Consider the following 129,938-nt stretch of genomic DNA (forward strand, 5'->3'; position numbering starts at 1 on the left):
TCATAAAACAGCAAAATATAAAGCTCTGGAGACAATTGTTAGCAGCAAGAGTGAAGCATTAAATAATCTCTTAATCAAGGCAAAAAAAGCACAACTTTCCCCAACGACAAACATGCAGCCAATGACAGAGCGTCTTGTCCAAAGCAGCCTGTCCCAATCAATAATAATAACCTTGTGTATCACAAGAGGTCACTTCTCCACCCCACACTCCTGAGAGACACAAAAAAGCTAATAAAAATAAATTTGATTTGATTTATTATTGTCACCTGTATTAACATACAGTGAAAAGTATTATTTCTTATGTGTTATACAGACAAAGCATACTGTTCATAGACAAGGAAATGAGAGAGTGCAGAATGTAGTGTTACAGCCATAGCTAGGGTGTAGACAAAGATCAACTTAATGCGAGGTAGGTCCATTCAAAAATCTGACAGCAGCAGCTGTTCTTGAGTTGGTTGGGACGTGACCTCAGACTTTTGTATCCTTTTCCCAATGGATAAAGGTGGAAGGGGGAATATTCAGAGTGCGTGGGGCCCTTAATTATGCTGGCTGCTTTTCTGAGACAGCGGGAAGTGTAGACAGAGTCAATGGATGGGAAGATGGTTTGCCTGATTGCATTTGCTGATGACACAAAGATAAGTGGAAAAGCAAATTGTGCGGAGGGTGTGGAAAGTCTGCAGAGGGATCTAGATAGGCTAAGCGAGTGGGCGAGGACCTGGCAGATGGAGTACAATGTTGGCAAGTGTGAGGTTATCCCCTTTGGCAGGAATAATAGTAGGAGGGATTATTATTTAAAGGGCGAAAAGCTGCAGCGTGCTACGGTGCAGATGGACCTGGGGGTCCTTGTGCATGAGTCGCAAAAACCCAGTCTGCAGGTGCAGCAGGTGATCAGGAAGGCAAATGGGATGCTGGCCTTCATAGCGAGGGGTATTGAATGTAAAAGCAGGGAGGTCTTGCTGCAACTGTACAGGGCACTGGTGAGGCCGCAGCTGGAGTACTGTGTGCAGTTTTGGTCGCCACACTTGCGCAAGGATATTTCGGCCTTGGAGGGAGTGCAGAGGAGGTTCACTAGGCTGATACCGGAGATGAGGGGGTTGAACTATGAAGAGAGACTGAATAGACTGGGCTTATATTCATTGGAGTTTAGAAGGATGAGGGGGGATCTTATAGAGATGTATAAGATAATGAAGGGGATGGATAGGGTAGAGGTAGAGAGATTCTTCCCACTCAGAACGGACAGCAGGACTAGAGGGCACAGCCTCAAGATAAGGGGGGAGCAGTTTAGAACGGAGTTGAGGAGGAACTTCTTCACTCAAAGGGTGGTGAATCTCTAGAACTCTCTGCCCATTGAAGTGGTGGAGGCTACCTCGCTAAATATATTTAAGACGCGGGTAGATAGGTTGTTGGTAGGCAAGGGAATTAAGGGTTATGGGGAGAAAGAGGGAAAGTGGAACTGATCCACTTCAGATCAGCCGTGATCTTATTGAATGGCGGGGCAGGCTTGAGGGGCGAGATGGCCTCCTCCTGCTCCTATTTCTTATGTTCTTATGTTGCCTGATTCATTCATGACTTTTTGTAAAGGTCGTTTTGAGGAGAAATAAATCAGGGGTATTGTTTTCTAATCTATCCAGCCAATCAACACTACTCTAAGAGATAACTGTGACCCCCATTGGTTGCAGTTCCTCCCCATTTTAGGAGATGCTGTATACCCCACTCAGCAATAATTCTAGTTCTCGCTTGAAGGAATTCAGGGAATCTGCAATCATCTCGCTGGTGTGATGTGTCATTCAGAGATAGCAGCTGTAATAAGGTTTCGGAGGCAGAAATCCCTTCACCAAAATCCCTTCATTTACAATTCCAACAGCAGTGCACAGAGTGCTCGCAGCCAGCAGTCTACCTTCAGGTGTGCCAGGGGAACTGACACTCCCAGTTCAATACAAGGAAAAGGCTCCCCGATTGACACCTTAATCAGAGGGCTCATATTCTAATAGGCCAACCTCAATGGCCTGACTGAAACCACTGTAGCAGCATGACATCAATAGAGGGTAAGTGTCATGTGATCCAGTCTCAGTTCCACTCTGTCCTATGGGCAGAACACGTGGCGCACACAGCTCTGCTGCTGATGTCTTCAACCTTCCATTTCATGAAGGTCTGTTCTCATGTGCCGAGTTTAAATAAATGAATCCACAACCTGTTCACCCAGTCCCTTATGAATGATTAGTGTCTTTATATCATTATAAAAACACAGCATGGTTTTTAGCGGTGGTAAAACCAGGCGGAAACAAGGTTCAGTACAGGTACAACATGGTGAACAATCTTGGATTGTGCGACATGACATGAGATGGATTCTGAATCATTAAATGGTTTCAAGAAGGAGATAGATATAATTCAGAAACAAGTTGAAGAGATATGGGGAATAGGTGGGGAGGTGGATTTGAGACCAGAGATCAGACGTGATCTGATTGAATGTCAGAGCCAGCTCCAAGAGTTGAATTGCTTACTTCTGCTCCTAACTCCTATGTTCTTGAGATGAGCCTTGACATTCTGGTCAGACCACAGTTTGTTCACAACATCAAAGCATATTGAAACCACAGCATGGTCGTTGCCCAGAGAAGCTTTGAAGGCACAGCACTGAGATAACGCTCAAGTAAAGGGCTGGGAAGCAGATGGACCCCTCACGGTGAGATTCCAGCACGTAGCCTGTCGGTTCCCTGAGTGGGACAACACATCCACAGGGCCAGCACCCTGTGTCGCTCAGTCAGGATAGGCGAGTGAGCTGGGAGTGAACCAATCGATAGCGAGCGAGGGAAAGGCCAAAGAAAGGCCTGAATAAAAATCGAGCCAGAGAAAGTTGCAAGTATAATGGGTGCCTTTGGGAGTTACTGAACAATAGATTGAATAAAGCAAGGAGGAAGGTTAAAGGCATATTGTCAAAATGGTCACAAATTCCCCAGTCTGAATGGGGATGAAGGTGACCCACGATCTAAATTTAAAATATTGAAACCACTTACAGAGATGTGGCTTCTTCATTCAGGTGTGTCTGAGCCAGACAGGAAAGACATAAAAATTCACCCAGCAATTGAAGATCTACAAAGGCTAAACAAATCAGCATTAGCCACAGAATCCCTTGCCCCAATTAAGACCTTTTATAGCCACTTAATGGCCACTTAGCCAATTCAGGCCTTTGTTTCCCTGGCCAGCCTCAATTTTAAAAGGCTGTTGGGGAACTTGAGAGGGGAAGGCCTGAGAGAATCAAAGTTTGATCTGGGGCAGACAGGATAGAGAGTGTGGGAGGGGTGGGGAGTGTGGGAAGTGTGGGAAGGGTGGGGAGTGCAGGACGAGTGGGGAGTGTGGGAGGGGTGGGGAGTGCAGGACGGGTGGGGAGTGCGGGAGGGGTGAGGAGTGCAGGACGGGTGGGGAGTGCGGGAGGGGTGGGGAGTGCAGGACGGGTGGGGAGTGCGGGAGGGGTGGGGAGTGCAGGACGGGTGGGGAGCGTGGGAGGGGTGGGGAGTGCAGGACGGGTGGGGAGTGTGGGAGGGGTGGGGTGTATGGGAGGATTGGGGAGTGCATGAGGGGTGGGGAGTGCGGGAGAGTAGGGGAGTGTGGGAGGGGTGGGGAGTGCAGGACGGGTGCCTCCAACCCCTTCTGACTGGGAGTGCCCACCTATGACCCCAGTGACCTTTCTTTTGTATTTTGAAAATGAGGAGAAAAAGCTACTAATCCTAAAAGTATAGAACTCCAATAACACCCTTAGGATTAAAAATGATTTATTAACAAGAAAAAAATTAAGCACATCAGATTAAAGTTACAAAGTCAAAACAGTCTTACAGAATAATCCCCAAATAACCACTTGGTCAGAGCACACAAGTAAAATACCTTCTTGGCAACACAAACACATACACACACACACATTCATCCACAAACACACACACACACACATTCACCCACAAACACACACACACACATTCACCCACAAACACACACACACACACATTCACCCACAAACACACACACCCAGATGCATATATACACACAGGCATACATACACACACACACTCACACATATGTGCACACACAAACACACACACACATACACACACACACATACATGCATATATACACATACATATACAACACATACATACACACACAGGCACGGGTGCATACACACACACATATATGCATATACACACATATATATACACACATACAAGCATACACATATACATATCTACACACATCCATACACACACACAAACACAGACACACATGCAGTATTTGCAATGGTTTGTTCTCTGGTGGAGGGAAATCAGCTCCCCCAGAAAATTCATTCAACATTTCCAACTGCAAGCTTGGTGTGAAAGTGGGCAGATCTTTTGGCCTAATTTCAATGTGAGTTCGATGGAAGAATTTCTGGCCCACCGTGTATCGGTCTATGGCTTCAGTTTTTATTTAAATATAAAAAAATTCTGTTTCTGTATTTTGCTCAGGTTTGACTTGTTGGCTTTGGGAGATGAATGGAATGTTTCTGTGGAAAGGAAAATGGTCAAATCCTGTTTGCAGAATTCCAGGGGCAGGCGGATTCTCACAGATACGTTCAGAGGAATTCACCAAAACAGGAAGATAGTGAAGGAAAGTTTGGCGTGTAGAGGATCAATGACAAAACAAATTCTCACTGCCATTCAATGCTGATGATCATAACAGAATCTGCGCCAGTTGGCAGAACAACTTATAAAGAACGAAAGGGATTGCTTTGACTCGTCTGAATCACGTTGACATGACAACATATGTGGAATAGCGGAAGATACCAGGCCACAACGTCTGCACATCCCACTCCACCACCAATTATGGCCGGAATTATTTACACGAAGGCTTGGCAGCGATCGCCCCGTTTCATGTGGAAGCCCAATGTACCAGGCTCAGGGTGGTATAGCCAATCGCCACTGGGGGGCATTCCCATTTCTGACAGCAGTGAGGGGTCAATCACTGGAGTGGGGTACGGCGGAGGTGGGGGCTGTGGGGGGAAGGCATAGATTTAAGGTGGCTGGAAGAAGGATTAGAGGGAACACAAGGAAAAACATTTCACCCAAAGGGCGCTGAATATCTGGAATTCATTGCCTGAACTGGTGGTTGAAATACTCAACTCATTTAAAAGAAACCTCTTTCTGCACCGTACCTTTTCCATGGTTTCATAGTTTGCTGTCCACAGGGATGGGTTTTTTAAAAATCATTCACAGGATCTTGGCGTCGCAGGTTGGGTCAGCATTTATTGCCCATCCCTAACTGTCCTCCATTCCAGAGTCAACCACATTGCTGAGGGTCTGGAGTTACATGTGAGCCAGATTTCCTTCCCTAAAGGACATTATGAACTGGGTGGGTTTTTACAACCATTGACCAAAGATCAGCAGTAGATTTTTTTTTTAATTCCAGATTTCAAACTCAAATTTCACCATCTGCCATGGTGGGATTTGAACCTTGGTCCCAGCTCTTGCCTTGGGTTTCTGGATTACTAGTCTGGTGACAATACCACAATGCCACTGCCTGCCCTCATGTTGTGAGAGGACAGGTTTGAAGGGCCTGGTGGCCTTTCCTGCCTCGATTTCTTGTGTTGTGTTGTGAGATGGACACAAAGATTAGATTTACTAATCTCACGCATAATCAATGCATTTCACATTCTACTAAACCTTCCACTTTCTTCAATCCAAAGATGTCCATATTTGTGGCCTCCAAGGCAGTGTAAATTCTAAGACCCCTTCCAGTGTGAGGATCCTCCCTTCCTTTGTGTGTCGGTTTGAGTTAACAATGAATGTTGTGAGATGAAGACGCAAAATTAGATGAACAAATCAGAAATCAATTGCAGTGTAATTAAGCAACTTATAAAGTAAAGGAAATGGCGATAGGTTTAGGTGTATCTCATGTGTGAGTGCTAGTTAATTGTTCCAGAGATGAGGGAGTTTAGCTCCAGATTTTCTTTGGAGAAGGTGAAGTTGTTCTGCTTGGAACAAAGGACATTAGGATGAGATATTTGCCAGAGGCGTATAAAATAATGACAGCTTTGGACAAAATAGAAAAAAGTACAGCTGATGTCATGAGCCAAAGGTAGAAGGACACTGATTCAAAGTTTTGAGACAGAGATACGGGGGAAGGATATGAGGAAGATTGATTTGATGCAGTGAGTGTTAATGATTTGAAATTCAATGTGTACAATGAAAGCAGGGCAGTCAAAGAGCAACGAAAATTACAGCACAGGAACAGGCCCTTCAGCCCTCCAAGCCTGCACTGACCATGCTGCCCATCTGAACTAGAACCCCCTACCCTTCCAGGGATCATATCCCTTCATTTCCCTCCTATTCATGTATTTGTCAAGATGCCCCTTAAAAGTCATTATCGTATCTGCTTCCACTACCTCCCCTGGTAGCGAGTTCCAGGCACCCACCACCCTCTGTGTAAAAAACTTGCCACGTACATCTCTGTTAAACCTTGGTCTTCCTTAAACCTGTGCCCCCTAGTAATTGGCTCTTCCAGTCTTTGAAAAAGCTTCTGATTTCAAAATTAACCTTAAGGCCACCAATTTAAGACAGTCACCAAGAAATCCAATGCGGAATTCAGAAGAAGCTTAATCAGCCGGTGAGAGGAACTCACTCTCACAGGGAGTGGTTGAGTAAATGGTCTCGATGTATTCATGGAGAATCAGAGAATCATAGAATCCTACAGTGTAGAAGGAGGCCATTCAGTCCATCGAGTCTGCATCGACTACATTCCCACCCAGCCCTATCTCCATAACCCCATGCATTCACCCTAGCTAGTCCCTCTACTACTAAGGAGCAATTTAGCATGGCCAATGCATCTTTGGACTGTGGGGGGGGGGGGTGGAAACTAGAGCATCCGGAGGAAACCCACGCAGACATGAGGAGAATGTGCAAAATCCACACAGTGACCCAAGCCTGGAATTGAACCCGGGTGCCTGATGCTGTGAGGCAGCAGTGTTAACCACTGTGCCACCATGCCACCCCAAGGCTTTGACACGGTGGATCCAGACAGTGGGTGGGATTTTCTGGCCAAGATTACCCCAAGACCAGAACATCCCATCTGAGGTCAACACGCCTCCCCCCAACCCTCGTGTGCTATGATTCCCATGGCAGACGGGAAGCTGGAGAGGAAGAAGGGGACTGGATGGTGATACTGATAGATTTAGATGAGGAAGATGGGAAGAGGCTCAGGTAGAGAATAAGTCCCAATATGGCTAGGTTTGGACCGAAAGAGCTGATCTGTGCAGTATAGCCAAAACAAAATAATTAAACAGTGTTAAACAGAAAGGGCCGAGAAATCTAACTCAACAAAGAAATGTACTTTAAAACCAGCTATTGATGATCACATCACTCTTTGTTACGCTCGATAACCGATAGGCCCAGCACACTTTTTAGACAGCAGGCAGCATAGTAAAGAGGACATCAGTGAGCAGCCGAGGAAAACCAGCCTCCATCTTTCTTCACTTCTGAAGCTGTGATGAGAATTTCAATGTGTACCCAACGTTGGTACATGTTCGGTACAATGAAGGCTGTATTCCACACCCGGTGCACCTCACATCAGCAGGAGGTACATCTGGTGTGCAGGTGCAGAGCTGTTCAATCAGACCTTACACTCACTTCCCCCCACAGTCGTGTTTTTGAACTTTCTCCCTCCTTTCTTCATTTCCAATTTCCTGGCGTCTGTTTTGGTTGGAGAACGTGCTCTGCTTAAAACAAAATCGGTTTCCCTTCCGAACGATGGGTCTAATCTCGCCAAAACTGGCAAAGTTCAAAAAGCTCCAACCCCTGTGATGTTTTCCAGGTGTAGTGAGGTATGACAAGAATGGAAAGTGGTTACGGGATCGTTACTTTACAGAAAATGTTGAATAACCGTAATTCTATTTTTGATCTATAAACAGTCGTCCATTTATTTTGAGGATTCTCAAGTACGTTCTCAGCTATGAAGTGGCAGAAAGAAAATATACAGCAAAGCCCTGTGCAAACCTCAAATATCTGACATTCTTTTACGCAGCATTTGAACTGCTTCCTCTTCTTGCCACCTGAAAGAACGGCAGTGATTTTAAAAGACTGCAATCAAAATATGAGGCATTTTCTTTACATTTTTACAATATTTTGCTTTCAATTAAAGAAAAATACACCCACACAGCTGAAAGGTTAGCAGAAACTAGTTAGAAAATATATGGAATACTGGTTATCGGAAGGCTTGTGCACCTAATAAAGCAGGTCAACTTTATCAGTCCTCGTACAGTGCAGAAGGAGGCCATTCAGCCCATCGAGTCTGCACTGACCACAATCCCACCTAAGCCCTATTCCCGTAATCCCATATATTTGCCCCACTAATTCCTGTAACCTACACATCTCGGGCATTAAGCGGCAATTTAGCACGGCCAATCCACCTAATCAGCACATCTTTCAGGCTATGGAAGGAACTGGAACACCCAGACGAAACCCACCCAGATACTGGGGAGAACGTGCAAATTCCAGTCACCCAAACCAGGAATCGAACCTGGATCCCTGGAGCTGTGAGGCGGCAGTGCTAACCACTGTGCCACCATGCCGCTCCTATCCTCCCAGTCTATTGGAATAACCATAGAATATTGTAGTCAATGGCTACATGTTTTAATTGCACTTGGAGGGCAATTGAAAGTCAACCACATTGCTGTGACTCTGGAAACACAAGTAGGCCAAATGAGGTAAAGAAAGCAGATATGTTTTCCTGAAGGTCAGTAGTGAACCAGATGGTTTTTCTGACAATCATTTCATTGATCATCAGTAGATTCTTAATTCCAGATATTTTTTATTGAATTCAAATCCCACCATTTGCCGTGGTGGGATTCGAACCCTGGTCTCTCGGACATTTGATGAGTTTCTGAATTAATATTCTAGCGATAATACCACTCGGCCATCACCTCCCCACTCATCTGATTCTGAAAGTTGACTTTTCCTGCAAAGTAGAAATTTGTATCCAAACAATGTACTGGAAATTTCAACATTTTGTCTCTATGGAAACCATTAACATTTCAGGCATACTGTGGAACACCGTGAAGTGAGATGTCCCAGCATGACTTTGGGGAACAAATGATGGTGGAACTTTTTCCCTCCAGGCCATCCCCATTGGGATGGGGTCTGTGTCCAGAGATCAGTTCCACCAGGGAAGTCTGTTGGGTTTGGGAAGTCTGTTGGGTTCAGGGCACTTGTAGGGTTATAAAGAAAGTTCAATGATGGGGTGTATCTAAGTGGATATCTTTAAGGTGCCAGTACAAACATAGTGGGCTGAATGACCTCCGTCTGAGTGATAAGGGTGGGCAGTAAATGCTCACTTTGCCACTGATGCCCATATCTCATGAAAGGATAATTAAAAAACACAGTTAAATCAAACCCTTTTACTAGGATCTCCTCATGTTTGCACAGTTGAGATAATTTTGATCCCTACCAGCTTACCCAACTTCCATTACGGATAAGGAAAGATCAGTTTAGCAGCTGTTTAGCAGTTTAATAGTGACAGCACAATGGTGCAGTGATTAGCACTGCTGCCTCACAGTGCCAAGGACGTGGGTTCGATTCCTGACTTGGAGTTTGCACATTCTCCCCGTTTCCTCCGGGTGCTCCAGTTTCCTCCCACAATCTGAAAGCCGTGCCGGTTAGGTGCGTTGACCTGAACAGGCACCAGAGTGTGGCAGCTAGGGGAATTTCACAGTAACTTCATTGCAGTGTTAGTGTAAGCCTTACTTGTGACTAATAAATAAATTTTTAAAAACTTTAATTAGGGTGAACATTCACTCCTCGCCCTGTTCATCGGCAAAATTCACAAAAATATCATTCAAATGCCTCATGTCTTTATCTCTATCTCCAACAGTCTGTCAGATGTACTGTTGTAAGGTCCTCTCGAGATAGAATCATAGAATCCTAGTGCAGTAGGAGGTCATTCAGCCCATTGAGTCCGCATCGACCACAATCCCACCCAGGTCCCTGGCACTGTGGGGCAGCAGTGCTAACCACTGTGCTATGGTGTGTGATACTTCCTATTTCAGTCTATCAACATCAGCGGCAAGCAGCCCAGAGGCAGGTTCCTCGAATTCCATGGCATCGCAAGCCTCATTTTTGTGGTGAGCCAGGCCAAATTCTGTGTTTACACCTCACAGGCAGTGAAATGACAGCAATTTCCAGACTTAAAGAGACATCTCGGCTTCAGGAGAACGGCAATTCAGCTTACAGTCACTGATGAGGAAAAGAAACAGAGGGCAGCAGCAATAGAGAAGGAGCTGAGGCAGAGATTGCAACAACAAATAGACCAGGAAATATTGAGACTTGGCCAGCCAGCCAGCTAAACAGCCAACCCATATATTCAAAAGGGAGGTAGAGGGGAAACAGGGAAAACCTAGTCCTAGGCTCTAGAGGGCCAGTGAGGCTAATGTTGGTACTGGGGAAGTTGCTAGAATCCTTTATCAAGGATTTCATAGCTCAGTATGTGGAAGGCAGTGGTAATTAGTATGGATTTACAAAGGGGAAATCATGCTTGATGAATTTATTGGAATTCTTGACCTTGAGTGGGATTTTACGGTTCATAGTCATAGAGTCATAGATTCATAGACGTTTACAGAATGGAAACAGGCCCTTTGACCCAACTTGTCCATGCTGCCCTTTTTTTTAAACCTCTAAGGGGTTTTAAATAGGATTCGATAGGGTCTTTTAAGCGGATTCGAAGGGTCTTTTTTGGATAAATACATGGGACTTAGTAAGATAGAGGGTTATAGGTAAGCCTAGTAGGTAGGGACATATTCGGTGCAACTTGTGAGCTGAAGGGCCTGTTTGTGCTGTAGTTTTTCTATGTTCTATGTTCCTAAGCTAGTCCCAATTGCCCGCATTTGGCCCATATCCATATAACTGTCTAAATGCTTTTGAAAAGACAAAATTGTACCCTCTGGTAGCTTGTCCCCAGATACTCATCACCCAAGACTTCCCCTCTGGATCCTTTTGTATCTCTCCCCTCTCATCTTAAACCAATGCCCTCTAGTTTTAGACTCCCCTAACTTTGGGAAAAGATGTTGACCATCTAGCTGACCTATGAGTCTCATTATTTTATAGACGTCTATAAGATCACCCCTCAACCTTCCACGCTCCAGAGGAAAAAGATTCAGTATATCCAGCCTCTCCTTATAACTCAAACCATCAAGTCCTGGTAGCATCCTAGTAAATATTTTCTGCACACTTTCTAGTTTAACTTAGGAATGAAGTGAGGAAACACACACCTGACCACAATTCGTAGCAGGCAGTGAGAACTTGCTCTCCCCGAAAAATTGTCGCTGCTGGGACAACTGAAATTTTCAACACCAAGACCCTCATGTTGCCTCTATTTCTTTTGGCAATGACACAACAGATGGGGTGGCACAGTGGTTAGCATTGCTGCCTCACAGCGCCAGGGACTGGGTTCAATTCCAGCCTTGGGTCACTGTCTGTGAGGAATCTGCACGTTCTCCTCATGTCTGCATGGGTTTCTTCCCACAGTCCAAAAGATGTGCTGGGTAGGTGTATTGGTTGTGCTAAATTCTCCCTCAGTGTCCCAAGATGCCTAGGTTAGGGGGATCAGTGGGGTAAATACGTGGGTTACGGGTCTACAGCCTGGGTAGGATGCTCTGTCACAGAGTTGGCACAGACTTGATGGGCCGAATGGCCTCCTCGTGCACTGTAGGGATTCTATGATATTTGAAAGTTTCTTTTTATTTGCTCTATCTAAGCCCTTCACAATTTGAACACCCTAATAAATCTGCTCTTAGTCTAGACACCACTTCTGGGGTCTATCCACAGTCCCTCATCCATGGAAGCAGTCTAGTAAATCAGTTTCTGCATCCTTCTTAATAATGTGGTGCCCAGAATGGGAAGTGATATTCCAAATGAGGATGAGTTAGTGTTTTGTATCGGTTCGCACAACTTTCTGGTTTCTGTATTCTACCCCTTTTCATAGCGAATTAATCTGGATATCTCTTCAATTTCTGTTATTTTGTAATAACTCAAATTGAAGTTAATGTGTTACAGAAGCTTGCTGCCTATTAGCTAATCACTCTGCTGGAAGCAAACCACAATATTTGTATCATTTGTCTTTTATTTATTCCTGAAATGTGGACGTCGCTGGCTGAGTCAGCATTTATTGCCCATCCCTAATTGCCCTTGAGGAGGTGGTAATGAGCCGCTGCCTGGGGCACTAGCAGTCCAGCTGGTACCAGTACACCCACAGTGTTGTTAAAAAGGGAGTTCCAGGATACTGACTTGGCAGTGATTAATTTTGACCTAGTAAACATTTCAAGCTGATTCTTGTATGTAATAAATTAGGATTTGTAATCTCTTTTAACTCCAACACATCACAGGAATTAAATAACCAGATGAAAGGGAGAACTGTAAGATTGCTGTGCCTCTCACTTCCAGTTACAATAATATCTAATGAGACTAAGCTTTCATATTAAAGAAAATTTGTGACCTTCGGTTGAGGGGTAAAACGTCAGTGCTAACTTCTTGCTTTCTGATAAGCTGAAGTGAGGCATGACAACAATTACCTAACTATTTATTCAACAGCTATGAATCTGAAGCAAGTAATGATTAAACCAGGGGAAGCAATGGCCGAGTGGTATTATCGCTAGACTATTAACCCAGAAACTCAGCTAATGTTCGAATCCCGCCACGGCAGCTAGTGGAATTTAAATTCAATAAAAATATCTGGAATTAAGAATCTACCAACGACTCTGAAACCATTGTCGATTGCCGGAAAAACCCATCTGGTTCACTAAGGGAAGGAAATTGCTGTCCTTACCTGGTCTGGTCTACATGTGACTCCAGAGCCACAGCAATGTGGTTGACTCTCAACTGCCCTCCAAGGGCAACTAGGGATGGGCAATAAATGCTGGCCCAGTCAGTGACACCCACGACCCACAGATGAATTTAAAATATGTAATTCCATATACAGAAAATGGATTATGCGAATTCCCCCATGACTCCCTCACTATTGGGACAAATCTAAGGTAATCCCCACAACACTAAGAGGAAATTTAGCATGCCCAATCCACCTAACCTGCCCATCTTTGCAGTATGGGAGGAAACCAAAGTACCCAAAGGAAACCCACACAGACACGGAGAGATGGTGCAAACTCCCCACAGGCAGTGACCCAAGCCCGGAATCGAATCCAGGTCCCTGGTGCTGTGAGGCATTAGTGCTAACCACTGTGCCGTCGTGCCGTCCTACAGCACTCTGCTTGCAAGTCAGTGGCTCTGCTCACTAATCACAATGCATTACAAAATTTCACAATAAAATCAGTTAAATGCTGGATGCAGAATTTTGTAATCTCTTTTAACTTCTTAGAAATAGTTTTATTGGAACTGGCATTCAGGAGGTAACTGGCGACTGTAGAAGTGGAGTTGCCTGAATATTGTAAACAGATTTGATCTAAGGAAATTATCTAAGGAAAGATATATGGCATTGAAGTCAGTCCAAAGAAGGTTCACTAGGTTGATCCTGGATATGGAGGGATTTTCTTATAAGGAGAGGTTGAGTAGGTTGTACCTGTACTCATTGGAGTGTAGAAGAACGAGAAGTGACCTTATTAAGACTTGTCGGATTCTCAAGGGGTTTGACAGGATTAATGCTGAGGGATAGTTTCCCTCGTGGGAGAGTCTCGGATCAAAGGGTATCATCTCAGAATTAGGGGGTGGCCCATTTAAAACAGAGATAAGGAGGAATTTCTTCTTTCAAAGGGGAGTGAATCTGTGGAATTCTTTACTGGGGAGAGCTGTAAAAGCAGGGTCACTAATACGTTCAAGATTGAGGTGGACAGATTTTTAATCAGTAAGGGAATCAAGGGTTATGGGCAGGAGGTGGGAAAGTGGACTTGAGGATTATCGTAGCAAGTCAATCATGATCTTATTGAACGGCAGAGCAGATGGGCCGAATGGCCTACTTCTAGTTCTAATGCCTTATGGTCTTATACCTGAGTCCAGTCACTACCTTGGCTAAAGGGACAGAGCACACCTTACTGATCTTCGGATGTTAGTTAAACTGTGATATTAGACATCAACTGATGAGACCGACTTCTAACAGGAAAACAAAAGAAAATAAAGTTAGATCCACAACCATTCATCAGGCTACCAGCAAAGGCTTTAAACTTGACTTTACGTGACGGAGTAAAGGTGGCCAGTTTGACTCCCAAATTGGTGACTTCACATCAAGACGTATTTCAGATCACTCAGCAAGCTGAAGTCAGTGTGAAAGGAAATGTCTGTATTAAATGTGCGTCGCACATTCATCTGTTCATGTGGCAGTCACTGGAAGGATCATCTGTGCGAATGAGAACTCCCTGTGATTTTCCTGGAATCCCTCAAGTGCTGACAGAAGGTACGAAAGAAAAAGTGAGCATTTGCTAATTGACGCTTGGAAACAAGCTGACAATCTTTTTTAACTCCTAAATCATCATCAAAACAGCCATCAAATCCTGTTCCAATGGTTAGCTACTGAGGAGAGGATATTATTAAACCAGAAAGAGTGCTGAAGAGATTTACTAGGATGATACCGGGACTTGATGGTTTGAGTTATAAGGAGAGGCTGGATAGACTGCGACTCTTTTCCTCTGGAGTGTAGAAGGCTGATGGGGTGATCTTATAGAGGTCTACAAAATAATGAGGGGCATAGATCAGTTCGATAGTCAATACCTTTTCCCAAAGATTGGGGAGTCTAAAACTAGAGAGCGCAGGTTTAAGGTGAGAGGGGAGAGATACAGAAGGGTCCAGAGGGGCAGATAGGTAGATTCCTACTTGCCCTTGGAGGACAGTTGAGAGTCAATCACATTGCTGTAACTATAGAGTCACATGTAGGCCAGGTCAGGTAAGGAAGGCAGATTTCCTTCCTTTAGTGAACCAAATGGGTTTTTGACAATCGACAATGGTTTCACAGTCATCAGTAGATTCTTAATTCCAGATATTTTTTATTGAATTTAAATTCCACCAGTTTTTTCACACAGAGGGTGGTGAGTGTCTGGAACAAGCTGCCAGAGGTAGTAGTAGAGGCGGGTACAATTTTGTTTTTTAAAAAGCATTTAGACAGTTACATGAGTAAGATGGGTATAGAAGGATATGAGCCAAATGTGGGTAATTGGGACTGGCTTAAGGATTTTAAACAAAAGGGCGGCATGGACAAGATGGGCCAAAGGGCCTGTTGCTATGCTGTGAACCTTTATGAGAGCAATCAACACAATGAAATTCTTATTCACTTTGTGTCAATTCAACAGTGACTCCACTTTAAACATGTTTTATTGGCTGTGATTGACTCTGGAACATCAACACACAAGAATGTGTTGGTGAGATGAGTTAAGAAGGATCTAAGGCGAGTCACAAGGAGAATGAAATAGACATATATCTATTTTTGTGCTGTAAATCCAATGCAAGTTCTGCCTTCCCTGTGACAGGAGGACAATAGTTCAGGAATAGACGGGGGCTGGCAGAAGGGGTACTACCAACAAGGAACAGGAGTGGGCCATTCGGCCCCTCAAGCTTGCTCCACCATTTACTCAGGATCAAAGCTGATCTGGATAGTAACTCAAATCTGTATCCCACCTACTCCTGATAACCTTTCACTCCCTCTGCTCCCCCTGCACTTACCAAAAATCTCTGCCTTAAGCAAAATATTCAAAACCTCTGCTTCCACTGCCTTTTGAGAAAGCGAGTTTCAGAGATTCACTACCTCCTGAGAGAAAGATTTTAGCCTCATCTCCATTTTAAATGGGCAGCCCCTGTTTTTGGAGAGTATAGCTGAGCACACTGGGGATCCAGGGGGCAGCAGTAGCCTCACTATTAAGAAGCAGGTTGGTGGAGGACAGATTTGGTTGCGAGAAAATACTGTCAATTAGTGCAGTGTACCCCGAATAGGAAGGAGCAAGTGCTTTTTGTTCACTGGCTTTGTCTTCTGAAGGTCTCATTAGCTCAGCGTCTGCTCTGTTTTAATATACACAGGGGGGTTTTAAAGCACAGGTGTTACATTAATGCTTCATTCCTGTGAAGATTGCATCCCCGGTGGTTAGCAAATTCACAATGGAACAGATGGAGTTGCTGCATTCGAGCCAGCAGTTTCATTTCTGGTGCAGAGGCTCCATCTACTGATGAACCTGGTGTTTAACCAGCGAGGATCAGAACACCTTTTTAAACTGCTGATTTTCTTTTTGCCAATTTATGCTCATCCCTGCCTGCGTTCAGCTGCAGCAGAAGGATTTGGCTCAGCGATTTAACAGCATTGCACTAGTGTGTACAATATGCTCCACGTTTCTCACTCAACTCTTCCAACTGTAATAAACTCCCGTGAGACATCAGACCCTTGTAATGTTGGGTACCTGGCAAGCATAGTATCTGCAACTTAGTAGAACTGTCCATAAATTATAATTTGACAAAGGCTTTTCCATTTCATATATCGAGAATACAGCAGAATGGCATACAATAAAAACTGATTGGGTTTGCCTTGTCTCTGTCACAAGCTAAAATTGGGGAGGGGGGAGAGAAATAGTTCCATCATTCCGAGTTAATTCCTTATGCGCCTTTTGTTTGGAAAAATAACACTCAATATTTTTGGAAATATGCTGCCTGAAAAGGGTTGCCCACCCCCACCCCGGAATTGGCCTGGCGTCTCCAGGAACTGAAGATTAATCTCCAGGGCATTGCTGTATGCGACCCTGGAGAAAAGACACATCACTGGGACATTACTAAAAAAGATTGGGTTTTATTGCATGGACTTGTCTTGCGTTCCCATCCCCACAGAGGATTTGAGAGTGGAGGTGTTTTAAATGGTCAAAGGGTTTGGTAATCCCTGGAAAAATACATCCTTTGGGGTGGTGGGTGGGGCGGAATCACGGACTAAGAGGCATTTTAAAATTAAGAGTTAAGGTGTTTTGGAGAGACATTTTCACACAGCAGCAGAAATTTGGACGCGTGTTCTCCAGATAGACTGTGGATGCTATCAGACAGTTGGAGCCTTTAGGACTGAGATCGATAGAATTTTCATTCAGGAAAGATATCAAGGGCACAGGAGCTATGACGGGTAAATTGAGTTAACATGAATTACTAACTGAATTACAGAACAGATTCAAGGACTTAAATGGCTTTCTCCTATTTTATGCTATTCCATCCTGTTAACATAATAAAATGTTCAAAGGACAAAATTATATAGAATTGGGTAGCTTTGCTGTACTTTTAAAGAAAAAAAATGAATCTGGCAGTAGCAGCATTTTCTGTAAGAAAACAGGATATAGACATAATTTAGTTTTTAAACCGCGGAGTTTACTTTACAACAGCAATTAATATTCCTGAGATAGCAATGTATTGTCTATAATTCAGCAAAAGTTACAAATTGGGGCAGCATGGTGGTTAGCGCTGCAGCCTCACAGCATCAGGGAACAGGGTTTGATTCCTTTCTTGGGTCATTGTCTGTGTGGAGTTTGCACGTTCTCCTCATGTCTGTGTGGGTTTCCTCCCACAGTCTGACAGATGTGCTAGTTAGGCGCATTGATCCGAACAGGCGCCGGGGAATTTCACATTAACCTCATTGCAGTGTTAACATAAGCCTTACTTGTAACTAATAAATAAATGTTAAATATAATAATTTATAAGTCTACTCTATTTACATGGGTAAGATTGGTATAAGGGATATAGGCCAAATGCAGGCATCTGAGACTAGCTTAATGGTGAAACCTGGGCAGCATGGACAGGTTGGGCTGAAGGGCCTGTTTCCATGCTGTAAACCTTTGATTCTAAGTGGTTAGCTGGCTTGATTCCAATCACGGTGTACATAATTTTCCCTTTTTTTATATTCTACTCTGCGTCATCACACATTCATACTGAATGTCAGACTGCATCACTTCGTCCAATTACGGTCGGAATTTAACCTAATTTGTAGGTTCCTAGCTGAATTAACCAGCCGAGTTTTACATCATGATCGCTGCACATTCCTACTGAGCTGTAGCTATCACAATACAAGCTGGGAAAAGCAGTAAAGCAAACAAAAAGTGTCAGGCTGTTTTGGTGCAGAGAGCAGCTGTGCAGTCGTCAGAAGCAACGCAGCAAGTGACAATTGTGGATAATTCTTTTCCCAGCACGATACACGAGGAATGAAACAGTGGATGCTACTTCACTCTTTCACAAGTTAATTTATGTGTATTTGGCTGAAAATAGAACAAGCTGGCCAAGGAATTCAGAGCAATCTGTATCTTGCTACCTGCCACTCCCCAACTCAGAAACATTAGATGTAGACTAGAGCAAGAATGGACAGAGGGGAATTAACCCTGGGGAAATTACAAGTTGTCCCATTTTGGAAAGGATTATTAGAGAAAGGATTTATAATCACCTAGAAAGGAATAATTTGATTAGGGATAGTCAACACGGTTTTGTGAAGGGTAGGTCATGCCTCACAAACCTTACTGAGTTATTTGAGGTGACCAAAGTGGTGCATGAGGGTAAAGCAGTTTATGTGATGTATATAGATTTCAGTAAAGTGTTTGATAAGGTTCCCCACAGTAGGCTATTGCAGAAAATATGGAGGCATGGGATTGAGGGTGATTTAGTGGTTTGGATCAGAAATTGGCTAGCTATAAGCAGAAAGTGGTGGTTGATGGGAAATGTTCATCCTGGAGTTCAGTTACTGGTGGTGTAACGCAAGAATCTGTTTTGGGGCCACTGCTATTTGTCATTTTTATAAATGACCTGGATGAGGGTGTAGAAGGATAGGTTAGTAAATTTGTGGATGACACTAAAGTCGGTGGAGTTGTGGACAGTGCAGAAGGATGTTGCAGGTTACAGAGGGACATAGATGAGCTGCAGAGCTGGGCTGAGAGATGGCAAATGGAGTTTAATGTGGAAAAGTGTGAGGTGATTCACTTTGGAAGGAGTAACAGGAATACAGAGTACTGGGCTAATGGTAAGATACTTGGAAGTGTGGATGAGCAGAGAGATCTTGGTGTCCATGTGCATAGATCACTAAAAGTTGGCATCCAGGTTGATAGGGTTGTTAAGAAGGCGTACGGTGTGTTAGCTTTTATGGATAGAGAGATTGAGTTTTGGAGCCATGAGGTCATGTTGCAGCTGTACAAAACTCTGGTGCGGCTGCACTTGGAATATTATGTACAGTTCTGGTTGCCACATTATAGGAAGGATGTGGAAGCATTGGAAAGGTTGAAGAGGAGATTTACCAGGATGTTGCCTGGTATGGTAGGAAGGTCTTATGAGGAATGGCTGAGGGACTTGAGGCTGTTTTCATTAGAGAGAAAGTTAAGAGGTGACTTAATAGAGGCATACAAGATGATCAGAGGATTAGATAGGGTGGACAGCGAGAGCCTTTTTCCACAGATGGTGATGGCTAGCATGAGGGGACATAGCTTTAAATTGAGGAGTGATAGATATAGGACAGATATCAGAGGTAGGTTCTTTACTCAGAGTAGTAAGGGCATGGAATGCTCTGCCTGCAACAGTTGTGGACTCTCCAACATTATGGGCATTTAAATGGTTATTGGATAAACAAATAGATGATATTGGAATAGTGTAGGTTAGATGGGCTTTAGATTGTGTCAACCTGTGAAAACCATCAAGGGCCAAAGGGTCTGTACTGCGCTGTAATGTTCTAACTATCAATTCTCCCTTATTGGGGGTGTCTCATCAGATGTCCTTCATACTATTAAGCAGGGCATGGAGGATGAAAGGGGCTTATCTCAAATTAACCTTTTGTCACCTCTCCAGGCTCCCTTTTTATCTCAGGGAAAAGCTTAATAATAGAACCTATCTTCACAGCAGACTTGAGGCCACTCAGCCCATTGTGAACTGCCAGTTTGTCCCACTTTCCTTTTCTTTCCCCATAGGCTGAGACATTTTCTTTTCCCTGGTATACATTCATACATATGGATGGCACTGTGCCTCTCAAAGCCAGGGACAGGTTTGATTCTATCCTCAGGTGACCAGAATTTGCACATTTGCCCTGTGTGTGTGTGTGTTTCCTCCCATAGTCCAAAGATGTGGATTGGCCATGGGAAATCACCCTTTAAAGGCCCAGGATGTGACTGATTAGCCATGATAAGTGTGTGGGATTACAAGGATAGAGCTGGGGAAGATGGCCAATACATCTAACTTGTACATAACTGGACTGTGGGAGGAAACCTGAACATTCAGAGGAAACCCATTCAGATACAGGGAGAATGTGCAAATTCCACATAGAGTGACCAAAGCAGGTAATCAAACTCAGGTCTCTGGTGCTACAAGGCAGCAGTGCTAACTGCTGTGCCACCGTGCCTATTTTGAAGGGCAGGAGGCTTGTGTACTCTTAGCCAACATTCTTTCCTCAAACATAAGGAAGTCCTCAGTTTAAGTCACTACACTTAACACAGTTTCATTTTAAAGTGGTTTATTCTTTAGGGCCTGTTTTCCAGTTTGCATCATTACTTCCATTTCATACGTCATTTGCAACCGTTGTCAGGGTTGTGCTTTGTCATTATGGATCAGTATACAGTAAGTGAACAGAAATCCAATTGACATGAAACTGTGCAAATTCAGACAAACACCAGGAACCCATCTGAAGGGCTTTGGTAGCCCAGGATTAAAGGGCAAAGAATCCTCAGGATGAAAAATCATTGGGATAATGTGCAACGATAAATATGAAAATGTAACAGTCTCATGACTGAAAGGTTACAAATGGGTTATTAAAAAGATGTTTAACTGTATGTCTGGCAGAGCTGCAGTAGAAAGTACTTGGGCAACAAGGTTTCTGAGCCTTAAGGAAATACTGCAGGCATTTTGAGGGGTCTGGGACAATTGTCAGAGGATCAGACTTTGTTAGCTTCTAACCGCAGAATAATAAAATGATACAACACACTGTAGCTATCCAACATGTCCCACTCTCCTGCTTTTCCCAAAGTTCTGCAACGTCCCCCCTTCAATTCATTAGCATTTTAATATTTACTTACATTTTATTTTGGTTATTTCAGTTGAGGACACCATGCTGCACAGTATGAGATTTCAATTCCTACATTGATTTTTCCACATAACTACCCAAAGGAGCCCAACTCCAAATTTACTTCAGATTCCTGTGGGGAATGTAGTTGCATTCCTGAATGTTGTGACTTTAATTGAGGTCTTTATATAAACTAGTTAATGATCTCATAGCTCTTGTGAAGCAAATCTGATGGAGAACAGCTACAAAATCTTCTCCCAATGAACTCCAAACCTACTTGGAGAAAAACATGAGACACTGAAGTATGAGTTACATTTATTTAATGCCTATTTGCATCATAGCAAGCTTAGGGTTTTCTCTTCCTCCCCTCAAGGCCAGCAGCATGGGTTTTGTTTCTATCTCCTTCAAAGGGCAGCTGAAGAACATGCTACTGACTGAGAATTTAAAACTTGGTTTAGTTATCAAAATGCCATGGGTCTGCATTGATATATGGAATTAGAGGCAAGCATATGACTACAAAGGGATGGTGGGGAAGTACTTCTATGCTGCAGTTCTTGGAGGCATAAAAGCAAATGACATAAGCTGGTTGGAAAATCTTTAGAGGCCAACTTTGATGATTTTATAGAGCAGCAATATTTTTAACCTTCACGATGTTTATGCTTTCAAATTGGCACGCATCTAAATGTGTTCTGCATCAACATGAAGATGGTCTCCAGAGTCCTAATCACATTGAAAGCATGAGATGTAAACCATCTTGGTCAGGTTGGCTGACACTACATGGGGTTCGTGTCAAGTGGGATATCATCCTAGTCTGGTATAAAAATCAACTCATACAATCCCCAAATGGCCTACAGAGAACAGCTGGACAATTAACAAAACAGGGATAGGGCTAACACTTCTAAACAATTATACAAGAGAATGAGTCTGTGTGCAAGGTACACATCACACTTTACAGGATTGGGATCTGGTAAAACAGCACTTTTACTCATTTTATAAACTGAATACAAATATTTACATATGACCAGGGATATTTATTCATTTCAGAATACCAAAAACAAATCAGCCAAATGTTGGCTTTTTCATGAACAAGTATATGTGATACAATGGAATGAAGAGTTTCTACTGGACATGGCCCCAAAACAGAAGAAAATTCACTAAAGCTGATGCAGTTGGTCATTTGTATTGCATTCTGAAAAACATTAGGGTGCATAGATATTCAACCTCTGAAAGCTCATTGCGGGGAAAAAAGACATTTCTTTTTAAAACATACCCAGACCAGATTGGCCTAGTACTGCTAGAGGTGCTATTTTTACAGTGAGAAGTGTGCATGATTGATTAGACTAGGGAAAAAATATAAAATTACACCTAACATTGACTTTCATTTGCTTCAACTTTTCTCTTGAGGTGTTTATTCCTCTTCACCTACTAGATGAAGTTTAGTTTACAATTTCTAACCCATTCCCAATTACAGGCTCCATTACTGTCACCAGTTTGTGATATGCTCCTCAGAAAATTGAAATAGGTTGCTCTGACTGAGACCAGATTCAGCAGAGGCCCTGAGGGAGGCAAATCCACATCAAGCTTTATACTATTAGACCAATTTTCACAGGTCTGTCATATCAAGTAATAATACCTTTATTGAATAATCATGCTCACACCATCCGCTTCACAAAGCTCTGATGATGATAGACATGCTCCCCCTGTTCCAACTGAGCTACTTATGCACAGAAATTAGAAGCATCTTTTTCAAAATAAGTCTGGTATACTGGTCTCAGGCAGTCAGACGCTTTGTAGAGGTGGTGAAGGGAGGTTTTAAGGGCAATTGAATCAATTCTTCACTCTCTGCTGCTGCAGAATTAGAATCAAGCCCTGACATTGGAAGAATTATTAAAATATTAAATGTTTCATACAGAACTTTACCAAACAACAGACACAGCCTTGCAAAAAGCAACTTAAGCCATTCCCTTTGGTCTGATCTTGGAATTACAGCAGTGGAAAACCAAAATACAAAAGTGACTGAAGCAAAGGATTTTGAAAAGCTGGAAGACTGAAATCCACGCAAGGGTTTGCGATGTATATGCCTGAATTATATTAGATAAACTATAAACAAAAACAATGATCAACCCAAATCTATTTGACAGCAACAGTTTGACAGCAGTAAGGATCTTTAGCTTTCAAATCACTGGCCAGGAATTAGTGATCTAACGTTTGCCAATAAAAATTGCATCAGTGTAAAGCCCATCATGATCTAGGGACATTGTGACAGATGCCAAAAGGATGGATGTTCCATTGCCAATAATCCATACTAACACTGTAAAGCATTAGGTAAATTTAAGATAAAATATGTTAATGAACTTACATCATCATGGTATTGAGCAGATAGAGAAGAGAGCAGTGGTAGTAGGCAAAATTGATAAAAAGGATCATTGTCATGTTAGACTCCCCCAAATATAAAATCTAACCGAGTGACATTGAAAGTCCAAGCCACTTGCACATCATTACAAAACACATCCGATAAAGCTTTACAGACTCTGTTGCTTTAAGCTAGCTTTTTTTTTATAATTCACAGTGCACAAACATATGGAAACAGAAGGTACATTACATTATTGTGCACATGAAATAAATAATAATATCCACTTTCTAGGTGTTGGTTGCCATTTCATGAAATTCACCCTCAGTGAGCTGGCTGAGAAAATTGTCCATTGACTTCCATTGGTGCACAGTTCCAATTTCTCCCCAGTGTAGAGAGGTGATGTGTTTTCTATGCAAGTTCTTTACTTGGCTGCCCACCAAATGATAAGGCCCAAAACGACACCAACCACTGCAAGAACTAAAACCAGGATGCACAGTTTCTTCCGGGATTTTTTCTGAAAAATGTAAAAATACAAAGATGACTGGGAAGTTGTGTTCAATTGACACAAGGAGTGTTATTGTTGGAAAATGAAGATAATTACATAGGCGTAACTCTGCCTCAAGTGCCCTAGTACTTTCAACTGTACTAGAAAAACATCTTTCCATTTCTTATATAGCATTGAAATCTCCCTGAAAGAAACTGGTTAATTCACAGAAACTCTGAAAAGTGCAATGAGTAATTTCTGTGTTTTGTTTTGGAAAGACACGACTTACTAAGCAACAAAACTGATGAAAGCAAATGAACACTCAGAACTGGGAAATGAAGTGAAAGGCTTGTGAGTCTCAAGGTAAAAACTTATTCTAAAGCAACACTGCATTAAAAAAAGTGATAACCTTTTGGACAAAGGAGTACATTTACTAGTTCATGTTGGGGGCAGTTATTACCTCCGTGTGACAGAATGATTAGCTGCCTTTTGTTTTATCAGGTACACTGCATTATTTCATTTTAAATGAACACAAGTGAAGGATCAAGTTCAGTGACACAGAAGATCTTCAATGTTGAAGAGAAGATACAGAAGAAAAACAAATAAATACTGGTCAAGACAAGGTTCAAGTTTTACACAATCTGGTTTGAGGTACAAGTTAGAGTGCATAATGAATCCCAATTTCAAAAAACGAGAATGCAAGATTTCCACAACGTGACAATAACTAATGTGGGGAGAGTGTAATAATACAATTGATTTGGCCACATTTAGAGTATAACTTTGGCAAACTCCATTATTTATAGAATGAATACTAAAACTGGAAATAACGCCTACTAGATTGAAAACAACAGCATGGATAGGAAATTATGCGAGAGGCTGAACATACGAAGGTCATTTCCAATGGAGAAAAAAAAATGCCATTAGCATAATGAAATACTCCAAGGCTCAAACCATACGACAATCAATCACAACTCAGGCTGTACAAAAGGCCAAAATTAGAAAAACATATCTCAGAGGACTGAGGCTGGAGGAGATTACAGAGACAAAGAGAGATAGGCATAGAGGAATTTGAAAATGAGGATGGGAAATCTAAAATCAAGATGCTGTTTGACTAGAAGCCAATGTAGATGTGCAAGAATGGAGGCAATAGGGGAATGAGGTTTGCTGCAAGTGAAGAGACAGATGGCAGAGCTTTGTATGATCTCAAGTTTATGGAAGACCAGCCAGGAATGTGTGGAATTGTTCAATCTAAAGGTAACAATAGTTAAGGTTTCAGCAGCAAATGAGCTGAGGCAGACATAATGATTTTAAAACTATTAAGGGTTTTAACATGGGGAATAGGGTAAGACTATTTCCTTGGTTCAAGAGTCAATGATGAGACATCAGAAATGTTGGACAAGGAAGAAACGTTTCTCTATGTAGTGGGTTATTAAGGCCATACAATATTTTGCCACAGAACTGGCTGAAGTGGAGAATATAGAATCTATTAAACAATAATTAGAAACATACTCTCCATCTTCCTCTATTTCAAGTAAGTGGGGTAACATGATTAGCATTGGGCTATTCTAGCAAAGAGTTGGCATTAATATGGGTCAAACGGCCTCTTCCTGGACAACATATTTCCAATTTTAAAAACTCAGAACAGAAACAAAATTAAATGTTTTCGGAGAATGTAACTGCTGGAAAACTTGCAATTTAAATCATGATGTGTAATCCTACCTGATAATAAGCTGCCCTCTGCAACTGCTGAGTTCCTTGTTCAACATGTACCTCTGCACTCTCCACATTCGCTTCTATGCTATCTGTAAGACACAGTAAAATGTTTGGCATGAATTAGGAAACAAGGTTTTCTGAGGCATCTTTAACAATGAAAATATGATCTATTTGAAGACAGGGATAAGAGGCCTCAAAACAAATAAATTAACACCTGATGGTGGACTATGGATGGAGCCACTGATAAGAATGTGATAATCAGTTAGATTTGCTAAATAAAAACAACCAGACTTTCATTGGTCTCTTTAAAATAAAATGACAGAGATAAATCATAGAATTTCCACAGAAGGAGTCCATTCAGCCTGTACCAAGAACAATCCCACTAGGCCCCATCTTTGTATTCCCACACATCCAACCTGCCAATTTTCCTGACACTACAGGGCAATTTAGCATGGTCAATCCACCTAACCTGCATATCTTTGGACTGTGGGAGGAAGCCAGAGGAAACCCACATAAGGCAAGGAGAGAACGTGCAAACTCCACACACAGTCGCCCAAGACCAGAATTGAACTTGGTTCCCTGGTGCTGTGTGACAGCAGTGCTAACCCCTGTGCCACCCACATGGCCAAGAAATTACAGCTCAAAAGGAGGCCACTTACTGTACTGTACTTGCTTCAATTGAAGCCGATAAGACTAAGCTCATTTCCTAGCTCTTTGTAAATTGTTGTCTTTGCACAGCTTCCGTCAGAGTGGCTGGTTATTCCTCTTTCTGGGTCAAGGACATGACTGCCATCTTTACACAGCATGGACTGGAACAAGGAGCTTGTGGTCATTCAGAACATCACTGGAATTGCACAAAAGATCACTACACTTTTAAAAACATATATTCGAGTGCCTGGTGATAATGGGTCCATGGCACATTCAAACAACAGTGACTACACTCACAAAAGTATTTACTTGGCTGGAGTAAGGGAGCTCAAGAAGTGTCTTCTATGAATGCAAGGGTTTTTGTTTTAAACCTAAGCACTAATTGGCAATCACATTCAGAACAGTTGTAGGATGGCTGGTGTGGAAAATAAAAATTTACACTTGTGTAGTAAGTAATTCTCAGGGTTGAGCCAACCACACTGGTTCTGCAAAACAAGAATCTTTACCCTGTATCCAAGACTGTGTTAACTTGGCCCATGATGTTAACACAGGAGAATTTCACTTTCTAGCACCAACAACCCAACTTCATGAATGCAAAATATTGAATAAAAAAAGTACAAAAGAATTAATTTACCAATCATATCCCCTTGATCATGGATCATCATTGCTAAGTCTTTAAAAATCTGGTTGACATCCAAAATGTTGGCCTGGATAAAGAGAATGAAGCATTTTGAATACATTATTGAGCTCTTGTTGTGAGTTGCATAGTATAAGCAAAAAAAAGTTTAAATTTATTCTATCAAGACCCCTTCCAGTATTGGTGAATTTGCCGATGTATAAAATATCATCCACGCTTGGCACAGGTACAGCATTAGATGTGAGGATAAGACACATGATCAATTAAAGTCTGGTGATGTTACATAAAACAACAAATCTCTGCACAGTTTCCCCCCCCTCGAAAGCTAATGAGAAATTCATCTTTAAAGTGATATGTGTAGATTCAAATACAAGGATCCCAAACGACCTGTGCAAGCATAACTGATATCAATAGAAATTAACAGAATTCTCAGTTTGTGTTACATTTACATTCCATATACTCTAAGGACACAATATTTATACACATTCAGAAGAATGAATGAAAACCAAACCTCAAGTTGCCGGATGGCTGTCTCTCGTTCCTTGATAAGTTCCAGGTCTTCTTCAGTTATTGCTACCTCCTGGGATTGAGCTTGTGTCTGACTCCAGTCTTCATTACTAAGAAAATAAAAAGATTAGTCATTGTTCTTTGAAAAGAGTTCTTCTTTTATGAGTGTGTGTTTACCATGATAAGGTATGTCAATACTAAGGAGGAGTCCACTATCTGGCACGAGTGTATTTGATGTTCCCCTTATTTGACATCCAGGTTTGATTCCCGACTTGGGTCACTGTCTGTGTGGAGTTTGCACCCCCTACCTGTGTGGGTTTCCTCAGGATGCTCCAGTTTCCTCCCACATTCAAAAGACATGCGTGTTAGATAGATTGGCCATGCTAAATTGCCCCTTAGTGCTGGGGGAGCTAGCTAGGGTAAATACATGGGATTATGGGGACAGGACCTGGGTGGGATTGTGGTTGGTGCAGACTTGATGGGTCGAGTGTTCCTTGATTCATCCTCAAGTGAACCACAGCAGTAAGAATATTTTCCAAACTCAGGTCACTTAATCATAGCACTTATCAGGTCAAAATTTGCACTCAACCCACTAGGAACTACTGTTGACACAACCTCAAATATGTTCATGTCCTGCACCCACAGAGCCAGAGGGAAGTGTCCTTTACCCAATTAGTCAGATTTGCAAGTGGATCCCAGAGTGAAAGTGTCCCATTCCTATTTCAGCACACTACAACTCAAATATTTCAAAGCAAAATACTTTAATGTTCAGTGCACATCCTTACCTTTCAAATGACACAAGTGGTTCCTCCTTGTGCTCATCGTCACTGAAGCCACTCTGGAAGCATAAATTTTGGGAACAATAAAGTCACTGTGTTATCTAAATGTGAGCATTAGGGAAGGTCATGACAAAGGAGATAGAGAAGAAACATACATCCAGAAATTGCCTGGAAGTGTCCTGGCAAACAAGCTCAGTGTTGTCTTCATGTAGTGTCTCACTTTTGCTAGTAAGCAGAGGAGCAGAAAATGGCACTAGAATAACCAATCCTGATTAAATGAGTGTGCCTGGCAAATGAAGTACCGCATCCTTTTGCCCATATTACATATTCAGGTTTGTAATCCAGATTACTGGTGTTGTCAGACTTCTTACTTGCTCAAACACAGGGTCTTGCAACAACTAGCAAAATGGTAAAATACTAGCTTATATACAATTTTCCATTGTAAGATTGTGCAACATACAATTACTGATAACTGAAATAAATAATTTGCAAAAATATAAGCTGATTAGATATTTTTACTGCAGTTCTAGATTGTCATGGACATTTTTCCTGCAGATATCCAAAAGGGGCTTCAATAGTTAATAACTGTGTACCATTCTGGTTACTCTATTATAGAAAGGATATTATTAAAGCAGAAAGAGTGCAGAAGAGATTTATTAAGTTGCTATTGGGACTTGATGGATTGCGTTATGAGGCTGGATAGACTGGGATTTTCTCCCTCTGGAGCATAGAAGGCTGAGGGGTGATCTCATCAAAGTCTATAAAATAAAGAAGGGCACAGATCCGCTAGATAGTCAACATCTTTTCCCAAGGGTAGGGGGATCTAAAACTAGAGAGCATAGGTTTTAAGATGAGAGGGGAGAGATACAAAAGGGTCCAGAGGTGCAATTTTTTCAAAGGGTAGTGAGTGCCTGAAACAAGATGCCAGAGATAATAGTTGAGGTGGGTACAATTGTCTTTTAAAAAGCATTTACACACTTACATGAGTAAGATGGGTAAAGAGGGGAATGGGTCAAATGAGGGCAATTGGGACTAGCTTAGTGGTTTAAAAAAAGGTGGCATGGATAAGTTGGGCCAAAGGACCTGTTTCCATGCTACAGACCTCTATAACTCTGACTCTATAATAGTTCCTTAACAATCCTTATTGTCCCACTTTCAGCTACTGTCCCATTCCAAACTTACCAGAAATTAAAGCTGTTCACGAGATGACTCCATTGTGCTGACAGAGATTATACTACAGTGTTTGGGTGTGCAAAAGGCATGGGTGGGGAGAGGAACTGGAGAAAGAAATAATATGACTAACAGTACACATCTTAACAGTTCGAGTTCACAGTCCTAAGCCCAATTATGGAATGAAATCAGTAACCATATTGTTGAAATGGTTCAGCAGGTAAAAGTCAAAGCATATAGAACAGTGGCAGTAATGTAGATCATCTACAACTCAACAAGGCTCCTTCAGCCACACCTTCTAAAGCTGTGTCCTCTGTCTAGATGGGACAAGGGCAGCAGATGTATGTGAACGTCACCAGCTCCAAGTTCTGCTCTAAACCACTCACCACCCCGACATATCACCATTCCTTCACTAATGTTAACGGGTCTGAATCCTGGAAATCCCTCCCTAAAAGCACTGTGTTCCCTCATGAGATGGACTGCAGCAGTTCAAGTCACCATCTCCTTGCCAAGGGCAATTAAGGATGGGCAACAAATGCTGGCCTCGTCAATGATCTCCCATGACAGAAAAACAATGTCAGTTCTCATCTCCACCCATCAAGATTGACCTCTACTCAGAATTATAATTCATGCTATATACCATTGGATGTACTTGCTTTTGCACCAAATTATTTCAGTCACATTTGAGCTCTTAGGTTAGGAGTTGTGCAAAATTTAACAGCACTACTCCCGATTTTGAATAGTACTGGTTTAAATTTGAGGTTATGTCTTGAATGCATCCTGGCTCATCCCCAGATTTGATCACACCACTATTGCCAGTTGCACCTTCAGCTCTTTCAGTTGTGAACCTCGGAATTCACTCCCAAACTTCTCCATCTCTCCTGCTGCCTTTATGACGCTCCTTAAAACTCACCTCTTTGATCAAGCTTTTGATCACTTGTCCCAATATCTCATTATGTGACTATGCAAAAACTGGCTTGAAAGCCCAAGGAACGTCACAGGAGTGGTTATAAATTTAACTTGTCCTTACACAGGGAGGTTCACATGAGCAGAAAGTAAGATTATCAGTCCAGATGACTGATTAAGACAGATGACATGAACTGTTTTCACTTACTGAGAGGCGTGATGCTGCTCTTGCTCTTGCTACAGACTCCTTCTCTTTTTCTGCAGCTTTCCGCTGTGCTGCTTGGAAGTTGTTCAAAGCAGCAGAAAATTCATTCATGAGACGCTCCTTCTGCATTCGCTGCTGACGCTAAAGTTGCAAAAGAAAAATTCTTTAGAATTTTAGAAAATGTGCAAAATATTTTACATACCAACCCTTGACAGAACAAAAGCAAAATAGTGGATTTAAAAGCTTTGAAACCTGTTCCATTTAACATCACAAAATCTTAGAATTAGTGTAGAGCCGAAAGTGTTTACACCAGCTCTCCAAATGAGCAATTTGCCTGGTACCATTAACCCATGTTCTCCCCATAACCCTGCACATTCTTCCTCTTCAGATAATTTCATTTTAAGTGTTTTAATTGAACCTGCCCCCAGCCCAGTGCATTTCAAACCCCTGCCACTTGCTGTGTAAAAAGTTTATCCCCACTCGCTTCTTTTACTAATGACTTAGAACTGTGCCCTCACTTGCAACCTTTTCAAGTTGGGACAGCTTCTCCCCATCTACTGCCCAGATCTCCCCCTCACCCCCCTTTCAAGTTTTTCAACATCTCTTAACAAATTTTCCCCTCAGCCTATTGATTTGCTCTACAATTATTTTGAAATGCAATTCTAGATGGAAGACAGAATGCCTTCAACTTCCCAAAATATTGTATGAATTTTCACATATTCCACACATTCTATTTAAAAATAGCTGAAGATGGATGTGCTGTCAACCTGCAACGATGCTTCAAGTTGGTCAGGTAATTTCTTCATACAGGAACTGCCTGCACAGATGCTTACTGAGATCATCCTGGCCAAGCCTACAGTGGCCAATTATGTAGAAACATGGCTGATTATCAGCGTATACAAGCATTGTGTGCAGATTAGAGATATTGGGGAAGACTGAACAGCAAGGGTTTATTTTCTTGAAGCAAATGACTTAGGAGTCTTTAAAATTATGAAAGGTTTGGATGGTTTGTGGAGGGAATATTTCCATATATGGGAAAATCTAAATTAGGGGCCTTGAAGATTTAAAGTTTATTTGTTAAGTAGGCTTACATTAAACACTGCAGTGAAGTTACTGTAAAAATCCCCTAGTTGCCACACTCCCACACCTGTTCAGGTACACTGAAGCAGAATTCAATATGGACAATGCACTTAACCAGCATGTCTTTCAGACCGTGGGAAGAAACTCGAGCACCCGGAAGAAACCCACACAGAATGTGCAATTTCCACAGAGACAGTGACCCAAGCTAGGAATTGAACCTGGGTCTCTGGTGCTGTGAGGCAGTAGGGCTAACCACTGTGCTGCCGCTTAGGGAAATGAGGATTTTTAAGATCACTCGAATTAGTGGAACTTGCTACCACAGAAAGCTGTGAGGGAAATAGATTGGATGCTTTCAAAAGCAAACTAGATGAATGCATGAGAAAAAGGGAACTGAAAGCTATGCTGGAAGGCAAAGTAGACAGAGTGAGGGGAAACAGATGTGGAGTATAAATCCTGGCACTGTCTGGGCCAATTGGTCTGTTTCTATACTGTACATTTCATGTCAGAAGTCAGTGGAGGAAGGTGGTGGAACGTCATTAACCCAAAGCCACTTATTTGATCAATGCACTTAGGCTCTTACAACTTGAATATTTTAGAGAAATTTGCTCACTCCTTCAATATTGCAGAAAATTAAAATGCAAGCAGTAACATACCACATACAAAATGCTGTTTTGGTCAATATTTGGATGTAAAGCAGGGTGAGAGAATAAAAAATAAAATCACTAAAGGAATATGGGCTGTCTGGGCCAGCATTTGTTCCAACTGATTGCCCTCAAGAAGGTGATGAGCTCATTTCTTGAACCACTACAGAAAAGTGGGGCAGATACATCCTAGTGGCACTGTCAGTGTAAGTCCCAGGATTTTAACCCAGTGACAGTGGGGGAACTGTGATATATTTCCAAGTCAGGACAGAGTGTAGCTTAGGAGGGATCTTCCAGGTGATAGTGTTCCATGTATCTGCTGCCCCCATCCTTCTAGATGACAGCAGTCATGAGTTTGGTAGATATTTCCAAAGGGACCTTGGCAAGTTCCTGTAGTGCATGTTGCAGATGGTACACACTGCTGTCACTGTGTACCAGTGGTGGAGAGAGAGAATTCATTACAGTGTTAATGTAAGCTTACCTGTGACATTAATAAATAAACTTAAACTTGTGGATGGTGTACCAAAGTGGGCTTTGTCCTGGATGATGTCAAGCTTCTGGAGTGTTGTTGGAGCTGCACGCATCTTGGTTAGAAAGTATTCTATCACAATCCTGACTTGTGCATGTAGATGGACAGCCTTTGGGAGTCAGGTGGGGAGGTTACTTTACCACAGGGTTGAGCCAATGACTTGCTCTTGTCATCACAGTATTTATATTGCTAGTGTAGTTCAGTTTTTGATCAATGGTTGTAAACACCACCTCTCCCACATACACCCCCCCCTCCCCCACATACACCCCCCCTCCCCCACCAGAATGTTGATAGTGGGAGGCTTGGTGATGGTAATGTCAGGGGAAGATGGTTTGATACTCATGTTGGAGATGGTCATTACCTGGCACTTGTGTGGCACAAATAGCTTTTAGATATTTCTTGATCATGTGGAGTGAATAGAATTGGCTAGAGAATGACATCTGTGATACTGGAGACTTCTGTAGGTAAAGATGGATCACCCACTCAGCACTTCTGAAAATGGTTGCAAATGTTTCAGCCTTTTCTTTTGTACTGATGTGCTGGGCTCCCCTATCATTGAGGATGGGGATAATTGTGGAGCCTCATCTCCCTCCAGCGAGTTCTTAATTGTCCAACACCATTCTAGGCAATATGCAGCAGGACTGCAGAGCTTAGATCTTATCAGTTGGTTATTGAATCGCTTAGCTCTGCCCATTGCATACTGCTTAAGCTGTTTGGCATACAAGTGATCCTGTGTTGTAGCTTCATCAGGTTGACACTTCATTTTTAGGTATGCCTGGCATTGCACCTGACATGCCCTCCTCCACTCATCAAACCAGAGTTGATCTGCTGGCCCAGTGGTAATGGCAGAATAGGGGATATGCCGGGCCACGAGGTTACAGATTGCAGTTAAGTACAATTCTGCTGCTGCTGATGGTCCATAGCGCATCATGGTTGCCCAGTCTGAAGCTGCTAGATCTGTTCAAAATCTATGCTATTTAATACGGTGGTAGTACCATACAACATGCAAAACATGTGGAGACAAATTTGACAGCCTGGAGCATTACAACATCACTAATGGTATAGGTTTGTCAGCCATTGACAAGAGGTTTAAAGGCTTATATAGTATTTCAAGCAATTTTTAAACAGATGTGTCTATACATACATATATAAAAAGTACAAATACTAAGCTTTGCATGCAAATAAATCTGTTCAGAAGAATAACAAAACAATAGTGCAAATTGGCTTCAAACCCCTCATTATTTCCTCAGTTTATGATGATGCATTTTATTCCCACATCCTCTACAGTTTTGGGCTAAGAGAAGAACAGTGAATTCATGCCGGTTACTGACTGGTCTGTGACAACCAGTAACAAGATGGTGACTCATGTCCATTTTAGATTGTCAAGGCAATAGGAATGGGGACCATCATTTCTTTCTGCCTGGACTGGATTCCAATTCAGGGGATGGATCATTTTCTGTGCAACTGAACTCACCTGTTCATTGTACGCTAAAGACAGAGATCCAAGTTCTTTCAGGTGTTTGTTTGTTTCCTTGGCGAGTTGGTTTGTGTAGTTCTGCAGCTGTTGCCTATAAAAGAAACACATTTAACAATAGAAATTTTAAAAATTACATTTGCTGATTAATGGCAATTAGATCTTTTCTAAAATGTTGGTACTTTGATCAGAAATACTAGTACAGAAAGGGCACTGTTTTACAGTAGTGCAGTTGGACAATTTTTTTTTAAAAAATCAGCTACTTGAAAATCAGTATTGTTCCTTTTTATATCCTATTCCCACTAAACTGCTGACTAATCCAATTTTAGATGGCAGAATTGGTACAGCAAGGAGGAGGCCCCCAAGAATTCTATATACTTCAGTGAGAATAGGCCCAATCAATTCAACCTCTCATCAGAAAATCCCTCCATACCTAGGATCAGCCTAGTGAAACTTCTCTGAACTGTCACCTATGTCAGTACATCTTTCCTTAAATAAGGGGCCCCCAACAGTTCACAGTAATCCATGTATAGTCCAACTAGTGCCTTGTATTGTTTTAGCATGACTTCCCTATTTTTATATCCATTCGCCTTCCATATTACGTGAACTTACTCTGTCCATCCCCCTCATGATTTTGACCATTTCTCTCAAATTTCCTCTTAGTCTTCTCTCCAAGAAGAACAGTCCCAACTTCTCCAATCTACCCTCAAAGTTCCTGGTCTTTGGAACATTCTTGGAAACCTTTTCTGTACTCACATCCTCCCTATAGAACTGTAAACAGTATCCAGCTGAAGTCTAACTAGTGCCTCGCACAAGTTCACCATAATCTCCTTGCTCTTGTACTCTCATGCTCCTGTTAAAGCCCAGAATATTATATGCTTTAACTCCTCTCCACCTCTTCTGCCATCTTCAATGATCTATCCATGTATACACCCAGGTCTGTCTGCTCCTACAGCCCCTGAAGAATTTTATCCCCTATTTTATGTTGTTTCTCCTCATTCTCCCTACCAAAATCCATCATATTTCTCCATATTGAATTTCATCTACCACTGACCTGCCCTCCAGTTTGCCAGTTAACCAGGAGACTTACAAAGAAGCATCAGCAGTCCAAGAAATCCAAACATGCTAAAGAATGACAAACCAAACTTTGGCACAAAGTTTCAATGTTACACATGCTCAGTTATTCCAAAGTCACCAGAGAATTTCCCATAATATCAACATCCAAACCTCTAAGTCAGGATAAGTGGAAGACAGTACTTCAAAAGGAATGAACTATCAGAAACTGGATTGTTAGCTTCAAGCTTTGAGGGAAGATAAATAAGAGTTACTTTCAAAAAAGTTCTATTTTCGCCCAATTCACTTAAAAGCATTTAGAGATTGTTCCATCAATTTTTGAGAATCCGAGGGGCTACTACAAATACATAAAGGACAAAAGAGTAACAAGGGAGAGAGTGGGTCTTCTTAAGGATCAACAAGGTCATCTATGTGCGGATCCACATGGGTGAGATCCTAAATGAATATTTCTCATCAGTATGTTGACAGGCAGGACCTGCAGACATTTAGAGATGTAAGGACTGATTAGGGATAGTTAGCATGGCTTTGTGAGTGGAAAATCATGTCTCACAAATTTGAGTTTTTTGAAGGGGTAACCAAGGTAGATGAAGGCAGTGCAGTTGATGTTGTCTACATGGACTTTAGCAAGGCCTTTGACAACATACCACATGGTAGGTTGCTGCGTAAAGTTAAATCTCACAAGACCCAGGGTGAAGTAATAAGTGGATATAAAATTAGCTTCTTGACAGAAGCCAGGAGGTTGACTGTAGAGAGTTGTTTCTCAAATTGGAGGCCAGTGACTAGCAGTGTGCCTCAGGGGCCAGTGCTGGGCCTACTTTTATTTGTCATTTATATTAATAATTTGGATGAGAACATAGGGAGTATGGTTAGTAAGTCTGCAGACGACACCAAGATTGGTGGCATAGCGGACAGTGAAGAAAGTTATCTCCAATTGCAAGGGAGCTTCATCAATTGGGCCAATGGGCTGACGAATGGCAGATGGAGTTTAATTTAGACAAATGCAAGGTGATGCATTTTGGTAGATTGAACCAGGGCAGTATTTACTTAGTTAATGGTGGAGCGCTGGGGAGAGTTACAGAACAAAGATCTAGGGGTACATGTTCATAGCTCCTTGAAAGTGGAGTCACAGGTGGACCGAGTGGTAAAGAAGGCATTTGGTATGTTTGGTTTCATTGGTTAGAACACTGAATATAGGAGTTTGGACGTCTTATTAAAGTTGTACAAGACATTGGTAAGGCCACATTTGGAATACTGTATGCAACTCTGGTCACTATTATAGAAAGGATACAATTAAACTAGAAAAAGTGCAGAAAAGATTTACTAGGATGCTACCGGGACTTGATGGATTGAGTTATAAGGAGAGGCTAACGACTGGGACTTTTTTCACTGGAGCAAAGGAGGCTAAGGGGTGACTTTATAGAGGTCTATAAAATAATGAGGGGCATTGACAAGGTAGATAGTCAATATCTTTTCCAAAAGTAGTACGTCTAAAACTAGAGGGCAAAGGCGAGAGGGGAGAGATACAAGTGTCCAGAGGGGCAATTTTTTCACGGAGGGTGGAGAGTGTCTGGAACAAGCTGCCAGAGGTAGTAGTAGAGGCAGGTATAATTTTCTCTTAAAAAGCATTTAGATATTTACATGGGTATGACGGGTATAGAAGGATATGAGCCAAATGCAGGCAATTGGGATTAGCCTAAGGGTTTTAAAAAAAGGGTGGCATGGACAAGTTGGGCCTAAGGACCTGTTTCCATGTTGTAAACCTCTATGACTGATTATGCTTTGCAAAGATCTTATCTGTAAAATGCTTGGGAAGCAAATTAAATACAAGATCTCAATGTGGAATACAGCATCCGAAATGCCCCAAATTTCTTAAAACACCATTAAACATGCCCAACTGCAAGAATTGGCAACAAAACATTAGTCAGATTAACTAACTACATACATCTATTGCCAAGTAAGAGATAACAACCTTGCTCACCCACCCCAGAGGGTTGCATATGCAAGTTTTCAATTCTCAATTTAAACCCAGGCCCTATGGCTCAATAAAATGTTCATATTCATTCTTTCACTTAGGCTGGTTACTACTTTCACAGAACACATAGTCCGACTTTGAGAAATAAATGCCGCGAGTACAATATCTACTCAGCAAATAATCTTTGAACCTAGATCAATGGAATTATTGATAGATTTAGCTATGTTCACGGGTGTACTACAAACAGACATCAGAAATGCATGATCTGAGCACAGACACACAATTTGACTTTAGGTCTCAATATTTTAAGTTATAGTACAATCATACACAACTTAATTGTGCATAAAGATGTATACACTTACAGCCTGTCCTGAAGTTCACTTGTATCTTGTTGTGTTCCTAGTTGTTGCACTATTGTATTTATCTGTGCAGCTGAAGGCAATAACAGATTTAAAACATAATTACAAAACATTCCTGAGGCATTAAAACCTCGAATCAATGCAACAGGCATTTAAGTGATTCTGTCCAGCATAACCACTGCTGAATTAAACAGCAACAGAACAATTTAATTTTATCCACGTAACTGTTTACTAAAAGAAAAGGGGTACATTTATTGCCCAGGTTTTTAACATCATCCTTACACCACACTGTTACATCCTAATAAGGGCAGCATTTGCATCAGTGTCAAACGTAAGCTAAGATTATAGCATTGGTAATTCTGATTTAGAACTTATAATTCTAGGTTTTGAATTATGAAGTAAACACCATGAGAACAGTACAGCAAGCTCATGGAGCTTCGTATCACAAATGCTGGGGGAGTGTGGATGGTGGTGGAAGGGATGCTGCCAGCTTGTTCCACAGCTTCTTTCACTGGAAGATCCTAGAACTACTTTGTTACAGGCAAATTTAAACAGAATTGCCAAGTGAAAATGTTAAATGAACTAAATTGCAACAGGGAAGTGTACAATAATTAAGTACAGAAGATACGCCGTGAAATATGAATTATGTTCTATTTCGCGATTTAATCCACTCCTTAGTCTGATCAGAAAAGGGAGCAGTTCTCAATTTTTAACTCAAGTTTTAAGTTTCTTCAATTTGAACATTATTAAAAAGAGCTGAACCTATAATGCAGTGTTAACATTTTGCTAAACCTTTTAATGAGACTTGCAGATCTCCCGATCATTATCGTTGGTATTTTATAAGCACAGAAGCAGGACAGTGTAATGCATAATGTATTATCAGGTAGGGTGTACTTGATGTCTCTAGTATCAGGAAAATGTAAGTGACATAAAATTATTATGAGGCAGGTACCTGAGTCTATTAATGTTTAGACTGACTTCATTCGGAAAAGAAGTTAACGGTAATTCTGGATTTTTATTGGTGGCAAAGATTTTCTGCATTACAAATCAGGTTGATGCCTCTGTGACACATATTTATACGTATGGTGCTACAGGGAAGTTTGATCCACCTTGAAACTAGGTAGTGGTTCAGGAGTGCCTTGTGTGTTTCTGTTTTTTCATTCCCTTCTCTCCCAAAATCAAAACAGACTGCAGTCTTGTGTGCCAAAGATTTTATTTTAGAAATAAGGGATAAGTCAATATTAGCCCTTCCTGTTTCTCTTTTTCATGATAAACTTAGAAGTTGGTTAATCCATTAATACAAACTATACAGTAATTAGGTAGGTGGCACAGGGCACAGTGATTGCACTGCTGCCCCACAGCGCGAGGGATCCAAGTTCAATTCTGGCCTCAGGTCAGTGTGTGTGGAGTTTGAACATTCTCCCCGTGTCTGTGCGGGTTTCCTCCAGGTGCTCTGGTTTTCTCCCACAGTTCAAAGATATGCAGGTTAGGTTGATTGGCCATACTAAATTGACCCTAGTGTCAGGGGGATTAGCAGGGTAAATGTGGGGTTACAGGAGTAGTGCATGGGTAGGACTGCGATCACTGCAGACTCAATGGGCCAAATGGCCACCTCCTGCACCGTAGGGATTGTATGATTATGGACTCTGACTTGGGAGGGGCAATATAGCGCAATCTTTAATTAACGGTTCAGTCTGTTTCAGGGGTGTCATTAGGATCATTGGTTCATCAGCTCCAGTCTCTAGGAAGCCTATTTCCACACATTCAGACAGCTCAAAGCAAGAACAATTATATTGCTATGCTTGAAAAAACTAAACTGAAGTCTTCTTTACTCGAGGATTTGTGGGATTAGAAGGGGCACAGCGCATTTTGTTCTTATCTTACTGCTTTCCCACATACCAATGACCTATTTTCCCCCCTTTGGCTTCCGTTTTCTTTGGGAAGCTTTCTCCTGTTGGCAGCTGGGCCTCAACACAATTTAAAACTTAAACACGAGCTGCTGAATGTGTCAGAGTCCAACGTGAGTTATGTGGAATGACAATGAATTATTTATAGGAGAATATTACAATCTTGTGATAAGCTTTAATTAGATCATTTATTTTCTGTACTGGTTTCCATATTGTTAATATATACAATTCATATCTTTAAAACTTACGTGGCTGCTAACTTGATTGGATAGCTCAGATAATAACAGGCAACAATAAAATCCAAATTAACATGATACTTGGTGAATAACTTTGTTTACTTCAATTTACAATTGTTCTTTCATAAATGTTGGCTGCTGGAAACAGATTCAACAATCATTTTCTAAACGGAATTGGATAGATACCAAAATGCAGAGATTGCCACGGTAAGAGGGAAAGGGTGCAGGAGAATGGAACAAAATGGATGGCTCTATCAAAAAGCCAGCAGATACAACTGGCTGAATGGCCTCATGTGCTGTACGATTCTATAATAAGCTATCAAGTCATAGGAACACCTAGCCAAGTATATACGAGTTTCCACAGATATTTTCTCTCCCCTAACAGCAGGCTAATCATGAAATCTCCCAAGAAGCTCAGACCAGTGAAACCTGCCCACTGAGAATAACTAAAACTTACATATCAATCAAGGCTGCACATTTTACTGGGTTTTAGCATTTCAACTAACATGGAATTGTTACTTGTGCTTTTAAACTCCATTGAAAGAGTTTATGAATGGGATGTGTTGTACACTGACCTTGCCTCTAGTTCAGTATAATGGAATTTAAAGAGGAAAACTAAAGCCCAAGTTTCATAGCAGTCAACATTCCAGCCCCAAAAGAACTGAGGCAGTAATTCAGAAATAAATTAATACCAATAACATATTGCCCATTATGGCTCCCATATACACACACAGGAAATACATCTTCCCTTGCCAAGTTATTAAAGCACGGCACTAATTTTCCTTTGCTTTTCTGAAGGAATGTTACAATGCCTTAAATAATATAAATGAAGCAGAATTGACTTCAACTTACTATTCCGAGAGATCTTCTGAATGTTGGTGCTGCATGTTTGAATGAGTGTGTTGAAGTCCTGGGAATGAGAGTGGTAGCTCAAATGACTCTCTTCAATTCGTCCATAAGACATGGCTGCACAAGAGGTCAGCGCTGACCCAATATGAGCAGCAGAGAAGAGTCAGAAACGTCAGCACTTCCTGCAAACCTATGAGGATAAAGTTAGAGGAAATATTCAGAACTTGGCACACAAAAGTTAAAAAACTTGGCAAGTAAAAATCAGTTAAATGCAAAGCACAGCTTTGTCACTACAAGAACATAAACAAGAGTAAGAAATTTCTCTCACCACAGTCCTAAATGGCAAGCCATTATTCTGAGACTGTAATTTTTAATTCTAGATGGATGTTATGCTGCTTAGCTGGGGAGGTGTGCGTGGCAGGGTGAGATAACATTATAAAGACATCATGGAACCAAAAGTTCTGAGAGTGATAATATTTAAAGACAAAACATTGATCTCGAGTGTTTGTCATCTTTGATTCGCTTTTGGTTCCGTGACGTTTTTGTAATTTCATCTCCACACCTTCCAGCCTATCCCTCACCTTTCGTTCCACCTGCTACTCCCAACTCTTTCAACAGCACCAAACCCATCTTTGGGATGGGACTCAAAACGTTAATTATTTCTTTCTCCACTGATCATAGAATCCCTATAGTGCAGGAGGCCATTAAGTCTACACTGACCATCTGACAGAATAACTTACCCAGGCCCTCTCCCCTGCAACATCACACATTTTACTACAGCTAATCTATCTAACCTAGACATCTCTGAACATTAACAGGCAATTTAAAATGGCCTATTCACGTAACTTGCACACCTTTGGACTGAGGGGGGAAACCCACACAGACAGAACGTGTATGGAATTTGCACAGACACCCAAGGCCAGAATCAAACGAGGGTCCCTAGCGCTGTGAGGCAGCAGTACTAACCATGCCACCTCTGCTGCCAGACCAGAGATTGTCCAGTTTTTATTTCAGATTTCCAGCATCCATAGTATTTAGTTATCACTGAATTCCAGTTATAGTCTGAAGACGACCTGACCCAACTGTAGTAACATATATCCCTCCCCCCACCACCTTCAAGAAGGAAAACAGTGGTATTTTTCCAATCTATTATTGTAGCAACATCTGATAAATCTGTAAAATCTTGTTACAACAGATTGTGTTGTTAAATTTCACAACCTAAGAGTGACCCTTCAGCTCACTGCACTTGTGGTCTTTGTTGAACGTGTGGCCATCCTTACTGAAGTCCTATCAAGTTTTGAACAAGAATCTTTAGTCCTTTTTTTAGGTCAGTTAGAAAAAGACAGAAGTGCCAATCCCTAGGGTGCAGTATTTTCTGCTGTCTTTATACCAGATGATGATTCACCAAGACTGTGAAATTCAATGACAGTCACTTTCTTAGGTTGCAAGCCTCACTAATTAGGACAGTTTTTCTGATTGCCATTGAAGCAGTGAGCTCTGGAATGAATACAATATAAAGTATAACTCTTCATAAGAACATAAGAAATAGGAGCAGGAGTAGGCCATCTAGCCCTTCGAGCCTGCCCCGCCATTCAATAAGATCATGGCTGATCTGAAGTGGCTCAGTTCCACTTTCCCGCTCTCTCCCCATAACCCTTAATTCCCTTGTCTACCAAAAACTTATCTACCCATGACTTAAATATATTTAGCGAGGTAGCCTCCACCACTTCAACTGGCAGAGAATTCCAGAGATTCACCACCCTTTGAGTGAAGAAGTTCCTCCTCAACTCCGTTCTAAATTGCACCCCCCCCCCCCAACCCCGTGCCCTCTAGTCCTGCTGTCCTTTCTGAGCAGGAAGAATCTCTCTACCGCTACCCTATCCATCCCTTTCATTATCTTATATGTCTCTATAAGATCCCCCCTTATCCTTCTAAACTCCAACGAGTACAGACCCAGTCTATTTAGTCTCTCTTCATAGTCTAACCCCCTCATCTCCGGTATCAGCCTAGTGAACCTCCTCTGCACTCCCTCCAAAGCCAAAATATCCTTGCGCAAGTGCAGCGACCAAAACTGCACACAGTACTCCAGCTGCGGCCTCACCAATGCCCTGTACAGTTGCAGCAAGACCTCCTTGCTTTTATATTCTATCCCCCTCGCTATAAAGGCCAGCATCCCATTCGCCTTCTTGATCACCTGCTGCACCTGCAGACTGGGTTTTTGCGACTCATGCACAAGGACCCCCAGGTCCCTCTGCACCGTAGCATGCTGCAGCTTTTCGCCCTGTAAGTAGTAATCCCTCCTACTATTATTCCTGCCAAAGTGGATAACCTCACACTTGCTAACATTGTACTCCATATTGTTCACCACGACTCTGAAACATGGGTACGCAAAGAAGATGAGCAAATTGATGGATCTGGTTCTAGATCACTTTCCACATCAAAGATCAAGACTCAGGACAAAATCTTGCTGGAATTCTGACTAATCAGCTTCCTGGCTAGCTGATTGACAACATCAGAGGGGATATTACGATCGAGCATCACCTGGAATTTGACATTGTTGGTGATGAATACACTGACAAGGAAGAGACTTTGAGGCAGGCCCAGAACAAAATGGGCTGGTTACACAGACCCATTCTGATAAGCAGCATTTATGACCAATGAGGTATGCAAAGGCAGTAAACAATTCAAAGTAACTGCAGATAATCCCATAGATGGCAACTTGAGCCAGATCCCAGTAAGAACTATCCAAATACAGTACCACTTAACAGGGGAATGATGCATCAACAGTATTCTATACTATCATGTGTCCTACGGTATACTGCACAAACCAAAAGCTCAGGTATGACTGGAATTGACTTAACGAGCCCACATCCTTGTTTTCAAGTTAGCTTGTCAGGAAAGAGCCAAATTGGCAGGATTGTGAGGATAGGGCAGAGGGGAGGACCTTGGTGGGATGCTCGGTTGGACAGTCAATGGAGACTCACTGGGCCGAACAGCCCCTCTCTGTACTGGAGGGATTCTATGGTTAAGACAACAGGCTCTGGTTTTGGTCTATGAGTGGCAAATCTCAACACGTCAGTTTATCGCACTCTGTTCTTAAATAACACTTTCACCTATACGTTAAAAGGCTGTGGGTTCAAAGTCCACTTCAGGACCGGAACAAATTCTCTAGGCTGATACCACAAGCGTAGAAGTGATGAAGCACTTTGTTAGCAGCAAAAGGCCTGATGCCATTCGAAAGCAAAGATTCCAACTGCAATAAAATAAAGGGTACAGAGTTTCCCCTCGGGTCACGGTCAACAGTTTATCCAAATCCCTGTGGAAAAACTGCTCATTTCTCTGCTGCCAGAGAGATCTTGGATGCAAGGTGACTGCTACAATAAACATCATTTAAAACAAAATGTACAAGAATCCCAGGAAGTATTCAGGCTAAATGTGGTATTTTTCATCCAGATTTTGCAGTGGTAATAATGGTGAGATTGTCAATGCAATTCACTCAAAACTGACAATAACTTCGAGGTCTGTACGTGTCTTGAATAACACAATTCAGAAATCACTGCCAGTGACCAACACTTCTCAAGACAGAGGCATCCTAGACAATGGGAAATAAACTGAACTAATCAGAACTTCCGCTTTTATGCTTTAGTCTCATTTTTTAAATTGCTCACCAGCTACAGTTAAAAATTTATTAGTCATCAACACTGCTATGAAATTACTGTGAAATTCCCCTAATCGCCACACTCTGATGCCTGTTTGGGTCAATGCACCTAAGCAGCACGTCTTTCACAGAAAACTACGCAGACACAGAGAGAATATACAAACTCCACACAGACAGTGACTCAAGCCAGGAATTGACCTGAGTCCCTGGTGCTGTGAGGCAGCAGTGCTAACCACTGTGCCACCCAGAAGTTAAATTAGATAGTTGTGGGGTGTCATATTTTCCCAAAAATATAAACTTCTTACATTTAAAATATTTCTAAAATTGGACTTTGGTTTCAATCATAATCCAATCATTTATTTCAAAATTTAAAACGATATAATCAAGTTATTTTAACCTCCTGATTTTCTGAGAATACTTGAAAGCGATTGGCTGCTTATCTGTTCAGACTTCATTACTAAGCCCAAAGATATATCTGGCACCTGTCACCGGAAAAGGGGAAACAGGTCTTTGTGGGAAGCTTTTTTCAAGATTAGCAGCCTATGTCCTTGTTTCACTGCCGATTGCAAGATATCTATTCATACACATACATGTCCTATATGATAACTAATTAAATATCCAAGTGAAGATCACTTAAGATTCAGTTCCATTTATAAAACTTTTGTAATCGAATGTGCAAATGCCAATTGTGTGAAAGATACAATGAACAATTTCTCATATCTAAGTGTATAATCACTTGTTTACCCATCCGTTGTTTATTCCAGATTTAGTAAGCTTGAGGGTTTCTTCTTCAGATTACAGCACTTTTCATTCCACCTATTGCTTTCTCAGAATAAAGGTCACAAACATGCAACAAACAATTCACTTAAAAGTCATAGACGAGTTACCGTATAGAAAAAGGGCAGTTCAATCCACACGATCACTCTGCAAGAACAATTTAGTTAGTCCCACTTCCCTATCCTGTCCCATACAAACCCACCCCGCTGGCTGAATTGCTCAACGCTCTTCCCACTTTTAGGCCAATGAGCAAATAGCTGCACGTGTCTGGATTTCACATGCGTTACAATCAATAATTGATCCAATTCACAGCACCATATTCTGTTTAACCACGTTCTGCTTTTAAATTAAACCATGGGTCTTCCATATTCATGACAAACTCAAGTGGGCTACTGTTTATAGCATCCCATCCAACTGGTGTTCAAAAGGTTCATCTGTTTAAAAAAAAGAGAAAGTTCAATCTAAATTGTGGATAGGTCACAATTTTAATCAGTGGCAAGTGATAGCTTGGTGAATTACTGCTGAAAAGGGCATGTCAGATTTATGCTTTCTCTGCTAGCTTTCTTGCCCTGACTGTGAGAATGTTGCTGCTTTCCTTTGTAATTTGAAATAAAATTTTCCAAGGTCCATTTTCAACTTGTGCTAAATTAGCTGATCTGAATGGAGAATTCAGCAGGGGCTCATGAAGGAGATAAATCTGTCAGCAGTCTCATTCCAAATCATTGACTAATTCCATTTGCCGTGCAGCATAGATATCAAGGACGCAGAGATTGGGCTCAGGTGTAGATCAGGAGCCCAACAACAGTCGAGTTCGGGGGGGGGGGGGGGGGGGAAGTGAAGAGAAACTCCTATTTTAATGTGGCTGATTCTCAACCACCCTCTGAACAACAGCAACTAGAGATGCCCATGTTCCCAATTATTTGTAGTCTATTTATCAAACAGGGACTTGCAATTTACTGGTGAGTTCAGAAACCAGGAACGTGACAATTAGCAACTGAGAAAATAAAATGTAAATGCCGCTATACTTTCATCTAACAGTTTATAGCAGAACACATTCTGAAATGCACTTAGAAGCAAACTCAAATACAGAGCATTCCACTGGTTGGAGTGTGATGCCCTTGCAGATGTATCTTCACTCACTCAGTGAAGAGCCTGCATTGATGCAATGCCCCATAATCAACTGAGAATAAGTGCCTTTGACTTGAAGCACATTTTCAAACCATTCATTTTTCCCCACATGGACCTTAAGTCAACCTTATCCCATTAGGTCATCAGGTCAACAAAATACAGTAATGTGATTAACAAAAGAAATGGTAGAAGAGGCCTTGGAGACTAATAGGCCATCTGTGGTTCCACTCTGATAACATGCTTACCCAGCTCAAGCTCATAATCTAAGGTGACACTCCATGGCAGGGCTGATGGTTTATAGCATCATCAGAGGCATTACAGGTGCATGGGAGCATTACTCAGATGCCAGCTGCTTGTTCAGCTAAACACCAAAGATCCTGGGATATTAATTAGAGCAATGGAGCTCTGCCAGAATCCAGACCCAGTAAGAAGTCTTACAACACCAGGTTAAAGTCCAACAGGTTGTACTTTAATCTGGTGTTTACCCCAGTCCAACGCCAGCATCGCCATATCATGAATCCAGGCCAACATTCCGCCTCCAATAACCACTCCAAGACCAGTCATTCAGTTGCTAGTTGTACGACTTTGCTTTGTGCACACTGGTGACATGGTAGCCTCCACAGCAGTGGTAATACTTGAAAAAAGTTTTTGCCCACAAGCACTGGACCATCCAGAAAGAGATGAGGAAATTTACATAGATGATTTGGAATTAGGGACCATATGTAGTGTATCAAAATTCACAGATGACACTAAGATGGGCGGCAAAGCAAAGTGTGCAGAGGATGCTGAAAATCTGCAAAGGGATAGTCTAAGTGAGTGGGTGAGGGGCTGGCAGATGGAATACAACATTGGTAAATGTGAAGTCATCCATTTTGGTAAATATAACAGCAAAACGGACTATTATTTAAAAGGTAAAAAATTGCAGCATGTTGCTGCGCAGAGGGAGCTGGGTGTCCTTGTGCAAGAATCTGAAGGAGTTGGTTTGCAGGAGCAGCAGGTAATTAAGGCGGCAAATGAAATTTTGTCCTTCATTGCTAGAGGGATGGAGTTTAAAAACAGTGACATTATGTTGCAGCTGTATAAGGGGCTGGTGAGGCCACACCTGGAGTACTATATACAGTTTTGGTCTCCTTACCTGAGAAAGGATATACTAGCACTGGAGGGGGTGCAGAGGAGATTCACTAGGTTGATTCCGAAGTGGAGAGGGTTGGTTTATGAGGAGAGACTGAGTAGACTGGGGCTATACTCATTGGAATTCAGAAGAATGGAGGGGAGATCTTATAGAAACATACAAGATTATGAAGGGAATAGATAAGATAGAAGCAGGAAAGTTGTCTCCACTGGCAGGTGAAATTAGAACCGGGGGCAGAGCCTCAAAACGAGGGGAAGCAGATTTAGGATTGAGTTGAGGAGGAACTTCTTCACACAAAATGCTGTGAATTTGTAGAATTCCCTGCCCAGTGAAGCAGTTGAGGCTACCTCATTGAATGTTTTTAAGACAACGACAGATAAATTTTTGAACAGTAAAAGGAATTAAGGGTTATGGTGAGCGGGCAGGCAAGTGGAGCTGAGTCATAAAAAGATCAGCCATGATCTTATTGAATGGCAGAGCTGGCTCAAGGGGCCAGATGGTCTACTCCTGCTCCTAGTTCTTATGTTTTTACGAAAGACAAAAAATATTCCCAGTCAAATTACAACAGCACTCCAACATACATTCAATGGCAAGTACATTAGACAAGTTGAAAGTTAGCCATGCTTGGGGGCTAGGGGAAAAACAGCCTTTGCTTGTTCTTGATGAATAATCTTTAAAAGATGAAGATGTTTGCTAAAAGATCAAATCCAATTATAAAATGTCTAATTTGAATCAAATTGCACTAAAAAAAAATGAAGGCATTTAAAATATAACTCAGTCAACAAGATACTTTTGCCACACCTCAAATTGGGTTGTCAAGGGTTAGGTGTGGCAATATCCCAATATAACACAAATGAGATAACAAATACTGGAAATATACAAGGTCCATAAGAAAGACAGTTCAGCAGTACCTACAACCACATTTACTGGCGCAAATCACCACCTATTATGGTGAGAAAATGCTCTACTGGAACAGACCGGCTGTCCAAAATGATCTCATCTACTTTTCCACTTACAATATTTAGTAGATCCAGCGGCACTGGATTATGGGAAGCTTAAAATCCCATATTTTAATGCCAAGGCAACTTAATTCTGTATCATTTCTACATCCTCATCAAAACTTACACCCATGCATGTGTCAACTCAGATTCAATTTCTTTAATAACTGCTTACCATTATTATGAGCAATGCTCCACATAAAGTCCAAATCCTATTCTATGCTAAGTCTTGCTTAGTCATTATCTCTGCCCTTGAACTCATCCACAGCACACCAAATTCTAAAATCCTTAGCTTATTTACAAGATGCTTTGTGGCCTTGCCTCCATCTTGCCCCATTCTCCCTCTATCAGCTGTGATCTTTAGTTTAACCTCCACTCTACAAAGAGTTGTGAACGAAGCCCAGTCCATCACACAAACCAGCTTTCCAACCATTGTCTCAGTCTACACTTCCTGCCGCCTCCGAAAAGCAGCCAGTATAATCAAGGATTTCATAAAACCCCAGATATACTCTCTTCCACCTTCTCTAACAGGAAAAGGATACAAAACTCTGAGATCATGTACCAACTACCTCAAGAACAGCTTCTTCTCTACTACCAGACTTGAATACACCTACCTTATAAAGAACAAAGAACAGTACAGCACAGAACAGGCCCTTCAGCCCTCCAAGTCTGCACTGATCACATTGTCCTATTTGGACCAACTGCTTACATCTTTCTATTCCCCTTCTGTTCATGTGTTTACCAGATAAGTATTAAACATCGCTAATGGAATTGCTTCAACCAACTCACTTGGCAATGCATTCCAGGCCACCACCACCCTCTGAGAAAAACTTCTCCCACACATCTCCACTAATCCTTTTTCCCTTTATTTTTAACTTGCGCCCCCTTTGTCATTTCTGCCCAATATTAAGTTGATCTTTCTCTACACCCTAGCAATGACTGTAATACTGCATTACACATCCTCTCCTTGCCTTCTCTATGAACGGTATGCTTTGTCTGTATAGTGCACAAGAAACTAGACTTTTCACTGTATGCTAATACATGTGACAATAAATCAAATCAATAACTTCCCCACCCCAATAGTTAAGCGTGCCCCTGCTCACAACCCCACCCCATTACAGGCTGAAAACCCCTGCTCTGTCTCCCCTGGGTGAAGTAGGATTGATTATATTGTAAACAGTGCTGGATAACTGCAAGTCACCTTTACACCAGTCTGGGGCACTAACTGCTAGCCAAGCCAAGGACCTGCCAAATAATGTCTCCTGCCCCATACTGCGCATGCTCGTTCTCACCTCCCCTAATGGGCTCACTATTTTGCAGCTATGGGGGGGGGGCTGGGTGCCACTGCCCCGAAAATAAAAGCAGACAGGGAGACAGCCGGGAGGCGGTGAGCGACTCACAACAATCCCCACATTCCCCCCCCAACCCTGAAGCAGCTTTACTCCGGGAACGTCCTACCAGCGATACGCTTGTGTTTCCGCCCCTGTCACCGAACGAGGCCCAACCACCGTCACGTGACAACCGCGTCACCCGCCCGTGCGCGATGACGTCATCGCGATCCAGATTGACCCCGCCCCCGCCAGTGCGTGATGACATCATCACGATTCTGACTGGCCCCCGCCAGTCAGACCATTCAGCCCATCCAGGCTCTTGGAAAGATGTAGTCTTTACTTATTCGTCACAGATAGACTTACATTAACACTGCAGTGAAGTTACTGTGAAAATCCCCTAGTCACCACACTCTAGCACCTGTTTGGATACACTGACGGAGAATTTAGCACAGCCAATGCACGTAATCAGCCCGTCTTTCAGACTGTGGGAGGAAACCGGAGCACCCGAAGGAAACCCATGGGCCTTATTCATAATAATGGTAATGGTAAACCCGTGCAAAATCCACACAGACAATGACCCAAGATAGGAATCGAACCCGGGCTCCTGGCGCTGAGAGGCAATAGTGCTAACCACTGTGCCACCGAGCTGCCCCAAGATAACAGCAGATTACTGTGGATGCTGGAATCTGAAACAGAAAATGCTGAAAAATCTTAGCAGATCTGACAGCATCTGTGGAGAGAGAATAGAGCCAATGTTTTGAATGTGGATGACCCTTCATCAGAGCTCAGAGCTCCAACAGAATGTAAATGGTAGTGATCATGGCTAAGAAGAGTCCTGATAGCAGCACATTAAGAGATCAGAGTGTGTAAATAACAATTTTTTAAAATTTTCTTTCATCTTTTTTAAGTCTCACTTTCCATCTTGGTTCCCCTCTCCCACTCCCCGCTAGGACCATCTGTCACATGTCTCAGGTTGGCTTTTGACACTCTGTTTAGCTTTGTTCTGCCAATTACACATTCTGATCTCTTAATGGGCTGAAGTCACCACTTGCAAATTCCCTCCCAAGGCACACATAATTCTGACGAAAATTATATTGCTGTTCCTTCATTGTCGCTGGGTCACCTTTTTGAACAGCACTGAATGGGCATCTGTACCACGTGGACTGCAGTGGTTCAAGAAGGCAATACTTCTCAAGGACAATTAGGAATGGGCAATAAATGCCGGCTTTGCCAGCAATACTCACATCCCAAGAACAAATAAAACAAAATTAGCTGGCCTTTTTCTTCCATCAATATTGTTCATCACAATCTCAAATCACCTCAGCTGATATTCTTTTTAGCAGGAGAACAATGCAATGTAGGAATGGGCCCTTGTCTGGCAAATGTTCTTTAATATAGATACATGCAGCGTTATGAAGAGCTATCACCAAGGGCTGCAAATGTACAGCTTTTGAGCAGAAGAATGGCTCAGGTGCTTTAATATATGAATCTCTCAAAGAAACAGCAAAGGTGTCATCACCACAATGTAGAAACTGATAAAAGTAGCTTATAAAGCTATAGCAAAGGCAAATAATCATAATTAATTACCAGGATAATCAAAATGCAAAATCAAATTACTATATTGTTGTTGTGTAAGATAAGGTTTGACATGATCAGAAATAGCATGGTTTTGTCAAGGGCAGGTCGTGCCTTACGAGCCTAGTTGAGTTCTTCGAAAATGTGATTGAACACATTGACAAAGGAAGTGCAGTGGACGTGGTGTACATGGACTTCAGCAAGGCGTTTGATAAGGTCCCCCATGCAAGACTTCTTGAGAAGGTGAGAGGGCATGGGATCCAAGGGGCTTTGGCCTTGTGGATCCAGAACTGGCTTGCCTGCAGAAGGCAGAGAGTGGTTGTGGATGGGTCTTTTTCTGCATGGAGGTCAGTCACCAGTGGAGTGCCCCAGGGATCTGTTCTAGGACCCTTGCTGTTTGTCATTTTCATAAATGACCTAGATGAGGAAGTGGAGGGATGGGTTAGTAAGTTCGCCGATGACACGAAGGTCGGTGGTGTTGTGGATGGTCTGGAAGGATGTCAGAAGTTGCAGCAGGACATAAATAGGATGCAGGACTGGGCGGAGAAGTGGCAGATAGACTTCAACGCGGATAAATGTGTAGTCGTCCATTTTGGCAGGACCAATGGGATGAACGAGTACACTATCAAGGGCAGGAGTCTTAGTAGTGTTGAAGAGCAGAAGGATCTTGGGGTCCGGGTCCACAGGACTCTTAAATCGGCCTCGCAGGTGGAGGATGTGGTCAAGAAGGCGTATGGTGTACTGGCCTTCATTAATCGAGGGATTGAGTTTAGGAATCGGGAGGTAATGCTGCAACTTTATAAGACCCTTGTCAGGCCTCACTTGGAGTACTGTGCGCAGTTCTGGTCACCTCACTATAGGAAGGACGTAGAAGCTATTGAAAGGGTACAGAGGAGATTTACAAGGATGTTGCCTGGACTGGGAGGCATGCCTTATGAAGTTAGGTTGAGTGAGCTGGGACTCTTCTCCCTGGAGAGACGAAGGTTGAGAGGCGACCTGATAGAAGTTTATAAAATGTTGAGAGGAATAGATAGGGTGGATTCTCAGAGGCTATTTCCCCGGGTTGAAATGGTCGCTATGAGAGGACGCAGATTTAAGGTGCGGGGAGGCAAGTACAGAAGTGATGTTAGGGGTAAGTTTTTCACTCAGAGGGTGGTGAGTGAATGGAATCGGCTGCCGTCAGTGGTGGTGGAGGCGAACTCACTGGGGTCTTTTAAAAGACTTCTGGATGAGTATATGGGATTTAATGGGATTGGGGGTTATAGATAGGTCTACGGATTGGTAGATGTTGATGTGATCGGCGCAACTCGTGGGCCGAAGGGCCTGTTTGTGCTGTAGTGTTCTATGTTCTATGCCATAAGAACTTAAGAAGAGGAGCAGGAGTAGGCCATCTGGCCCCTCGAGGCTGCTCCACCATTCAATAAGACCATGGCTGATGTTTTCATGGACTCAGCTCCACTTACCCACCTGCTCACCATAACCTTTAATTCCTTTACTGTTCAAAAATCTATCTACCTTTGCCTTAAAAACATTCAACAAGGTAGCCTCAACTGCTTCACTGGGCAGGGAATTCCACAGATTCACAACCCTTTGGCTGAAGAAGTTCCTCCTCAACTAATCTAGAACAATTAGTCCAGCTTTAGTCTCATTAGAAATGGGAGCAGAATAGGCCAGATGGACTATCAATCCGACTCCTCCATTCAGTATCACTTCTGAACTTTTATATCAAGCCCACTTTCCAGCTCTATCACCATATCCCTTGATTCTCTTAGTTTTCTCACAGATAATAGAGACCTTGGCCACGAGATTGATATCTTATATACCATGATAAGGCTTAGAGCTGGAGCTATTTTTATAGATTCATGATCGAAAGCATCCTATCTGGATATATCATAACTTGGTATGACTCCTGCTCTTACCAAGGCTGCCAAGAAACTACAAAGAGTGTAAACGTAGCCCAGTCCATCATGTAAGCCAGCCTCCCATCCATCAACTCTATCCTTCCTGCTGCCTCGGAAAAGCAGCCAGCATAATCAAGGACCCCATGCATCTCAGGCACTCTCCTACACCTTCCTCCGTGGGGAAAAAAATACAAAAGTCTGAGAACATATACCAATTGACTCAAGAACAGCTTGACACAAATTCACTTTGCAAGATAATGGTTGGAATGCAAGATTTTACAGGTAATCAAATCTTAAAGGTACAGACAATGTGAGTGGAGCACAAGTTAAAGAGATGTGTATTGTCTCCAGCCAGGACAGTTAGTGAGATTTTGCAAGCCCAGGCAAGTCGAGGGGTTACAGATAGTGTGACATGAACCCAAGATCCCAGTTGAGGCCGTCCTCACGTGTGTGGAACTTGGCTATTAGTTTCTGCTCAGCGATTCTGCGTTATCATGTGTCGTGAAGGCCACCTTGGAAAATGCTTCCCCAAGATCAGAGACTGAATGCCTGTGACTGCTGAAGTGTTCCCCGACTGGAAGGGAACACTCCTGGCTAATGATTGTTGAGTGGTGTTCATTCATCCGTTGTCGTGACATCTGCACGGTCTCCCCATTTTACCATGCCTCAGGACATCCTTTCCTGCAGCATATCAGATAGACAATGTTGGCCGAGTTGTAAGAGTATGTACTGTGTACCTGCTGGATGGTGTTCTCACGTGAGACGATGGCATCTGTGTCAATGATCTGGCACATTTTGCAGAGGTTGTTTGGTGTCTTGGTCACTGTTCTCCTGAAGGCTGGGTATTTGCTGCAGATAATGTTCTGTTTGAGGTTGTGCAGTTGCTTGAAGGCAAGAAGTGGGCCAACAGCGAACACAATGAAACAGCCAATGAACTGGAACAGCTGACAGAAGGATCTGTGATGCAGCAACCAAAAAGGAAAGAGTTGGACTCCTCCGGAAGGCTGTTGCCCTCGACTCGACATGTATGCCCAAGCCGTCAAGAGGAGTGTCAATGCCAGATTCATCAGCCGCATTCACAAGACAGCCTCGAACATCACCCAGGCACAACACAAAGCTATCCGCGCTCTCAAGACCAACTGCAACATTGTCAACAAACCAGCAAAGGAGGGGCCATTGTCAAACTGAACAGAACGGATTAGTGCAATGAAGTGTACCGACAACTGAACAACGAGGAACACTACAGTTACCCACAGATCCGACCAAAGAACACACCCGTCAACTCAATGGACCTCTGATCAAGACCTTTGATTCAGACCTTCAGGGTACCCTCCGTGCTCTCATCCCAGAGATCTCTACTGCCTCCCGAATGTACACAAGGCCAACACACTCGGCTGTCCCATCGTATTAGGAAATGGGATCCTGTGTGAGAACCTCTCCGACTATGCCAAGGGCATTCTGAAACCCATTGTACAAAGAACCCCCAGCTTCTGTCGCGACACTATGGGCTTCCTACAGAAACTCAGCACAGAAGGAGCAGTTGAACCAGGAGCAGTCCTCTTCACAATGGATGTCTCGTCACTCTACCAGTATCCCCCACGATGACGACATTGCTGCAACTGCCTCAGTACTCAACATCTGCCAATCTCCAGATGCAATTCTACAACTCATCTGCTTCATCCTGGACTACAATGTCTTCACCTTCAACAATCAGTTCTTCATCCAGAAGCACGGAACAGCCATGGGGATCAAATTCACACCTCGATATGCCAACATCTTTGTGCACAGGTTCGAACAAGACTCTTCACCACACAGGACCTTCAACCGACGCTATACACTAGATACATCAATGACGTTTTCTTCCTTTGGACTCATGGCGAACAATCATTGAAACATCTATATGATGATATCAACAAGTTCCATCCCACCATCAGACTCACCATGGACAACTCTCCAGAATCGATTGCATTCTTGGATATACGCATCTCCATCAAGGACAATCACCTCAGCACTTCATTGTACATAAGCTCACGGATAACCTCACGATGCTCCACCCCTCCAGCTTCCACCCTAACCACGCTAAAGAAGCCATCCCTTTTGGACAAGCCCTCCATATACACAGGATCTGCTCAGATGAAGATCACAACACACACCGACACACACTGAAATGCCCTCATAAGAACAGAATATGGTGCTTGATTCATTGATCAATAATTCCAACATGCCACAGCGAGAAACCGCATCGACCTCCTCAGAAGACAAACACAGGACACGGCAGACAGAGTACCCTTTGTTGTCCAATACTTCCCCAGAGTGGAGAAGCTACGACATCTTCTCTGGAGCCTTCAACGTCATCAATGAAGATGAACATCTCACCAAGGCCATCCCCACACCCCAACTTCTTGCCTTCAAACAACCGTACAACCTCAAACAAGACCATTGTCTGCAGCAAACTACCCAGCCTTCAGGAGAACAGTGATCACGACACCACACGTTACCACGGCAACCTCTGCAAGACATGCCAGATCATCAATATGGTTGCCACCAGCTCACGTGGGAACGTCATCCACCAGGTACACGATACATACTCTTGCGATTCGGCCAATTTTATCTACCTGATATGCTGCAGGAAAGAATATCCCGAGACATGGTATACTGGGGAGACAATGCAGACGCTACAACATTGGATGAATGAACACCGCTCAACAGTCACCAGGCTGTGTTCCCTGCCAGGTGGGGAACACTTCAGCGGTTACAGGCATTCAGCCTCTGATCTTCGGGTAAGCGTTCTCCAAGGCGGCCTTCATGACACACAATAATGCAGAATCGCTGAGCAGAAACTGATAGCCGAGTTCCGCACGCCTCAATCAGGATCTTGGGTTCATGTCACACTATCTGTAACTCCCATGACTTGCCTGGGCTTGCAAAATCTCACTAACTGTCCTGGCTGGAGACAATACTCACCTCTTTAACTTGTGCTTAGCCCTCTCGCCACTTACATTGTCTGTACCTTTAAAACTTGATTACCTGTAAAGACTCCCATTCCAACCATTATCTTCTGAATTGAGTTTGTGTCTGTATATGCCCTGTTTGTGAACACAAGTCCTCACTCACCTGATGAACAAGTGAGACTCCAAAAGCTTGTGCTGCCGAATAAACCTGTTGGACTTTAACCTGGTGTTGTGAGACTCCTTACTGTCCTAATGCGTGTGACAGTAATAAATCAAATAAAATTTGAAGTATAAAGTCAGAATAGATTTGGTCAACTTCAGGACCCTGGAGAGGAATTTTCCAGATTTCTCCTCCCAACAACATGCCCAAATTAGTGTAGCAGTTTTATCATTTCTCCCAGGAGATTGTGTTTATGACTGATGGGTGTTAGGGAAGGGAGCAAACCATGGTGTTTAAGTTGCATCACTGTAGGAAGGGACGATTCAATGATTCAGTTGGTCCCTTCTTGTCCACCTGTTTGAGTTTGCCCAAGTGTTGCACTGCAGTTACGGGCAAAGCATAGCTATAGCACTGAATTTAACTAGTTGCTCACAACGGGCTTTCTCTAAAAAAAGGAGCAGGGATGGGGTGTTGCATTGTCACATCACTCCTCTCTGTATTGCTGAAAGTAGCACAAACTGAATGGAGGAACAACTTTAATCTGCTGAGTGAAAAGAGATCCTGGCATAATCTATACACTCATTTGCTTTTGCTGCAGTCACCTCACAAACATGAAGAAGAGAATAGAGGGATGTGAAGGCCAGAGTGAAGGAAAGAGATAGAGTGGGACGAATAAAAGCAAGTTACTGCAGATGCTGGAATCTGAAACCAAAAGGGAAAATGCTGGAAAATCTCAGCAGGTCTGGCAGCATCTGTAAGGAGAGAAAAGAGCTGATGCTTCAAATCCAGATGACTCTTTGTCAAAGTCCAGAGTGGGAGGAAGTTCATGTGGAGTATAAACACCAGCATTGAGCAGTTGGGGTCAGGTGGTCAATTTGAGTATCATAGTGTCTCTACAATGTGGAAGGAGGCCATTCAGCCCATCAATTCTGCACCGACAACAATCCCACCCAGGCCCTATCCTTGTAACCCCACATAATCTCCTGACACTAAGGGGCAATCTCACTTGTTCCCTGTAATCCCAAGCATTTACCCTGCTAATTCCCTTAGCCTACACATCTTGGGACACTAAGGGGCAAATTAGCATGGCCAATCCATCTAACCTGTGTATCTTTAGTGTGGGAGGAAACTGGAGCACCCAGAGGAAACCCATGCAGACACGGGGAGAATGTACAAACTCCTCACAGACAATCACCCAAGGGCAGAATTGAGTAGTTGGCTCTTTGTAACCTCATACTGCTCATGCTTTTTAATGAGTGACCAGCAACTTGTCCCAAGTCTCTATGCATATATTACGAGCAAGAGGGTAGCAAGGGAAACAGTAAGCCCAGCCAAAAACAATGGAGGGAAATTGTGCATGGATCCACAGGAAGTGGGTGAGATCCTTAATGAGTACTCTGTATCAGTATTCACCAAGGAGAAGGCATGATGTATGCTGAGGTCAGTGATAGGTGTGTGAATGCTCTGGAGAATGTCAATATATCGAAGGGAGAAGTGTTGGGTATCCTAAATTACATTACGGTCGACAAGTTCCTAGGGCCAGTTGGAATCTATCCCAGGTTACTGCAGGAGGCTAGAGGGGAAATAGCTGGGGCCTTACAGATATCCTCACATCTTCTTTGGCCACAGGTTCCAGAGGACTGGAGAATAGCCAATGTTGTTCCCTTGTTTAAGAAAGGAAGCAAGGATAATCCAGGAAATTATAGATCGGTGAGCCTGACATCAGTGTGGGGAAGCTTTTGGAGAAGATACTGAGGGACAGGATATTTGCACATTTGGAAGAAAATGGACTAATTAGTGACAGACAGCATGGTTTTGTATAGGAAAGGTCATGTCTCACCAACTGCATTGAGTTTTTTGAAGAGATGACAAAGATAATTGATGAGCTAAGGGCTGTGGATGTCATTTATATCGACTTTAGTAAGGCGATTGACAAGGTACCACATGACAGACTGGTGCAAAAACTAAAATCACGTGATTTGGGGTGGGTTGGCTATATGTACACAGAACTGGCTTGGTTAAAGGAGACAGAGTATCGATGGAAAGGTGTTTTCCAGAATGGAGAGATCAGTGCTGGGATCTCTGCTGTTTGGAGTATATATAAATGATCTGGAGGAAAACGTGGGTGATCTGATTAGTAAGTTTGCAGATGACATGAAGATTGGTGGACTTGCTGATAGTGCTGGGGATTGTCAGAGGATACAAAAGGACATGAGAGAGTTTACAGCATGGAAACAGGCCCTTCAGCCCAACTTGTCCATGCCACCCCCTTTTTTTAAACCTCTAAGCTAGTTCCAATTACCCACGTTTGGCCCATAACCCTCTATACCCATCTTACCCATGTAACTGTCTACCTCTGGCAGCATGTACTACCTCTGGCAACTCATTCCAGACATTCACCACCTTCTGAAAAAATTGTCCCTCTAGACACTTTTGCATCTCTCCCCTCTCACCTTAAACCTACGCCCTCTTATTTTAGACTCTCCTACCTTTGGGAAAAGATATTGACTATCTAGCTGATCTATGTCCCTCATTATTTTATAGACCTTTATAAGATCACCCCTCAGCTTCCTATGCACCAGAGAAAAAAAGTCCCAGTCTATTCAGCCTCTCGTTTTAACTCAATCCATCAAGTTCTGGTAGCATCCTAGTGAATTGTTTCTGCACTCTTTCTATTTAATAATATCCTTTGTATAACAGGATGCAGATGGAGTTTAATCCAAACAAATGTGAGGTGATGCATTTTGGGAGATCAAAATTAGGTGTGAATTATACTGTAAATAACAGAACCCTTAGGAATATTAACATATTGAGGGATAAAAGTGGCAACACAGTCGGCCAAGGTGCTTAAGAAGGCTTATGGCATGCTTGCCTTCATCAACCAGGGCACTGAGTACAACAATTGGGAAATCATATTGCAGCTATATAAAACCTTGGTTAGACCATCTTTAGAGTATTGTGTGCAGTTCTAGTCACCACAATAACAGAAGGACATGGAAGCTTTGGAGATAGTGCAAAGAAGGTTCTCCAGGATGTTGGTTATATGGAGAGGTTGAATAAACTCAGATTGTTTTCACTGAAAAGGTGGAGGCTGAGGGGAGATGTGATAGAGGTCTACAAAATTATGGGAAGCATGGACAGGATGGATAGTCAGAAGTGTTTTCCTAGGGAGAAAGTATCAATTACAAGGGAGCACAAGGTTCAAGGGGGAAAACTTAAGGAGATGTGTGGAGGAAGTTTTTCACACAGAGTGGTGAGTGCCTGGAATGCACTACCAGAGGAGGTAGCCAGGCACATTAGCTTAGCAACATTTAAGAGGCATCTAGATGGGTACATGAATAGGGAGGGAATAGAGCGATACAGACCAAATAAAGACAGAAGGTTTCTATTTTAGTTAAGGTTCTTTCTTAACATATTACTTTGAACATCCGTGGCCTTGTGCTATAGCCACTGAAAGGTAATCCACTGAAAGGTAATCCACTGACTGAAAGAAATGCTCTGGGGTTCCAGGCTCAAATCCCACCAAGGTAGATGATTGAATTTGAATGCAAATTCAAAATTGTTCTGTCAGGCATGGGTCAGCTGAAAAACGTACATCTTTTATGGTGGTGTTTCCTAACTAAGAGTGTATTACAAAGGGGTCAGTCTAGCTCAGTTGGCTCGATGGCTCGTTAGTGATGCAGAGCAATGCCAAAAGCATGGGTTAATCGTCAAGGCCCGTCTTCTCAACCTTGCCCCTCACTTGAGATGTGGTGACCCTCAGATTAAATTGCCACCAGTCAGTTCTCTCTCCCTCAGCACAGTGGCATAGTGGTTAGCACTGCTGCCTCACAGCGTCAGGGACCTGGGTTCAATTCCGGCCTCGGGTGACTGTGTGTTTTCCCAGTGTTTGCGTGGGTTTCCTCCGGGTTCTCCGGTTCACATTCCAAAGATGTGCGGGTTAGATTGATTAGCGATGCTCAATTGCCCCTTAGTGTCAGGGAGATTGGGAGGGTAAATACATAGTGTTATGGGAATAGGACCTTGTGGGGATTGTTATCTATGTATGGTTTGATGGGCTGAATGGCCTCCTCCTGTACTGTAGGAATTCTATGATTCTAAGGGGAAAGCAGTCTTTGGTCATCTGGGACTTTGACTATGCATCTTTACCTCACCGTATAACAATGTATTTGCCCACAACAATTGACATCTGCCGTACCTGGGTTAATTCACTTATCTGCAATATTGATCTGTTCTGAATTATACTAAACCCTGACATGTACCTGCGAGATCAACAAATTTAATGGCAGTTCAATTTAATCTCCCTCTGTATCAATATTGAAATCAATGAACCTTAATGGACCCAATACAGAGCTCTGCAGAACTTTGCTCACAAGACACCATTAATTTTTAACACTTTGGTTAAATATACTATATTATTCAACATACAGTGCAAATAAAGCTCAGAATGTACTAACTTAGATACACTGAAAACAGAAACGATAAAAGAAAATCACCTTTATTTTATTTTACAAAATAAATTTGTTTTTACAGGCTCATGAGTATAATAAAATCAGAATTGCAATAAAAGTACAACTGGAAAAATTAAAACATCAACATTTGCAAGCAGAACTTAGTGACCTTAAATAAGTACCTGTGACTTTACTTTGAACAAATAAATTTCCCAATACATTGTACCCCTTCATTAATTTACAGAACTGGAGTCCCACTGCCTGCTTTGTAACTCAGTAGTACTTTTAAATGGAGTGCAACTTGAGCATCAAAACTACCCTGGAAAAAGGACACCTGGAAATAATAGTGAGGGTTACAGCAGCAGAATTAGTGGCATTTTTAACAAATAAATCTTATTCTCTGTCATTGTAATTTTAAAACTTTAGCTCGAGTACACTGTACCTTATTTTCCAACAAAGACGCAGTCTGCTGTATACATTGTTGAAAGTCAGAAACAAACCCAAGCCCTGTGGCTTATCCACAGCTCAAAAGCCTGGGTTGGAGATGGATGCTGAGGAGAAACTATACCAATATCCTACACTCTCTGCTCACGGTTTCCACTTTGTTTTTTATTCTGACGATCCTAAAACTACAACAAAACAAAAAGGAAATTGTTAAGGGTCAGTAATGACCGTTTAGCTGGCCTAGGATTAGATGTGGACCACAAAAAAAAGATTACAGGTAGTCAGCAATATCAAAATGTCTTGGCTTATATGTTATCTCACACACACACGCACACACACAATGTAGTGAATAAACCAATACCGTATCAGGCTGTAAAAAGAGGTCATAAAAATCAACAAATTTGCTTCAAAAATGTTGCACTCTTCATGAAAAATTAATTCAGATCCTTGAGTAAGGGACCTTTGCATTTGTGTCAATTTGGTATTTGAACTTTTTACCTCCAAAACTCAAAATTGCAAAAAAGTAACAATGGATGCAAAGAAATGAGTTTAAGGCACTTTCCAGCATTGGGGTTCGTGCAATGTTTATGAACCCGTTGGGGTCTAACGTGTCATCAGAACTCCTTGGTTATGAGACTACAATGTAGCTTGTTTATCTGGCTGTTCCTACTCCTGTATAAATACTGAACTGTGAGTGCAATATTTGGACAGCACTAACTCTTAAAATTTTGGGAATAAGTTCATTTTTGTGTTTTAAAAAATATGGAAGAACATTTCTTCTGAAATCACTGTTTTGCTTCAAACTTTGCATAAAACAAGAACGAAAGGATGCAGCATTTATTAAATCTGTTTTGTCACAGTAAGAACCATCTTAAACAAGAATTGTGCCGGGACCAGAAAATCTTTGAGAACTAAGGGATTATAAAAAAATCCCGCAATGTTGCTGATCATCTGGATATAGCTTTGTGGTAGCAATATTAATCTGCTAGGCTATGGCCGAAGCAGGGATGTCAGATGCAACACTGTCCAACGGCTGCCAGTGGCAATTCATCAGGGCATCATAGAACTCTTCACTCTGTTCCATGAACTGCGCATTTGCTTCTTCAATATCCAAGTGAGGAACTGGATCTGGAAGATAACAAAGTGTGAAGGCGGCACTTCAATACATACTGCATAAAATGGAGAATATGCTTTACAAGTCAGAGAAACCTTATAATTCAAATGGTAAAAGCTTAAAATACTTCTGAGATCAGTGGGGTCAAAACATTGTATCAATAAATCACAATTCACATTTATCTTGTCACTCTGTACCCCTTCTTCTGACAGTAAGAAATCTAACGACACCAGGTTAAAGTCCAACAGGTTTATTTGATAGCACGAGCTTTTACAGCGCCGCTCCTTCATCACCTGATGAAAGGGCATCGCTCCGAAAGCTCGTACTACCAAATAAACTTGTTGGATTTTAACCTGGTGTTGAGACTACTTATTGTGCCCGCCCCAGTCCAACGCCGGCAACTCCACATCATGGCCTTCTTTTGAAATTTGCAAATATATCCTGTGCTTTTCTGAATTTAATTCCCATTACTGTCACTTGAGTATCTGAATCTTATCATTTATTTCTTGCTATCTCTTATTTAATTTCTTTTTCATTTACATTGTTCTTCTTGCTTTTGCTAATCTTTTAGCTGTATCTCTTTTAGTTAGGAGTATAGAAACAGGCGTAAGCCTTATGGCCCATTCAGCCTACGTTGTACTGTGTTAGCCACACAGTTACCTTTTTAATCCTAATTTCCTGCTGGTTCTCTTTGATTTTCTTGCTATACCTTCTGAGGTCCCCAGATGCTAATTAAGGAGGATTATGGTATTAGTGGGAGGAGTGACAAAGGGGAGCAGGGTGCGAGGCAAAAGGGGGAGTGGGGTGGCTGAAATTGGGCCGGGGGGGGGTGGGGGGAGAGGCTGGGTGTGTCTCTAGAGGAGAGTAAGCAGCATCCAATGGAAATGACAAAATCAAATCTGGAGGTTTTGACTTCAAAGTTTCCCCTCTCCATATTTACTCCCAGAACAGAAAACTATGCTCCCCCAAAAACCTTACTAGCCCAAATTATCAATGAAATTCTTTGTTCCTATCCTCACGTAATCTTGTAAATTACTGACAGAACCTTCTTATTTATATATGCCAGGCATCACCTCGTTTTACTTCACAAAATACAATCAAGGGTTTAATTACACGTGGTGGTGGCAACTATTTTGCTGTTAGCGCTGACGGGGTCATTGAAAAAAAAAGAAACTGGCTTCAGATTAAATACAGCGAAACAAGCTGCAAAGTGGACATGCCGTCTAATTAAGAACATAAGGTCATTTTCACACCTCATCATCTTGTTGCTGGATGAACCAATGAAACAGTTGCAAATCTAACAGACCATAGCAGTACTTCAATACTTCATTTAGTTATCACAATACCATCAGTGTTAATGTTACTGTACCAATAACTGTACAACATTATTGTGCACCCCTTCATAGTTAGGCTAAGTGACTCGGCACAACCTGACACATTTTCTTCATTTGTGAGCTGCACAAGAGCAGTTTTTCCTCTGCTCATGATTCCCATTGCTGATTAAAGTAGGTATTTTGAGGCCAACATCATTTGTATGTTCTGGGCAGCATGGAGGATGCCTGGCTGCCTACTGTACTACTAAAAAACATAACAATATTAGACACTAATGATAAAAACAGTGCATAATGATGCCACAATGTCATTAGTGGGCAATATGAATGTGCTGGCCCTTATTTATCAAATATATTCAACATTCACTGTAAATTCAGGCAGAAAATCTCAAAGTAGTGAGTGGTTGGTGACAAGGGCTTATTAGAATGCCTCCTCCCATTTATTACAATTCCCTCCCAATGAAATGTAAGCCATGGCTCACGGGGTAGCACTCTTGCCTCTAAATCAGAAGGTTGTGGGTTCAAGTCCCACCCAACGACCTGAGTGTTAAATCTAGGCTGCCACTCCATCACAGCATTGAGGGAATATGGCACAGTTAAAGATACTGCCATTAAAAAAGAACACAAAACTGTGTAGGACTGTGAGGTAAGAGTGGAACTAACTGAAGAGCTGGCACTGGCCTGATGAACTGAATGGCTTCCTTCAGTGCTTCCAGGTTTATGAAATTAGGTGACAAAATAATTTCTCTACAGAATGAAATAGTACCTGCTGCCTATGATGTGTAACTCTGCTTAAAGATCAGAGAAGCAGTGAAGATACTGTTTCTGAAAGTCACTTGTCTCCAAGTGCTTCTTCTCCCTCAGTGTACCAGAACAGGTGCCAGAGTGTGGCAACGTAGAACTAGGAACAGGAGTAGGCCATCTGGTCCTTCAAGCCTGCTCCGTCATTCAATGAGATCATGCCTGATCTTTTCATGGACTCAGCTCCACTTACCCGCCCACTCACCATAACCCTTAATTCCTTTACTGTGCAAAAATTTATCTACCCTTGCCTTAAAAACATTCAATGAGGTAGCCTCAATTGCTTCATTGGGCAGGGAATTCCACAGTCAGGGGATTCTCACAGTAACTTCATTGCTGTGTTAATGGAAGCCTAGTGTGACGCCAGTAAATAAATTTAAACATTGCATTATAGAGTCTAACTGCTCTGGCACCATCCTGTGTCAGAAGTTCAGAACTGCAATTTCCTTCCAGAAACAAACTAAAGTTTAAGACGCTGGGGAGGGAAGAAATTTAAAGTTTAATTGTTTAATGTTTAAACTGGCCGTAAATGTCTGGGCGAGTAATCCTTTGCTGGGACAGCCTGTGGAGTGCTGTGGACACTGAAACTGTACTTGTAATCTAGAAAAGAACATCTGGGCACTTGCAGTGAATATCAATGCTGTACTGTTCTCAATTAGCATCTTCAACTGAAGTGCTGCTTTGTAAAAGTGAAGAGGGCCAGGCTATGAAACTGATTGTTGCACAGACTCAGTGAGTGCCATAATCAATCATTGGGTGAATCCCATTGATTGCGAACATGAGGACTGAGAATGCAATCTTTCTAACCAGCTGTCAAAAACAATGAAATCATTTGTTCAGATTTACTGAAACCCAGGCATTGTCAATACAAGAAAACAGGCCCGTCATGATATTGTGTGGTTTCAGCCACTTGCCTTATACCTAAAAGATTACAACTACAAAGTCACGGAAATCCTGGACATCCAGCCACTTGTGACTCTCCCACAAGGCATTTAGTGGGGGGCACAGGAAGTAAAGTTTCTCATTGGAGACATAAACTTACATTGTCTCGCCAAGGCAAATGCGCCCCTTGTCAGCAGAACATGGAACAGCACTGGTGATTGTAGTCATGGAGAAGTCCTTGGCTCTGTCCACCCCATCCTCCTGGCTGAAGGAATATACCCGGAAAGGAGAGGCCTTGAGCAGGAAGAGGCATATTCCCATGATGCACTGAGCCAAATAAGCATAATCAGTGCATTAATGAGGCAGTTCCAGTAAAGATCCCTTACAACGCACAGGAACTCTATTTGGCCAGCACGGCAAATGCTACGCCCATTATTCATTACTTTTCAATTTCTTTTCATCCTTATAGAAAATAGCTTTAAGTAACTGCCAAGAAATTTCAGATTTGCAGAACATTTTTCCATGGATTTTATTTAGAATTTCCCAATGATAAATGTATTTTTTACTCAAATAATCTTATGGATTACACTTAACATCGTTTAACACAGCAGCACTGAGCCATACAGGTCCCAGGTTCAATCTCAGTCTGTGTTGAGTTAGCTAATTTGAGCCAGGGTTACATCAGGGGGCTAAAAGCAGCCTCCCTAGTTAGCGAGGGGAAAAATCAGCCAAGGTTTTCCACTCCTAATCATTACCCAGTGCCTCTTGCTGAAAGGTGTGTGTGTGATGTAAAGGATTGTGCTTAGCATTGATATCCCCACAATTGAACAGCCTGTTCAGGTTCACATGTTATGAATACCTGCTTGGTGAGTTACCATTGGGTGGCTGGTGCCCAAGGGACTGCAGCGCAGTCAGTGACTTCGGGAGAAAAAGGGGGAAACAATTGCCAAAGGCACTTTTGTATACGAACATTAATTCCAATTTCACAATGAAAAGTTTCACCCTTCTTGATGAACACTAGAACATTCTAAACTGGAATAAATTGGTCCAATACAGGTGCATGCAATTGCTCATGATGCACCGATAATGACAGAAAATTAATTTGAACAGAAATAGATTTTTCAAACCCCACGCAAAATAATGCCTAATGGAGATATAATGTCAACATTCAGTCAGAGGGTGCTAACTTCATTATTAAACTGGCTCGGTTTTTCCTGCAATGGTGAGCACTTCCTACATATTTTTCTGCTATTTTAGTCACAATGTGCCACAGCAGATCTGAAGCGCTATAGAAAACGGCTGATGTTTATCTTTTAGCGCCTCCAAATAGTGACCAAATATTGGAACCCAATAGGGCACCTGGGCTGTATATGTGGAATAAAGTTTCCTGCGATTTGGTGACTTTATTGTGATATTGGAATTGATGATGAAGAGGTTAGAGCATTTTACAATTTTCTAACGGTCCCATTTTAACCCCTTACCAAAGACTGTTCGTTCCCAACAGTAGAGCAATTCCACTAGCTGTATCAGAACTGAAACTGATATTCGCTGATTGCCACGAGCTCCTTCTGCACTGTTGACAGTGGGGTGAATGGGGTGACTCTTTGTCTGCTGATGGGACAGTGTCCCAGTTGGGAGTCAATGAGTATTAATTTTAATTCTGTTACTGCCATTAGAACTGATCTCCACCATGGTAAAGAATCACCTTTGGAAGGATCTCGGAGACAATAGCTTAGAAAGTTTAATGATCCACTCAGTTATCAATTTAATCTATCACACTAAGATCACTGCAAATCAGGAAATTTTTGTGTCCTGCCTAAATTCTAGTTATATTGCCTCCATTATGATTTTCATCTTGATGCTATTTTTTGATTAGCAATTAAATCTCTCATTTGGTCTGTAATAAATTCTAAGAGCACAAAAGAATTTGAAATAAATCAGACTCTTTTTGTAAACTGCTGGGAGCTAGGTAAATAAACTCAAGCCAACCGAGAAGCAAGAGAAAGCTACCTAGGAGAACAAAAACTGCCAGGATACTAAAGTCATTGCTTTTAAGCCAATGTGGCAGCATCTTGAGAAATATCTTTAGTCCTGGAAAATTGTGACCATTACTGAATTTAATGGACTGGAGAACAATAATTAACTGTTTTTAACAAGGATAACAAGAAAGCCACATAAGATCCCTGAAAAATATGTGACAGAAGTCACTTACCCCGTAATTTTCTCTTTAATTTACACCTTTCATATATTACTACATCATAAAGGTGCAGTGCCCTGGAAAATCTGGACCAGTGTCTTTAGTGGTTATTTTTATAGTTTAAAAAGGGAGCAAAATCCAAGCAGCACCACGTCAGAGGTGATGCTGTATAACTAAGTGCCAAAGTGAAAGTCTGCAGTAATCAATCAAGCAATCCGTAGCTTAACTCTGGAACAGGTTTGGAGTTTGCACATTCTCCCTGTGTCTGCGTGGGTGTTCCTGTTTCCTCCTATAGTCCAAAGATGTGCAGGTTAGGTAGATTGGCCATACTAAATTGCCCCTTAGCGTCAGGGGTTTAGTGGTGTAAATAAGTGGGGTTATAGGGATAGGGCCTGGTAGGATTGTGATCGGTGCAAACTCGATGGCTCAAATGGCCTCTTTCTGTGCTGTGGGGATTCTATGAATTCTACTTCTGGGTGAGATGATTTAAGAGTATCCAATCAATCTTCATTCATGCGTAATATAAGGCAATCTGGAATTCCCTCCAATACTGAAGGAGAGTTAATTACAAAATTTAAGGGGTTAAGAGGAAATTAAATGAACATGGAAAACATTAAAGGGTGAAAGAATTAGAGTAGGCAGCTCTGATGTGGAACTAATGCCAATAAATATAATGGACAAAATGACCTTCTGCAATGAAAAATTTAGAGAAGACTTTTTAAAAAAAACATGTATTGAGTATACATGCATATATATATTCTCACTGAAATACCAGTGAGAATCGGAGAAAAATTATGGGAATCACAGTTGAAAACATAAATAGTAAGAGTGATGGCCTTCACTGTGGACTGCTATTTAACATACCTTCTGAAATAATCCTTAAACTGGACTAACCTTAAGTTTTACTGTAAGGAAACATACAGTCAAGCCAAGTGCAGTTTCACAGAAACCATCTGTGTATGTTTGGTTACAACTGCTTGAATACTGAAGAGAAATTTTGAATTTTTGTACTTACCTTCCAAAGCATCATCTCCTACTTCTTCATAATTCTGTAAACAAAATGAATCATAAATAAATGTTTTGACTTTAAAATCTGCAAATGATAATATCCGGCAGCTTACTTTTTCCTCTGCCACCTTTCCACAAAAAGTGTTTGGAATGATCCTAACAATGGTTATTTAGAATGCAGAGGCCTATGTGAAGCAGTTGCCATTAACTTAAAAGCAATATAACCAAACAGTTTCATCAACAGGCAGAAAGGTTTTACTGCATGCTAGAACTATGCAGGGCCAAAGCTGTTCAATAAGGCCAAAGATAAAACTCTGGGTGACAAAGATAGCTACTACAAAATCTCTAGAGAGGGTCAAGGAAGCAATGAATACAATTCTTGCATTAAGTTGATCTTTCTCTACACCCTAGCTATGATTGTAACACTACATTTTGCACTCCCTCGTTTCCTTCTCTATAAAAGGAATGTTTTGCCTTTATAGCGCACAAGAGACAATACTTTTCACTGTGTACTAATACATGTGGCAATAATAAATCAAATCAAATCAAAATGAAAATAAGTACATCATTACAGGTGGTGCTGTGCCTAAGTGGTTAGCAATGCTGCCACACAGCGCTAGGATCCAGGTTTCAATTCCAGCCTGGAGTGACTGTATGGAGTTTGCACGTTCTCTCCATGTCTGCATGTTTTTCCTCTGGGTGCTCCAGTTTCCCCCCACATTCTGATGATGTGCGGGCTGGGTGGATTGGCCATGGTTTAAAAGAAAATTACCCCTTAGTGTCCCACGGTTAGGTGGATTAGCCATGGTAAATGTGTGGGTGTGCAGGGATCTTGCTATATGGTTCATAAATGCAGTGAAGGCATTTTGTTGGAACTTGGGTCTCCTGAACTAAAATATAAATAACGGTTCTATAGAATGGCACACCCTCAAAGATGAAATAGATTTCAATATACTCTCCACATTTAACACAGACAATACTAAATAAAGATATTTCTCTTTATTTGTTGCCATAACAAAATACTTGTGACAAGCTGTTTAAATATGGAACGAGCAGGACCTACACAACTCATTTATACTTGCTGAACCCGTGACTCACTTGGCTTGCCAACTGTGGAATAACTTCCACACTGAACAACCTGAAAACAAGTAGCTTCAATTCATACTTGGTGGTTTCATAATTTCAAATTACCTCAATATTCTTTCCTTTCAACTCCCTAAATTGACATGCAGCCTATGAGTAGATGGGGAGAACTTGCATGAGATAGGCAGCAAGGGCAAGATCAATCTTTCGCAACAGAAATTTCAACTTAAGTAAAAATTAAGTAGAGGGCTTATCTAGATAATACAAAATTTCCTTTATAGTTGGCCATGAGACATTGTTGACTGATTTCCATGCAACTTGTTAAACATAGCACAACAGATATACAAACCATAGTGTGACAGAAATGGTGATTTACGGCTTCAGATTTTTCAATAACTTTACCTGCATGGTACTTTGAGTATAGCCATATTGTTGGTAGCTGTAGCTATAGCTACCAGTATACTGATCATATCCCCACTGAGTGTAGTAGTTCTGGTATGGCTGGTAATACTGGTTATAGTTGTAGGTATATGTCTGACTATAGTCTGGTGGCTTCACTACGCGATTGCTGAAAGTTAAAAGTAAATTCATTTGTTACAACAAGGCAAAACAATACAGCATTATTTACAGTAAATAGCTAAGATCTCTTTCTACAATTACTGATGACTGCATGTTCTAGTTACCAAAAAGAAGCAAGCAAGCAAATGTATTTTAACTGCACTTTAGTTTGTATTTAGGATGGTCTGAAAAACAGGTCTTTTGAGTTCAGTCTTGAATATAATTTTACCCTTTTGGAATTTGGATTTAATTTTATTACCCTATGTATTATAATATATAGTACAGCCCACTTAACATCTGTTAAATGCACACCTTTTCAGGACCTTGAATCTTTTGCCATTAAGCCAATGTTTGTTAATTGTTCTGGTTAAAAGCACAAACGTGTTGGGACACATTTGCTCAAGTGCAGGATTTTTCACACCTTTTAACCGGGCACTCTCAAAAACGTAGATTCCCACTTCAGCAGTATTAATTGTTGCAAGATATGCTGCTTAAATGTCCCACCCAATAAGTCAGAATGACACATTAGCATCAATCAACCACAATATTCCTGAACAACTGTTTAAATGGCAAGAGGCAATGCTTGCTACATTGCCAAACATATCCATTCAAAAGGCAGACTATGTAAATTCAACAACGGACAGATAAACATAAAGGGCTACCATTTAGACTCTAATAGTCTTATTATTCAAGATATTAAATTTGATATTGTTCCTTTGTCTAAAAAAAAACCTCCTCAAAACTGGTGATCAAACCTGGCTGACCCACTATTTTCATCTGTCAATGATTCTCCTGTTTAATGAGCGCTTCTATGTGGGTAGAAACCACCATTAAGCCGTTAATCATGATTAAATATTCTTGCCTGAGTCAGAACATTGCGGATTCAAGCTCTAGTGCAGAGATCTACACTCGTAATTGAAGCTGACACATTCAGTGCAGTACTGAGGGAGTGCCAAGTAGCCTTTCAGATGAGATGTCAAACCAAGGCCTCAACTGCCTTCTCAGGTGATCCCATCGAAAAATTCAAACTTCTTCAGAGGACATATTCCACTGCCCAGTCCAATATTTATCCCTCAACCAACATTAAAAAGAAATTTAGTCATGCATTGCATTGCTTTTTGTGGGACCATGTTAGATGCCCATAGGCTATTCCATTCCCTACATTTACAGTGGTGATTACAATACAAAAGTACTACATGGAATTCTCTACAGTGCTTCACAGCCAAAGATCTTGAAAGGTGCTATGGATGTATATTTCTTTCATAATAGCAAACTAACATTTTCCCAAACAAACTCAACTGAGCAGCTTTTCTTAAAGATCTCTTTATCCTCTTCATTCTCTTTAGGTGCTTCAGTATCTACTTCTTTCACAGGGAATCAATCTGCCTGTCCTTACTCCTCTTGCCAAAAGCATTGCCGTACAGCACTTTGCTTGTGCAATGTCCTAACTATGTTAGGGGTTGTGGGTTTTAACAGAAAGAAAAACTGTGGTTTGTACATGTAGATTCAACAAACAACACAACACGTTTTACTGAACAACTGCTCTCTGCACTGCAGAATACAAAGCTGGAAGAAAAACAGCAATCTAAGCACACACCCTAATGACATCTCAAACAAATCGTGGTGATTTGAAATACAAAATCTTATAATAACCCACAACCTTTCTAAATATATAACATCTTGGTTCTTTGCATAGCATTTTTTCATCTCAACCTAACTGCAGTATTTTCTAGGTGGGTTTATACATGCCACTTATTCAAAAAATCTTCATTTCACACATCTACCAACTGGCACAAGGTGATTTCAATGATAGCTCAGCTAAATGTAGTGGCTAGTTAACTATATAATTTTAGGCGGCAAAAATAATTTGCCTAAAAGTAGTATTCAATGTAAATGTAAATAAAGAAATTTCTCAAGAGTTAGGGGATTTGTACAGGTGTCAAAATCATTTTTCAAAACTATTTATTCATTAAATTGAATATAAAAATGACCTCAAAGTTTTTCTGTAGATTGAACAGCAACATCACTGAGGTGTTTTATAAGCTATTGCTAGTATTTCATTCCTTCAGTTGTGAAAAAATAGGATGTTTCAGTAAAATTTGTTAGCCTTTACTAAGCAGTGAAAACTGGAGTGGAGAGCATGCTGGAACCCTGGGATGGTGATGATGGTGGTGTTGGAGGGAAATTAGTCAGCATTATTTTAATGACTCACTAAAACTTACGAACAGAGAAACATGTTAAACTTTATCATGATTCCTCAATGTGTAATTGTTTTGTATTAGTATGATACAAAAAGTGAATTTTGCAGATGTGGTACATACAAAGATCAAGAGTGGCAAAGGTTCAGAAGGGAAGAATAGTGTAGAAAGTGCAACACCCAACTTTTGTAACTTTCTCCAATGTTGCTTACGTTTTTGGTATTGCCACACTCAGCCTTAAAGCTTTGCCTCCAACACCAATTGCACCTTGGCACTCCGCAAGTGCTTGTTTCTGTTCAGCTTCATCTGAGAACTTCACAAAGCCATAACCTCTGCAAACGAAAGTGATTCTATTATATTTCAAGTCAGTGTTTTACCTTTAAACTGGTTATTTGCAGGTGAGTAGCTGGGAAGGGCAGAGAAAAAGGATGGACTACAGAATTTGGAGTCAAGGGTTACATTAAAGAGAACCAACAGCAACTTGCAAGGTTCTGACGAGTTCATGAACTATAAAAACTGCAAGCTTTAGCAATTTATTTCAACCAATTACATTAAATGTTCTTTGTCACAGCCTTTGTCTTCCCTTGTGACCAAATGCTTTAGGAATAGACTAAATTCAGACTTATTTTAATTCAAAGATATTGCATGTACTGTACTAAGGCACCAAAGCGAATAACAAGTTAATCAATGAGATACTAGCACCTGAGCAAGCGCAGAATGTAAATGCTGTTTAACAGACGAACACATGACTCTTAAATCTCATCGTGCAACTAGTTTTTCAGTTTATTTATTATTATTGCCACAAGTAAGGCTTACATTAACACTGCAATGAAGTTATTGTGAAAATCCCCTTCTCAATGCATCTAACCAGCATGTCTTTTGGACTATGGGAGGAAATTGGAGCACCCAGAGGAAATCCACGCGGACATGGGGAGAACATGTAGACTCTGAACAGACAGTGACCCAAGCTGGGAATCAAACCCAAGTCCCGGTGCTGTGGTGCAGCAGTGCTAACCACTGTGCCGCACCTGAGGGCAGATGGAGAGGGTAAGACTGGGGGCAATAAATACTAACTTGCCAGGCTCACAAGGAACATGATATTAAAAAATAAGATTAAATAAAATCAATCTTGCACACACTTAATTAAATAACTCTCGCTGACTACAGCTTTTTAAATCTATTTATTTTCTTTCTTGTAGTGACCTTCTAACATACCACTGTTGGTTACAATTTTAACTGCGGATTGCTTTAATGCCTTATTACACTATTGCCCATAGCTGGAAAGGATGAAAAAATGATGCAGGATCTCTTTCCCTTTAACTTTACACCCCTGTGGAGACATGCTGGTGTCTGTTTAGTATCTATCCACTGTGCAGTCGTTAATAGGAAGTGCCTGATACTCTGAATTGTAAGCGTCAACTTTCATCCTTCCACTCCTTGGCACAGTGTGCATGGTACTAACGCATTGTGCTGCTCTATCTATACCAATTGCCCAAAACTGCGAGGAACTACAAAAGGTCGGGAATATAACCCTATCCATCACACAAACCAACCTCCCATCCACTGACTCTGTCTACACTTCCAGCTGCCACGGCAGAGCAGTCATCATAACAAAGGATCCCATGAACCTCCCACATTCTTCCATCGGGAAAAAGATATAAACAGTCACATACCAATTGATTCAAGAACAGCTTCTTTCCTGCTGCTGTCAGACTTTTGAATGGACGTATCCTGCATTAAACTGATCTTTCTCTACGCCCTAGCTATGACTGTAACACAATGTTCTGCACTCTCTCATTTCCTTCTCAATGAACAGTATGTTTTGTCTTTATAGCGCACAAGAAACAATACTTTTCACTGTATGTTAATACACGTGACAATAATAAATCAAATCATTTAAAATATTTGGTTTTAAGACATTGCAAGTGTGGAAATTGATTATGGTGACAGCTTCTAGACCTTAATAGTGACTGCAGCAAAGAGAACATTTAATTTATTGCTAAAGTAAATATGAAATTGCCACGTACTTGGAGTTCCCCAGATTGTCCAATACCACTTTTCCTCCTCTACACGTGGGGTACTTTTCAACAAAAAACTCATAAAGCATTCCATCATCCACTTCTGGTGTTAAATCTCCAACGAACAATGAATATTCAGGACTAGGGAGAATATGTGGCAGAAAATTAATATCCAAACATTAAATGCTATTAAAAAATTCAAGTAAAAAGATTTGACATAAAGGCATTTATTAAAATGATCCTAACTGCTTTAGATACAAATTCTGGAGCAGCCACTATATTCAGTAAAAACATGCATATATACTGCCAATAAAGCCCAATCTGTCTGGTTCCCTAAAACAACCAATTTAAATAGTTAAATGAAAACAGAAAATGCTGGAAAATTTCAGCAGGTCTGACAGCATCTATGGAAGGAGAATAAAACTCATAAGTCATCCTGGTTCAAAACGTTGGCTCCATTCTCTCTCCTCAGATGCTGTCAGACTTGCTGAGATTTTCTAGCATCATCTGTTTTTGTTTCAGTTCCACTATCTGCAGTATTTTGCTTTTAAATATTTATCTGTTTTGCTGCAGGATATTATGTGACATTTAAGTTTTATACACTGGGCTTAGATTTTCATTAGCATATAGTTCTAAGTCAATGGGAACAAAGTTTAGTAAAACACAGAATATGTTACTGAAATTTTCACCATTGGATAAAAACAGCACGGCTATTACACTGGCATGAATACCACCTCAATATTTCCTGATATACAACAACTACTTACATTTATATAGCACCTTTAATCCAGGGAAACTGCCCAAGGTGCTTCACAGGACCAAAATGAGATAAATAGTGACCATAACGAGGGGTCATTAAAAGTTTGGTGAAAGAGATAAGTTTTAAAAGAGATTCTTAAAGGGAAGGAGATGACGATATTTGAGGAGTGAACTCAGGGGCTTAGGGCCTAGATAGCAAAAAGCAGAGTCACAAATAGTGGGGCAAAGAGAGTGGGGGGCTGGATAAAAGAGTTTAGGGAGGGTGAAATATGATCCACCAGCCAGTATATTGTCAGAAGCTATAGTTTCTATCAACATCCTGCGGATTATCATTAACTAGAAACTGAACTGAACTAGTCATATAAATACTGTGGCTACAAGAGCACGTCAGAGATTAGGAATCCTGCGGTGAATAATTCACCTCCTGACTCCCCAGATGTCCACCATTTTTCAAGCACAAGTTGGGAGTGCGATGGAATACTCTCCGTTGGCCTGGATGAATGCAGCTCCAACAACACTGAAGAAGCTCAACACCATCCAGAGCAAAGCAGCTCGCTTGTTTGGCACCCCATCCACAAAGATTCAATCCCTCCACCAATATGAACAGTGGCAGTGTGTACTATCTAGAAAATGTACTGCAGGAACTCACCAAGGTTTCTTAGGCAGTACCTTCCAAACCCAAGACCACTAACCGTCTAGGACAAGGCTAGCAAATACTGGGAACACTATCACCTAGAGGCTCCCTTCCAAGTCACTCATTATCCTGACTTGGAAATATATCGCCCTTCCTTCACTGTTGCCGGATTTAAATCCTGGAAACCCTCCCTAACAACACTGTGGGTGTACCTAATGTCAAGGACTGCAGAGGTTCAAGAATGCAGCTCACCAATACCTTCTCAAGGGCTACCAGAGATGGGCAACAAATGCTGACCTAGACAACGATGCCCCCAACCTCTAAAAAGTGAATTTTAAAAAGTTCTGGAGGAATCAAAGGCATTGATGTGGGTTTCCGCAGCAGATGGGATGACATCAAGGTCGGGGTAGGGAGGGGCAATGACACAGAGGTGGAAGTAGGTGGCCCTGGTAAGATATAATGGTACAGCTGATGGTACAGCTATCCCTTCACATAGGTTTCTGTCTTTCCTTAAATGTGTTTTTTCCCCTTGGCTTTCTTTCACCCAGTCTCTTTAGAAATGTTCTCTCCCAAAGTTGATTGAATTCATTTATTTTATTTTAGCTCTTAGGATTTAAAAGAAAGGAAACTCACCCTATCTTGACTTTATTTCCTTACATCTTATTTACAACCAGTACATGTTCTCCTTTGAACCAAAACAATCCATTCAAAATTATCAGATTCACAAATCCCCAACAGTTTAAGAAATATGACAAGGACATTGCCAGCAGAAATATATGACAATTTCTTTGTTTTCTTGACAAAGGATATGGGAGTCAGAAGCTCAGCTGAGAATCAAACAGGATGTCAACACTGCGAACGGTCTGATTCAGCATGAGGCTGTAGCCAGGGAAATGACATACTTGGTGATGAGGAACTTGTGACCAGGCTGAAGGCAATGGCTTTGATTTTAATGTTGAACAGGGGAAATTTGTACTTCATCCAGGACTGAGTGCTGAACAGGCAGTCTGACAATGCAGAGGCAGTGGGGATAATGATGAGTTGATGCAGCTATTATCAGTGTGCATGTGGAATTTGATGCCATATTTTTGAACGTAATCACCGAAGGGCAGTATGTTGATGAGAACTAAAAGGCGGCCAAAGATAGAACCTTGGGGGATTCCACAGATGAGGGTGTAGAAGGCATGAAGAGAAACCATTTCTGGAAATTCTCTGGTGGCGAATATATTGATAAGTTGAAAATTTATTGATTAGTCACAAATAGGCTTACATTAACACTACAATGAAGTTACTGTGAAAATCCCCCATCGCCACACTCCAGCACCTGTTCGAGTACACAGAGGGAGAATTTAGCATAGTCAATGCAACTAACCAGCACGTCTTTCAGACTGTGGGAGGAAACCAGAACACCCATGCAGACAAGGGGAGAACGTGCAAACTCCGCACAGACAGTGACCCGAGCCGGGAATCGAACCAGGGTTCCTGACGCTGTGAGGTAGCATGGCTAATCACTGTGCCACCCCAAGTAAGGACTGTCCTACCTAGCTGGATGATGGAGATGTAGTTGAATGGTGGTGTGGTCAACCATCTCAAAGGCTGCAAAGTTTGAGAAGGATGAGGAGAGAAAGTAAACCATGGCCACAGTCAACCAGTATGTTATATGTAACTTTGATTCAGACATTTGGGTGAGGTAACAGGAAACCTGATTGGAGACAAAGAGTTCCAAGAAGGATGGCCACAAATTTGGGATGCAAAATGTTCAAGGGTTTTGGAGAGGAAAGGGAGATGTGATGGAAATTTGAAAGGACTATGTGTGGGTTTTTTGAGGACAGAGCAATGGCAGCTGTTTGAAAGGGCTACAGTACTGAAGGAAAGGAAATAGTTTTCAACATCAGTGAGTCAGGACATCAGGTAGAGAACTTTAGCACTTTAATGGGAACAGAGTTGAGAGAGCAGGAGATGGATCTTCTGGGCAAAATATCAAAAGGAAGACGGTGGGAAGAGATGTGGGTTCATGGTGGCCAAATGGAAGCAAGTGAGGAAGCTGAAACAAGGACATCAAAGGTAGAAGTGAGGGAGTGAATGAACAGAACAACAGCTGTAAAAAAATTGTAGTAAATTACCTGTTATCTGGCTGCTTTCCATAAGTGGCATAGTTAAGCTTAAATCTTCTGGGCTGCTAGCAGAAATGAAACAACTTGTTATAGTACTGTAGTTTGAAATATGTCAATGAATGAGTGACTGTTTATCCAAACATCAGGAGTGGTTACTATTAATAGTAAAGCCTCAGGAAATTAATATTTTAATTTTATTTCACAATCAATTTAAAAGAGTCTTAACCTCAGCTTTAAATACCTCATGTTGTCTCCACGCAGACACGTTGTCTGTGCCTATACCATTCTATTGAAACTGGTCATTGCTCATCATTCCATCTTTGACAGATACTCTTTCAGTCTCTGCTCTGGAACTCCCTACTCAAACCTCTCACACACTCCTCTTTTTTAAACACATGCTAAAGAATATAACTTTCATCCCATTCTTTTAGTCCTACTCTCCTTATATTTTTCTCTTTTGCACTGTATGTTTTAGTCTCTGAGGTGACTTTCTAACACAAGGGCTGCTGTACAAATTCATGACAGTTGTTTAAATTGAACTCTAGAATCCTCAGTTATGTTTTCTCATTAATAAAACTTGACTTTGGAGCTGAGGTATTACGCAGTCCTAAAAGTTGTCAAATCTCCCCACCTCATTTCAAAATAGGTCTCTAAGCATTCACAGACTTATAATAAAATATACAGTAAAATACAGAATGCACTGTAATGATACTGTTACCCACATATTGTGCTATAGGCAAACTTCAAAATGTCCCAGTGTCATCATTTTGATTAGTCAACAAAATTGTTCAAATTAAACAGATTGAAGTCTTCAGGTATTGAAATTGCAGATTAAGCAATCAGAAGATATGAACAGAAATTTACCCTTGCTTTATAAATCAATACAACACAACACAGCCTCATCACAGTCAGATTACTACATTTATTCATCAATTCTTCCATAATAACTAGATAGCTTCCCCAACATTTTTACCAAAATACTTACAGGTGAAGCACCTGGAAGCTTTTTCCCATTGATCTTAAGTAGACATCGCTCTGCGGCAGCCTGGTCTGCAAACTCAACAAAGCAGTAACCTGCTGGCGTCCTGAATTTAAAACAAAGTTTAAATGAGAGAAATACTAAGAAGTTGCAACATCAGTGAATAATGTTCTTTGCACACAAGTCAAACAATTTTCTGACTGATTAACATGAGGAGTATCATGGAACCATGGTAGTCATGAGGATCTAAAAGTTATATGCTTGCCAATTTACAGCTTGTGGTACTTTTTAGAATTGATAATAAGAAATAAGTTGTATTTATATATTGCTTTTCATAACTTCAGGATATACCAAAGCATTTTAAAGCCAATAAAGTACATCTGAAATTTCAGAATTTGGTCATTTGCTTATATTGAAGCTGCACAAAGAGAAATTGCATAAATTACAAAATATGATCTTTCAGTGATGATGGTTGAGGGATAAATGTTGGCCAAGACACAGAGATATCTTTGTGGAGCTCTTTAGGATCTTTTATGTCCAAGTGGGCAAGCAAATATTTCATCTAAAAGTTGGCACATCTCAAAGCCCACAACCTTTTGATTCAGAGGTGACAGTGGCATCACTGAGTCAAGGCTGTACAGGCTTAGCAAATAACAATGCAGACAACAAAGTTCCAAATATTAAAGCCAAAGGATTAAAATTATAAAAGCAGAAAGAATAATTGTTTGCAAGTAAAACAATGTTGGCAAAGCTTGTATTATTTACATTGATTTCAATTGATTGTTCTAATGTATGGCAGATGGTGGCGCAGTGGTTAGCACGGCTGCCTCATAGCACCTGGGACATGTGTTCAATTCCGGCTTGGGTCACCATCTGTGTGGAGTTTGCATGTTCTCCCCATGGTTTTTCTTCCGGTGCTCCGTTTTCCTCCCACAATCTGAAAGATGTGCTGGTTAGGTGCATTGACCCAAACAGGTGCCTGAGTGCGGCAACCAGGGGAATTTCATAGTAACTTCATTGCAGTGTGAGCCTTACTTGTGACTAATAAATAAATAAAGTTTACTTGTACACGCACCAAGGGAATGCAATAGAGAAAAAAAAGCTTTCCCTCATACCCAGGAACTGTTGGATTAATACAATAGTGACAATTACTGAAAGTTCAGATGATTAACTATCGGTCAATACTCAATGCTAGCACTCTCACCCGAAGTTTTGTGTTCAAGCTCCATTTTGAGACTTAAGCACATAATCTTGTCCAACACTTCAGCTGCATCTCTGGAGGTACCATGTTTCAGCTGAAATGTTCAACTTAGTTCCCATCTGACCTCCTCACTAGATTCACAAAATCCCAAGATTCTATTTTAAAGAAAAGCAGGGAAGTTCTCTCGGTGCCCTAACTAACAGTTAACAAATATCATAAAACTGAAGCATTCCGATGAATTATTTGCTGTGAGGGGCACCATGCTGTACGAATTTGCTGCCACATGTCCCGACTTTATGAATGTGACTACACTTCATAAAGTGTGCCACTGGCTCTGAAGCACTTTAGCATTATATAAATGAAAGTTCTTCCTTTAACACATCAACAACTCAACACAAATCAGTTAAAAGAAAAAATTTTACACATTCAACTCTACTTAACTAAATGGAAGTTGTAAATCCCGAATCATTATTTTTTAAGGAAGGATATACTGTAACCTGCCTTTTTATTTTACAGCTGCACTACCAGGTTTTAGTTGTACAATTTTTAAGTCATTCCTTTTGCGTAATGCAAAAAGCACAGCCCCTTCACCGGACTTTTCCATTGAGAAAACAAAAATAAGGGCAGTCAAATAACTATGAATAAAATTCTGCTAAGTTCATGACCCGGTGACACAGTGGTTAGCCCTGCTGTCTTGCAGCGCCAGGGACCCAGGTTCGATTCCTGGCTTGGGTCACTGTCTGTGTGGGTTTCCTCCGGGTGCTCCCGTTTCCTCCCACAGTCCAAAGATGTGCAGGTTAGGTGGATTGGGCAGGCTAAATTGCCCCTTAGTGTCAGGAGGACTAGCTAGGACTAGCATAGGGTTATGGGGATGGGGGTGTGAGTGGAATTGTGGTTGGTGCAGACTCAATGAGTCGAAAGGCCTCCTTCTGCACTGTGGGATTCTATGATTCATGGCTTTGATACGTAATGATAAATAATCATTATTTGTAAATATAACAATTGTTCTTACCCTGTCACTCGATTACGAATAATCTTTACACTTATTACAGTTTCACCCATTGTGGCAAATGCTCTTGAGATAAAATTTTCATCCATGTAATTTTCCAACTGCAGAACAAAGTACAGAATGTGTCCAAAAGTTAATTCAGTGTGCATCGGGATAGTTGAATGTACATTTAAATCAAAGTAAAAAGTTTCAGTTTTAGATATTAGAAAGAAATTCTTTGCCCAAAGGCCGATAACTGGCAAATGTTTTCAAACAATGGTTCTTACGATGCAGTCAGATGTTGACTGGGAGAACTAGGGTACTGACAGAACAAATATGCCTATTCTCATCCTGACACTTTTAAAATATAATTAGGATGAAAGTTGATATTCACTTTCACTGAAAGTAGTTGAGACCAAACCATTGTGTGATTTAAAGAAATGAGATATAGCTCTTTGAGCTAAAGGGATCAAAGGGTATGGTGGGGGCAGGAAAAATCAGAATATTGATCTACTCCTGCTTCCATTTTCTACGTTCCTATATTCATTCCCCCAGAACAAAACGGCTAAGTTACATCATATTATTCATTCGTGCCAACCTGGCCATCGCTGGCTAGCCAGCATTTATTGCCAATCCCTAACTGCCCAAAGGCAGGTCAGAATCAATCACATTGCCGTGGCTCTGGAGTCACATGTGGGCCAGACTAGGTAAGGATGGCATGTTTCCTTTCCTCAAGGACAATAGCTAACCAGATAGGTTTTTCCGGCCATCGGCAATGGTTTCATGATCATCAGTAGATTCTCAATTCCAGATTCTTTTTATTGAATTTTTTATTAAATTGCACCATCTGCCGAGGCAGGATTTGAACCTGGGTCCCCAAAACATTAGCTGAGTTTCTGGATTAATAGTTCAGTGATAATACCACGAGGCCATTGCCTCCCCCACACCAACTGACTCAAGAACAGCTTCATCCCTGCTGCCATCAAATCTTTGAATGGATGTACCTCGCATTAAGTTGATCTTTCTCTACATCCTAGCTATGACTATAACACTACTTTCTTCACTCTCTTGATTTTCTTCTCTCTGAACAATATGCTTTATCTGTATAGCACCCAAGAAACAATACTTCTCACTGTATGCCAATACATGTAAAAATACTAAATCAAATTAAAAAAATGATGGCCATTCTCTCATGACAACGCTCATAATTACTGGCTGTGCTCTTGGGGTACATATCCAAACAAAGGCGGACATTTTCAGGTCACAAGTCATTTTGTTCTTAGCCGATTACCAAGAGGCACAAACAAACTCCTAACTTTCCCTCATTCTTTTGAGGACCACATGTCACCTCCTCTTCACACTCCTGCACTTAAAGTTAAGAAAATGTGGGAAACTGAATCAATGCCCATAATACATTTGAGTACATACCAGTGCTCTTATAACACAGTTCCTGTATATTCTAAAGTAGACTATGCTCCCAACCGTAATCCACACACCTGGGCAATTCTCAGCCCCACTTTCCCACTTGATCCCCATATCTCTTGATTGCCCTAGAGTCCAAAAATCTACCTCAACTTTGAGCATACACAACAACTGAACATGCATATTCCTGCTGAGTTAATAAATTCTGAAGATTCACAACTGTCTGAAAGAGACTGGCAATTTTACATCAGGAACTAACTGTCCTGAGCATCAGCAACAGCGGTTGGTGAACATCAGATCTTTAATAATAAACTTCAGATCATTTACATACAAAATGCTGATCAAGGTGACCTGTGCTCCAGAGTCATACTGGCAATTACGCTGTGACAGTTAACACAGTGAAAAATGTTGGCAAAAGAACGTGTCTATAAACGAGGAAGCAAAGGACAGGAAGTTGGTATCCTACACAGGATGTTCAGCATTACACAAGTACAACCTACATTACAGATTATTTATCTACAGGTTTTTTCAACACAGATCTGGAGAAATTTAAATTTAGTAAACCTGGAGTAAAATGTTCATCTCATTAGTAATAATCCTGAAACTATCAGATTTGCATAAAAAATACTAATGTGCTTCAGTATGAGTCGTCATTTACCCGGTCTGGCCAACACGTGACTGCAGACCAACAGCAATGTGACTGACTCTAAACAGTCCTTCCGAAATGGCTGTAAACAAGCCACTGGGCTGTCAGTGGCTGACCAAGAGCTATCCAAGAGCAATTAGGGATGGGGAATAAAAGATGGCCTCCCCAGCAATACTTGAATTACAAAGGAAGAACATGGGAACAAGGAGCAGAAGTAGGCAAAGTCAGCCCTTCGAACCCGCTCTATCATTCAATGAGATTATGGCTGATCGCTCCCTGGCCTCAAATCCACTTCCCCACCTGTTTCCCACATCCCTTTTTCTATTAGAAATATACCCATCTCCTTCTTGAAACCATTCAACGATTCAGACTCCACTGCTCCAGGGGCAGCGAGTTCCACAAATTTATCACCTTATGCAAGTAGTTTCTTTTCACCTCAGTTTCAAATCTACCTCCTCTCAACCAACACCTGTGATCTCTTGTTCGAGATTATCACATAAAAGCAATAAGAGCACTTTAGTCTACGCTTACTTTATCAATTTTCGATTGGCTCCCATCTCATCTTTCTAAACTCCAGCAAGTATGAGCCCAAAACAGGACACAATAGTCCAAAATAGTAACTTGCAAATAAATGTTTAGAATTGCACACTGCTGGGTATACTGTATTGCTAAAAAGAAAGCCTTGTCAAAGTTTTTCACCCTGCACTCAACAGGACAAACACAAAAATGGCAAAATAACAACACTTTATATAGGATAAAAGAGTGCTAGTGTAAAAGAGTGTAGTGGATAAAGTTATTGCGTGTTAATTCTCTGTGTGTTTGGTCAGTGGGCCTAGGTTGCAGGGTTCAGCTGCTCTCCTGCCCAGGTTAGCCGGCTCGGCCCGGCTCAGGCCGGTACGAGCCTCACACTTACATCGCCCATCCACAGGCTTCGCGACATCTTCCCTTCTCTCTGAGTTACGGAGCTCCCGGCGAAGGGGGTAGTGTGGGTGAAACTAAACCCGGGCCGCGGTGCTGAACGAACGGCTGCAGACAGCGGACCCCAAAACTCATCCACAGGCCGCCTTCACAACACTTTCCCTCCGCCTCCCCGACTGCAACTCCCCGCCGCAGCGCCACCCGCAGCAGCGGAGGAGTCACTGCACCGTCACCGCAGCAGCGGACGACTGACGGCAGCACCACCCACTGCAGCGGAGGACGCACTGCAGCGCCACCCGCAGCTGCGGAGGACGCACTGCAGCGCCACCCACTGTAGCGGAGGACGCACTGCAGCGCCACCCGCAGCTGCGGAGGACGCACTGCAGCTGTAGCGGAGGACGCACGGCACCGCCACCCGCAGCTGCGGAGGACTGATGGCAGCGCCACCCGCAGCAGAGGAGGACTCGCTGCAGCGTCACCAGCAGCACTGGAGGACTCGCTGCAGCGCCACCAGCAGCACTGGAGCACTGACTGCAGCGCCACCAGCAGCAGAAGAGGACTCGCTGTAGAGCCACCTGCAGGGGCGGAATATTTGACTGCCGACTGAAATACAACTTGGTCAATACTCATCTATGTGTGGGGTTGGTGGGATGGGAGATGTATGTTGAGCCATGGTGGCACAGTGGTTAGCACTGCTGCCTCACAACACCAGGGACCCAGGTTCAATTCCTGGCTTGGGTCACTGTCTGTGTGGGGTTTGCACATTCTCCCAGTGTCTGCATGGGTTTCCTCCGCGTGCGCCAGTTTCCTCCCACAGTCTGAAAGATGTGCTGGTTAGGTGCATTAGCCATGCTACATTCTCCCTCGGTGTCCCTGAACAGATGCTGGCGTGTGGTGACTGGTCGATTTTCACAGTAACTTCATTGCACTGTTAATGTAAATCTACTTGTGACACTAATAAATAACAAAGAGGGAAGGCGGGGAGTGAGTTGGCTAGAATGAGAATGTCTGAGGAGGCACAGAGAACTACACTCCTACATTATAATAGTGATTAGAATCACAGAGTGGACGAAGTATAGAATCCCTACATTACAGAAGGAAGCCATTCAACCCATCAGGTCTGTGCTGACTCTCTGACAAAGTATCTTATCCCAGCTACCCCCAAAACCTTACTAATCCCCCTAACCTATACATCTTCGGGCACTAAAGAGCAATTTAGCATGGCCCATCAACCTAACTCGCACATCTTTGAACTGTGGGAGGAAATTGGAGCAGACATGGGGAGAACATGCAAATGTGACCCAAAATGGAACTGAACCCGGGTCCCTGGTGCTTTGAGGCAGCAGTGCTAGCCATCATGCCACCCTCTTATTAAAAGGCCTTCTTTTATATTTTCCTTCATGGGATGTGGGTGTCCCCGGCAATTAAAGACCATCATTTCTTGCCCAAAACCCAATTGCCCTTCAATGGCTTTCGAGGCCATTTAAGAGGGCCCTTGAGACCACATTGCTATTAGTCTGGAGTCTCATTTAGGCTAGACCAGGTAAGGACGACAAATTTCCTTCCCTAAAGGGAATTAATGATTAGTAAATGGAATTATATAACAATAATAGTGAACCAGCTGGGTTTTTACAACCATTGCAGATACCCGTCATGGTCACTACCATGGAACAGTAAGTCGTCTCACCAGACCAGGTTAAAGTCCAACAGGTTTATTTGGTACGAGCTTTCGGGGAGTGTCTGAAGGAGCGGCACTCCAAAAGCTCGTACTACCAAATAACCTGTTGGACTTTAACCTGGTGTTGTAAGACTACTCACTGTGCCTACCTCAGTCCAATGCTGGCAACTCCACATCATAGCTACCATCATGGAAACCAGCCTTATATTCCAGATTTATTAATCGAATTCAAATTTTACCAGCTGCAATGCTAGGATTTGAACACATGTCCCCAGAGTTGCCCTGGCCTCTGGATTACTAGCCAAGTGATATTACAAAAAAATCAAGCTTGACGCTGCTGCCGGCTATGACAACGTTCTTTCTGAGTTCCTCAACACCTTGGCCCAAGTGCCCTCTGCTGGTTGGCTCAGTCCCTCAAAAGGGTTATCGACAAAGTAAGACTGCCTAAACCCTGGCACATCTCAAAAGTCACCAGCCTCCCAAAACCAGCTAGAGACCCAAACTTATCTTCAAGCCACCAATCAATATTCTACTTGCTGCACGCTTCAAGGTCTTAGACATCACACCTTTCAGCAGATGGAGCCGGAGGTGGAGAGCTTAAAAACTGACCAAGCTACAGCTTTCTGGCAAGGGTGTAGCACAGACAACCAGGTACTTGCCCTGACCACCTTCATTGAAAATGCCTTCATAGCGAGAGGTTTCGAGTATAGGGGCAGGGAAGTGTTGTTGCAATTATACAGGGCCTTGGTGAGGCCACACCGAGAATACTGTGTGCAGTTTTGCCCTCCTTTTCTGAGGACCCTTTTCTTGCTCTTGAGGGAGTGCAGTAAAGGTTTACCAGGATGATTCTGGGGATGGCGAGACTGATGTATGAGGAGAGATTGACTAGTTAGGATTGTTTTCACTGGAGTTCAAACGAATGAGAGGGGAGATCTCACAGAGACTTATAAAATTCTAACAGGACTAGGCAGGATAGATTCAAGGAGGATGTTCCCCATGGTAGAGGGGTTCCAGAAAAGGAGGCCAAAACTGCACACAATAGTTTAGATGTGGCCTTGCATTAAGCTGATCTTTCTCTACACCCTAGCTATGACTGTAACACTATATGCTGCACGTTCTCCTTTCCTTCTCTATGAATGGTATGCTTTATCTATAAAGCGTGCAAGAAACAATGCTTTTCACTGTATGTTAATACATGTGACAATAATAAATCAAATCAAATCAAAAGCCATGCAGGGTGGCGCAGTGGTTAGCACTGCTGCCTCACAGCGTCAGGGATCCGGGTTCAATTCCTGGCTTGGGTCATTATCTGTGCATTCTCGCTGTGTCTGCAGGGGTTTCTTCCCACAGCCCAAAGATGTGCAGGGTGGGAGAATTGGCCATGGTAAATTCTCCCTCAGTGTGCCTGAACAGGTGCCAGAGTGTGGTGACTAGGGGATTTTCATTGCAGTGTTAATGTAAGCTGACTTTTGACTAATAAATAAACTTTAGGGCAGCACAGTGGCACAGTGGTTAGCACTGCTGCCTCACAGCACCAGGGACCCGGGTTCAATTCTGGCCTCAGAATTTGTGGAGTTTGCACATTCTCCCCATGTCTGCATGGGTTTCCTCCCACAGTCCAAAGATGTGTGCAGGGTAGGTTGATTGGCCATGCTAAATTGACCTTAGTGTCAGGAGATTAGCAGAATAAATATGCGGGGTTATGGGAATAAGGCCTGGGTGGGATTATGGTTGCTGCAGATTGGATGGGCCAAATGGCCTCCTTCTGGGTACTGCCTCTTAAACCAGCGCGTCGTTTGGACTGTGGGAGGAAACTGGAGTACCTGGAGAAAACCCACACAGACCTGGGGCAAATGTGCAGACTCTGTCCAGACAGTGACCCAAGCTGGGAATTGAACTTGGCAGCAGTGCTAACCACTTGCCACCGCGCGGATGCTCAAACCTCAAGGTCCTCAGCTCTTGCCATTATCCACTTGACTGCAGACTACTGTGCACCAGTTTAGTCCAACTCATCCCACTCCAGTCTTGTGGACGCCCAGCTCAATACAACAATGCATATCATCTTGGGTAACCTCCGATCAACTCAGCTCCCTCAGGCTCCCAGTCCTGAGCAACATCCTGCCCCCTCACATAAGGAGGGAGATTGCAACAAGAAAGCTCCTGGAGAAGGTTGACGTCAACCCAAGCCTACTGTCACACAAGAACCTTACTGATCCACCTACTGGCCGCCTTCCATCATGCCAGCCTCTATGGCTATAACTACCGTGCCAAGGATTTAGCAGCTTATATGATTTTTAAAACTGGCATGATTATTAACCCTTTCCTAAGAAAGTTGTAATTTCAGTTTAAAGTGGACTAATATTTCTGACTTCTTGAAGGCTTTTTTTACCTCTTCATAAGCTCTTCTGCGTTCTTCTATCCAATGCCATGCCTGTTTGACACACAGCAAAGTATGTAATGGTTTCTATAGCGTTACTAAATTTGGAACAAATTTACCATAATAATTAATTAATCAATCAATCCTAGAAACAATCTCATTTGTGTCACATTTTGAGGATGTAGTGTTTCTAAAATTGCTATAATCCTTTCTTGCTCCTCATGCAAGCCATCTTTGTCAATAATCTGACCCAAATAGTTTAGGGATATCTTGAAAATGTCACTCTTTTCCTTTTTGACCCAGAGATTATGTTTTTGCAGACATCCCAATGTAGTTCTTCAGATGGTGTTGTTCACTTGAAACTGTGCTGAGATATCATCGAGATAGCAGTGTATACTATTTAACCCACTCAGAATTTGAGCCATGGATCTTTGGAATGGAGCAGGTCCGGAAGATATCCCAAGTGGCAGTCTCCAGCATCGAAACAGACCTTTGTGTGTCATAATAGTGAGTGACAGTTATGAACTTGCAGCCACATTCATTTGTCAGTACACTTGTAATAGATCTATTTTATGGAATTTCTAGTCTCCAGATAGTCCAGCAAATAAATCTTCAATCAATGGTAGTGGATATTGATCAGTGCACAGTATCAGCTTCAAGACGATGGGTTAATCATCATCTTAAATCTCCACATGTCCTTACTGAGTCATCAGGTTTCAGTACAGGTGCTATTGGTGTTGCCCAGTCACTTGTAGTAACTGCTTCAATTACTCCGCTTTGGACTAGTCTTTCTAGTCCTTCTTTGACTTTTGGCCTGATGGCGTTTGATATTGCTCTGGATTTTAGACATTTTGGTGCACTGTTTAGCTTAATTTTGAGTTGGACTTTAGCTCCCATTATTGAACACAGTGAGTCTTCAAACATACTTTTATACTTTTCCAGAAGTTGCTGTCAGTCAGTATCGATCAGTTGATTTGCGGCTCCCCAGTTGAGTTTAATTTTTCCCAACCATGCACTTCCAAATAAAGCAGGAAAGTTCCCATGGACAATGTGGAGGCAATGTTTGTCCATTTTCACCCTTAGATATCCTTTAGTGGGACAATCTCTTCTGTGTACGTCCATCGAATAGCATTTGATGGTTTCAATGGTAAATTCTTTAATTTCTGATTTTAGGTTGTCTCAGATATCAATGATACTGCAGCCCCTGTATCCATTTCCATTTGGACTAATTTACCATCAAGTTTTGCGAATACCGAAACACACTGTGAATCACCACGTACCATCGTCAACTCTTGGACTTGTCTTGGCACATCATCTTCTAAGCTGTCTTCACTTGTCACCTTATGGATTCTTCTCGCAGATTTTGATGTATTCTTTTTCTTACACATTTTTGGTGAAGAGGAAGTTTGCTGTGTCTAACCTGGTCCTTTTTGCCACAATTCTTGCATTTGTTTTCCCCACTCTAACATTCTCCTGCTGCAAACTTGTGTACGAGGTTGACATGTTTGTGGTTTTGCAGATTTATTTTAATGGTCTCTATTTGGGGATCTTCACCCCAACTCATATTTGTGAAGTCTCTTTTACAGCCAGATCCATTGATACTGCAATGTGCGCTGCTGATTTAAGAGTCGGTGTTTTCTCAGTGAGCAACTTTCTCTGAAAAGCTTCATTTTGGAGTCCACTTACTGACCCATTGTGAAGAACATCCTCAAACATCGCACCCTTCATAAAGATGCCAGGAACTGTGAGGTGCCTTCCTGAATCAGTGCAGTCCATGTGCTGTAGGTATACCCACAGTGCTGTTAGGAAGTGAGTTCCAGGATTTTGATCTGAGTGTGACATGCCTAGACTTCACCTTCCTCCCAGCTTTGGTGGTGGAAGCTAAATCTTTCTGCAATAATGAGCCATTTCGGTGAGAAATGCTCTTCTAAGACCTTTGTCAGTTCGTCATAGGTTTTAACTAAGTTTATTTATTAGTCACAAGTAAGGTTTACATTAACACTGCAATCAAGTAACTGTGACATTCCCCTAGTTGCCACAGTCCGGCGCCTGTTCAGGTCAACGTACCTCACCCAGCACGTCTTTCAGACATGAAGGAAACTCCTGGCTTTGCTGGATGGACCAGATTTCATAGCAATGTAAATATTTTATATCTAACCAAACTGAGAAATGTTACAATCCTTAGATTATCTGGCACATGATTTGCTTGCAGATAATATTGGAGTCTTTCTTCAAATGAGTTCCAAGTCTCTCGATCTTCATCAAATAAATCAATGGTGCCACCATTGCCTGCCATTTTTGTTTACTGGCTCCCAGTTTTATACTTTCTTCAGTTTCCTCCTCTTTCTTGTACAACACAAGAAATCACCTTATCTAACAATGCAACAATTTTCTTTTTGCTCACCTTTCTTGTCCTGTGTGTCCATTCCCACAATACATTTTGCTTTGTCACATGTGCAGTCTCCACAGCTTGGAAGCCTTCCCATTTAACATTAAGTTCAACCTTTGTTTCTTTCTATATCTTTTTGTAGTGCATCAGAGGTTTCTTTTCCTTACCTTCGATTGTCTGTTCGACCTGAAGTGCTGGGGTTTTTTTTTTGAATCTGAATCCGGTTAAGAAAAACTTTTTCTCCAATTCTCGTTGCTAGCTTTCCCCTTTGTTACATATCATCTGGGAGTTACTGCAAAGAGAAATGTAATGAGGTGCCACACTTGTGGGTTTAAGTCAAACACAATGCTGGTTTATATTTAGAAGATGTTGCTTATTCCAGGTCCAAGCTGGAAGAACCTCAAAAGCCCGTGAATCCCTCTGTTTACTTGACTACAGATCGCATAATATTATACCAACAGAGATCTAACCACTTCATTGAGTGCCTCCTACATCACTCTTGAAATTGCAACATTAAAAAGGGAAAACTCATTTTTTTAAATTAAAATACAAATCTGTGAAACTTAAATCTAAATTTGACTTTGCTTTACCTTCATGTAGGCAATTATTTAGTGCAGTGAATTTGTTTAGATAAATCATTGAACAATTACAGATACATAAGTGCACAATTGCATCAAATCTCAGCCTCATATTAATTTAAAAACTGTTTTATGTACAATTTCAGTTTTTATTATGACTGGAAGCCAAATTCTCTCAGATCCTCAGACTTTTCACTAAATTTCCATAGGAAACAATCTCCCAACAGCTGTTGAAATTTACTGGTTTAATTCTAAAAGTTGAATCTGTAAAAACATAGAAGAATGACACTCATTGTAACAGATCGTTTTCCTTCCCATTTGTTACAAATTATTTTTACGTCTCACTCCTGATTTTAAAGTCAGGATAGGGGAGAAGGTAATTTAACCTCTTGTTTAAGAGCAATTGAACATTTGTAATAAAAGGCAATAGAAATATATCCATCATTTCTAGAAACAATGAAAATATTATAGTTTGGTACAGATAAATGACAAGTACAACATATTTGTGGGAAGTGTCCAAAAACAAACCCAATGAACTATGTAATGGAATTGAAGAGTTACGTGAAAATATAGCAGTTATCTCCTCAGCAAAATACATAGAATTTTGTTGGTTTCATAAAGCATAATTTGTCTTTGGTCTACCTATTTCTATACTATCCTTTCTCATATTCTGCCTAATAATACAGCCAAGCACTTATCCTGTTTCAGCATTCCACAAAATGTATATAGACACTCTAAAGAAATACAGTACAATTTTTATTAAAGTTTAAAGTTTTTTAAAGTTTATTTATTAATGTCACGAGCAAACTTGCATTGACACTGTAATGAAATTACTGTGAAAATCTCTTGTCACCACACGCCGGCACCTGTTTGGGTACATTGAGGGAGAATTTAGCCTGGTTGATGCACCTAACCAGCATGGACATGGACTGTGGGAGCACCCAGAGGAAACCCACGCAGACACGGGGAGAACGTCCAGACTCCGCGCAGACAGTGACCCGAGCCAGGAATCGAACCCAAGTCCCTGGTGCTGTGAGGCAGCAGTGCTAACCACTGTACCACCATGCTGCCCTGGCACCTGCCAGGCATGGGTGGTGCCAGCTAATGAATATCTCGGTTTATGGGGCATTCCATTTCCCAGTGGGATACAGCGCAATACTAAAGCATGAACTAATATGCAAGGACTCAAACAATATTGTTATTGCTCCTAGTTTTCAACAATACATTAAAAAACATAAAATTTAAAATATAACATGCACACATGGGTTTCATATTACTTTGTAATTTGTTGTGATTGGTAATTATTCATATTCGGGGAGCATCAGAAATTCTGTTTCCGAAGTATTCCGATTGACAGAGTCCTGGATAACACAAAAGTTTACCATCTTCCCTGGTGCATCTGATACCAGAGAAAGTTATTCAGATAGGCTGAGCTGATTAGATTATGAATCCTATTTTTATTTCAAACAAATTGGCAAAAGATCAATGCAAGGAAGTCATGTGAAAACTTTTGAAACCACTGGTTTGCCCTCAACTGGAGCTTGGTGCCGAATCCTGGACCCCACACTTTAGGAAGGATGTCACTTGCTGCCTTGGAGATGGTGTGAGGGATCCACAGGAATGATCTCACAGGTGAAGGACTTCAGATATAATCGAGAGGCGATAGAAATGTGGCTTACTCTCATCACAGCAGAGGCTGAGGCAGGATTGAAGCTGGATTTTCAAAAATTCAGAGCTTTTGATGGGATAAATGATAAACTGTTCCCACTAGTGGGAAGGTAAACAATCGGAAAGCACAAGAGTAGAACCAGTCGAGTCTCACTTTTATACAAAATACAGCAAGTTACTATCTGGAACATAATGACCAAAAAGGAAGTAGAATTTCAACAGTAACTTTCAAAATTGAATTGGAAAAATACTCAAGGGTGCTAAGGAAATAGTGGGACAAATTGGATAGTTTTTAATAAACCAGCACACACCTCAAGTCCTATGATTATCTTATTCTAACCATTTCTCCTTCAAACTGAATTAGTTTGCATTTAATAACAAACAAGCAAAAGACTGGTTAAGAAGGAATGAACGATTGGATTATTTCAATTAAGCAACTTTGAATTCAGAGTAGACCGAAGGTTTGATCTCAAATGGGCAGCATGGTGGTTAGCACTGCTGCCTCACAGCACGATGGACCTGGGTTCAATTCCTGGCTTGGGTCACTGTCTGCATGGAGTCTGCACATTCTCCCATGTCTGTGTGGGTTTTCTCCAGGTACTCCGGTTCCTCCCACAGTCCGAAAGATGTGCTAAATTCTCTCTCAGCATACCCGAACAGGTGCTGGAGTGCGATGACTAGAAGATTTTCGCAGTAACTTCATTGCAGTATTAATGTGAGCCTTCTTGTGACACTAATAAACTTAGATTTTTAAATTCTCGTTTCAACTCCCTGCCTCTGGTAATCTCCCCTAACTAGATTCACATCTCTGCTCTCCATCAGTTCTCCCATCGCGCTCATCCTCTGCCACTCGGGGTCATGCCTCCAACTGCCAAGGTTGCAAACTCTAAAATTACCTTCCTAAACCTTGTTGCCTCTTGCTTCTCCATAAAGATGTTCCTTAAAATGTGCATTGGCTATGCTAAATTATCTCTCAGTGTACCTAAACAGGTGCCAGAATGTGGTGACTAGGGAATTTTCACAGTAACTTCATTGCAGTGTTAATGTAAGCTGACTTGTGACTAATAAACAAACTTCACTTCAACAAATCAAGTTTGAAATACAAATCTTGCATTAAAACTAGCTTCACAAAATTGCTAATGGGAATAGTGCTGTAATTTAGATTTTCCCAGCCTGAGCTACTAGGCCTCTGGTGTCTGAGCTACTGGATTTTCAATGTTAACTGCAAGTGTTGATCATATCCTACATTTAAAACGTAGCCCTTTGCAAAGGGGTTGGCCTCGTGTAATGGAATATGTTATATGAGGACCTACAGAGAGTTAACTGCAATAGTCTGTGAAAGGAAGTGATATATGATCAGAGTGAGAAAGTGTTAGAAAAAAGATAGTGAATTTTGCAGCTACCACTCTAAGAGGACCATCCGACAGCACAATTATATAGTCAGAAAGACTGGTCATATTATAGGATAACTGAGTTTAAGCAAAATAACAAATGATAATATTCAAACATTCTCAATAACTGTTTCAGAGGTATAGTGCTTCTACGTTAGGTGATTTCTTTCAGTAGCTTGTCAAGCAACTGTTTAAAAAAATCTCAGCACAAGAAAATACCCAATGTAAATGTGACCTGCAACAGCAGGGAACAAAAACTCAAAGTCCATAACATATTATGCGAAAACCCAGATATTTATGAATGCCTGAATGAACTCTCAAACCACCTACTACTGTACCTTTCTCTTAAAAATATCTATACTGTCACCGCAAAGAGTGGAAGGAAAACAGCACAGAACAAAACCATAAGTAGTTAACTTGCAATTGTTGGGCAGGTCATCAAATGGGATTATGCAAGTAAGTGGGACTCAAATTGAATGCCACATTTCCATACAATGTTTTTATATACAAACCCAAAATCAGTTTGTTTACATTGCAATTTTGCAAAGTACCACACCAATTTCTTGCCTGGCCTCATAGTGGCCAGCTGATAACCTTAAATCAATGCAACAGTCATTAATATGGCCCATTTGGTTATGAATTTGAAGGTAGTCATTCTTAGTTATGCATTTTATTTTTCCTCATGGCTTTTGCCGAACAAAGTTGTAAGCAACCTGCACATTTATAACTTAGCAACATCTTAGGTCTGAATGAGAACATTGAAATTCCAAGTTTACATAATACATGATATTTATTCTTAAAATGTTGAAGTTTTCACCAATTACAAGTCTGCTGACAAACAAAAAGGTAATGACTCGATGTATCCTGTTGTACTCTTAAAGGAGTGTGATTATACAAGAAATAAGTAGTTTTGTTAGCTACCAATTACAATGGTCACGTCCTCAAACCTACAATACTTTTTTTTAAATATAAGAAACTACACCCAACTATTGAAGCACAAAACAGTGTTATTAAAAATCACATAAGCTGCCTTCATAAAGTTGAGGACTGAAAAAATTGAAAGTAACACATGTATTTGCTTGAAGGACTAAGAAAATTGAAATTAATTTGCAGCTACTTGGCAGAAAAATAACAGCAAGATTTGGCTGCGAAAATTAGAAATAACATGAAAAGTGGGCAGCAAATTAAAGCAACATGTTCAATTGCATCACCCCCGCCTCTTCCATAGGTTTCACATTTCAATTCACTGGATAGTTTTTGTTGCAGTTAACTCAGACTTGCAAACCTTTGGGTAACACAAGGGTTCCCCTTCCTAGAGGGCCCTGCCCCATTCTAATGTTACTCATTGAGAATCTGATGAAATCTAACAACGTGGGTATATCACACCAAAAACAATGTTGCAAAAGATCATGAATGATACAGCACAAAGAGCACTAGATTCAACTGGCAAAAATAGCAGGTCCAAATAGTTCTTTCTATATCTTTCAGTTACTGCTACCTCCAACAAAGGTGTTTTCTCTTCCTTTCACTGGGCACCACTATGCTCGATTTTCCTAATCTTGCCTTTCAAGATTTCTGTCAAAAAGAACTGCAGTGTGCCACCCTCATTTCATCTATGGGCTAGTTTCACCAAGTGCAGAAAGCTGCAAGTACAGTGCAGCACACTAACAATTTCCACACGTGTAAGTTGTCCATCCAATCAGGGTGCTCCAAGAAAACAGCAATTGGGAGGGTTGGCGGGTGTGGTATTGAGTGACGAACGTCACATCAAAACATCTTCACAGCCATTTGGAGAAAATCTTAAGTCACCGGCTCTTACAGAAATTCACATTTTTTAAACTATATTTTAGAAGATGGGGCTTCTTCTTGCAAAGTTGCTATTTTTTATACTCTTATTTCTTAACACACAGAATCACAATGTTAAAAAAAATTGGCTGAAATTTCAAGTATTGTTCCCATAGTACGCAGTCCCCAAAATTGAATACTGGATTGGGACGACTTATCCTCTACCTGTCTCACACAGCAAGTTTCAAACGTCTTTCCTCAATAATAGGACAGTCTGTATTTCAAAGCTTCTGCAGTCACTCATCTCAGCGTACCTCAAAATTCCATTCTTTGTAAAGACACAAGATGCAAACTCAATCGTGGTTAGTGGATACAATTAAGCAATCTCGCACCTAAATCATTAGTAAATACTGGAATAAATGAATGAATGACTATGGTGGTGAATTTCATCCAGGTTGAGGTGGTCAGATTTGAAGGATAACGCCAATTTGGACGTTATCAAAAAAAAAGGCTCCTCTTATACGATTTCAAACATTTGATTTAGTAATTCTTTTTCTCTTGGACCATGACAAATCTTTCGGAAAAACTGACCAGAAAATTCAAAAATCAGTTGAGCTGATGACTTTGCACTTTTACTTTGGAACAGTCTTTAAAGCTAGGCAAAATTTGCATTTATATAGCTTTTTTTAAAAAAATGATCTCAATGTATTCCAAGACACTTTACCGCCAATTATGTAAATTTTGAAATATCGTCACTGCTCCAGTCCAAGGAAATGCAACAGCCGATTTGTGGACTTCAAGCTCGCACAAACATCAATAAAATAAACCACCAGATAACCTGTTTGATGGAGAAATGTTAATCAGAACACAAGAACTCCCCATTCATCCTGGGTTAGTGTAGTGGGATCTTTTATGTTCATGTGAGTCAGGAGGAGAGAGCTTTGGTTAATACCCTGGCAGAATGATTGCACAGTCAACAGCGCAGTATTCTCTGCTGGAATGTCAGCCTATGTTGTGAGCTCTAGCCATGAGGTACTTCCGACCTTCTCTGACCCTTTGATCTGTATTTCATAAAAGTTCATTTTAAAAATGGAGAACTGGTAACACATTCTCAGCCACACACAAAACACACCTTTGTTCTCAAGTTAATTCATCACCCCATAACACAAAAGGCACACTGGTGATAGCCTAAGGTATTTAAAAAGCTAAACTGTTTTTGAGTGTAATGATAGACCTTTGAGCGCACACCAATGCAGATAATTTTTACAGGGCTTTTTTCTAAAACGTTTGAGCGGTTTTAATTTCCCAACTGACTTTCACATCAACACAAAATGTTCACAATGGCAACTTTCACAAAATGCAGAAGAAAAAAGCCCTATAAGAAAATTACCTGACTTGAGAATGAATTTTTCTTCAAAGCAATTTGCAAAATAGAAACTGGTGTCTACAAAATATAGTAACCAGCAAGGTTCATTCCAGAACAGAATCACGCAGTGATCAAAACGTGCCAAACCGTACTTGTGGAAACCAGTCAAAGCTTACTCAGTAACCCACTGAAGTTAAAACAAAAGTAATTTGTCTTGGTGTAACTTTTTTTTAATACACGCAAGTGCAACTTGCGATCCCCGAATGCTGCATTTTTTTTTTAAACAAACAGTTCCAGCAGCAATGAAAATTACAATTTCATTTGTAATAAATGACTTGCTGAAATCAAAAACACCACACACACAACTTCAGTGCTTTGCTTCCCCTACTAATCCAAAAAGCCCAATATAAAAACGTACAGCCCTTGACCTATTATCCTACTCTAGACACAAACAAAGCACACATGGCAGAAAAATAGTTTATGTGATTTTAGTCCAACAAAAACTGGCAATGTTGTACGTAATTTACACTGAAATACAGGTTAGAGGTAAAAAGCAGTAACAGCAAATGTTGAAAAGGCTGTGAATCTATTACATAACTGTACAAACATCTGTACAAAGCTCATATAAATCTTAGGTATATTAACAGAATTAAAAGAAAGCCCCTCTCGGTCCTCAAATCCTAGGTGACTTTATTCATTTTTTTTAGAAAAGGAACAGATGATCAAATAAGCAATGATGGAGTAGGCTTCTTGCCAGGCCAGGCTTCCTTGGCGTATTTCTTTTTCTTCGGCTCATTAACAGATTCTGCATTGAACACACCAGGGTTGGGAACAGGGTTTATAGTCACAGTTGCTGGCACAACTGCTGGTGCCAAGTCCACTTCTGGGGCAGGGTTTGGGAAGGGCATAGGTAGTCCTCCTATCATTGCAGTTCCCATTGTATTACCGTGTAGCTGAGACGAAGAATCGCCACTAGTTGGAGGGAGGCCGCCATATAAACTAGCGTTGAATGGGAAATTCTGCATACGCCTAGCAACTCCATCTTCGAGGCCTAGTGAACTGGGACTCTCCGTCTTCTTTTTCTGTAATTTTCCCCCAAAAATAAAACAATTAAACTTCTGGAAACAATATTCCTTTCTTAATTCATCAATATTAGAGTGTTTGCTTATCCAAACATTGAAACACATGACGTAGGAGGGCTAACTCCTGCTGTACGACAATAGATGCATGCCAGTAAAATGTTTAAAAGATACAACATAGAGGCTGTTACTTGAAATACCCTCATCCTGTACCTGTGATGTTTCGTATCTCAAGAAACCACATATTATTTGAAAATCCATATGTTACGTATGTGCTTCCAATCATAGAATCACAGGAGGCCATTTGGCCCATCGAGTCTGCACTGACAACAATCCCACCCAGGTCCCATTCCTGTAACCCCACATATTTACCTTGTTAATCTCCCTGACACCAAGGGGCAATTTAGCGTGGCCAATCAACGCAACCTGCACATCTTTGGACTGTAGGAGGAAAGCCACGCAGACACAGAGAGAATGTGCAAACTCCACACAGATAGTGACCCAAGCTTGAAATCGAGCCCAGGTCCCTGGAGCTGTGAGGCAGCAATGCTAACCAATGTGCCACCGTTCTGCCCAATCAAAAATACCGGAGTGTTTTTGTGTATCGAGTTAATTTTACAATCTTAAAAAATGGCTATTACAAAAAGTTGCATCATTAAAAGGCTGCTGCAATCATTGATTACAGGAAGTTATTTTTAAATTTGGATAGGTTTCCCACACTTTGCAAATAAGCAGTAAATACTATCTTGTCTGAACTGTACAAGTTAATTAAAAATTGAAGCTAAAACATTTCACTGCCTGATATAAATAACCAAAAGAATTGACTTTTTACCTTGAGTGGTACCACTGCTGTCTGAACCATATTTCTGAAGCGACCAACTGAAGGATCAACATCCTCTGAAAAAGGGAACGAGACAAGAAAGGACACTTATCAATTGAAAATTACAAGAATATAAACTTGTATTTACATACATACTTCAGTGCTCAGGACATATGAGAGAGTGATTCACATAATTATTTTTCAAATGCAATCACTTGACTTTGTAGGAAAATAAAGCAGTCAATTTGTTTTGCAAGTTCACAATGAGAATAAGTGGTTAAGGAAGTTTTCAGTGATTTTGATTGGAGGACAAATGTTGGTAAGGATGGCAGAAAGATTCCTTGATGATCTTCCAATTGTGCGACAGGCACTTTACATCCACTCAAACAGGCTGGCATAATGTCTAAATTGAAGTTTCGCCCCAAAACAGGAAGATCTGACAACGTGACACTCCCTCGGGGTTGTACTGAGTTTTTGAACTATACGATGTGCACAGTTCTTTGGAGTTGGGCTTAAACTCAGTCGTCTGACTCAAAGGCAAAAGTGCAATCATTCAGCCAAGTTATTTTCCTATGTCGAACATGATCCTCAGTGGCGCTGTCAATCCTGCACCTCCACATACACATTACTTCAGTAAAACTTTATCATTATTTCCTGATAACATGTTTGTTCAAACAACTATATAATTGCAGGACTACATCAATATTTATACAATTTTAGAGTTACAAGAGAATAAAATAGCAGCCTACAATGCTAGAATTTTGTGCATGTTCCAAATGGGATTTGAATACTAAGAAGGATTTCCTTAACACCACTTAGCAAGGTGATTGATAGCATGGACAAGCAGCACTTCACTTTCAATTAATATCTGTCAGGTAGATGCCCATTAAGGATTTTTACTACTTTCACAAAAACTAAACTAAGTGAATCAAACTTGGAAATCAAATACAATTTCAATACTTGCAGGCAGCACCAAACTAGAGGTTAAGTTTGGTGGACAGCAACAAAGTACAAGTTGAAATGACTTGAATTGCAATTAAGCATACAATTGAAAAATTAATTAATATGAATTAATGTGAGGTAATGCATTTGAATTGGCAGAATAAGGAGACTACATATTCCATGTAAAGCAAGTCTAAATGGGGTAGAGGAACAAATGGATCTTGAGGTACAGATACACCATGAACTAAATGTACTAACAGATTAATGAAGTCATTAAAAAAGAGACTGGGGATTATTACTACAGGGAGTAGATTTAGAAAGCAGAGAAGTTAAACTTGTATAAAATCTTGGTTATCCGCATTTGGAGAACTACGCATAGTTCTAGTCACTGTATTATATAAAGGGCATTATATATAGGCTATAGGTATATTTTATAAAATATATATTGATTATATAAAGACATTGACTACAGAATGTTCAAAATAGATTTACAAGGTTGATCTTGTACCAAAAGAGGTTATAGCTATCTGAAAACATTGAACAGGTTGGGGCTTTACCTTGTAGAAAAGGCAGCTGAGGAGGTGACCTGATAAGTGATCTTTCAGATAATGAAGCTGTTTCCAAAACAGACCAAAATCAGGAGCCATTTATTCACGACTATTAAGACAATCATGAATAAATCTAAAATGTGCACTCACTTACATGCTTATAGCAGTGGCACATCATACCTGACCTGACACAGTACTTTACATCGAGGTCACCAAGCTTGCTCAGAACTGAAGGCTGTGAAAAATCATATGCCAAATTTGTAAGTTGCATATGTTGTGGTTAGCATTGTGGCCTCACAGCACCAGGGACCTGGGTTGGATTCCAGCCTTGGGTGACTGTCTGTGTGGAATTCGCAAGTCTTTCAGTGGCTGTGTGGGTGTACCCGGGTGCTTGGATTTTGTCTCAATCCAAAGATGAGCAGGTTAGGTGGATTGGCCATGCTAAATTGCCTCCTTATTCCAAGATGTGTAGGTTGGAGGATTAGCAGGATAAATGCGTGGGGTTAAGGGTATGGGGCAGGGGGGCGGGCCTGGGTCAGAAAGTTGGTGCAGACTCAATGGGCCAAATGGCCTCTTCCTGCATCGTAGGGATTCTATGAAATCTTTGCTTTAAGTGTGAAATTTATATGAAGGTTGAAGGTGGTCATACCTGGATTTATGATCTCTTCATCATCACTGAATGATACTCGGTAGCTCTTTCTTTTACGTTTTGGCCTCTGGATCTCCAGATTTCCTTCCTCAATTGTCAGTGTAGATATTCTTTTGTTATGAGCTGTGTTAAATTCTGTCAAGTTCTAAGGGAGGCAAAGAAAAGCATAACATTTCACAGATACATCTTTTTACTTTACCTTGAAATAATATCAAACTGCTTGACCAAGTGAAAGGGTAAAAATATTGCTCCCACTTCACTTGGGTGGCATAATGGCACAGCGGTTAACACTGCTGCCTCACAGCTCCAGGGATCTGGGTTCGACTCCCATCTTGGGTCACTGTCTGTGTGGAGTCTGCACGTTCTCCCTGTGTCTGCATGGGTTTCCTCCGGGTGCTCCGTTTTCCTTCCAGTCTAAAGATGTGCAGGTTAGGTGCATTGGCCGTGCCAAATTGCCTCTTGGTGTCCCAGGATGCATAGGTTAGAGGGATTAGCAGGATAAATATGAGAAGTTCCGGGAATAGGGCCTGGTGGGATTAAAGTCGATAGAGTCGATGGGCTGAATGGCCTCCTTCTGCACTGCAGAGTTTCTACAATTCCAGGATCCAAACAAGTTCCAATTCTGTCTCCTTGAATCATAAGACAATGCCATAAAATTCCCCGCGCTCTGACAGGTACAGAAATAAAAAGGATAAAGAAACTGGCTGATGCTTTTTTTAAAAATAGGGCAAAAATTAGAATTGGTAAACAAAATTGCATATTTAGAGTGCCATGTTACTATACTGTTTGAAACAGGACATTAAAAAAGTGGCAGATCTTCATTATAGCTTCTAATGCTCAGAGTTCTATTAAACCAATGTCACCAAACTAGATGTATATTTATATAATTCGATAGCTACACTCACTCCTACAAGAACCCATTGTCACCTTGGAAACATTACTACAATGACAGACAGTTCTTTGAATTTTTGATGTACTTTTTAAACTATGCAGCTCAGCAGAAATTGATCCCAATGTTAATGGAAAGCTGCACTTACGTCTAATTCTGTCTCTTCTTCAGGCAAACCCAGCAATCCTTTCAGTTCTTCATCTTCTGCCACATTTTCATCACCCTTGACGGCGGATGGCATTGTCTGTGGCTTTTCCCGTAGCGTGTAAGCTCGTGTTGAGGCTCCAAATGACAATGTGGAATCTATGGGAACCTGCTGTGGTTTGTGGGGCTCCAAACGAAGGCGCCCCAGGTACGTACCATGAGCTGCAAGAGTAATTACTTACTTAGCTGGTTCACCAATTAAGTACTTGATGCAGAAGTAAATGATTAGCTGGTTAATTTAACACGCAAACAATTGAAAGCACAGCATCGTTCAGCATTAACTTCTACCTTTGTCAGGGGGAGGAAAGAGGGAGAAGGAACATATGAGTTCCTCCATCCTGATGACTGTGCTCAGCTTCAAAGAATATTCTGTTATACCTATCCACCTTCTCAATAGAAACATTATCATATCAAATCAACTACGATTGGAAAAAAGAAAAGTATTATTGTACTTGTGGAATATTGAACGCAGTTCTGGTAGCCACGCTACCAGAAGGACATAGATGCTTTGGAGAGTGTGCAAAGGTGATTTACCAGGATGATCCCTGGTCTGGAGGGTTTTAGATATGAGAACAGGTTGGATAAACCAGATTGTTTTCATTGGAAAGACAGAAGCTGAGGGGCGACCTGTTGGAGGTTAACAAAATTATGAGAGGTAAAGATGGGGCGGATAGTCAGAGGCTTTTTCCCTTCCCCAGAGTGGAAAGGTCAACTACAAGAAGGCACAGGTTTAAATTGAGAGGGGTAAGTTTAGGAGAGATGTGCAGAGAAAGTTTTTTACCCACAGAGGGTGGTGGGTGCCTGGAATGCATTGCCAGTGGAGGTGGTGGAAGCAGGCATGTAAGCAACGTTCAAGATATATCTTGATAAAAACATGAACGGAGGCAAATGGGGGAACTATATATGGGCAAGAAGTAGTGAGTCTAAATAAGAATTAGGAATCGGCGCAGGCTTGGTGGGCTGAAGAACATGTTCTTGTGCTATACTGCTCTTTGCGTTTTTTTGAAAGAGATGGGCAATAAATGCTGTTTAGCTAATAATGCCCATAATCACATGAAAAAATTAAAGTAGCACTAAAAGTAGTTTTTGTAGCTGTGTTAAGGTTCAATACAAGGGTTGTAAGAACTAATACTGTGACACAAGAAATTGAACTTGGAAACCATCATTCATAGGAGGAGAAGAATGATAATTTGCTCAAGTCAGTAATCAAATATCATAAGCAGCATGTGGTGGTGCATAATGGTGAAATGGTCTTAAAGCAAACAAAGGAACCAGCCCTGACGACACACATTCACCAGCACAATACATAAAACACTGTCTGATTAAAAAGTGGCTAATACAGGTCCTGAAAAACAAACAAGCAACACATGTCAAAACTACATACTAGCAAGATATCACAAGGAAAATGGCTAACATAACCCCTGTGAAAAGACAAGCAGGCAATGCATCTTAAACTACAAGATCTCACTGCAGAGAAAATATTCAAAATTATTTTAAGTGTAAAAGTGATTTGGTGTGGCAGGGAAAGCACAATTCAACTCATTTACATAAAGGAGAACCAATGGACATTCTGGGATTCTTGATCATGGTTAACAGATTTTTTTAAAAGATTTCTAACTGCCATACTGGACAAGAAAACTTCATTTTCAAACAACATAAATAACAGTAAATTAATGGGCAAGATAAAGAGTTGGAGAATAAGGAGTCGGCAGCAGGAAAGAGAACAAACTCAACAGGAAATAAAGGATGGTGAAATTGGTAGGGGGTTGCAGCTCAAGCATTCCAAGGATTGGACCTGGGATTGGGTACGTCTATTTCTTGCAATGTAGATTGAGAAACCTCCTCTGCGATCGCTCACAGTAATTTAGCATTTGCAGTTTCACGAGGACAACATTCCTGAATAGGAGTCACATGGACTCAAAACATTAACCAGCTGAGTCTTTCCAGCATTTCTTCTTTTATTTCAGATTTCCAGCATCGATAGTACTTAATATAAATAATACTTCTATCTTTGTAGACCACGTAAAGCATAATGTATCATTCTCCTGAAGCACAGATACATGCTCATACAAGTTACAACATTTACTCGATGTTACTTAAACAATGGACTAATTCATATAGCTCATTTAGAATCTGCAAAAATACTGCCCATTCTTGGAGTTCTTTTAAAATTCTTGTTTGAGCGTGACACTCAAGCTTTAAAAAGATACCTTAGGTTGACACTGATGTAATGGACAAAAAATATGTACTGGATATGTTGTTTTTAATAACAACTTTTGGAAAAAGAAACTTGGGTCTGGATATCCAAAATAAGATCTTTTGCTCCAGTAAGTTTTTAGCCAGTTTGAGAGCAGTACTTACAAAATAAAATTTTTCTTAACAATCTGTATCACAAATAAAGAAAAACTAGTATTTCCTTAATAATCAAGGTTTGAAGCCAATATTATAAAACTACTGTCTGGAAAAAAGCCAACATGCCTTCTTAGTGGAAGCGGAGCTCAAAGAAATTGTCAAAAACACAAGTTTCATAATTCTAAAAATGCAGTGTTTATAGAATTACATAGCACAGGAGAAGACCATTCTGACAATCATGTCTGTGCAGGACTTTTGAAAGAATTATGCAATTAGTCTTACTTTTTTACTCTTATAGCCCTGCAGATGTTTCCCGTGTGAACATGAGACTTTTGCGCCACATTTCAGTCCCTCTACCATTTGCCTATATCCATTTTCAAGTGGGCTGAAGCTAGCCATAAATGGATCTGGAGTTTGGATTCCAAATTCTGAGAAACAGGAGCATTCATAACAAATAATTCTATTTTACCCTTAGCCTACATCACTGAGCTCATAACTACAAATGTCAACGATGCCATAAGTTTAGAGGCAGACAACCATGGCTTGCTGACATTTAAAATGCAGAGAAAGAGTGGTGAAATTGTGGAATCTTATTTAGTTGATCTTATCAATGGACAAGTGTGAATCACTAAGACTCTTCTTTATTTTGTCATTTAACATAGCCTTTCAAATTTGTTCATGTTGAAGTTCTGGAGTTCCTTACACCCAGTCGCTGCAAGCACTTTCAACAAAATACTTGAACTATACAACAAAATAGCACTTACTGCTGTTCAGGTCTATGATGAAAACTCTTTTCAAATGTTTGTGATAGACCAACGCAGCGTGGACTCGCGAACATGACTGATGGTCAATGGTAAAATCACAAATGTCGGGGTTTCTTCCAAAGAGGTAGTATTTTTTCTCATCAATGATGAGTTTCTGGAGAAAAAGGACCAATTTGACTTGTATTATTTAATTGTTTTCTATTACTTACTAATTCAGTTCACAACAAGAAAGTCAGAAAAACAATAAGTTTATTTATTAGTTAGAAGTAAGGCTTACATTAATACGGCAATGAAGTTAGTGTGAAATTCCCCTCGTCGCCACACTCTGACCCCTGTTCGGGTCAATGCTCCAAACCAGCACGTTTTTCAGAATGCGGGAGGAAACCCACACAGACACAGGGAGAACGTGCAAACTCCACACAGTGACCCAAGCCAGGAATCAAACTTGATCCCTGGTATTGTGAAGTAGCAGTGCTAACACTGTGCTTCCATGCCGCCTCAATACCATGTTAACAAATGGCAAGCTATTGAAACCATTTGTTCAAAGACAGATGAGAGAATTAATAGAAGTTGACAACCACTGCATTCTTCAAGTACAATTTTTAAGCCTTACGATATTTCCTAATACAAGTTTATTGACTTTTTCGCAATTTCAGAATTTTGAGGAAAATAACAGCATGCTTAATTCAATCTTCTTTTAACATTAGCATGTTAAAGAAACTTCAGCAATTAGTGGTGAAGAAGAGCAATGTCGTGAGTTGCAAACTGCCAAAATTGGCAGATGATTTGTGCTGCTCCATTATTAACCTTGCAGCAAAGAGATCTCAACAACAATCACCCCCTCAAAGTCAAATCAGGACCGATATTGAATCTTAAAATATGAATGAAATCCACTTCAGGAAGCTAAGGCTGCTATTTGAGGAAGCGAGGATGCTTAATAGTTTATCTTCTTGCAAAGTAATTTAACCTTGGGGGCCCAAAAGGAAACAACTGAAATTGTGGAATCTCTCTCCAGCTGGTAGTAAACTGTTCCTAGAGTTATTTTAGCGCTAAAGTTTTGCCATTTTTCTTGCTTTTTGTTCCCACCTGTAATCTCATATTGCTCCCTCCTCTATTTAATTTGACTTTTAACTCACTCCGAATTCTTCACTGTTGTTCACTCTGTTTCTTTCTCTACCCATATAAGATTATCGTTCCAGTCGTAGAATTGTTATGGTGTAGGAGGACGACATTTGGCCCATCGTGTCTGTGTCGGCTCCCCAAGCAAGCATCATGACAATGTCATTTCCCTTCCTTTTCCCTGCTCCACTACACATTATTTCTACTCAGATGATCATCCAATGCCCTCTTGGATGCTTTGCTTGAACCTGCCACATGTCCAGGCAGTGCATTCCAGACCCTAAACACACAGTGTGAAAAAGATTTTTTTCTCACATCACATTAGCTTCTTTAGCAAATCACTCAAATCTGTGCTCTCTTGTTCGTGATCCTTTTACAATCAGCAACAGCTTCTTGTAAATGTCTTCTGCACTCTCTCCAATGCTTTCATCTCCTTTCTATAGTGTGGTGCCAGAACTGTACACAACATTCCAGATGAAGTCTAATTAGTGTCTTGTACAAGTTCAGCATAACCTCCTTGCTCTTGTATTATATGCCCCGACTAATACAGCCCAGAATACTGTATGCTTTATCAATTGCTTACTTCACCTCGCCCATCACCTTCAATGATCGATGCATACACACACCCAAGTCCCTCTGCTCATGCACCCTTAAGAATTGTATCTATTATTTTATATTGTCTCTCCATGTTCTTCCTACCAAAATGCATTACTCATACTTCTCTGAACATTGAACTTCAGGTGTCACCTATCTGCACACCGGCCTATAGACTAGACCGACAAATGTAATTGCATCCTCTTCGCCCCTTAGCTCGGTCATTCACCAGGTTACCAGATGTCCCATTGACAAATATCAAATCTGCACTTCCAACAAAAGAATTTGAGGTCAAGGATGAAGGAAAAAACAACTCAGGCATGCCACGAAATACCCCACTTCAGCAACTTCTGGGCCATTAATTCTAACGAAGAATATAAATCAGAGTTCTAACTGCGCAGGAATGCTGTACCTCTGAGTTATAACTCAGTGTTTCTCTGCACACTGAGCTAATATGCTCAAGGTTTTTTTTAATATAGCACCACTTGGACCCAGCGATCACAGTTTGTCTCAGATCTATAACGGAGCTTTGACATCGACAGCTAGGTTAGTATCTGGTGCATCCCTCCTTCTTCATCATTAATACAAATTGTCATGCATTGCAGTAACCCAGCAAAACATAAAGTACAAAATCCTGGCTGTAACAGGTTAACCTGAGCAATCTGCTTATAACATGTCCGATGTTCCTAACAACTTGCATTTGTAAAGCAGCTTTTAGCAATATCCAAAAATACTTCATTGAGGTGGTCTGATTAGTAAGTTTGGCGACGACACAAAGATTACTGGAGTTGTGGATAGTGATGAACATTGTCAGAGAATACAGCAAGATATAGATAGGCTGGAAAATTGGACTGAGAAATGGCAAATGGAATTTAATCCAGATAAATGTGAAGTGATGCATTTCGTTAGATCTAACGCAGGGGAGAGCTTTACAATAAATGGCAGAAACATCAGGAGAAAAGACACACAGAGGGGCCTGGATTTGCGAGTCCATAGATCCTTAAAGGCGGCAACACAGGTGGAAAAGGTGGTGAAGAAGGCATTTGGCATGCTTGCCTTTATTGGACAGGGCATAGAGCATAAGTATTGGCATATGATGTTGCAGTTATATAGAATGCTGGCTAGGCTACATTTGGAATTCTGCATCCAGTTCTGGTCACTACACAAGCAGAAGGACATGGAGGCTTTGGAGAGAGTGCAGAAAAGGTTTACCAGGATGTTGCCTGGTAATGGAGGGTATTAGTTATGAGGTGAGATTGAGCGAACTAGGGTTGTTCTCCCTGGAAAGTCTGAGGTTGAGGGGCAACCTAATAGAAGTTTATAAAATTATGAACAGCATAAATTGGGTGAACAGTTGGAAGCTTTTTCCCAGGTTGGAAATGACAAACACAAGGGGTCACAAGTTCAAGGTGGGGGGGCAAGGTTCAATACAGATATGCAGGGGACGTATTTTACACAGAGCGTTGTGGGCGCCTGGAATGCACTATCAAGCAAGGTGGTTGAAGCAGATGCGCTAGGATCATTTAAGAAATATCTAGATAGCCACATGAACAGACTGGGAATAGAGGGATACAAACAGATGATCTAGTTAGGAACACATGATCGGTGCAGGCTTGGAGGGCCGAAGGCCTGTTCCTGTGCTGTATTGTTCTTTGTTCTTTCTTTGTGAAATCAAAAAAAAGTGACAAAATAAAATGGAGACATGAGCAGGACCTGCCAACGGATGGGTTTTAAGAAGAATCTTAATGGATAGGAGGGAGTTGGAGAGATAGAGAGCACACTTTAACAAGCGAAACCCAGAATAGGGACTTTAGGGCAGCTGAAGGTGCACACAGTCATAATAAGGTGGGGTGAGGAGGCTTGGAGAGACAATGGAAAGTATGGGGGCAGCAGGGAAGCTCATGAAGGAATTCAAACATGAAGAGAATTTCCAGTGCATTACCTAGACTGGTTTACAATGAAAGTGACCGAAAAGTAGATCAGCTCTTCAGATCTTCGATCTAGATTAACACTTGTGAACCTTCAGCTTCAGTTTATACTTCAAACTTGGATGATGCTTTGAACAGTAACCCCACTTATGAATGTGTCGATTTGTGCCACAGCAAGCGTTTGCCAGGCATTCCCATCAGACTCAATTATCAATACATTCACACAGCTATTCCCTGAAGAAGCAGGAAATGTCAATTTCCACATTTCTTTGCCCAAAAGAAAATACAATACAAATGTTCACCTCTACTAGCTTGTCTCCTTTCACAACATCCAAGTGAAGTCCAGGTGGAGGCTTTCCTGCCCTGAAATTTGAAAAAATTTGTTAGCATGTCACCGTACGCTGAGCAAGCTAAGTGTTACTTAGAAAGTCTGCACATACAAAAACAAATTCTCATGAGTGCAGTCAAGTGAGTTGACTCTCATCTGCCCTCCAAGGGCAACTAGGGAAAGGCAACAAATGCTGGCCAGCCAGCGATGCCCATTTCCCATGGATGAATACAAAAAACTAGCTACACCTTTCAACCTTTCGGTTTGTGGCAGCACTTAATAATCTATATTTTGCTATAATTGAAGCTGTTTCATTGCTGGATAAAATAGACTTGCATGTAGATGGTGCCTTGCACATTCCCAGGTTATCATAGCAGCCAAACTACTTCTGAAGTTGGTCACGGTTGTAATGTAGGAAATGCTGAGGCCAATTTGCGTACTCCAAGCACCAACAAACAGCAATGTAATAAAAAGGAAAACAAAATGATTGTTTTAAGGTGGTTCAGTGACATTTTTGGCCAGGACAACAGAAAAACCCTTGCTTTTCTTTGAAAAGTGCCCTACACTCTTCACCTTTCTTGACACTAACATGACTTAGGATTCCTTGAAGTAAGAGCATATTTTTAAGTCTGGTATTTGGAGTTAAAATGGCAGCCACAACTGCAACTACATACTGTAGCCGTTTAGTCTCTGAGTCAACCAGAAAGAGGTTTGCAATTCCATCGTTGAATGCAATCGCACCAACTTCAAAACGGGCAAGGAAAAATGCACATCAACATTGTTGTCATTGGGCATATCGACTCTGGTAAATCATACTGTAGCCAGGAATATGTGATTAAAAATAATTCTTGCAGATGCAATATATAGTAGGTTTCACAATGTAATTCATATAAATTCAGTGCTAGTTATGGTTGTGATAAAGATGCCATGCCTTGTGTTGATGACAACTAAAATCATGGATTACAAGAAACACTTCACAGTGACTACAAAATTACAGCCTCACAATAAAGGAGGTGTGCAGTGCACAGGTAACTTTTTACCTGAGTTGCTGATTGACTCCAGCTTTCTATATTATCATTTACTTAACAAGATCAGGTGTCTTTAGAATTTCTACAAAATGGTACAATTAACATACAAAAATTTGAACCTGGAGAAAGACACAGCAGGTCAAATATAGATTCCTGCTGAGGAAACAAGCTTTTCTAGAAAGAGTGTTTTGAGTGTAAAGTAGGTGGTGGCTCATTTGACAATTTGGGAGATGATCAATTATGACTGATATAAGGAACCATTTAATATCATTCTGAATTTTTCTACCAGCTATTGGAAGCACCTCTTTAAATAAACTTTATGACATGGATAATTCTATCAACAATTCTCCATTATTAATGCAGACGTATATCCCGAGAATGAATTATTTATTGTAGACACACACTTTCTACCTCCACTGCCCTGCCCTCCCCCCACCGTCCCCTCGCTGAACAATGGAGCTCAAGAAGTGATGTAGATCAGCAAAGACAGGCATCACGGTTTGGTGAACATGATGCAGCAGAAATGACAGTGACACAATACAGGCAGCAGAATTCAGATGAGCTGAGGTTTCTAATAGACAGCTGGGAGGTCAGCCAGGAGTAGTTGATGAGAGGTCAGTAGCAGAGTGTTAATGTAGTGAAGGAGACAGGCGATGTTAAGGAAGCGGATGTTGACTGCCTTTCTGATGGAGAGGAAAAGGGGTTGGCAATCTAGCACAGGGTTGAATAGGCTGTCTAGGAAACACCCTGAACAATGGTTGCAGATCAGGGATAGAATCAGTGGCTGAGGTTCAAAATTCGTAGGTGAATGATTTAATCTTTTCAATATTTAAAAAGAATACTGTAGTTCATCCAGGACTAGATGCCAACACAGGTCTGAAAGAGGTATCAATGTTTCATAGAGTTTTATAGCACAGGAAGAGGGCCTTCAGCCCATCATGTCTGCACTGGTCATCAAGCACCTATCTATTTCAATCCCATTTTCCAGCATTTGGTCCATAGCCTTGCATGCAAGGCATTTCAAATACTCATCTAAATACTTTATAAATGTTGCAAGGCTTCTGCCTCTACCCCTTACGTTTTTGTGTGACAGTGCCAAAGGGCCCCAAAACCAAAAGAGAAAATGCTGAAAAATCTCAGCAGGTCTGGCAGCATCTGTAAGAAAGGAGCTGATGTTGAATCCAGATGACTCTTTGTCAAAGCCAAAGGGCCCTGTACAGGCGAGAAATATGAGACCAAGAATTGTTTCTTCAGAAATTTTTAAGAAACAAAGTTGTGGAGGCAAGAAAAGTCATTTCTATAGATACGTTGGCTACACAATTGGATTGCTTGAGATGCAACTAAGCCACGGCAGGTCAAATGAGCTGGACAGAGATGGTATGGTCAGCCACGTCAAAGAGTTCAAACAGGCATTCACCAACCCAGAACCTTTTTCCACCAGAAAATCACAGGCTTGCAAACATGGCATGGAAAATTGCAGACAACCCAATTTTTAAAAATTCATTTGTGGGACATGCATGTCACTGACTGGCCAGCATTTATTGCCCATCCCTAATTGCCCAAGGGGAGTTGAGTGTCAATCATATTGCTGTTGCTCTGGAGTCATAAGTGGGCCAGACTAGGTAAGGATGGCAGATTTCCTTCCCTTAAGGACATGAGTGAACCAGATGGGTTTTTCCTGACAATTGACAATGGTTTCACAGTGATCAGTAGATTCCTAATTCCAGATTTTTTTTATTGAACTCAAATTCCACCTGCTGCTGTGGTGGAATTCGAACTCAGATCCCTAGAACACCAGCTGAGTTTCTGGATTAATAGTCCAACGATAATACCACTAGGCCATCACCTTGCACTCCACTAAACAATCAGATGCCTGCAATAGACAGCAGTGGATATGACCAACACTCAAATGCAAAAAGGAAGAAGAGTTGTAGGGTACCAAATAGTGTAAAGAGAGATAGCTCCCTCAGCACCACCAATTTCAGCACCTTTGTTTTTCTTTCTGAATGATATTTAACTGGTTCCACAGCACATTCACAGTAATCAGACAAAGTATACTCCAAAAGACATTGCTTAAAGCTGGCAATGCATAATCCAACAGTAAATTATCATTGCAGGGTGGGATCACATATCAAGAATTTACATCTGTACAGGGCCTTTGGTTGGACAAAGCTCAGAGTTATCAAATCCCATTAATTCCTGGACACAAGCATTCTAACAAAACTTGATGCAGAAACGTTAGCATGGATGTGCTCATAGCATCAACTGCTTATTAATCTTTGCTCCATTTTGTTAAATAGTTAAACCCTCCCATTTCCACTGCAAACACATCCAGAGTCCTGCTCTATCTCCCTGAAGCTCAAGTTCAGGGAATGGAAGGCAAAGAAGTGAGTCAGGTCCAAGTGGACTGCAAGGAGCAGGGAAATAACACAGAGGAGAGGACTGCAGAAGGATTGACTGGATGTTAAGCACTGTGGGGAGATGGGTAATATTGGGGGTTAGATTGAGGGGGGGAATGACAGGGGATGTGACTGGAGACCTGTGTGGGGAAAGGGTGGTGGTGTATGTGAGTGGCTGGTGGGATGCTGTGGGCTAGGGAAATGGGCTTCTAGGAGGAATAGTGAGATGTCAGGCTGTGGGGAAAGGGAAGGAGTGTGCTGGGCTCTGGGGGGAATAGTACCAGGCTGGAGGGGTGTATAGCATCACGCTGAGACAATGGGAAGAGGTAATAGGCCAGACATATTTTTGGACAGCAGGGGTGGGAATATTGCCAGGCTTGGGGGGGTGCCAGGCTTTGGGAAGAGAAGCAATATCAGATTTTGTTTTGGGGGGCAGAAAGTTAGAGTCAGGCAGGGGAGTGTGAGAAAGATAGTGCCAGGTTTTGTTGGGGGGAAGATTTATTGGCAGGTTTTGTTTGGGAGGGTGAGAGAGAGATAATGCCAGGTTTTGGTTTGGGGAAAGGGGAAGAGAAAGGGACAACGGTGCCACACTTTGTTGGAGAGGGTGATGTTGGCATTTTGGGGAGTTGGAAATGGTGCCAGGCCCAGGGGAGACATGTTTTGGAGGAGGTAGTCCTGGTTGGGGTTGGGGGCAGGGAGAGGGGGTTAGGACAGGTTTGGGTGAGGGGGGAAATGATTGTCCCAGATTGTGGTTGGGGGGGGGGGGGGGTAATGATGGTGGGTTCTGGCTGGGTGAAGGGGAGGGGGGGTGACGGTCCTGCTTGTGGGGGGAGGTGACAGTTCTGGTTGGGGGTTGTGATGGTTCTGGTTGGGGAAAGGATCTGGTTGGGGGGGTGTGACGGTTCTGGTTGGGGGTGATGGTTCTGGAGTGGGGGGTGATGATGATTTTATTGGGGCAGTTGATGGTTCTGGCTGTGGGGGGGGGGCAATGGCTGGGGGGAGGCGGGAGGGGGTGATGGCTGGGGGGAGGAGGGAGGGGGTGATGGCTGGGGGGAGGAGGGAGGGGGTGATGGCTGGGGGGAGGAGGGAGGGGGTGATGGCTGGGGGGAGGAGGGAGGGGGTGATGGCTGGGGGGAGGAGGGAGGGGGTGATGGCTGGGGGGAGGAGGGAGGGGGTGATGGCTGGGGGGAGGAGGGAGGGGGTGATGGCTGGGGGGAGGAGGGAGGGGGTGATGGCTGGGGGGAGGAGGGAGGGGGTGATGGCTGGGGGGAGGAGGGAGGGGGTGATGGCTGGGGGGAGGAGGGAGGGGGTGATGGCTGGGGGGAGGAGGGAGGGGGTGATGGCTGGGGGGAGGAGGGAGGGGGTGATGGCTGGGGGGGAGGGGGCGGGGTTAAGACAAGGGGCGGGGTCAGGCCTGGGGGCGGGGCGGCCGCTGCCGGGCTCTCAGACCGCGGCCTAGCGCGGCAGGCTGCAGCCTCCTGACACAAAGCCCCGCCGCAGCGGGCGACTGGAGGCGCTGCAGTGGATAGGTTGCGGCTCTTTTCCCCCCCTCTCCGCTGGGCCGGTCTGTGTACAGGGGGCCGCAGCCGGGCGCACTCACCATGTGGGGCAGTCGAAGGCGGCTTTGAGCTGAATCGCCTGCATCTGAATCAGACCGAGAGCCGACCGCTCTGCATTGTGGGGAAGTGGGCGGGGCCGTGATTGGCTTTCCGCGCATGCCCAGAGATCGTCCCGCACGGCATGCCGGGAGACGTAGTTCTCCTCCAGTGACTGGTGCGCTCGAAAGCGGGCGCCGGAACTACAAATCCCAGCAGCCTTTGCGAGAAGTGGTTAACAGGGGCAATGCTGCAATGTGAACATTGCAGTTATTGGTCTCGTGTTGACTACACTGGTAGATTCTGCCTGAGCCACAACTTCCCCCAGCTGGATATTGAGAAAACCAAAGCTATTAATCTTCAACCCCTGGAAATATTTTGCCTCCGATGTCCACAATCTTCCACCACAATCCTCGCACATGACCATGTCTGTGGTTAGCACTGCTGCCTCCAGTGCCAGGGACCTGGATTCCCAGCTTGGGTCACTGACCGCGCGGTTCTCCCCATCTCTACATGGGTTTCTGCCGGATGCTCTGATTTCTCCCACATTCTGAAAGACGTGCTGGTTAGGTGCCTTGGCTGGGCTAAATTCTCCCTCAGTGTACCTGAACAGACACCGGGGTGAGGCGACTAGGTGGTTTTCACAGTAACTTCTTGCACACCAATGATTGTGTGGCCAAATTCCCCTCCAGCTCAGTTTCCAAATTTGCTGATGACATTGCCATAGTGGGCCAGATCATAAATAAAGATCAAATGGAGTACAGGAAAATGATAGAGAATCTGGGGACCTGGTGCGACAATAATCTCTCCCTCAACGTCAACAAAACAAAGGAAGCAGTCATCAACTTTAGGAAGGGTAGTGGCTGTCTACATGCCCCTGTCTACATCAATGGAGGCAAAGTGCAAATGGTTGAGAGTTTCATGTTTCTAGGTGTCCAGATCACCGACAACCTGTCCTGGTCCATCCATGTTGATGGTATAGTTAAGAAAGCCCACCAACATTTTTACTTTCTCAGGAGACTACAAAATTTGGCATGTCCACTACGACTCTCACCAACTTTTACAGTTGCACCATAGAAAGCATTCTTTCTGGTTGAATTACAGCTTCGTATGGCTCCTGATAAAGGGTCATTCAGATTCAAAATATCGCTCCGCAGATATTATCAGACCTGCTGAGATTTTCCAGCAATTTCTGTTTTTGTTTCATATTCCAGCATCTGCAGTATTTTGCTTTTATCTCGGTATGGCTCCTGCTTTGTCCAAGACCACAAAAAACTATAAAGCATTGTGAATGGAACCCAGTCCATCACATAAACCAGTCTCCAATCCATTGTTTAAGTGTTAAGTGTCACAAGTAGACTTACATTAACACTGCAATGAAGTCACTGTGAAAATCCCCTAGTTGCCATACTCTTGCACCAATTCGGGTTTACTGAGGGAGAACTTAGCATGGTCAACGCACCTAACCAGCGTGTCTTCTGGAGGAAATCAGAGCACCCAGAGGAAAGCCACACAGACATGGGAAGAACACATAAACACACAGACTGTGACCCAAGCTGGGAATCAAACCCAGGTCCCTGGCACTAGAAGCAGCAGTGCTAACCACTATGCCACCATGCCACCTCTGTCTACACTTTCTGTCTACACTTCCTGCTGCCTCAGAAATGCAGCCAGCATAATAAAGGACTCCACGCACTCCAGACGTGTTCCCTTCCACCTTCTTCTGTTGGGAAAAAGATACAGAAGTCTGAGGATACACACCAACTGACTCAAAAATAGCTTCTTCCCCGCTGCCATCATACTTTTGAATGGACCCACCTCATATTAAGTTGGTCTTTCTCAACACCCCATCTATCATTGTAACACTACATTCTGCACACTCTCCTTTTCATCTTATGAGCGGTATGCTTTGTCTGTATAGCGCGCAAAAAACAAAACGTGTGACAATAATAAATCAAATCAAATAATGTAAACCTACTTCTGACATTAATAAATAAACTTCTGAACTTTAAACTCAACTACAATACTGTGTTGGCCACTCTCCCATGCTCCACCCTCCACAAATATCAGCTCAACTAAAAATCAGCCTATATCGTACCCCACACCAAGTACCACTTTCCCTTTGACCTAGCATTTACTCATCTATCCCAACATCTCCAATGTAGCTCAGCATCATTTTTGTTTCCTGATGCTCCGGTGAAACATCTTGGGATTGATAGATTGTTAAAGGTTAAGGAAAATAAATAAAGACAAACATGGTGTCTAATTTCCTGCTTCATTGAGATCCGTGGATTCCACTCTCAGCATGACCTGACCATCATAAATGAATATATTTCATTTAACTAACCCGTGAGCCGAACATCTGATTGGAAATCACCGTGGGTTATAGACCAAGTGAAACAAGAAAAGTGATGCCATAAAGTATGAAAGGTTCCTTTATTTTAGTATCAGTTTGTTTATTTTGTTAGTATCACAAGTAAGCTTAACACTGCAATGAAGTTACAGTGGAAATCCCCTAGTCACTACACTCCGGCATCTGTTTGGGTACACTGTGGGGGGATTTAGCATGGCCACTGCACCTACTCAGCACATCTTTCGGACTATAGGAGGAAACCGGAGCATCCAGAAGAAACCCACGCAGACAAGGGAAGAATGTACACTCTGTACAGACACTGATCCAAACTGGGAATTGAATCCAGGTCCCTGGTGCAATGAATCAGCAGTGTAGGGTTCTGGAGGGCAGCAGTCCCGTCTCCAAGATGGATACATGTTCTGCAGGTTTGCTGGAAGTTTGCAGGAATTGGGCATACTTCTGTTTGATTGAATGGATCAGCAGGTGCCTGTGGTAGGCTCGGTAGTACATAACCATACAAAGAGTTGCTTGATGAGCGGAATGGCCTTTTCTCACTCTCTGCCATTGCATCCTGTGATAATACTGCCTTTTGGATAATCTGACAAACCTGAGTTTGTGCAGCCAGTCCTGAAGCAGTTGCTATGACATTGTTGTCACTTTCAATAAAATGATAAAGATGTAAAGATTGTTACAGATATGAAATTTGTAAGATTGTTACTGTCAGGAAACAGAGGTATTTTCAAGTGATCGATATTTGTATTTTTGGATGTTAGAAAAAGATATAGATTTATGTGGGTTTTATTGAGTGTTTTTATATAGGAAATAGTACGACTCTAGTTATATCCATGTTAGACAAAGGTGTTTGCATAGGGGTTTTTTGTTTACAGTTTAAATTATCTCAATTGTGGTTAGAGAGTTTACAGCGTGAAAAGTAAACAAGAGCATTGGAGGAAAAATGAAATGCTTATAGAATCATGGAATCCTTACAGTGCAGAAGGAGGCCATTCAGCCCATCAAGTCTGTACTGACAACAATCCCACCCAGGCCCTATCCTTGTAATCCACATATTTACCCGCTAATCCCTCTAACCTATGCATGTCAGGGGGTGGCACAGTGACATAGTGGTTAGCACTGCTCCCTCAGTGTAACCAAATAGGTGCTGGAGTGTGACGACTAGGGGAATTTTCACAGTAACTTCATTGCAGTGTTAGTGTAAGATTACTTATGGCAATAATAAATAAACTTGAAAAACCTATCACTAAAGGGATAATTTAACATGGGCAAAGCATGCCTTTTGGACTGTGGGAGGAAACTGGAGCAGGTAACATGTAAACTCCACACAGACAGTGACCCAGGCCAGGAATCAAACCCAGGTCCATGGAGCTGTGAGGCAGCAGTGCCATCGTGCTGCCTGCTAAGCAACAGGGGCAACTTTACATGAGGAAGGCTTTTTGTGTTTAGTTTTTGCTGAATTCATAACAGATGGAACGAGAAAGCTAGAGTGTGAACAACTCTCAGCTCTGGCAGAAGCAGAAGAAGTTTTGCAGTTAGAGAGAGGACATCATGCATAGCTTTGCTAGAAGAAAAGCCATATAATGGAGTAAGGGGTAAGGAAAGGTTTGCCAGGAATTGAAAGAATAGCTAATTATGGGAACTATAGAATGAAGAAGTGTTTCCAAGAAGTTGAAGTTTAAGGAACTGATGGAACTGCAAAAGGTCCTGCTCATTGAGGTTACAGGCAGAGCTGAGGAACAGACAAGAAATTGGTCAATGAGAAGGCAGAGATATCTGAAGTAATTTTAAGGTTTGTGATACTTACTATAGCCTGTGAAGTAGTAGTTGAAGCAATTGTGAAAATATTAAGGGCTGGATCTCTGAGAGTTTGTGCAAAATTTTGAAAACATTCAAGATAAAGAAATACGGAGAGGAGAGTTGGAAAACCTGGCAGAGGATTCTCATTGGGAGCAGCTGAGAGAAAGCATTGTTTGAAAGAAGATTCTAAGATGTTCTCCTAGAGTATGAGTTTGAAATCACTTGTGTGGAAGTCAGAATCAAGTGAGAAAAGTTGGGTCACGGTGTAAGAATCATCTTGAGGGATTTGAGGAGGAATCCCCAGAAGTTAATTTGAGTTCAGAGTGGAGCATGTCATGTTCAATAAGCTAACTGGCAATCCTGTTACTCAGTTCATCCGCATTTTCTAAAGCAAAGTAAAATTCAAAGTCTTTTGAGTCAGGGTTCCATTCTGGGACTTTCCCTTCCAATAGTGACACCAACTAGGATCCTAACATTATCTTTTAGGACTGTCCCTTTAAGCAATGGCAAAATGGAGGAATGAAGATGATCATGTGACATGTTCTGAATTTTGCCCAGCAACAAGCTTGGGTAGCCCTAGGTATTGGGGCAGTGGGGGGAAGGGAGTAGCCTGGTTTACTGGAAAGAAGGTGCAAGATATTTTCACCTAGAAAAACTCATAGACTATTAGTTTCCAAGTCCCAGGGAGATATAGGAATGTCAGATTTTGTAAACAGTTATACTTTAAACTATGTATTTAATTGTAAGATGAAATGAAGTAGGGATCTATAAGCTAGCTACTTAGCATCGTAACTAGATACAAGACCCATGTGATTCACATTACCATTTAGATGGGCTTTGAAAGGGGAACGTTTCATAGAAAACAATTGTCCAATTGGGCTGCAGTGTTTTTTTCTCAAAATATCAATGAACCTTACATGAAGAGTCAGTCTGGAAGAATCTGAGAGAGACAGAGAGGTACGGAGCACAGAGAGATAGAAATAGTCAGTCTCCATTGTGGGCAGGGGCTCACGCTCAGATTGAAGAGATCAAATTTGGAGGATTTAAAGAAAGCTGGAAGATTGTAAAAAGAAGAAACCAAGTGGGGAGTAAGAGTAGAAACAATTCTTTAAAACTGAGACAGAAGTCACGCCTATCTACAAAACTGCAAACAACTTGTTTAGCAACAAGTTTTACCTATGTACGGACTTCGCTGCATGCATTCCAATGATGTTGACTCCCATTTGTGACATTCCTATTTCCCTTATGGCTTTGCCAACTCTGTTTGCCAGTTAACTCCCTATGAGTGCCAATTTCTAAGTATGCTGAGAGCTATGCGGTCAGCACCTGCTGGGTGCTGGGTGACATTGGAAAAACACATTTCAGTTGAAGTTCTGACAGCTGGGCAAGTCAGGAAATGTCTAACCTGACTGGACTGGATTCAAACACACGTTCCAGAGTTGAAATGTCAATGCTCTGCGCCAATGTCTCACCGTACCGCTTTCCTTAGCAAAATAAACGTAACTTTGGCAGGAGTTAAAACCAGAAACGTAAACTTAACCATGGAGATCTGAGGGTAAGGCCTGAGAAGGACAGTATATTTTTCTCCACTGATGTGAGTTAATGGTACCATTCCATCGATTGCACACACTTTCATTTTGACTTTAAGCTTACTGAATATTTTAAACCGAGGTCACATATTTAAAAAGGAGAACTTAACAGAAATGTGCTGCAAGTTCATTCTTCGTTTGATCTGATGTAGTTGATTTACAGAGGTGATGAAATCATATGATTGGCTTAGCTGACCCTGGGCTAGATGGAAAAAAAAACAATCTGGATTCTCATCTTAACTCTGATCGAGTCTCTTAAAATCACAGAACGGGGCTATTTGGCCCATCATACCCGTGCAGCTCCTTGATAGAACGATCCAAATAACCCCACTCCACATAATCCTACAATATTTATCCTTCAAATATTTATCCAATTCTCTTTTGGAAGTTACTATTGAATCTGCTTCCATCACCCCTTCAGCCATGGCATTCCAAATTGCAACAATTCACTGCAAAAGAAGTTCTGATGTTTTTTCATGTTGCCTCTGGTTCTTTTGCCAGTCAGGTGAATTTCGTGTCCTTTAGTTACTTGCTGTTCCGCCACTGGAGACAATTTCTTTTTATTTCCCCTTTCAAAAGTATTCATGATTTTGATCATTTCCAACAAATCTGATTCTGCCTGAAAGTACACATGTGGAGATTGGGGTAAGATAACACTGGACGTGATCTCCTCACTCTAACAGGCTGCTGGTACATATGGAAAAGGAATGACATCTGGATCTGAGGGCTGTGTAAGATATTCACATTCTTAAATCCCCTTATTCATGGTTCTGGTCTTCAGGATTTTACAAAGGACAACATGACACAGACACGAGGATTGGGTCAACCACAAATTTGTTGTATAAAGTTAAAGTTTATTTATTAGTCACAAGTAAAGCTTACATTAGCATTGCAGTGAACTTACTATGAAATTCCCTAGTCACCACACTCTGAACATAAAATCACTCTTCAAGGAAATACCTCAAAGCAGTTGAGAAAGAAAGGGGATTTGATTCACAGACTTTAAAGATTTATGAAACTAGAACAAATAGGGTGTACCTACAGACTCGTAGACTGTTTTGTTTCTGTCCCTGTTCTTGTTCAGAAACCTGTGTCTAGCTTTGATCCTCGCACAGGGTAAGTGATACTGATGTGTTAGAACTTGTTAACTGGGACCCTTGCTCCAGCTAATTCATAGACGCAAAATTTTTACTACCAGTCGATGGGTAGGGTGAGCTGGTAGGATCACCAAAGAGGCGCAAAATCATGTTTGCCCCTGATTTCTCGCCTCTCGCGATCTCACTGGCACCAGATATTCGGATGAGATCAGCCTCACGCCCGAAAAGGGTGAGAGACTGACCTCAATATTTAAATTTTATGTTAAATAGAATTTAAATTTTACAAGTGGGCCCAGGACAGAATTGTCCAGGCTCACCTGCCTTAACGGCCACATCAGTGAAGGTTCTCATTGGCGCGGATCATGTATGGTCTCCATCAATGGGGACCTGTTGTGATGGCCTTGCCAGTAGGACCGGACACCATTGAGGCTCCCCTGGGAGGTAAGGGGCAGGGGGTACCCCTTCAGCAGTGCCAGACTGGCATTGCGCATGTGCAATTTCTCCTCTGGTGCAAGCTGCCAGCTTTTTGGCTGGCCTGGGCCATGCCACCTCCCCCTCCTGGCAGAAAACAGATCTTGCCTTTTGCTCAGAGTGTATTATAATTGGATGTTTGCCCCAAAAATTGGTGCAATTCTCTCCCCTTTTCATGCTCATTCGATACATAGAATTTTCTTGGTAAGATTGACCCATTTATCTTTAAATCAAATCACATCTTTATTAGGAAAATGTAGAAAAACGTTAAATACTTATGACTGCCACACGATTTACTGTCTTACACTGTATCACAATTCAATGCTTCTATTCCCCTATAGATCTAATATACGGGAGAGGCAATGGCCTAGTGGGATTATTGCAAGAGTATTGATCCAGAAACTCAGCGAATGTTCTGGGACTAGGTTCAAATCCTGCCAGGGCAGATAGAGGAATTTAACTTCAATAAAAAAGAAATCTGGAATTAGGCATCTCCTGATGATCATGAAACCATTGTTGCTTGTCTGAAAAACCTATCTGGTTCACTAATGTGCTTGAGGGAAAGAAACCTGCTGTCCTTACCTGGTCTGGCCTACATGTGACTCCAGAACCACACAATGTGGTTGACTCTGAACTGCCCTTGGACAATCAGGGATGTGCAATAAATGCTGGCCAGCCAACAACACCCATGTCCCATGAATGAATAAAAAAAACAAGTTTACAAATAAAGATTTGAACTATTTATACTTATCCAATGGACCTGGAGGGGTATCTCAATCCATTCATGCTGGACAGATACGGAGAGAGATCAAACTTCATCCAACTTACAGCTTGAGGTTCCTTTTTCCTTCTGTGATCCATCTCTTCTCTTCTGATTCTGTTCTTCAAAACTCCAATATTTATTCTTTTGAGAATGGCAGTAACATTTACAGTTCTGCATAGAGGCTTTGACCATAGATATATCATTCGACTTGGTTTATTGCAGGCTGCCAAACCTCAGAACCATGCCCCAATTTAGCTTAGCACTTAAATTCAGCCTCCTGGCTCCATTTGATCAATCCGAATGACTTTATTATCAAAGATGTGTTGTTATTGCTTCTCCCTTGAAAACAACCATTGCCCAGTATCCTGCTAACTTTATCATTCATTGTAAAACCAAAGCCATTTGTTGCAAGTAAACAGAGCAGTCCACATACTCAGCCTGGAGTTAAAACCTTCTGTCTTGAAGTTAGCCATATTCCCCATCAGGCCATAGTATGGCCTCTCTTTGCTTGGCCATTTTGAATTAGACATTACCTTGCTGGCTACAGACTGATGCAAGGAGAGGCCACTAAATTAATTCCCAATTTAAAGCATCTTGTTATTAAGACAGGACAAAAAAGTGGGAGACTCTTCAGGTTGGAGAAGTGCAGAGTGAGGGATGATTTGATCACGCTTTCTAAGCAAATAAAGGGAATAGATTGTACTTAAGTAGACAGTTTGTTCCACAAATGGAGGACCAGGACTTTACATCTAAGAGTACCAAACCCCCAGCTAACAGCTTTATTGATTTCACCAAGCCGTTGAGAGCCTTTATTGGCCTTCACTCTGGAAAATTCTCTGTTCACACGGAATCCATCAAGGATAGTTACTGTCATTGAGAACATTTGTGAGAATTTCAGGTACCGTGTCTGGACAGAGAATGTTTCCATGTGCCGACTGACATCAGGCAAGCTTACATCATGTCCCTCTCTTCTTGTCATCACTATTGACTGGGTATTAAAGATGTCAACCAAAGAGAATCTTGGATTGAAATGGATTAACCCTGGTCAGTTTACAGACTTGGACTTTGTTGATGGCATTGCTGCCGTGTCAGACAGCAGAGTTACAGCAGCTCATTAGCTCAATTCACAATCAGGCTGAGACAGTGAGATATCCCATAAACATCAAATATGATGCTGGAAAACCGCCAATAATTAACAGCTGTTGATGTCAGTCAAATCCAAGTTGACATTGTAGAGTTTTACACCTATCTGGGCCGTTCCAGTAATGTCCGGGAGCCATAGACAAGGAACTCAGCTGAGAGCAGGCAAAGCATCTTCAGCTTTCAGCCAACTGTGTAAGATTTGAAAAATTAATATCTCATAATGCAAATGCACTCTCCTGTGAAACTTGAAAACTGGCCAATAAAGGAAACTGGATGTCTTTGATGCCAGATGTCTTTGAAGAGTTCCAGGCATAGACTGGCGGGATTCATATCCAACATTGAAGCAACAAAATGATCACAACAAGCTTTAGTTTCATTTGAAAAAAGGCAGCTCAAGTGGTATGGTCCCGTTACCCAATCTTTGACATCACAGCTGCCCATCAAATTGTGCACATTGGCTCCTATTGGACAGAGGAGAAGAAGACAACAAGATGAATTGGCGCTGGGCTATAAATGGCGCTCTCCAGCTGGTCAATGAGTGCTGGACTGACTGGAGAACATTGACTGTGGACAGAAGAGAATGGAATGCTTTGACTACTTTGTATATCTCTCAATGTGGGAACCTGCAAAACTGAGTCTGAAGAAGAGGATCATGGGTCACAATGTTAAGTTGTGTAACGTTAGATGTCTGGGGTGCGGTGGTGAGAGGGTTGGTGGTTCTTCTCCCAGAGCTTCTTTCTGGCTTGGTAGAGATCACTTTGTACCACACTGACACCCAGGATTAGCTTTGATCACCTCACTCAAACTAGATGGGAAATTCCCAGAATTTCTTCCCCAAATTGACATGGGTTTTTTTTTTGTGACTTGATTGGTGACTTGGATGTAACTGGTTTGGTGATTTCATGTATTGGGGTGGTTGGGCCAAAGATTTTCACCTGTCTGTCATTGATTGGATACTAATAACTGGTGAGCCTGAAATTAAAGTAATTTACCAGCAATGCTTATGTTATTACCCACCCACCCCGAATCTTCCACGTGCCTTTATAAAAACAAATTACTGCGATGCTGGAGTCTGAAAGGCAAAGAGAAAATGCTGGAAAATCTCAGCAGGTCTGGCAGCATCTGTAATGAGAGAAAAGGGTCATCAGGACTCGAAACGTCAACTTTTTTCTCTCCTTACAGATGCTGCCAGACCTACTGAGATTTTCCAGTATTTTCTCTTCCACATGCCTTTGCTTTGTTGCTGCATTTGACTTATTTTTGACCCACCTCAACTAAAATTACCTTGCCAGTGTCAAATATTTGTTTTTTTAATGTATTTATAAATGTGAGCATGGTTCAGTGTTAGTATCCTTCATGTGAGACAGAGAGCAGTATCTTCCATTCTGGAGTCTAAATTGGGTGGTAGAAGGGAAAATGAGATTGATTTCCACTTGGGAGTGGGATGGCTGGCCACTTACTATCTTGTGCTGTCAGCTCATTGCATGTATTATAAAGCAGGGGTTTATCCCCGCCTCTGAGATCTAACCCCAAAACACCCAAAGAGGAATATCTCGCCCTATAATCTGTAAAAGGTGTGTGTTGCGTGGTTGTGAGCTTGCTCATCAGCAACTTCTAGTGGTTAAATACAAAATAAATCCCTGACAGTCTCTCTAAAATCATCATGTAACAACTTATTTATCTAACTAACAGTGAGCAAATTAACTAAACTATTAACAAACCAAATAAATCCCTTCTAATTATTAACTAATCCCAAATAAAACAAGATTTTAAGGGTAATTTCTAATAAGAACAATTCCCACTTATTAACAAAAATAGAATTTAGTCACTGTCTAAATTACAACCAGGTTTTGTGTCTTCTGGAGTATGCTGCGCTTTCTCTATTGATTCTTCTGTCTGGAATTTCTTTCTTCTTTGGTATCTTTGCAATCTAGATGCTGCTTTCTCTCAGACATAAATGAAGTTAAGAGAGCCAGCAATTCTCTCAGTCTCTCTCTATCTCTCTCTCTACAGAGAGTTGTTAGCTGAGAGCCATCAGCTCTGGCAATTGCACTGTTCTCTTTGTCCCCTTCTTTTATACCCTGTGATGACATATCAATATTTCTCACAATAGGATTGATCCTAGGTTGTCAAAACCATCAGATTTAAATTTGGTTTTTGGTATTTAAGTGCCTGATTCAAATTGTTTGGCTAAATTCAAAACCCTGCTGCCTTGGTAAAAGAATGCTGCTTGGCCGTTCGATAAAAATGTTTCAGTTTGGGTTCTCTGTGTACCTTCATTTTACAATTTTACAAATACAAAATTCTAATTTCCTACCTCCCAATCTACAATTACTCTCCCCAACTTCACAACACATACACGAGGAGCACAGTGAATTTCACAGTGAAGATGGGCAGGACTCACTGCTCCTGCTGTTACCTCATGGGATTGAAGGTCCCGACACCATATTTAAAGGGGACACGGGCAGCCATTCACTCACTACAGGCCAGGACCATTGGACTGGCTGTCTTTCCGGAAGACACCTACTGATGATAGCAGAATATCACAGAACATCTAACATGTGGCTCCATGGTCCAGTGAGGCTTCCCTGCAGGACGATAGGAAAGACGGGAGGTGCCTCTTTGCAGGGATGGCAGTCGGAGAGCCTCCCATCTGATCATGGCATCCTGCATGGAATTCACAGCGGAGTTTAGCTCCCAGTGGGCCCACAGAAGAACAGTCTAGCAGTGCTGGTAAAGGATGAACAATCTGCTGTGCTCCGCCAAAAGTGACACCAAGTACTCACATTCATTAGGACATTAGGCAGTCTAAGTGTGTAAGGGCACTAGGATATTCAGGAGGAGATCGAGTTGGCAGCTGATGGGATGTGTTCGCAGTGTCAGCCACTTCTCAATATTCATAGAATCCCAAAAGTGCAGAAGGCTGCCATTCAGCCCATTGAGTATGCACTAGCCACATTCCCACTCAGGGCCTATCCCCAAGCATTTGCCTAGCTAGTCTCCCTGATACTAAGGGGCAATTTATCACGGCAGCTCCAAATAACCCGTACATCCTTGGGCTGTAGGAGGTAACCGGACTTCCCAGAGGAAACCCATGCAGACATGGGGAGAATGTGCAGACTCCACACAGACAGTGACCCAAGCTGGGAATTGAACCTGGGTCCCTGTGCTGTGAGGCATCAGTGCTAACCGCTGTGCCACTATGCCACACTGTGCCACTGTGTTGCCTTGATCTTCTATTAGTTGTAGGAAATACTGTTTGTTAAGCGTCACTGGGTAGGGCTCAGGAGTTGGCATGGGCATGCATGCTCCTGCACTCATTGGCATGACAACCAATCCTTCTGTCTGTCTACAGGAAAGAATCATCACAACAGGAAGAGGGGCATGATTGGTGACGGCATTCCAGATATTAGAATCCTAAATAGCTCCAAAGAGGAGGCCACTCCTGGGGAGGAGCAGGACTGTAACCTGTGCTGAAAGTGAGATAGGACTTCCCCAGCAAGCTGGTGAGGATGAAAAGTAGATGCACTAACAGCGTGAGACACAGACAAACTCTTATCAGCCATGACCATTTACCTGGGAGGATGGAGGTTTGGAGTCAGGGGGTTGCTGCTGTCCCCTACTCATCCCCTTGGAGGCACCCACTTTCCTCCTTCCCTCTCTGCCTCTGTCAGTAGCAGAGGCCAATCAACAAGGAATGAATGGTAGATCCAGACCTTGACGAGTTCTTGCTGGAAGGTGATCTATTAGTCATTGACCAATGTTGGTTCATTGAGCTTTGGAACCTCAAGTAAAAATGGCCATGAAGTTGGTTGATTGTTTCAAAAACTCAACAGTTATTCAGGCTTGGCCAGTTCTATCTGTGACTCCACTCAAATTGTATTAAACTGCTCTGCCATCGAAGAAGGTAACCCACTAGCAACTTTTCACAGCAACTAGAAATAGGCAATAAATGCCGATGTTTTCCACTCGAGATTGGCCTAACCTCACATGAACTAATTTCTGAGAATAGGGCATCACCAAAGTGAATGGGTGAGATCAGAACATAAGAACTAGGAGCAGGAGGAGGCCATCTGGCCCCGACTTCGCCATTCCATAAGATCACGTCTGATCTTTTCATGGACTCAGCTCCACTTACCCGTCTGCTCACCATAACCCTTAATTCCTTTACTGTTCAAAAATTATCTATCCTTGCCTTAAAAACATTCCATGAGGTAGCATCAACTGCTTCACTGGGCAGGGAATTCCACAGATTCACAACCCTTCGGGTGAAGAAGTTCCTCAGTCCTAAATCTGCTTCTTTTTATTTAGAGGCCATGCCCCCTGGTTCTAGTTTCATTCAAGTGGAAACAACTTCCCTGCTTCTATCTTATTTATTCCCTTCATAATTTTATGTTTCTATAAGATCTCCCCTCATTCTTCTGGATTCCAATGAGTATCACCCCAGTCTACTCAGTCTCTCCTCATAAGCCAACCCTCTCAACTCTGGAATCAACCTAGTGAATCTCCTCTGCACCCCCATCAGTGCCAGTATATCAGGATAATTTTATATCAGAAAATAATAGTAAAAATTAAGACATTATTTTGGGGGAGGATTGGAGGGTGGAGAAAATAAAAAACCTTAAGAATACTGGGACTTATTAGTATCTCTAGTCTATGAGAAGTATTAAGGCAAAGAAATAGATTATTGAACAGTAAGGAATTAAGCGTTATGGTGAGTGGGTGGGTAAGTGGAGCTGAGTCCATGAAAAGATCAGCCATGATCTTAATGAATAGCAGAGCAGGCTCGAGGGGCCAGAAGGCCTACTCCTAGTTCATATGAGGAGGTGGTACTATTGGTTATCCTATAGAAGTAAAACATATGAGACCAAAACATGCTATGCAGCTGAAGGAGAGTGACTACTTGCTGGGGAATCTTCTGTTGAGAGTTTGATTTTATGGTTAGTTGGTTCTGGTTTATTGAGCTTTTTTCCTGTTAAGGTTTTTTTTAAGGGACAACATTTGTATTCGGAGAGAAAACAACAAAGTTTTTGTTCAAAAATATTCTGTTACCAAGTCCCATCTTCCACAGGTTGACTTGTACTTCACGATCAACCTACTTTTGCAAATGGAGTAGAGTTCTCAAATGAGTATTGATCAGTACTGGGCAGCACAGTGGCATAGTGGGTTAACACTGCTGCCTCAAAGTGCCAGGGACCTGTCTGTGAGGAATCTGCACATTCACCCTGTTCTGCATGGGTTTCCTCTGGTGCTCCGATTTCCTCCCACAGTCCGAAAGATGTGCTGGTTAAGTGCATTGGAACCCTTTTCTAACAGCACAGTGGGTGTATCTACACAAATGGACAGCAGAAGTTCATGAAGGCATCTCACCACCACCTTCTCAAGGGCAATTAGGATGGGAAATAAAAGCTGGCCTCGCTAGTGACACCTACACCCCATGGCCGGTACAGCGGCACAATGGTTAGCACTGCTGCCTTACAGCGCCAGGGACCTGGGTTTGATTCTCAGCTTGGGTCACTTTCTATGCAGAATCTGCACGTTCCCCCTATATCTGCTCCAGGTACCTCCCACAGTCTGAAAGATGTGCTGGTTAGGTGCATTGGCCATGCTAAATTCTCCCTCAGTGTAATCGATCAAGTGCCAGAATGTGGCGACTAGGGGATTTTCACAGTAACTTCATTGCAGTGTTAATGTAAGTCTACTTGTGACATTAATAAATAAACTTTTAAACTTAAACTTCAAACAATTAGTTTGGCCATGTGCTAGTCTAAACTCAGGCCACTTCATTCATTTCATTTGTCTCATTCTAAAAATGCCACAAATTCCAGGTGTGATCTGATCGGTATAGTGTAAAGATTTCAGAACCGATGTGAACTGTCATCTCAGTCAGCTTTTTGCTCAGATTTTCAGTGTGAAAGAAGAATATTCTAATCGATGGTGTCGTAAAATCCAATAGACCGGCCAAAGGAGAGAAATAATAATGTAAATAAAGAAATCATTGTCCAGAACTTGATATTTTTAGGCCACTTTAATTAATCTGTTTTATTTCCTGACATAAACTAGAGTTTATCAAGATGATAAAACAGAACACCCATAAAACTTCTTAAAAATGTCTGATATCTCTTCTTAAATATACTTTCATAAATATCCAGATTTTAAAAAAGAGACACATAAGACGCGATGATTCTTGGTTTTGTTTAACAGAAGTTCACTTCTTTGAGCTCTTTGCCTCGCATTTTATCAACTTTGGTCTTATCAATAACTAAGATAGTTTGCTTCATCGGGCTATTTTATTTTGCGTCAATCATAATATTCTGAACCTGTCATTTTTTTTTAAACCAGTGGACAAAATATATAGGCTAGGAATTAAAATGGTGG

General features: G+C 41.8%; 3 protein-coding genes and 1 non-coding gene across 6 annotated transcripts; all 4 read right to left on the bottom strand.

The window, feature by feature from the left end:
* Nucleotides 1–21,945: 21,945 nt before the first annotated feature.
* stx12 (syntaxin 12) lies at nt 21,946–49,730 on the bottom strand. The gene is made up of 10 exons (XM_080211281.1): nt 49,657–49,730; nt 40,509–40,695; nt 37,517–37,586; nt 34,109–34,202; nt 30,388–30,525; nt 28,110–28,162; nt 27,329–27,434; nt 26,815–26,887; nt 25,539–25,621; nt 21,946–23,849 (listed from the first exon to the last, which is right to left on the bottom strand). Exons 2-10 carry the CDS (start codon nt 40,618–40,620, stop codon nt 23,757–23,759), a joined length of 822 nt encoding a protein of 273 aa, XP_080067407.1. The 5' UTR covers nt 40,621–40,695; nt 49,657–49,730; the 3' UTR covers nt 21,946–23,756.
* A 10,868-nt stretch (nt 49,731–60,598) lies between these two features.
* On the bottom strand, nt 60,599–84,045 carry LOC145357777 (tRNA selenocysteine 1-associated protein 1-like). Of its 3 annotated transcripts, XM_080211256.1 has the most exons (10): nt 83,858–84,045; nt 80,901–80,998; nt 78,694–78,793; nt 77,718–77,773; nt 74,211–74,342; nt 72,396–72,515; nt 69,830–69,995; nt 68,352–68,385; nt 65,300–65,466; nt 62,023–62,139 (listed from the first exon to the last, which is right to left on the bottom strand). In XM_080211256.1, exons 1-9 carry the CDS (start codon nt 83,882–83,884, stop codon nt 65,330–65,332), a joined length of 870 nt encoding a protein of 289 aa, XP_080067382.1. In that variant the 5' UTR covers nt 83,885–84,045; the 3' UTR covers nt 62,023–62,139; nt 65,300–65,329. The 3 variants fall into 3 exon arrangements, with proteins under 3 accessions (XP_080067381.1, XP_080067379.1, XP_080067382.1); XM_080211255.1 differs by lacking the exon at nt 65,300–65,466 and having other exon boundaries at nt 60,599–62,139; nt 77,718–77,770; XM_080211253.1 differs by lacking the exon at nt 65,300–65,466 and having other exon boundaries at nt 60,599–62,139.
* A 10,669-nt stretch (nt 84,046–94,714) lies between these two features.
* Nucleotides 94,715–114,420, bottom strand: ppp1r8a (protein phosphatase 1, regulatory subunit 8a). Its single transcript, XM_080211464.1, has 7 exons — nt 114,338–114,420; nt 109,285–109,345; nt 105,342–105,495; nt 102,170–102,387; nt 101,133–101,277; nt 99,006–99,070; nt 94,715–98,176 (listed from the first exon to the last, which is right to left on the bottom strand). The coding sequence occupies exons 1-7, from the start codon at nt 114,379–114,381 to the stop codon at nt 97,817–97,819; spliced, it is 1,047 nt and encodes a 348-aa protein (XP_080067590.1). The 5' UTR covers nt 114,382–114,420; the 3' UTR covers nt 94,715–97,816.
* On the bottom strand, nt 107,459–107,617 carry LOC145358079 (small Cajal body-specific RNA 1). The gene has a single exon (XR_013889445.1).
* Nucleotides 114,421–129,938: the final 15,518 nt, after the last annotated feature.

This window comes from Carcharhinus amblyrhynchos, chromosome 24 (genome assembly GCF_965287045.1).
Source record: "Carcharhinus amblyrhynchos chromosome 24, sCarAmb.v2.hapA, whole genome shotgun sequence".
In the NCBI taxonomy this organism is placed as follows: Eukaryota; Metazoa; Chordata; class Chondrichthyes; order Carcharhiniformes; family Carcharhinidae; genus Carcharhinus; species Carcharhinus amblyrhynchos.

Excerpts from the sequence above, each read along its gene's own strand:
- stx12 (XM_080211281.1), bottom strand. The coding sequence starts at position 40,620 with ATGTCTTATGGACGAATTGAAGAGAGTCATTTGAGCTACCACTCTCAT. Across the intron at positions 30,526-34,108 it reads CTTTAGCGTACAATGAACAG|CGTCAGCAGCGAATGCAGAA; the intron begins GTGAGTTCAGTT and ends TTGCAACTTTAG. Across the intron at positions 25,622-26,814 it reads TGATCAAGGGGATATGATTG|ATAGCATAGAAGCGAATGTG; the intron begins GTAAATTAATTC and ends TGTGTCTTACAG.
- LOC145357777 (XM_080211253.1), bottom strand. The coding sequence starts at position 83,884 with ATGTCGCGAAGCCTGTGGATGGGCGAT. Across the intron at positions 74,343-77,717 it reads GGAAAGCAGCCAGATAACAG|TCCTGAATATTCATTGTTCG; the intron begins GTAATTTACTAC and ends TATTCTCCCTAG. Across the intron at positions 62,140-68,351 it reads AGGAGATGATGCTTTGGAAG|ATCCAGTTCCTCACTTGGAT; the intron begins GTAAGTACAAAA and ends GTTATCTTCCAG.
- ppp1r8a (XM_080211464.1), bottom strand. The coding sequence starts at position 114,381 with ATGCAGGCGATTCAGCTCAAAGCCGCCTTCGACTGCCCCACATG. Across the intron at positions 101,278-102,169 it reads AAGAAGAGACAGAATTAGAC|AACTTGACAGAATTTAACAC; the intron begins GTAAGTGCAGCT and ends TGCCTCCCTTAG. Across the intron at positions 98,177-99,005 it reads CAGCAGTGGTACCACTCAAG|AAAAAGAAGACGGAGAGTCC; the intron begins GTAAAAAGTCAA and ends GGAAAATTACAG.